General features: G+C 43.3%; 2 protein-coding genes across 13 annotated transcripts in view; one reads left to right on the forward strand and one right to left on the reverse strand.

The window, feature by feature from the left end:
• The first annotated feature begins 13,201 nt into the window (after positions 1 to 13,201).
• Positions 13,202 to 91,036, forward strand: LHFPL4 (LHFPL tetraspan subfamily member 4). 3 transcript variants are annotated; one of them, XM_087954495.1, is made up of 4 exons: positions 13,205 to 14,258; positions 75,857 to 76,093; positions 84,970 to 84,986; positions 89,301 to 91,036. In XM_087954495.1, exons 1-4 carry the CDS (start codon positions 13,853 to 13,855, stop codon positions 89,307 to 89,309), a joined length of 669 nt encoding a protein of 222 aa, XP_087810621.1. In that variant the 5' UTR covers positions 13,205 to 13,852; the 3' UTR covers positions 89,310 to 91,036. The 3 variants fall into 3 exon arrangements, with proteins under 3 accessions (XP_087810619.1, XP_087810621.1, XP_026538809.1); XM_087954493.1 differs by lacking the exons at positions 84,970 to 84,986; positions 89,301 to 91,036 and adding an exon at positions 79,909 to 80,019 and having other exon boundaries at positions 13,202 to 14,258; XM_026683024.2 differs by lacking the exon at positions 84,970 to 84,986.
• An 11,647-nt stretch (positions 91,037 to 102,683) lies between these two features.
• SETD5 (SET domain containing 5) overlaps positions 102,684 to 144,179 on the reverse strand; it is a 65,222-nt gene continuing 23,726 nt past the window's right edge. For 3 of the 10 annotated variants that reach the window (XM_026683031.2, XM_087954497.1, XM_087954496.1), the window contains 22 exons: positions 141,789 to 141,894; positions 140,753 to 140,964; positions 139,880 to 139,938; positions 139,471 to 139,658; positions 132,860 to 132,898; positions 132,175 to 132,417; positions 131,769 to 131,917; positions 131,339 to 131,456; positions 130,785 to 130,894; positions 130,235 to 130,475; positions 129,892 to 129,972; positions 127,550 to 127,816; positions 126,629 to 126,955; positions 124,874 to 125,116; positions 122,732 to 122,861; positions 119,391 to 119,644; positions 115,091 to 115,147; positions 112,211 to 112,651; positions 111,450 to 111,733; positions 107,960 to 108,093; positions 105,759 to 105,844; positions 102,684 to 104,961 (listed from right to left, as the gene is read on the reverse strand). In XM_026683031.2, coding sequence (XP_026538816.1) covers positions 104,380 to 104,961; positions 105,759 to 105,844; positions 107,960 to 108,093; positions 111,450 to 111,733; positions 112,211 to 112,651; positions 115,091 to 115,147; positions 119,391 to 119,644; positions 122,732 to 122,861; positions 124,874 to 125,116; positions 126,629 to 126,955; positions 127,550 to 127,816; positions 129,892 to 129,972; positions 130,235 to 130,475; positions 130,785 to 130,894; positions 131,339 to 131,456; positions 131,769 to 131,917; positions 132,175 to 132,417; positions 132,860 to 132,898; positions 139,471 to 139,658; positions 139,880 to 139,938; positions 140,753 to 140,964; positions 141,789 to 141,894 — 4,351 coding nt within the window. In that variant the 3' untranslated portion in view covers positions 102,684 to 104,379. Of the gene's footprint in view, positions 104,962 to 105,758; positions 105,845 to 107,959; positions 108,094 to 111,449; positions 111,734 to 112,210; positions 112,652 to 115,090; positions 115,148 to 119,390; positions 119,645 to 122,731; positions 122,862 to 124,873; positions 125,117 to 126,628; positions 126,956 to 127,549; positions 127,817 to 129,891; positions 129,973 to 130,234; positions 130,476 to 130,784; positions 130,895 to 131,338; positions 131,457 to 131,768; positions 131,918 to 132,174; positions 132,418 to 132,859; positions 132,899 to 135,192; positions 135,260 to 139,470; positions 139,659 to 139,879; positions 139,939 to 140,752; positions 140,965 to 141,788; positions 141,895 to 144,179 lie in introns of those variants that run through there. The other 7 variants (XM_087954503.1, XM_087954501.1, XM_087954502.1 and 4 more) reach the window with 4 other exon arrangements.

The following is a 144,179-nucleotide window of genomic DNA, read 5'->3' on the forward strand; positions in this document are numbered from 1 at the left end:
TCCGCTGCCTCTGTTATGTTGCAGTGTCCTCCTTCATGACAAAAGCACACCTAGCTGCCAAAGAACCCAGAGCCACATATTGTGCAGTACATACTTTTTCTGTTCATGACCGAGGCTCCAATCCCATTTTTCCTGCTTCAAGAAAAGGAGACTGAGGCACAGGAGAGCTCTTTGGCTTATATTCTAGCAGCTTCCAGATTCGTCTTTTCTTACCTATCTTGTTTACCACTCTAGGGATGACTGGCAGTGAGGAGGTGAATTCCCTGGGATCCGTAGCTCAAGCATTGTTTGAGAATCGGTTGCAGGCTCTGTAGCATTGTTATCTCCATTCTTGATATGTTGGGGATGAGCTGAGTCTGTCGCCAGCATGTCTTTATTAGAAGTACTCTTTCATATGAGAATTGTACCTACAGCTTCTCAGCCTAAATAGCACTACAGCACTACTATAGCAACAAAAAGCTAGGACATTTCTCCACATTGGGTCCTGCTAGAGCTAACCACAAATGTTCAGGGGCAGCCCTCTTATTCAAAGCCTGGATTTGCAAGGAGGATTTTTCCATCTAACTAACATAACAATAGGATCCTTTGGAATGCATTAAATCTTTCCTAATGCAATAGCAACAGCACTTAGACTTATATATTGCTTCACAATGCTTTTACAGCCCTCTCTAAGCAGTTTACAGAGTCAGCCTATTGCCCCAAACAATCTGGGTCCTCATTTTACCCACCTCGGAAGGATGGAAGGCTGAGTCACCCTTGAGGTTGGGTGTGATTCGAACTGCCCAATTGTAGGCAGCCGGCAGGCAGCCAAAGTAGCCTGCAATACTGCACTCTAACCACTGCGCCACCGCAGCTTGGTGGCACAAAGAACACATCACATTTTTTTTAAGTCTCCAACAATTAGACCATGACTTGATTACATTAAGCCATGGTTTGTTAGTTGGTGGGGTTCACACATTGCAATGCCATCAACTTTAATTTAAAAAATTAGGTAATTGGTTTACCGTGGTTAGCTTCAGACTAAACAGGGGTGGGGGGAAAAACCTTACATGGTTTCCAGTCTCTCTTCATTCGTTTGAATGCAGGCTCATTGCATAATCAAAAGTAATCACAGGATCCATAACCTATAAGATGGCATGCAAGATCCCACTCTCAACAGCGTCTTCTACATCAGGGGTCCCCAACCACCGGTCTGCGGACCGGTACCGGTCCGCTGAACAACTCCTACCGGGCCACTGGCTTGCTGGTGCCGCCATCTTTTTCATGAAAGTGCTTCTGGTGAGCTTTTCCGGTAGAAAGCTCACCGGAAGCACGTTTTCATCAAAAAGATGGCGGCGCCCAGCTGATGCCGGTACCGGGTCACAAGGCCAAAAGGTTGGGGATCACTGTTCTACATGATTCTAAAATGAAATAAAATGAATGGAACAAAATGTTTTTTAAAATGGTTTTTTAAAAAATTAATTAATTAATTAATTATTAATTAATTTCAACCAAGAATGCTAAAATCTTGTGAGACCTGGTAATCATTTCAAGATTTTCGCTATGAAAAAGATACTTTAGATTGTGTGTGTGTGTGTGTGAGAGAGAGAGAGAGAGAGAGAGAGAGAGACTGCTTTTAGGACTCTTGTAAATCCCATTGGCTCAATACACCTGTGATCTTGGTGTTTTAAAGCAGTGGTCGCCAACCAGTGAGCCAGGGACCACTGGTGGTCTGTGAGAAAATTTTGGTGGACCACAGAGAAATGTCACCCGCAAAGCACCCCCCAAAGCAATCAATCCAGGCTGCATGGGAACACAAGGCTGCACCATCCATCGCTTGCATTGTGAACAACATGAGGTAGTGAGGGGAGAGGGGAAAGGGCGGAGGAACTTGCCTCACTTGCTCCACTTGCCTGGCCTGGCCATCTTTCCATCGTTTTCTTCTTTCCTCAGGCTGCATGCACGGAAAGCAGCAAAAGTCTTTCTTTCTCTCCCCCAAACTCCACCAGAAATGAGTCTTTGGGACACTGCAAGGCATCCTGCTCCAAGAGGCTGCGCCGGCACAAGAAGTCTCACAAAGACTCATTTCTGGCCGAGCTTGCGGGAGAGAAAGAAAGACTTCTGCTGCTTCTGCTGCTTTCTTTGCATGAAGCCAAAAGTCTCTCTCTCTCTCTCCCTCTGAAAACAGAGCTGGAGACGGTATCCTGCAAACCCAAATCAAGAATGATCGATCGGTAGGAAAACGGGGTGGGGGAATTTTCCTGCAGACTTTTTGGGGGATTTTCCCAGGGTCTCTGGTCTGCGGGATTTAAAATTATGACTTTGGTGGTCCCCGAGGCCCATAAGGTTGGCAACCCCTGTTTTAAAGCACCATTTCCAAATAACCAGAGAAGTGACATCATTCAGTGAGAGCAATCAACCAATGGAACAGAAGTTGCCTTCAGAAGTTGTGGGAGCTTCATCACTGGGAGCTTTCAAGAAGAGACTAGATTGCCATCTGTCAGAAATGGTCTAGGGTCTCCTGCTTGGACTAGATGACCTACAAGGTCCCTTCCAACTCTATTAATCGGTTAAATCTCCTTCCACGTTTTGTTGATCCCAGTAATCAGCTAACCGTTTATGGAAAGACCCTCAAAGACAGCATTGCAGGAAAGACAGTCGGTTATACACTACTCTGAACATGGGGCCTAGCTTTTAATAGCTACCCCAAGTAAAAATCTAAGCAGAAAGATAGGTTCTACATTGCAATAGTAAATAGCAATAGCACTTAGACTTATAGACTACCCCATAGTGCTTTACAGCACTCTGCGGGCAGTTTACAATGTCAGCATAATTGCCCCCTGCAATCTGAGTCCTCATTTTACTGACCTCAGAAGGACGGAAAGCTGAGTCAATCTTGAGCCTCATCAGGATCGAACTCCAGGCTGTGGGCAGAGTTTGCCTACAATACTGTATTCTAATCACTGTGCCACCAGTGGTATAGAAAAGAAGAAGAAAAAAACCCCAATCCTTTTTAGAGGGCTGGCTAACTGCCATGGATAGAATTGTTCTTTGTGAATTTGTCTGCCTGTCTATTAAAGCCACCAAAACTAGTGAATATCATTGGATCTCATAAAATGGAGCTCCACCAGAAGATAATATACTATATCAAGACCTTTTTGTCTATTTTTCAGTCATCCAGATCAGTGATGGGATTCAATTTTTTTTTACTGCCGGTTCTGTGGGCGTGGCTTAGTGGCCGTGGCAGGGGAAGGAGGCTGTAAAATCTCCAGTCAGAGGAGGTATTTGCCGGTTCTCCGAACTACTCAAAATTTCCGCTACTGGTTCTCCAGAACTGGTCAGAACCTGCTGAATACCACCCCTGATCCAGATCATGGTTGTACCAGAGGTGCGTTTTTCAAAAGGTAGCCGGGCTTTCTTTGTTTTTTCTTACACTTTTCATCCAAGAAGCTTCTTCATTTCTGAACTGAATGATGAGAAGTGAAACATGTTCAAGGAAAAACAAAGGAAGTCCAGTTGCCTTCTGAACACAATACCCTTGGCAGCTTTCTTTGTTCTTTCAGAAATGTCTAAATACATAGTTCATTGGATGATCCCAGAATCTATTAACATAAGAAAGGGAGAAGATAATATTCTCTCTGGTCAGTCTGTACATAATTTTATAAACCTTAATCACGTTCCCTTTCCTCCAGTAGGCTCATCAAAATTCTCTCAATTGGCCAGTATACATGCTATGCAATAAAGGAAAGAATCAACGATCAAAATTATGCATCGGCGCAATCCAAATCCTAAGAGAACGTGAGCTGAATTCTGTGAGAGAGATTAATTATTTTATACAATTTATTCTGCTTCTGCCAATTATGAGAAAGGATAGTGACTCAAAAGCAGGGGTGGGATTCTACCAGCTTGCACCTATTCGCTAGAACCGGTTGTTAACATTCTAAGCAGTTCGGAGAACCGGTTGTTAGAAGAAATTACTGGCCTAATCCTGTAAGGAAGGGAGGAAGGAAACATTCTGGTGTTGCTTACAGAAACTGCCTCTCCTTTAACCCTTATTACATTCTTGGCAGGACTAGACTTCCTGCTTCAGGAACGTCTCTGGAGTATTTTTCCTCTCCTTTGCTGGTACTTTGCTTGTGTGGAGTGACTATTCAAAGTTACAATGGCACTGAAAAAAGTGACTTATGACCATTTTTCACACTTACGACTGTTGCAGCATCCCCACAGTCATGAAAGGCCAGGTGAGGAGATGCGTGCCTCGATGTGAGTGATATTGAGTTGGCCATGCCCAGCTAGTCACATGATCACCAAGCCATGACCACCCAGTCACATGACCACCAAGCCACGCCCACCACCTAAGCCACACCCACAGAACTGGTTGTTAAAAAAATTTGAATCCCACCCCTGCTCAAAAGCTACTTTCCCCCCTACTTCTAATCATCTCTTCCAATCTTTCCACACTGGGTATTCTGCAGCATCTTGCAACTTTGCCTTGTTTACGTGGAGAAAAGCTCTTTCCACCTTTCCACACTCCTGTTTCTGTTTGTACGGGTAGTCCTCAACTTACCATCACAATTGAGCCCAAAATTTATGTGGCCAAGTGAGACATCTGGTTAAGTGATTTTTGCCCAGTTTTACAACTTTTCTTGCCACCGTTCTTTAGTGAATCCCTGCCGCTGTTAAGTTAGGGACACACAGTTGTTAAGTGAGTCTGGCTTTCTCATTGACTTTGCTTGTCAGAAGTCACAAAAAGGTGATCGCAAGACCCCGAGGCCGTCATAAACATGAGTCAGTGGCCAAGCGCCTGAGTTTTGATCACGGTTGTGAAAAGCAATCATAAGTTACTTTTTTTTCAGGGCCATTGTAACATTGAACAGTCACTTAAATGAACTGTTGTAATTTGAGGACTACCTACACTAGATCTGGACATCAGGGCCTCAGTCACATCCAGCTGGCATCTGGCATTTGCTCCTGTTGCAAAAAATATCCTTCTGGGTTCAGTTCCAAGTGGGGGAAAAGACACTGGATTCATGGAAGTTGCTTGGAAAGAAGGTTTACTGATGGTGGACAGCAAGACCACATGGCTTGGAAATCCTGGGTGAAGAAAAGGGAAGAGATGCTGAGAGTTCCTGGCTTTAATGCCCTCTCTGGGCTTTGAACTTCCTAGGGCACAGGAAGAGTATCCTGATTGGTTGCTATCAGAGGTCATAGCTAGCTTTGTAGGTTGTCTGTGTGCTAAATTTGGTTGAAACTTGCTGGGTGGCGCAATGAAGGGCGATGAAATGGCTCTGCCTGAAGGAGGTAGATCTTTGTTATGTAGAATAGATTGACCAAGGCCTTAATATATCCCATTAACAAAGATGTGAGGGGGCTGAGTTTCTGCCTCTCTGAGTTTCTACTTCACTTTTAGGAGAGGGGTGAGTTTTAACTTCCCAACACTCCCAAGAATCTCTGCTCTCATAAAATGAAATATTTAAAGGCTGGAAACTTCATGTTCTGTGAGCGGAGATATTCAGGAGCAGATGCCAAAGATGCCAACAGGATGTGACTGAGGCCCTGATCTCCAGACTTGGTACGTGCAGAAATGCAATACAGAAAGATGTAAAGAGCTTTTCTCCACGTAAAACAGGAAGCCTCCAGCATTGTTTATGGAACAGTGTCTTCTGCGGTTTCTCCCAGAGAAAAGTGGCTGAGTTAGCCTCCTCACAGTCCATTTTTTTTCAGATATATGAAAGTCTTTTTCAGAAGCTTCTGCTTGGAGAAGGAGGGAAGAGAAAGCAATGCTGCTTTCTGCTAAATTAATTCAGCAGCTTTAAAAGTGCCCTTCGAAATAATTCTGAGGTTCGTTATGAGCCGCTGTTTGGATTTTCTCTTGTTTTCTCTCTGTCCTCCATACATATTAACAATCACTCATGTGGATCCCAGCAACAGCACATGTCCTGAATGTGATGTAAAACCTCAGATCCGTATATTGGTTGAGTTTCATACTTTTTGTTAATTTGTAGCAAGAACTCTTGTTGAAGGGTACATAGCATCAATTCCACAAGAGGGAGGAATAAATTGCTTCTGATTATGAATATCCTCATTCAAATACGAACCTTTCAAAAGTCAGCCAGGATTAGTTGAATTGCAACTGGCTCTTTAATACTCGTGTTGATTTTGCTAAAACGAATCCTTAGGAATGTAATGTTAATACACTTGTGCAACGAAAGAGATTGTTGATATACAATTTAGAAGTGCAGCAAAAATATTGCACTGTATTCTTACCCACTTAATTGACTGTGGGCCTCTGCAGGGCAGTTAGCCATGCCTGGAATGCTATAGAACTGCTTCCTCCAAGGTAGTGGAGATGCTGTTAAGTCAGCCTCATTTGAATGAATTGGAAATCATAAACCAGGATTCACAGCTAGTGCTGCCAATTCCTCAACCTTTTTTCCCCCACTGTTCCACTGTTGAACAGTTAAGATACTTTTCCCGATGTTCATCCAAAATGTACGGACAATGAACGGCGAAGGGAACGTGCACGCACTTGCTCACACTTTCAGCAAACTGGTTGTTACAGTTATGTGCAGCCCACCTCTGATATGTGCCCACTGATTCCAAACATCAGTTTTCATTTCAGCCTCTTTTATCATCTTCATTGGTGTCTTTTGAACAAGTTCCAGTTTGTTCTTTCCTAAAATATAATACGCAGAATTCGGTGCAATCCCAAAGGTGCTTTTTAAAAAGGCAACTAGATTTTCTGGTGGGGGTGGTTTGAAGACATTTCACTCCTCATCCAAGAAGCTTCTTTAGCTCTGAAGAAACTTCTTAGATAAGAAGCGAAACATCTTCAAAGCAAAGACAAGAAAGTCCAGTTGCCTCTTGAAAAAGCACCTTTGAGACAACCATGAACGACTGAGAATCTCCATAGGCAAATTTGGTGCAATGTTTCTAAGTGGTCTGACTCAATGCAGAATAAAGAGGGCCAGTGACCTTGCCACAATACTACTACTAATATAATCTAGGATTGCATTTGCTCTTTTACAGCTGCCTCACATTGTTGGCTCAGATTCACCAAGTGAGAACAGTGAGACAGTGAGAACAATCAACCAGTGGGATGAATGGCTTGCCTTCAGAAGTTGTGGGTACTCCAACACTGGGGGCTTTTGAGAAGAAGCATCCCATACTCATGGGAATGAGACTGGACAGCCATTTGTGTGAAATTGCATAGGCTTCTGCTTAGGCAGGGAGTTGGACTGGAACAGTGGTCGCCATCAGTCAAAATTCATATTAGTGGTCCACGTGATTTAAAATTATGAGTTTGGTGATCCCTGAGGTCCAAAAGGTTGGTGACTGCTGGACTAGAAGATTCCTTCTACTTATGTTATTCTGTTACTACTTAGATCCTTTTTGATATGTTGGTCTCAGTTATAGTGCCACCCCATGCCTATACTCATGCCTTTGGTTTTTCCCACCCAAATGCAATTAGTTTGCATTTGTCTCTGTTGATATTCATCTAGCTCCATGTTGGCGAACCTATGCAGGGGTGGGATTCTACCAGTTCGCACCTATTTGCTAGAACTGGTTGTTAACATTCTAAGCAGTTCGGAGAACCAGTTGTTAGAAGAAATTACTGGCCTAATCCTGTAAGGAAGGCAGGAAGGAAACATTCTGGTGTTGCTTACAGAAACTGCCTCTCCGTTAACCCTTATTACATTCTTGGCAGGACTAGATTTCCTGTCTCTGGAACTTTTTTCCCCTCCTTTGCTGGTACTTTGCTTGTGTGAAGTGACCATTCAAAGTTACAATGGCACTGAAAAAAGTGACTTATGACCATTTTTCACACTAACGACTGTTGCAGCATCCCCACAGTCATGAGAGGCCAGGTGAGGAGATGCGTGCCTCGATGTGAATAATATTGAGTTGGTCATGCCCAGCCAAATAACATGACCACCAAGCCATGTCCACCCAGTCACATGACCACCAAGCCATGCGCACCACCTAAGCCACGCCCACAGAACTGGTTATTAAAAAATTTGAATCCCACCCCTAAACCTATGGCACGTTGAGCCACTTCTGCCGGCACGCGAGAGCTCATCTGGAAGAGCCCCACTCCGCATGCATGAGTGCTGCTGCCGTCCGATAGCTGATTGTTGGGTATCTGGCATGTCTGCACGGGGTGTGTGTGCTTGAGACATGTGTGCATGCGCAGACCCGCGGGGGATCGTGTGCGCATGCACAGATGGATGGCTCACAGGGGTGATCTCGCATGCATGCACAGAGATGCACCGTGTGCGACGGGGGAATCACATGCGCAGATGCAGAGGCGCATGGCGGGGGAATCACGCGCACAGGTGCAGATGCGCACTGGGCAGCAGGGGGATGGTGCATGGATACGCAGAGGGTGTAGGGGGAGCCAGCACTTCTGGATGCTGGCGTGTGAGTGCATGAGCGCAAGCGCAATTAATGGCACAGGAGCCGAAAAAGGTTTGCCACCACTGATCTAGCTGGTTTCTGCCTGTTCTTCCAGTTTGTCAAGACGATCTTGCACCCTGAGAGTGACCTGTAAAGTTTTTACAATTGCCCTGTGTTTGGGTCACCCTCCTCCAAATAACATGATATTGAGCGACATCAGTGCCCAGAACCGTGATGGCGAACCTATGCCACGTGTGCCGGAAGTGGCACGCAGAGCCATCTCTCTGGGCATGTCAGCCATCGCCCGTTGCTCTTCCAGGTTCCAGCGTGCACATGCCTTTGCACACACGGGAGCACCGGAAACCGGAAGTTTAGTTTCCCAGCACATGCATGTGCACTGGGGAGCTTCTCTTCTGGTTTCCAGCACTCCCCCCCCCACATGTACGCACATTCCTGTTTCGGTACTCGGTGCCGAAAAGGTGCACCAACACTGTCCAAAGCTTTTTGGGAGGCTAGCAGGTTCGAGACCATCCAAATCTATGGGGGTGGGGGGAAACTCTTTGATAGGGCAAATGCCAGGGCACAGAAGCACATCTCCTGGCTTATGCGAGACGTTTAACAGAAGGAATCAGAGGCTGCCCATCCTACCAGATCTGGAAGGACAAGTGGAACCATTGGAGACAAAGTTCCTGGCCCTGTGCCAATGCAGGGCTTCATAGTGGATAGTCAGATGTTGAACTGCACTCAGAAACCTACTGGAAGCTGGTGCAGAACATGCCGCAGTAGTGTGATGTAGAATAGAATAGAATAGAATAGAATAGAATGGAATGGAATGGAATGGAATGGAATGGAATGGAATGGAATGGAATGGAATGGAATAGAATAGAATAGAATAGAATAGAATAGAATAGAATAGAATAGAATAGAACAGAACAGCACAGCACAGCACAGCACAGCACAGCACAGCACAGAACAGAATAGAATAGAATGACAGAGTTGGAAGGGATCTTGGAGGTCTTCTAGTCCAACCCCCTGCTTAGGCAGGAAACTCTATACCATTTCAGACAAATGGTTATCATCCAGTCTCTTCTTAAAAACTTCCAATGTTGGAGCATCCATAACTTCTGGAGATCAGTTGTTTCACTGGTTAATTGTTCTAATTGTCAGGAAATTTCTCCTTCATTCTAGGTTGCTTCTCTCCTTTAAAATTTTTTATTTTTTATTTAACAACAAAAACAAATAAAACCTTTCTGTTCATCAGTGTGTCAGTTGGGTACACATTTCTTGTGCATATAATGCATAGTTTACTTATATATATTTATAATCATTCCAATCAGTATTTTATATCACATTATATCACTTATTATATTAGCCTTAACATATTTATTGATTTTCAATAATATATTTCACATTCATGGTTGCTTCTCTCCTTGATTAGTTTCCACCCATCGCCAGCTGGTCTTCATGCATGTGGGAGTGCCAGGAACTGGAAGAGCAGCGCCCCGGGGTGCATGTGTGTGCTGGCCAACTGGTCTTCACGCACACATGCATGTTAGAAACCGGAAGACCAGGTGGCCGGTGCATGTGCACATGGCCAGGAAGCTAAGTCTCTGGTTTCCTGTGCTCCCGCGTGTGTTGGAGAGCTGCTCTTTTGGTTTCCGGTTCACATGTGCGCTCCTATTTCGGCACTCGGTGCCGAAAAGGTTAGCCACCACTGATATATACTAATTGAATACAGATTTTCAACCAGTTTTATATCCATAGTTCAGCCTAATTTTTTGTCATCTCCTCTCACAGGAGACTTTGTGGGATGCTTGGCTGCCTTGACTAACATTCTGCACGAGAAAGTTCTTTATGTGGACACCAAACTATCATCAGTTTGCCTGGTTTTGTTGCCTGAACTCAGCCACCGTGTTTTGTAAACCATGGCTTATAGTCTACTTATTGTGCGAACCCATCAACTGTGGCTTGTTCACGTTCAAACCAACTTTTCTATTGAGCCAAATGTTGTTGTCTACTCTGAGTGGCAGATTTCCAATGCATCAAGCTAAAACTTTCCCTGACTGAGACAAGAAATCTTTCAAGTTGAGATGGCAGAGTTAGGACAGGTTTTAACCGGAGCTCGGACAAGTACTAGAATCAGTTAGAATTCATGGATTATAGGACTACAGTATATGGGAAGAACAATTGTTCACATCAATTTGCATGGCTTACATAAATACAGAAGCAATTCTGAAGCAAGGAGCGATTTTCTCTTTGGTTTTAGATGAGGCATGTTAGAGTCTACCTCAGCGAAGATCTCACCTGGAAAATCAACACAACCCAGGTGGCCAGAAAGGCCCAAAAAAGGCTCCACTTCCTTCCGGTCTTGCGAAAAAACAAAGTGGAACAATGACTGATGACTTCCTTTTTCCGGTCCACAGTAGAAAGCGTCCCCTGACATTGCATTACGGTGTGGTATGTTGGCTTGACAGCTGCGGATAGAAAGACATTACAGAGGGTGGTGAGCACAGCACAAAGCATTGTGGGGTTGTTCCCTGATACCACCAGATGACATCACTAGGGCTCTTAGAAGAGTGAGGAAAATTCTCACCCTGGTCAGCACTTCTTCACTCTCCTACCATTGGGTAGGAGCTATAGAAGCATAGCCAGCCGCACCGACAGGCTGAAGAACAGTTTCTACCTGTGGGCTGTCAGACTTCTGAACGGAAAATAACTTCATGTCAACGTAGTATAACAGACTTGTTGTGCAACAACTTCACATGGTGCAATAAGATTGTGTATTTGTTAGTAGGAATCACTGGGTTAGCGACTTCTGTCTTCACTGTGAGTTGTGTTGGGAGGGATGCACGAAGGGAGCCAACCTCATTGTACACATGTTGTACTCTGACAATAAAGGTTGATTGATTGATTGAGTGTAGACTATGCTCAGCGCTTTAGGTACCACCTGAGTGTTATGATTTTAAGGCTTAACGAGATTCGAGAGCCGTTCAAAACTTGGGAATAAGGGAATGAAAATATGAAAAGAACTCTCAGCTGTTGATCAATAGCTGGGGATGTCATGCTTCCTCTCCACCCTCTCCTTCAAGCAAACAAAAACGGATGGACCACTTCATGGTAGATATAGACGTTAAACAGAGGGGGCAAGACATTGTATTCTGAAGCACTGCAGAGGTGAGAGTCCTAAGGTTTGATCTCTTCCCTGCTACTAACACCAACTGGAACCACCCATTGAAAAAGAGAATCCTGGCCCCAAGTTTCCATTTTCCATAGGTGATCTGGGAGGACAGTAACACCTCACCCATCCTGCCACTAGCACAGGTCATTGACAAGCACGATTAATACTACTCTAGTATGAATCGTGACCAGCTGTAAGCTGAGGGCATATACCGGTCCAATACCTGATTATTTGTAATGTAAATGATGCTATACTTCATTGGTCAGATGGCCTAGACATTAATATTTGAATATGGATCTTTTTAACATTTGTATTTTATTGGGTAGTCTAGTTGAAATGTTAATTTATATTGCTAGTCCATGTATGATATGCCACCCCCACCATCATCATTTTAGCCATTGTGTATCCGAATGAAGGCCTCTTCCGCATATTTCCAACCAATACGGTCCTGAGCTTTCTTTTGCCAATTGGGCGCACAATACTTGCTAATGTCCTCCATCCATCTTGTTTTAGGTCTCTTTCATGGATGCTTTTTATCAAGTGGGATCCATTCTATGACTGCCTTGGTCCACCTGCCACTAGTTCTTCTTGCTTGTCACTTGTATCCTTACAATTTCTATTGACTGTTTCCTAGTATGATTTGATTGCTTATTGTACCCTATGACTATCATTAAGTGTTGTACCTGATGATTCCTGACTCTTGATGAATGTATCTTTTCTTTTATGTATACAGAGAGCATTTGCATCAAGACAAATTCCTTGTGTGTCCAATCACACTTGGCCAATAAAGAATTCTCTTCTCTTCTCTTCTCTTCTCTTCCTCTTCTCTTCTAACATCACCCATTCCTAAGAGGTCTGTAAGAGGTCTGTAAGGGGCATGCATAAGCGCACTAACATTCCTTACCGTCCCTGTCCTAATGCTCCCTTTTATTCGTATCCATTTCATGTATTCATAATCATGTTCATACCTAGATCTGTTTATCTAATACATGCTTCACAAAATAAATAAATAAAATAAACTTCCATCAGGGTCAGCTTGGAGAATGGAAACCCAAACAGGTGAAGGATCTCCCTCCTTCCTTCTCCAAAGCTGGAAGAAGAGGGAGGGGATGAAAAGAACCACCAACAAGATACCCCGAGAAGCGGCCCCGGTCCCCCCGGCCCCCTCCTCCGAGGAAATCCCTCTTCCAGAGCCTATTGCTGGATGAAAGGCTGGCTCGGAGCAGCTGCGGAGGTGTGTGTGTGTGGGGGGGATCTCCCCTCCCTCCCTCCCTGTCTTCATTCTGCGCCTCTCCCCGCCCCGTCTTCTTTTTTTTGGGTGGTGGGGGAGGGGGTTGTCATCCGCCGCGTGGAGAATCTCTTGCCCGGGCTGCAAACATTCAACATTCAACATCGAGCACTCGGCTGCAAACGTTCAGACGACCGAAGAGAAACAAGGATAGTTTGCTGGCCTCTAGTGGCCGTCCCCATTTTCGCAAGCTACATAAGGGGAGCGGGGGGGGGGGTGGCCAACAGCCCGCGGCGAAGGGGAAGCCGGACACGCTCCACCCGACCTCGCCGCCCCTCCCGCCGCCACAGCCTCGGTTGCCCGGGAAGGTGGGGGAAGTTGGTGGGGGGGGGAGAGAGAAACAGAAGCTGGCCGGTGGCCTCCGGCTGCCTCGACCTGCGTGCTGGGCGCATGTGCGTGGCGCTGCCTCTCCTCCTCCTCCTCCTCCTCCTCCCCTCTTCTCCCTTTGGGAAGCTGCCCCGGCGCTCGCTTCCCTTCTCCCCACCTTCCTTTTTTCCTACCGCTCCAAGACTTCCTCCGCCCGGGCTCCGGCGCGCTCTCGCTTGCTCGCTCGCTCGCTCGCACGCACGCACGCACGCGGTGGCGAGCCTCGGCCAGGCGAGCAAAGAGGCAAGCGAGCGAGCGGGCGAACGGGAAGATCGAGCGATCGGGCGATCCAGCCAGCCAGCCAGCCAGCCAGCAGGAGCGGAGGCAGCGGCAGCGGCAGCAGCCAAGATGGAGTCTCGGCTGAACCTGCAGGGAGCGAGCGAGCGCTTCTAAAAAAGGGCTCCCGGCCCGCCGCCTTGACAGGCCGGGGCCCCATGGCCTGGCCCCTCGCAGGCCCCCCTTGGGCTCTCCCTCGGCCGGTGCCGCGGGGCTCCCGCGACTAAGCCGCCCTTCGCCAAGGGGAAGAAGAAAAAGAAAAAGAAGAAGAAAAAGAAGAAGAAGAAGCGCCGGGACGGCCGCCGCGGTGCGCCCGCCTTCACCGTTTCTGCGCCGCCGGGGATCCCGCCGCCGCCGCTCCTGGCACGATGCTGCCGTCGCAGGAGGCCTCCAAACTGTACCATGACAACTACATGCGGAACTCGCGGGCCATCGGCGTCCTCTGGGCCATCTTCACCATCTGCTTCGCCATCATCAACGTGGTGGTCTTCATCCAGCCTTACTGGATCGGCGACAGCGTCAGCACGCCCAAGCCGGGCTACTTCGGCCTCTTCCACTACTGTGTGGGCAACGAAGGCAACAACCGGGAACTCACCTGCCACGGCTCCTTCGCCGACTTCCGCAGCATCCCCTCCGGCGCCTTCAAGGCCGCCTCCTTCTTCGTGCTGCTCTCCATGGTGCTGATCTTGGGCTGCATCACTTGCTTCGCCCTCTTCTTCTTCTGCAACACGGCCACGGTCTACAAGATCTGTGCTTGGATGCAGCTACTGGCAGGTAAGGGGACGGGGGACGGTTTCCTTCCCTCAAACCCCCCCCTCACCCGCCCCAACTTGGCAAAAAAGAAAAAAAAATCCCTCCACCAAACCTTGTATCCCCTCCCCCCATTCCTCTAATAACGACAGGAACTGAAATAGGAAAGGAGAAAGCGGAGGCTAAAGAGAATGAGTGGGAGGACTTCCCTGCTTAGAAGGGAGAACTGGGGGTGGGGGGGCAGCAAGAATTGATCTGAACAGCCAAAGTAACGGGATGTAATGGGTTTTTTTTTTTAAGGTAAAAGACCCTCAATGAATAACTATTTGGGTGTATTGGGGGCAGAAGGGAAGGCCTGTACATTGTATTTTCAAAGTAGGAGGCTTGGTAATAGAATAGATACCATAAACTCTTGTACAGTGTCTCTTCACCATGTGGAAGGTTTGAGAAGGCCCCTTAAAATAAACGTAAACTACGAATGAGATTCTGTAGGCCACTGGTAGACAATTTCATTCTCCCGTAGATAAGTTGCACTTCATTTATCATCAGGCCATCCAACATGATCAATGGCAAGGAGATTTGAGCAACTGGGGGTTCAAAACATCTGGAAGGGAGTCAAACTCTTCTGAGCCTATAAAATTCCTGCCCTGTTAAATCAAATGAGTGACAGCTCCAGATGTCTGTAGTCTGTTGGAATAGACTTGTTTTGTTTAGTTTGTGTAATGTTTGTGACAGTTCTAGGAGTCGCACAGATGTGTGTTTTAGGTGTGTGTTTGTGTGTGTGTTTTGTGCAGTATATGAATGGTTTGTGTGTGACCCGCATCAAAGCATTTTTTGATATTGATGTAATTTCATCTGGGATTAGTTTGGTGACAAATGAAACTCTGGTATATCCAAATCTTTTTGCAAATAGGTTGCCAGAAACAGATTTTAGCTTGAATAGTAAATACTTATTTACTATTTACTTATTATTTACTTATTCAATTAAAAGTTTAGCATAAATAAAAAGTAAAACCCCATCACCAGTAGTTTTAACCAGATTAAAAGCCTGATTTTTAAAAAGTTAAAAGGCCAAACGCTTGTTACAGGGAGTCAGGTACAGAAATTGGTCAAGCTTCCAGGCTTCTGTCCATGGTACTGAAAGCTCAAGGGATTGACATATGTTTAACCAGAACACTTAAAGACCCAGCACTTTCATTTATACAAGATAGTAAACTTGGTTAACTGTAACCTTGGTAAGTTGCCTGTGGCATAGTGTGCTATGCAAGTCCAGTACATTTCTTTATAGTTCAACTTACTGTGCAAACCCAGATTTACAACTTTAAGGAAAGTAAGACAGAGAAAAGTTATGGTATAAAGATGCATGCAGTTTTGGAATAAAACTGTTGTCTGAAACCGTGGGAGATTTTAGCAGATATATGATGAAAACAAGGACTAACAAGATATATCTCCAATAAAACGAAGATGGAAAGTTTACCTCCTCATTATAAAGGCATTTTCAAATCTATGCAGTGGGCTCAAATCCAACCGCTGGATCTGCTTAAGGAAGAAAAACTTGAATCCCAAATGAGCTAAGCTGCCAAGCTCAGCATAGAGGCATAAAGTGGTGAATTAATGTCTGATCAGCAGAAAGCAGGCTACCTAAAAAAACCTAATGGATCAATAAAAGGGCTTTCTGGGGTCTGAATTAAGCTTCATTAAGTCTGGGAAAGAGGCCATGATAACTAGGACTTCTCTTCATACTGGCTATTTTGTAAGTGATGGAAAAATGCAGGTACTAATGCTAGTTTGCAGTTCTTCCAAGCTTTGATTTTCTCTGATTTGATGTCTTCTAGATGCTAGCTAAGGTTCTAGGAGTTGAGATCTACCACATTTGAAGAGCATGAAGCTGAGAAAGAATGCTATATGCTAGGAAAAACCTAGTGGCAAATATGATGTAAAGCCAGAGAATTAAATGGGGCCATAGGTGCATCATAGAGATGCTGTGGTAGAATGTAGTCTGGATTCCTGGGAGGGAGGGGCTGCACTCAAAAAGAGTAAGTGACAATGAAGTTAAGATAGTTTAGGTAGGAGAAAGAAAGTTAAGATGGCTCCTCTGTAGTAGTTCTCAGAGTATCTCTCCATTGATACAAGTAGTTGCTTTAATTTGGCAATATTTCTGTCTATAGGTGAGGAATAATGAAAGAAAATGGAAATAACTCTATTTGTCATGCTCTTGGGGGCTTGACAAATAGAGAAGTTGTAGTCCTCCAAATGTTACTGGCTTGTAATTTCAGAATTTCTTAACTCCTGGCTATCATGGCTGATCATAATTCAACAAAATTTTGAGGGGAACAGATTCCTTGCTCCTGGCAAAACCACATTTAGATGCTAGTGCTTGAGTTTTTGAGGAATTTGCATAGCTATGACTGAACTTGCAGATGTGAACAAATATATCTTCCCTCTGTGACAGATATAATTTAGTAGATGCTCGAATAATTGAATTTCTTACACAAAAAGAGGGGATATAGCACAGCCTTCCCTAAACCTGATGCTTTCCAGATATGATAACTTTTCAGAATTTCCAGAATTCTACAGCTAGCATGGCTGTGTTGCTGAGTCTTTATAGCTGGAGGACTCTCAGATTATGGAAATCTCATAAAATAATTCAGTGGCCCTTTCTATCTATACCCTACTCAGAATTTTAAATTGTACTGCTACATGTGGCAGAAATTTCATACTGCAAATTTCTTATTCAATAAAAAAAATGATCTGATGTTTTTGTAGTCCTAAGTGGATAGTCTGTATTAGTATTTTTTTTTTACATCTTATAGCTGTTCGCATTACCCCAGTATATTGGAAGGAGATGTGGCTAGAATTTGAACATGAAAGCTTTCCAGATTAGGAATTCTACTCAGAATTGCATCTAACATGTTAGATTGCATATGATGTTTTCATGTTTTTTTGCCAGATTTTTCCAATATTTTTTTTCCACAACCCAGCAGTATTCTGTCCTTTCACTGTAACTGGGAGCCCAGAGTAAAACACTACAATGAAAACTATTGATTTTAGCTGCCAAAGACATAGAGGGGCAAAACATTAGAATGTGGCAAAGAAAGAGATTTGTAGAACCACTACAAACATAATGATGGCACACCAAACAGTATAAAGGCTTTTTTAGCCTATCACCTGTATATAGTTAATGAATAATTCTTGAACTAAAGAGGGTTGATAAAATAGGTGCCAAAGAGATGACATTTTCAAAATATTTACTGGAGGCAGAATTTTCTCTTGGCTAAATAATATGGACAAGGTTTTTTTTTTTAAAAAAAGAAGGAACATGTTATATTGAACCCATGATTCTAGGAGATAATTCACCCAAATAATTTGCAGCATTATCTCCCTTACCAAATAGCTGATTCACAAAAGGTTGCCTTGGTCAGATAAAATTACTTAGTTAAATGGTTTGCAAGTTAACCATATAATCAGGTAAAATTTTGAACATTCATTAGCTGAGATCCATTTAGGCTTGGTATCATATACATACAGAATGATACAGTCTGAATAGACTAAGAGGCCAATTAAGATGGCAGCACAAAGCAAACTTTTGGGAACAGTTTAGATCAGGGGTGTCAAACTCGATTTCATTGAGGGCCACATCAGGGTTGTGTTTGACCTCGGGGGGAGGGGACAGAGTGGTCATAGCCAGAGTGGGCATGATCAGTTCAACGTCACTCGTGTTGGGAGTGCCTGTGGTAGTCCGAGCGCTCTGCGAGAGCAAATGGGCTCCTGAGCTCCGTTTTCAGCTGCGACAGCTTCCTGCAACCCCCTGCTGGCAAAAACAGAGCTTGGGAGGACATCATGTGGCTCTCATGAGCTCTGTTTTCACTGGCAGAGGCACCGCGGGCCGGTCCTTCACTGTTTCTAGTGTGGCCCCATGGTCCAGATCCAAGCACCCAGCCTGATCCAGCCTCCAGGCCTTGAGTTTGATACCCCTGGTTTAGATTAAGACTGGAATAATACTTTACTGAGAAGGGCAGTGGAAGCAAAATTATCTCCCTTGTCATTTTCTGCATCCAACACTCAGTCTTCCCCAAACTTTTCAAATGTCCTCCAAGTTAAAGATTAAAAACACAGGAAAGGCAAAGGAAATAGTTTCTCCATTTAAAGTAGAGTATCTGTTCTGAAAAGGACATTCAATTTTCTGCCCCCTTGAGTTATCTAAAGGTACTAATTTAGAATTAATTTAGGAGGAGACACAATTTAAACAATTTAAACTTTAGACGACTCTTAGCTGGCCACTGCTTGTTTTTCTCCAACAATGGCCAATCAAAAGAGCGAATTCATCAGTGACGGGTTCTGTTGTTCTTCTGAACTAGTTTTGTGTAGTTGTGCAGAATTTAAAATGATATTTTTGTACAGAGTAAAGGGTAAAGGGGGTGTTATATCATCCCTTGGTCCACCCAGGAGCCCAGGTGAAGAAGTATAAGTAGAAGAAGCACAGAGAGCAATGCTTCAAGTTAAAGTAGGACAAGGTTTTCCATCTGTGGAATTTACAAAGATGAGGGAAAAAAGGTGAAGCTTGAAACAAGTGTAAAATGAAAAAAAAGAGAACGAGAATGAGAGCAAAAGCCAACTAAACACTGTAAATGAACTAAAGTTCACACAGAGAAACATACTGTATATACTGAGTATAAGCCTAGTTTTTCAGCCCATTTTTTGTGCTGAAAAAATCCCCCTCGGCTTATACTCGAGTCAGATTCCCTCTGAAAAAAATGGTGTGGAGTCGCGGCCTCCGGCGGCAGCGACTCCCAACAGCCCAGCCGGGAAGGGAAAGGCAAAAGCGCTTTGCCTTTCCCTTCCCGAGGCGGCGGGACTGGGGCCGCGCCGGCAGTAGTGACTCCTGACTCAGGGGCCTCCGAGGAGGGGAAGAGAGTGACTCCTGCCTCCCGCTGTCATCATCATCTTCTTCTTTTGGGTTAGTGAATCAATTAAACCTTTCATGATAGTGAGATCGTTTCCCAAATTAATTATTTTTATTTTTGAAATTTACCAGTAGCTGCTGCATTTCCCACCCTCGGCTTATACTCGAGTCAATAAGTTTTCCCAGTTTTTTGTGTAAAATTAGGTGCCTCGGCTTATATTCGGGTCGACTTATACTCGAGTATATACGGTACATGCAGAGAAACATACACACAGAAACACACATATACACACATGTTTTTATGGAGAATATAAACATCCGTGTTCAGTATTTCCAACCAAAACACTTAAGCAGACATAACTAAAATATTTTTACTTACATTTACAGATAATCAATTCAGAAAAAAAAACATAGCTAATATATAACTGTACAAGAGCAATCCAAATTAAAGAACTGTTATATTCTAAATTGCTCACTGAAGTATTCTGAGAATGAGCTAGACTTAAGGTCATTTCACATTACTGCCTAGAAAGAGGATTCCAGGTATAAATGCAATTTCAAACCTAGACAATGTCTCTGTTTGAAAACACTTTAAATCTTTGAGATCTAATTAGTGGCTCACAAATCAGAGAAGGCTCTAATTAGTGCTTCCTAGGAAACTCTATAGTTTCAGACAATGCGGTCTCTCTCACCCCCCCCCCAAAGGAAGTAGAATCTAATTAAGAGGAAAGAAACTCCTGGATTCCAAATGTTAAAAAACAAAACAAGACCAAAAAAAAAGCCCCAACCATCTGCCCTTTTCAAAACACCATTCAGTCTGAACTGGAGATTTCCCTTCACCACACTGTTGGTCTGACTTAATTGGTTGTCATAACTGCTTCCAGAAGGAAAGCAATAGGGAAATCCACAGGTAGAGAAGACTGTCCAGAACACATTCCAAAAACCCGGAGTTTTATCTCCAAATAAGTAGATGGGGAAACCACACTTTTTTTTTTTTTTGGAGAAATCCTCCTGCCCTCCTGCATACATTTCTCTTCCTCTGCAGATGGTTCTTGTCATCTTTAATTGTGAGGCTTTAGAGAAGACAACCACAGAGATGCAATAGATTATGACAGAGGAAGCCACACGAGAACGAGAAAGCAAAGCAAAGATTAGACTACGGGCATACGTACCTACAAATTTCTCATACCTTGGCATGGTTGCGCTAAAAAAAAAAAAAATACAGAACAATTGCATTTGTCTCTAGATAGTTGAAAAGTTACTTTTTAAACACCGAAAGTCTAGATCACTTGTAAATTGTGTTCTATGGTCATTGTTTGGAAGTTGTGCTCTTTGGCGTTGGGTACTTTCCATTAATAATATGGAAGTACAGGTATAGGAATATCCATTATTTTATACAATTTATTCTGCTTCTGCTTGTTATGAGAAAGGATAGTGACTCCCAAACTATGCTCCCTACTTCTGATCATCTATTCCAATCCTTCCACACAGGGTGTCTTGCAGAACATTGCAATTTTGCACTGTTTACATGGACAAAAGCTCTTTTACACTTTTCCATTTTGCATTTCTGTTTATATGGGTAGTCCTCAACTTACCACCACAATTGAACCAGAAATTTCCATTGCTAAGACAGTTGTGGTTTTTTGCCCCGTGTTATAACTTTCCTTGCTACAGTTGTTAAGTGAATCCCTGCAGTGGTGAAGTTAGTAACTTGGCTGTTAAGTGAATTTGGCTTCCCCATGGATTTGGCTTGTCAGAAGGTGTCAAGAGGTGATTACATTATCACGGGACACTGCAATATCATAAATACATGCCAGTTTGCAAGCACCCAGTTTTTGATCATGTGACCTGCAATGGTCGTAAGTGTGAAAAATGATCCTAAGTCACTTTTTTCAGTGCCGTTGTAACTTTGTTTACTAAATGAATGATTCCCTGTACAGTATAGTTCACGAGCTTCGATGGTGTTTCCCTTTGCTGTTGTATTGAATCTTTCAAACCTAATCTCTAGTACCAAGAACTAATTGGGAGACTTGGACCAGTTAAGATTGAAGTCTTCAAGGTCTCCTATCTATTTGGTTGGAGGGGCTGAAAACCGAATCCACCACAATGTAACCATAGTGCAGCCTTCGCCAGTACAGTCCTCCCAAGTGTGTTGGGAGCCAGCATGGCTAGTTTGAAGTTTGACTTACTGCATTACATATGCAGGACATCTGATTGAAATAGATTATTATACGTAGGGGTGGGGCTGCTGGGGGTTCGCAGGGGTTCGGGAGAGCCCCTAGCTAAGATTCTGTGCAGTTCGGACAACCCCCAAATCCTACTCCTGGCTGGCCCCACCCACCCCACCCCAGGGTGCATACGGAGGCTCGGGGAGGGTGAAAAACGGGCATCCCGGAAGTTCGGGAAGGCTGGAAACGGGCCCATTTCTGGCTTCCTGAGAGCCTCCGGAGTCCCGGGAGGCCATTTTCGCCCTCCCGGAGGCTTGAGGAAAGCCTTCGGAGCCCAGGGAGGGCAAAAACACCCCCCACCACCACCATGGTGCAGGAGGCTGAATAGGCCACACCCACCATGGCCACGCCCACCCAGCAACCGGGCAGAGTACCCTTTGCTAGAAATTTTGAAGCTCACCCCCGGTTAGACGGTATAACCTATTATTGCCAGGACACTGGTTAGTTGGTATGTGCCAGCTGGTGCTCCATTCAAAATCCAAGAAAGAAATACTTAGACTCTTTTAATTAGAGAAAAGATATCTTTTACTGGAAGTCAAGGGGTAGCAACAAAAGAATTCTGAATCTGAGGAAACAGGCGCGTAAATCACATATACAAAGTGATGGCAATGTTCCCACCCCCAATAGTTCAAATGGTTCTTCCAATTAAAAGTTGTGAATAATATCATGTGGACATCTTCAGGTGGTGATGAGGCTTCTGTCCGTTGACCTTGGCATAGTTTGATAAAGGTTTGCAGCTGCGCATAGAAAAGAAAGCTAAGCAAGAAATAGAAACCTAAGCAAGAATGTACTCTCCCCCACCCTCAGTTTATACGGTACTAGTTTGTAACGCCTCCATCTCACTTCCCATAATTTTCCCCCCTCCTCCCCCCGTTACTTATGACAGCCGAAAGATGCAAAGCAAAGGGAGAAAATCTTGAAGGCTGACAGTATGGTCAAATCATGCAACTAAGTTCTCCAAAAAGAAACTGGAAAGAAACACAGACAAATCATGTACGTGCGCTTTCCACAAGGAAACTGGGCAGAAACATATTCTGAGAACAGTGGCTTTATCCAGGTTAGACAGTGTGTTCTATCTAGGATCATCCTTGAAAAGGGGCTGCAAATCTTAACTGGTATATAGAACAGGTGCACATGATCAGTGGGAGATAGGTAATCACAGTGGTGGGATTCAAACTTTTTTACTACCGGTTCTGTGGGCGTGGCTTGGTGGGCGTGACAGGGGAAGGATACTGTAAAATCTCCAGTCAGAGGTGGCATTTGCTGGTTCTCTGAACTACTCCAAATTTCCGCTACCGGTTCTCCAGAACTGGTCAGAACCTGCTGAATACCACCTCTGGGTAATTAGGTCATGTGACTGTAATTCTGTACTAGTTTTGAAATTTGCTGGCATATTCCTGGGATTCATTGACAATACCGATTCTAACTCATAGTCCTAAATGCTTGAGGATTGATTGCAACAGTGCTCTCTGTAACGGTGGTCCTCCTGCTTGTGGTAGGGGGGTGACAAGGAGAACTAGGTCCCTTACAACTTTTTTCATTTTTCTCACCATGTACATGTATACATCCGAACTAGACTGTTGTTTCTCTGTGTCATTAGTCTATGTGGGTATATGCATAATTTTGTATTTATTTATTTTGTCACGTTTATGTAGTGTATATTGGAGGGGGTGGCCTCTTTGAGACCTGCATGCAATGAAATTTCATTTTAATGTGTGCTGATTAGTGTACGTTCAAAGTGACAATAAAGTTATTCTATCTTTTACTATAAGCTGTGGTGATGCCACAGTGACAGCATGCATGTAACAATGTCATTGTGCAAATAGCGTACGTGCATCAAAATGCCTGGTGCTGGTAGGTACATGATGTCATCACATACAGGTTGTCATTTCCCCCTTTGTCTCTCTTGGGAATGCCTACAGATTGGCCCATCTTCAAATGAAATGTCCCTGGTGCTAGCTAGACACCGTGCAGCTCTTGTCCTTTCATCCACAATGGATTTATTTTTTGGAAAGAGAAACAAGATGGCTGCCCACAAATGGGCCCTTTGAAATGTTGCCTATGAGGCAGGGTGATTGTTGTTTGGTTGTTCAGTTCCTTCTGATACTTCATCAAGTGACGGACATCATTTCACAGCTGCTTCTTACAGTTCCTGTACATTCATGCTGGTGTCATCATTAATAATATCTAGCCCCCTCATTATCATCCTTTTTAATTTTGTTTAATTGCCCTTGATTTTACAAGCATCAGGGTATTCTCCACTGACTCTTGCCTTCCCATTATGTGTCCAAAATGTTTAAGCCTTAATTTTTATTACAGCCTTTCTAGTTTGGCTTTGTTTCAAGTGGTTTTGTAATAATAATTATTTTTTTCTTTTTGCAGTCCATGATATCTGCAAAAGTTTCTCCAGCATCACCGTATAAAGGCAGAATATTTTTGTTTGTTTGTTTGTTTGCCTTGTGTTTTTGCCTTCAACCTTTCTGATTATCCAGTTTCTGCAGGGCTGTGTTGTCACGGAGAGAATCTGACCTTGATAATACACACCTTCATAAATCTACTTTAATATTGAGCTGTTGCAGTGACCTGTACCCCCATCACTACTCAAGTGGACTAATGCTGTGCATAAATAGTGTACCAGCCCTTGAGTTGATATTTTTCCCTAGTAAAAGTGGGAAATAGGAACTTATCTGTATTATCTATGACTTATTGCCTTTGTCTCTGGGCTTGCACAGATTGTTGAGAGCACTGGACAGTAATTCCTCTTCAAATTGTCTAATTATGCCAGAATGCTGGAAAAAGGAAGGTTGGTGGTATTTGGGGAGAAAAGAAAAGGCGCTATTGAAGAAATGGGAAACAAAATATATAGCAACTTCTCGCTTATAGATCCTTGTGGCCTCCTTTTTACTGCTCCAGATAATTGGGGTTCTCATTAGTAGACCCCAAAACAAAAATGGAGGCAACTTTATAGGAATAATAAAGTTTTGGCATATGAATAGTGGGCAGAAAATTTTCCTAATTCTAACTCTCCAAAAACCAAGTTAAATCCCTTATCTTTCCTATATAGTCATGAGGAATTTCTTTCAAAATAGGCTCCTCAAAACTATTTCTGGTTTACCCAATGGTGCCTGTTCCTTTTGTCTAGGCCAGGGGTAGCCAACTGTGTGACAACCTGACAACCTGTAGACTTCAATTCCCAGAATTCCTGAGCTGTGGCTGGCTCAGGAATTCTGGAAGTTGAAGTCCATTGGTCATAAAGTTACCATAGTTGCCGACCCCTAGTCTACAAAGAAGTCAGTATGTAACTAATTAAAACTAAAATAATTGTTAGTGCATTTAGCTATTGGTTAGAATCCTGTCACTCACTACCTGAGTCCCCAACTTAAGAAGTGGTGCCTCTTGGAGCAAATGAATTTCTCCATTCCTTCTCACACCAGTTAGTTTACATATTTACCTAATCATATGCATACCTTTTGCTTTTCTCCAAGTTGCTTTTTAAATTTAAGCAACTCGAACAGTAATTTCCTATTTAAAAAGGGGATTGGATGTGATTGGTGAAAAAAAAATGTTTAAATTACCACAAAATAAATTTCCTCCTTGGGTGTAAAGAAAAAAAAAATCTGCTATGAACTTCACGTGGTGTCAGGGAGGGCATCCGGCCAGTAAACACTCAGCTTTATCCAGTTGCCTTGACTCTACCCCAAAGGAGTTACGGGATGAGAGTTGTAAAAGGGTCTGGACTTAATAAAGCCAAATGTCATTCATATTATGTCATTTGCTCCACTTCTGGCGGTAGCAATGTGATCTCAGGAGCCCCTGACACTTCTGAGTCTAGCTTGTACAACCGGCAAATAGTGTTCTGTGTATTGTTGAGCCCGGAATTGCAAAATCTTGAGCATAATTTCTATTTATTTATTAAATTTCCATGCCGCCCATCTCACTAATACAGCGACTCTGGGCAAGTTTATAGGGCGTGCCAAATTTTCCCAACTTTCATTTTCCAAACCTTAAGGGTGCTGAAAAGTTGTGACATGCCTTGGGGATTGTAAAGATATTTTGGTTACTTGAATATAATTTAGATGTGCTTGGAAAGTAACTATATAACCGTCATAACTTTTTAACGTTTTGTTTGTTTCATTTACAATAAAAAAAAAGTTTTAAAAGTGCCCAAAACACAATTAGGAGTAGAATAAAAATATAAAAATTAATAAAAACCAAGTTGATGGGTAACCTGGGATGAGAACCTTCTCTACCCCACCCCTAATGTAGAAGGTTTCTGTCAGGGCCCCTGACTAAGCACTTCCACTTCCAGAAGGCCAGGAATGTTTATTTTATTTATTGATTTGATTTGTCAATCGCTTACAAGATAATAGGTATAAGAATAAACATGAGTAAGAATACAGGAAATAGGTATGAATAAATGGGGACAATAGGACAGGGACGGTAGGCAGGATGGTGCACTTATGCACGCCCCTTACAGCCCTCTTAGGAATGGGGTGAGGTCAATAGTGGATAGTTTGAGGTTAAAGGAGTGGGGGTTAGAGGATGTAACAACAGAGTCAGGTAGTGCATTCCAGGCATTGACCGCTCTGTTGCTGAAGTCGTACTTTCTGCAATCAAGTTTGGAGCAGTTAGCATTCAGTTTCTATCTGTTGCAATACAAGATGGGGGTGGATCTCAGTTGTGATGGAAGAATCTAAGAAGCTGGGGGACACAGCAGAAAAGGCCTTTCTCCTGGAACCCACCAGCCAAAATTCTTCAGCCTTTGGGATCTGAAGTAGGCCCTTTCCGCTAGAATAAGCGGGGTGGGTTATCTTACCTGTGAGATGAGAGCAAGGTGAGGATTCTTTAGCTTCCAGCCTTTTGAGGCCACTGTTAACTTTTTCCATATTTGACTACAAAAACTGCACCTACCACACCTTCAACAATCCTGCTGATGTTGCTGATGTTTCATCAACTTTCATCAATTTAACAACATGCTTCACGCAACCATTTGACTTTACTTTCCAAGAAACCTGGTTCTAGTTCAGAATCCAGATTTTTTTCATTAGTGATCATCCACTTTGCAGTCTTCTTGCTACAGTTCTTCAGTACCTTTGGGTCATCTCTTATTCATGTCTTCTTTCTCTGGCTGAACATTGATCCCTCAAAGTGTTTATATATGTTGATTTCCGTACGCTTCTTTCATGTCTCGTCCTTCCTATTCAACGGTCATCCTCAATTTCTTTGTGCTGCTGGTTTAAGTCTAATTCTTCTTGCCTTGGCTGGAACTCAAATTTAGTTGAGCAAATATTTCTCTTTCTCTGTGGCCTTTTACTTTTTGCTTTCTTTCGGGTATTTTCAGCCATTTCACTTTCTTTGGCTTTCAAGGATATTTTTCTTTGCTTTATCTTTGATGTCATGAATTTCAGTTCCCAGTACTTCTGGGACTCTATCAGATCTACTCCTTTATCTTCATCCTATCAACATGCTTAAGCCCTATTAGAAAGCAAGTTATTCTTAGACCATATCAAAAGAGATCCAGTTCACAGGATTGCCTTTTAGTCAGTCTGATTGAGGATGATGGGCATGAGAAAGGATACCTTCTTGGTAGTTGCCTTGAAACTGTAGATCTCCCTGGTCTCCAAGCTGTCTCTGCATTCAACTACAAGTAGTCCTCGACTTACAATCATTCATTCAGTGACTGGTCAAAGTTGTAGTGTCACTGAAAAAAAATCCCTTCCTTCCTTCCTTCCTTCCTTCCTTCCTTCCTTCCTTCCTTCCTTCCTTCCTTCCTTCCTTCCTTCCTTCCTTCCTTCCTTCCCAATAGGCATGGCTAGTCTAATGAAGAGAAGGACCAGGGGAGACATGATAGCAGTGTTCCAATATTTGAGGGGCTGCCACAGGGAGGAAGGGGTCAAGCTACCGTGTTTCTCATATAATAAGGCTGGGTCTTATTTTTTTTTGAGCCCAGAAAAAATGGCTAGGTCGTCTTTTCGGGGTGACTTAATTCCCCCTTGCATCTTCAGGCGGGCGGGCGGGCAGCGACAGCTTGGATGTTGACCTCGGCGTTGGTGCGGCACTGTATCAGGGTCAACGCAGGCAGCACCATATCCGGGTGTGCAACAAAAGTACTTCCTAACGGAAAGCCGCCCCACCATTCCCCCCATTTCACATGTTTAATATAGGCCTTAATTTTGGGGGAGGGGCTTAATTTCATTTCATGCCTATAAAACATGCTGGGACTTCCTATTGGGGGAGGTCGTATTGTTGGAGAAACAGGGTATCTTCCAAAGCACCTGAAGGCCAGACAAGGAATAATGGGTGGAAACTGAACAAGGAGAGATTCAACTTGGAAATGAGAAATTTTCTGACAGTGAGAGCAATCAACCAACAGCTTGCCTTTGGAAGTTATGGGAGCTTCACAGGGGTGGGATTCAATTTTTTTAACAACCAGTTCTGTGGGCGTGGCTTAGTTGGTGGGCATGGCTTGGTGGTCATGTGACTGGCTAGGCGTGGCCAACTCAACATCACTCACATCGAGGCACGCATCTCCTTGTCTGGCCTCCCATGACTGTGAGGATGCTTCAACAGTCGTAAGTGTGAAAAATGGTTATAAGTCACTTTTTTCAGTGCCATTGTAACTTTGAATGGTCACTCCACACAAGCAAAGTACCAGCAAAGGAGGGGAAAAAAACTCCAGAGAAGTTCCTGAGACAGGAAGTCTAGTCCTGCCAAGAATGTAATAAGGGTTAACGGAGAGGCAGTTTCTGTAAGCAACACCAGAATGTTTCCTTCCTGCCTTCCTTACAGGATTAGGCCAGTAATTTCTTCTAACAACCGGTTCTCCGAACTGCTTAGAATGTTAACAACCGGTTCTAACGAATAGGTGTGAACTGGTAGAATCCCACCCCTGGAGCTTCATCACTAAAAGCTTTCAAGAAGAGACTGGACTGCCATCTGTCAGAAAGGGTGTAGGATAATCTCCTGCTTGGGCGGGGGGTTGGACCAGATGACCTACAAGTTCCCTTTCAACTATGTTATTCTGTATATCTTCCTTCCTTCCTTCCTTCCTCCCTCCCTCCCTCCCTCCCTCCCTCATGCATTCATGCATTCCTACCTACTTGTTTAAGGCTGAAAATTGATTGGTAGGCTTTTAGGGTGCTCCTATTTCCATCTTTAATCTTTGTTATTCCCATCAATCCAGTCTTCCTTCTTATATTTGGCCTTTTTAAGATAGAGATGAGAGGACGAGGCTTAGGGGAAGGAGAGGGTGTAGGCAAGCCACTCTCATCCCCACCTGTAAAACTTCCCAAAGTCTCTCGGATAGCTTGAAATAATTTCTAAGGTTATAAATTGGGCTTTTTTAAGTTGGAGGCTCAGAGACTCTTCTTGCTCCTATGCCATCTCCTTCCATCCTTAACTTTCACAAGCAGGGGGAAAAAATGATCGGAAAATTTTGGCCTCATCCTTTCAATGGTGTCAGTGGATGGTCCCAAGCAATTTCTGGAAAATCAGGAGGCTAATAGGCAGCCCCGATCCTTGGATCTCCTGGCCCACCAATGATGTGATAAAAATCAACCATTCAGGTATTCAGGACAACTGGAGAAACGTGAACAATATATGAGAGCTTTATTATGAACCTTTTGCAAAAGGGAATTCTGCACATGAGCAGAAGACATGGCTCCCAGAAAGGCTGGGGTTTATATACAGGTTCAAATATACAGTCTCTGCCCCTTTCCCGGTTCACAATCTATCCAGCTACGTATCTTCCTACGCAACACCCCTGTTATTATTGTAGCATTACATCTGTTTCCTTAACCTGTTTACCCATTTCCATTTCCAGTAATCTCCATCATTAATGTGACACTGGACAGCATGACCTGCCAAATATATAACCTTTATACAAAACAATAGAATATTCTTAAATAATATTCCAGTAAATTATCTTAGGTTAACACAGAGGTTAAAAATGGTGTTACCATTGCTTTATATTTTCACAGGTATAATTCTACATACCACCAATAACATCTGCAGGAAGATTAAAGGCAGCAACAGAAGTATTTATTTATTTATTTATTTATTTATTTGTCAAGCGATTATAAGATAACAGGTATAAGTATAAACATAGTTATGTATATATGAAATGGATACATATAAGAAAAATAATAATTATGTAATTATATAAGATGTGCTATCCAGACAGTTTATAGTTAATTGGGAATTGGGATAGTTAGTTAGGAATTGGGAGCTGTCCCCTTAAGGGAATGCATCATGGTAAATGTAGTTAAGGTATCCTGGGAAATGTAGTCCATGTCATGTGGCCAAATCTGATTGGTCACTGAATTGACCCTTGGTGGGTTGGGGGAGGTTTCTTCACTCTTGCCTGGACCCCAGCAGCATGTTGGTGCCTCACCCCATTGCTCCATCATTATCGGAGTGAAAAGAGAACCATCCTTTTACACCATAAAGTCAGCTACGCAGAGAATTGGACATTGAGATGAATCTCGACGTAACCGTGAGTTATATTTGAGGATGCCTGATGAACCAATAAAGAGACTTTGTATGGATGCCTTTGTGGAGTTTAATCTGTCTGCCTTATAATCAGCCAGTGATTGTAAAGGCCAGAAATAATAATAATAATAATAATAATAATAATAATAATAATAATAATAATAATAATAATAATAATAATAATAATAATAGTAAGAACCACTGTTAGGATCAGGTGTCTTCCCCCCCCCCTTTTTTTTTTTGTAAATCTGTGGGTTGCTTTATACAGTGGTTTGTTGAATAAACCAGAATTAGAAGGTTCACACAGAGCCATGTTTTTTAAATTATAGTGCCTGGGCTTCCGCAGCACTTCCACATAAGGACTTTAGCATAATTTCCATCAGTGTTTGTGATCCCTTTTCTGTTTGTTTTCTTGTTTGGAGCCAAGCCATGCCCTGAATAAATATTCCCGCAGCACCTTCCTACGAAAGGCCGAGCGATCTCCTTGCAGCACTGAATGAGAGCAAAAAGGAGACAAGGTGACAAGTGGGTTAAGCTTCAGTTCTTGGTTGAAATGCCCACCGGGTTTCAGCAAGGAGAGGAAGACAAGAGGAAAGACCGAATGGGGACATTTGCTTGTAAGGCAGACCTTCTAATGCTGAGGTTTGTGTTCGGATGACAGCGCAGGCTATCGATAGTGAGTGTGCTCTGTGTGTAGTGAAGGGAGGGCCTGGTCAAAACCACTGCCACTATTTACACTGCTAGACTAGGCAAAATGGCTCATTTCCTTGCCTTTCATTTCTTCTCCTGCCTGTGACACCTTCCTTCCTTCCTTCCTTCCTTCCTCCCTTTTCTCCTTCCTCCCTCCCTTCCTCCTTTCCCCCTTCCTTCCCTCTCTCCCTCCCTCCTTCCTTCTGCCTGCCTTCTTTCCTTCCCTCCCTCCCCTCCTTCCTCTGTTCCTTCTTCCCTTCCCTTTTTTCCCATCCTCCTTCCCTCCTCCTTCCTTCCTCTTCCTTTCCCATTTCTCCTCCTTCCCCCTTCCCTTCTCCCCTTCCTTCGCTCTCTCCCCCTCCCTCCTTCCTCACTTCCCCTTCCCCCTTCTCCCACTCCTGCCTGCCTTCTTTCCTTCCCTCCCTCCATCCTTCCTCTGTTCCTTCTCTCCTTACCCTTTCCCTCCTCCTCCTTCCCTCCCTCCCTCCTTCCTTCCTTCCAGCTGTATCTCCCTCCCACCCTCCTTCCTCTCTTCCCCCTTCCCCCTTCTCCCCCTCCTGCCTGCCTTCTTTCCTTCCCTCCCTCCATCTTTCCTCTATTTCTTCCTCCCTTCCCCTTCCTCCTCCTTCTTCCTTCCCTCCCTCCCTCCTTCCTTCCTTCCTTCCCTCCCTCCCTCCCTCCTCCTCCCTCCTTCCTTCCCTTCCTTCCTTCCTTCCTTCCTTCCTTCCTTCCTTCCTTCCTTCCTTCCTTCCTTCCTTCCTTCCTTCCTTCCTTCCTTCCTTCCTTCCTTCCTTCCTTCCTTCCTGCTATATCCTGCTTTTCTTCTCATATCACTGTATTGGAAGAGATGCTTCCTTGTTTTATCTTCCCAAGAAGAAGTGCTGGTATTTAAAAGTGTGTGTGTGTGTGTGTGTGTGTGTGTGTGTGTGTGTGTGTGTGTGTGAAAACAGCTGAGAAAGGATCACAAGAGCGGAGAACCTAGGAGGAAGCCTCAGTGAAAGGTGGATGTACTCAACTTTGTTTTTCATTTTTGATTCTATCGATAGTGGGGGGGTCCCTCGTAGATTACCTTCATCTGTACAAACGTTTTTTCTGAACAGGAATATTAAGAACTGATGAGGAAAAGCGTTGCACCATCCCTTCATGCTACAAATACATGTTGATGTAATTGCATTGCATTGTTTCCTTCTCTCTCTATCCATTTTACTATTCCATTTTTTTTAAATCAAATGTTTTATTGATGTACCGTATGTATTACTAAAACATGAAAGGAACAGATACCCACCCCCTTGAAGCCTGTGAGATTGATTCAAGACTATCTCTGGTTCAATAGAGGCTTGAACCCCAGTGTCCATTGCCCGTGGCTTTTCCCCCACACTGCAGCAGACATGGCAAATCAAGGCTGCGTAAAATAGCAGCACAAAAGGGGAGGATTCTGGAAAGAGTGAGCATTGGGCAGTGCCCAGCAGAATTAGCATGCCTCATTGGCTCCCTGGTTAGCTTTAAATAGCATTGCACTGCACTGCACTGCACTGATGATGTTCCCTAGTTGGGTAATGAAACGTCTGCAAGGAAACACCCAAGTTCAGAGAGAACCAAGGACCCCCAACCCATTGAACTACAAATATTCTCTTCTATTGAAAAAAAATATCTTTTTTGTAAAGTTTTTTTTTTATTTTTAAACATACATCAATATCATTTCGTGGACAGAGTAGGGTCTGAGTTTCATTCATTTTGATACAAAAATAATATTAATACAAATGAAAGCTACCACATTAATCAGACTTAATAGAATAGAATAGAATAGAATAGAATAGAATAGAATAGAATAGAATAGAATAGAATAGAATAACAGAGTTGGAAGGGACCTTGGAGGTCTTCTAGTCCAACCCCCTGCCTAGGCAGGAAACCCTACACCACTTCAGACATGTGATCTAGTGTTACGTGATCTAGTGTTATTATACATATCAATATCAGCACATAATTAGGGGTGGGATTCTACCAGTTCACACCTATTTGCTAGAACCGGTTGTTAACATTCTAAGCAGTTCGGAGAACTGGTTGTTAGAAGAAATTACTGGCCTAATCCTGTAAGGAAGGCAGGAAGGAAACATTCTGGGGTTGCTTACAGAAACTGTCTCTCCGTTAACCCTTATTACATTCTTGGCAGGACTAGACTTCCTGTCTCCGGAACGTCTCTGGAGTTTTTTTCTCCTCCTTTGCTGGTACTTTGCTTGTGTGGAGTGACCATTCAAAGTTACAATGGCACTGAAAAAAATGACTTATGACCATTTTTCACACTTATGACTGTTGCACCATCCTCACAGTCATGAGAGGCCAGGCGAGAAGATGCGTGACTCGATATGAGTGATATTGAGTTGGCCACGCCTAGCCAGTCACATGACCACCAAGCCACGCCCACCAACTAAGCCATGCCCACAGAACCGGTTGTTAAAAAAATTGAATCCCACCCCTGCACATAATTCTTCATTTTGCAACTATTCAATATTTGCTACATCCTTCTAACAGTAATAGTATTATTTTTGAACATGATTAAAAACAATCTTGTTTCAGTGTGGAATGGAAACAGGAAGGGGGATAGTCTTGTTTCAAATTAGGACAGATCATTCAAGTAAAGGTAAAGATGCCCTAGAATTGGGTTCAGTTTCTCCTGACCAGAAACTCATCCTTGCAGAGTTTTTGGCAACATTGCAGAAGTGAATTATTATTGTCTTCTTCTGGGATGTTTCTTGACTTCCCAGTATAACCCTGGAATTCTCAGGCAGTGGAAATTCATCCCGATGCTAACAAAAGCCCAACACTGAGGTCATCAAGGTCAGCTGGGTGGTGCCACCTCTTCAAGCAGGCCAAAAGCAGCTGTTGAAAAGAAGAAAGAACTTCTAGGCATTCTAGGGACTCAAAGCTTAAGGAGCCTTGGTGGCGCAGTGGTTAGAATGCAGCACTGCGGGCAAACTCTGCTCATGCGCCAGCAGTTCAGTCCTGACGGGGCTCAAGGCTGATTCAGCCTTCCATCCTTCCGAGGTGGGTAAAATGAGGACCCAGATTTTGGGGTGGGGCAATAGGCTGTAAACCACTTAGGGAGGGCTGTAAAGCAATGAGGGGCAGTATGTAAGTCTTAGCGCTGTTGCTATTGGTACAGAAGATTCTGCACACTTGGGAGTATTATGGAGGGGGTTGTTTTTTTCCGCATCATGGAATTTCCTGTTGCCCTGAGAACACCCCCCACCCTTTCTTCTTAATACCCCTGGGTGGGCTGAATAACTTTCTGCAGGTCTAGCACTCTTTGCCCTCTAGGAATTTACAGCCAATCTTTGCTCTGTTCTGCAGTTTGTAGAGATACTGAAGCCCAGGCAGAAAGTGGGCACCCTTGTCTAGATCAGAGCTTGGTTAGAATCTCTCCCTCTCTCCCTCTCTCTCCCTTGTGTGTGTGAGAGAGAGAGAGTGGGAGGGAGGAAGGGAGAGAGAAAGAAGGAAGGAGAGAGAGAGAGAGAGAGAGAGAGAGAGAGAGAGAGAGATAATGAATGCATCCAAGCAATTATATTTGTATAGGGTGAGGATTGTAAATAATCTTCAACCCACTTTTGAAGGACCGGTGGATGGGAGCAGAGGTGCAGTTTCCACATGGTACTGCCTAGCCCAGCAGAATATAATCAGCTCCCCCTGGTAATAAAACCAGCTTCCCGGTGCCAAATTCAATGACCTCTTACCAACTGCGATCTCTCCAGTAGCTTTTCTAACCAGTGATCCTCCAAAAGGTAGGGGCTGGAGAGGGGCGGGAGGGGGAGGAGGGAGGGGAGGGAGAGGGAGGGAGAGAGGGGAGAGAGAGAGGGAAGGGTGGGGGAGAGAGGGAAGGAAGAGGGAAGGAGGGAGGGGAAGAGGGGAGGAGGGAGAGGGAGTTTAAGTCCCACAGTCCCAGCAGACATCAGGGTGGGGAAGCCTCATTCTACATTGAAGACATGAAGCTCTTTGGAGGAGGTTTTCCATAGCAAAAGCCCTTAGACTTATATACCGCTTCACAGTGCTTTTACTGCCCTCTCTAAGCGGTTTACAGAATCAGCCTATTGCTCCCAACAATGTTGGTCCTCATTTTACCCATCTCGGAAGGATGGAAGGTTGAGTCAAACCTTGAGCTGATCAGGATCGAACTGCTGGCCGTGGGCAGAGTTAGCCTGCAATACGTCAGTCTAACCACTGCGCCACCACAGCTCTCAAAGATGCCTTTGAAGAAGCCTTTCCCAGCCTAAGTTGAATACTGTCGGGACCAGACAGGAGACATTTTGCAACCCAAAGCATGTGTTAAGTAGAGAAGAGTTTGTTAGGAATATAAGTCACCTAACAGGTTTTTGGGTTAGAAATATATAAACCAGGATAAACATTTTAATACTATGTCTTTAAGAGATTGCAAAAACTACAATTGGGTGTGGTTTTTCAAACGGCCATAAGATGGAGCCAGAAACCTGGATTGTCTTAGTCTTAGTCTCAGAAGAGAGTGTGTGAGTGAGTATCTCTGTTTCCTTCTGTTGGAAAGTATTGCTGTTGCTCCATTTCTTCTAATTGACTGAAATTGCTGGATTTAATGTAAGTCTGATACTGAACTGTTTTTTGACACTGGACTTTGATATTTGGATTATCCCTGGATTGAAAACTGACTGATTTAACTTGTGAATGACTTTGGATTGCTTATTTTGGACTTTGCTTAAACCTTTCTGGAAGTAAAAACCTACATTTACTGTACAGTGTATCTGTGTACACTTCTCTCAAATACGTCTCCCTGTATGCGCTCATTCTCCTAACGGGGAATTACCTCAACAGAGTTCCCCAACTTTTCCGGATTGGTGGCCCTGGGTGGGGGAGAGAGGGGGAAAAGAGGGGATGGTTTTGTGTGTGCATGAGCACCCATTGCTTGGGTGAGTGGGGCTGCGGGTGCCCATGACACTTGTGTGAGTGAAGTCTGAGAGTCTGTGGTGCGAGTGCAGCTGTGAGCCCCCATGACACTCACGTGCCTGTGCTCAGGTTCACATGGCCCAGTTGCAAATAGGCTGTGGCCTGGGAGTGGGCCGGGAAGTGCACAGGTTGGGGATCCCTGAAGTAAAGGGTGTTGTTGATCCAGCCTTGCTTTTCTTCCCAGCACAGAGCGATATACAGGTGAAACTCGAAAAATTAGAATATCATGCAAAAGTTCATTTATTTCAATAACGCAACTTAAAAGGTGAAACTAATATATGAGATAGACTCATTACATGCAAAGCAAGATAGTTCAAGCCATGATTTGTCATAATTGAGATGATTATGGCTTACAGCTCATGAAAACCCCAAATTCACTATCTCAGAAAATTAGAATATTACATGCAATCAATAAAACAAGGATTGTACATAGAACAATATCGGATCTCTGAAAAGTATAAGCCTGCATATGTACTCAGTATTTGGTCTGGGCCCCTTTTGCAGCAATTACTGCCTCAATGCAGCGTGGCATGGAAGCTATCAGCCTGTGGCACTGCTGAGGTGTTATGGAAGACCAGGATGCTTCAATAGCGGCCTTCAGCTCTTCTGCATTGTTCAGTCTCATGTCTCTCATCTTTCTCTTGGCAATGCCCCATAGATTCTCTATGGGGTTCAGATCAGGCGAGTTTGCTGGCCAATCAAGCACAGTAATCCCATGGTCCCACAGTAAATCCCACAGTAAACCAGGTTTTGGTGCTTTTGGCAGTGAGGTCAGGTGCCAAGTCCTGCTGGAAAATGAAGTCAGCATCCCCATAAAGCTCATTTGCGGAAGGAAGCATGAAGTGCTCCAAAATCTCCTGGTAGACAGCTGCATTGACCCTGGACTTAATGAAGCACAGTGGACCAACACCAGCAGATGACATGGCTCCCCAAATCAACACAGACTGTGGAAACTTTATACTGGACTTCAAGCATCTTGCAGTGTGTGCCTTTCCATTCTTCCTCCAGACTCTGGGTCCTTGGTTTCCAAATGAGACGCAAAAGTTGCTCTCATCAGAAAAGAGGACTTTGGACCACTGAGCAACAGACCAGTTCTGTTTTTCTTTAGCCCAGGTAAGACACTTCTGATGTTGTTTGTTGTTCAGAAGTGGCTTGACAAGAGGAATACGACATTTGAAGCCCATGTCCAGGATCTGTCTGTGTGTAGTAGCTCTTGATGCACTGACTCCAGCCTCAGTCCACTCCTTGTGAAAGTCCCCAACACTTTTGAATGGCCTTTTCCTGACAATCCTCTCCAGGCTGCGGTCATCCCTGCTGCTTGTGCACCTTTTTCTTCCACACTTTTCCCTTCCACATAACTTTCTATTAACATGCTTTGATACAGCACTTTGGGAACATCCAACTTCATTTGCAATTACCTTTTGAGGCTTTCCCTCCTTATGGAGGGTGTCAATGATGGTTTTCTGCACAACTGTCAGGTCAGCAGTCTTTCCCATGATTGTGATTCCTACTGAACCAGACTGAGAGACCATTTAAAGGCCCAGGAACCCTTTGCAGGTGATATGGCTTAATTAGCTGATTAGAGTGGGACACTTTGAGCCTAGAATGTTGAACCTTTTCACAATATTCTAATTTTCTGAGATTGTGGATTTGGGGTTTTCATGAGCTATAAACCATAAATATCTCAATTATGACACATCACGGCTTGAACTATCTTGCGTGTAATGAGTCTATCTCATATATCAGTTTCACCTTTTAAGCTGCATTCCTGAAATAAATGAACTTTTGCAAGATATTCTACTTTTTTTGAGTTTCCCCTGTATATATTTCAGCTTCACGGCTGGTGTCTTCCCTCTTCTCTTTGCTGGGGTTGCTTCCTTGCAGTCCGTCGGGAGGTTAGGCTGTTTCTTCTGCAGGGGAAGCATAAAAGGCTTAGAAAGGATGCAGCTGGCAGCCAGGCTTTAAAGAGGGAAGCGGGAAGGCGGAGGAGAGACGAAAGAAGGCTATTTCAGTGGAGCTTTCTAACGGCTGGCTTGCTTTCTATCCAGGGGCTCCCCTGCTGCGAAAGATGCTGACGTTGGGACCTTTGTTCCGGTTGGCTGGAGGATACCTAGACAGGCAGGAACTGGAGCATGTGTTTTAGAAAAATAGATTTGGAGGCAGCGGGGAGAGTGTGTGGGGGGGCACACAGCAGCTGCCGCAACCACAGCAGCAATACACAATAGAGAGCATGGTGTTCTACCACCCCAAGCCAGGAACAATGGATCAGGGAAAGCTCCCCTTGCCTGCTCTTTTCATGCCTTAGTCTCAAGCAGCCACTTTGAGAAGAGATGCTGCGGGGGGGGGGGTTATTGTGGGACGGGGTGGGAGGCAAATAGATGCACAAACTCTTGGGGGATCCAGGGAATTGCTTGGCAGAGCAGAGGAGCTGCAGTCAGAGGAAGAGGAGGAAGAAGGCACTAGTATATTTATGGGAGAGATAACCAATAGAATTGATGAGCTGCCTATTTTTCTCAGGCTTCAAAGGTATTATTTATGATCTGTTCTCAAAAATTAATGTCCGGGAGAGAATAAAGCGAGGGGCTGCCCAAGATGCCTTTGTCATTTCAAAGGTACAATACAGGTGGGCCTTGACTTACGGCCACAATGGAGGCCCAAAATTTCTGCTGTTACAGTAAGCGAGACATTTGTTCAGTGAGTTTTGTCCCAATTTATGACCTTTCCTGCCACGGTTGTTAAGTGAATCACTGCAATTGAAAGGTTAGGAATCTGGATGTTAAGTGAATCTGGCTTACTTTCTCAGAAGGTCAGAAAAGGTGATCCCATGACTTAGGTCAGGGGTGGGATTCTACCAGTTCGCACCTATTCGCTAGAACCGGTTGTTAACATTCTAAGCAGTTCAGAGAACCGGTTGTTAGAAGAAATTACTGGCCTAATCCTGTAAGGAAGGCAGGAAGGAAACATTCTGGTGTTGCTTACAGAAACTGTCTCTCCGTTAACCCTTATTACATTCTTGGCATTCTTGGTTCTCAGGAACTTCTCTAGAGTTTTTTTCCTTCCTTTGCTGGTACTTTGCTTGTGTGGAGTGACCATTCAAAGTTACAGTGGCACTGAAAAAAGTGACTTATGACCATTTTTCACACTTACAACTGTTGCAGCATCCCCACAGTCATGAGAGGCCAGGCGAGGAGATGCGTGCCTCAATGTGAGTGATATTGAGTTGGCCACGCCCAGCCAATAACATGACCACCAAGCCACGCCCACCAACTAAGCCACGCCCACAGAACCGTTTGTTAAAAAATTTGAATCCCACCCCTGCCTTAGGTCATAAGGATGAACCAGTTGCCAAGCATCTGAATTTTGATCACATGATCACCAGGATGCTGCAAAAGTTGTAACTGTGAAAAATGGTCATAAGTCACTTTTTTTTCAGGGCTGTTGCAACTTTGAATGGTCACTAAATGAACTGTTGTAAGTCAAGGTCTACTTGTATAGTATGGCCTTTTTTGCCACAGCTGTTAACTGAATCAGTATAGTTATTAAGTTAGTAACACAGCTGTTAAGTGGATCTGTCTTCCCCGTTGTCTTTGCCGAATTGGACATCCAGTTATGAGGCCACTGCTGTACCCGCATAGAAGTTTTACTTATACTTACCTAGACCAGTGGTGGCTAACCTTTTGGGGCTCCTGTGCCAAAAATTGTGCGCGTGCTTGCACACTCGCACTCGTGTGCCAGGACTCAGAAGGCAATGTGCGCCCCCCACGCCCCCTACGCATGCGTGCGTACTACCCACCCACCCACCCCCTGCCACCCCCTTACCTGCACTGCACCTCACAGCTGATTTTTGGCCGGATTGAGGCCTTTTTCAGCCTCCCAAAGGCTTGAAGGAGGCTTCTGCAGGCTTTGCAGGCCGTTAAACTAGCCCCGTTTCGTCTCTTCCGGTATTTTCGGACAAACAGGAAGTGATGAAACGGGGCTAGTTTTCGGCCTGCAAAGCTTGCAGAAGCCTCCCTCAAGCCTTTGGGAGGCTGAAAAAGGCCTCAAACCGGTCAAAAATCAGCTGTGAGGCACAGTGCACATGCCCATGAGGTAAATTTGCCTGCAGCTCTCGTGCCAGCACAAATGGCTCTGCATGCCACCTCTAGCACGCGTGCCATAGGTTTGTCATCACGGACCAAGACCATGTATATATGTTACGTTTTCTTCTGTCATGTTGTCATCATACGCTAATGAATAATAATATTAATTGACTTTGCTTGTCAGAAAGTCCAAAAATGTGATTGTTACAGACACCGCCGCAAAAGTCTTAAAAATACATGCCAGTTGACAAGTGTCCAAATTCTGATCGTGTGACTATGGGGATGCTGCCATGTGTGAAAAATGGTCATGTCACTTTTTCCAATAACTTTGAATGGTCACTCAGTGAATGACTTTAAGTTAAGCACTACCTCAATCGGGGATGATATTCTTATATCTGCTTAGTGTTCTCACAGATGACAGCATTATGTTTCACGGCTCCCTTTTAGACCATTTTATTTCTACCAAAATGTCTCTTTTGCAAAGTGTCTCATCCTTGGAATAACCGAGCACACATCATGCATCAAAGGACACAACCTGGATTTAAAACGGATGTAAATGCAATAAAGGGCCGATTCCTTAGTGAAGAAGTGGAATCTCTCATGGTTGGGAGTAGCGCATAAGTTGTATTGATTTAGGGATGAGCAGCGAGTGGGCCACGTTTGCAATTATTCAGAGTGGTGCAGTCCAAAGTGATGGTAAAGGATTCCAGAAGCATCTTTTTTAAACTGGAGAATAATTCATCAAACGGCATCCTGCTCAATTTGAATAAGTTCAAAGTTATATACAACGAGGCAAAACAATTCCCCTGTATACTGATGAGGTCTGAGCTCTGGACATTTCTGGTCATCACAATCAGAAAAAAAATACAACAAAGCTGGAAAGGGCAGTCAGAATGATTAGAGAAGCGGCGTCATTCACCTTTTCCTAGGAGGAAAAGAATATATTCCCCCTTTTGATACAGTGGAGACATTTCTTATGTTTTAATGTTCTGTTCTACGCTTGTTCTTTTAAATTTAATGTCTGCCTTAGATCCAGTGAACTGTATTAATTTTTGGCATGTTATTATTTCAAGCCTCCCTCAAGCTTGATTCCTGATGATTTCATGGATGTGTTCATTATATTTTCTTGGAAACATTGCAGATGTTCTTCCAAGATTTTTTTTTTTTTTTTTTGGACTCATTAGTTTAATCAAGAGCCTTTGCATTTGTTAATGATCTAACAAATCCCAACCAGGTCTGATCCTGCTTAGCTCCCAAGCCCAGATTAGTGTGGGCTATATGCAGCTGCCTGCTGAGCCTGTAGGAATATATAAGAATTTATACATATGATAGGTACTATATGATTCTGATGTTATCCATTCAGTCATTTCCAATTCTTTGCTATTCTATGTGCCACATCTTCCGATCGTGCACTATTTCTTTGAGTTTTTCTATGCTCTGTCAGCTTTGAGAAATGTTCACACAAGAAAATAAGGCACCTATACATCAGGGATTACTACAATGTAAATATGTTCACAAAATAACCTTCTTTGTAAAGAACTGTGGTGGCACAGTGGTTAGAATGCAGTACTGCAGGCTACTTCTGCTGACTGCCAGCTGCCAGCAGTTTGGCAGTTCGATTCTCACTGACTCCAGGTTGACTCAGCCTTTCATCGTTAGTAAAATGAGGTCCCAGATTGTTTGGGGGCAATAGGATGACTCTGTAAACCGCTTGCAAAGCAATATTGAAGCGGTATATAAGTCTAAGGGCTATTGCAATTGTAAAGGCAGTCTTAAATGTTTGCATTCCTCAGTCATACTTCTTGATCTGGCTATAGGAATAGTAGATCTGAGCTGGTTACAAAAACAACAACTAGAGTTCTCATGATTCAGTTAAACAGTGTTATTTATTGAGATCCAGGAAGCGTAACTCCTCTGTCATAGCACCTGTCTCTGGAATGAGGTTTCCTCTTAAGATCCATATGTTTCCCACCATGATGGCATTCTGGAAAGCTATAAATGCATTCTCAAGATCCATGTTGTTGTTGTTGGCTGGATTTGCCATCCTGTTTATCTGCTTTTAGGTGTCTGCTTTTCTAAGGGATGCGATGGCTCAGTGGCTAAGACGCTGAGCCTCTCAGTCAGAAAGATCAGCAGTTCGGCAGTTCGAATCCCTAGCACCGCATAACAGAGTCAGCTCCCATTACTTGTCCCAGCTTCTGCCAACCTAGCAGTTCGAAAGCATGTAAAAAATGCAAGAAGAAAAATAGGGACCCCTTTGGTGGGAAGGTAACAGCGTTCTGTGCGCCTTCGGTGTTTAGCCATGCCGGCCACATAACCACGGAGACGTCTTCTGACAGCGCTGGCTCTTCAGCTTTGTAATGGAGATGAGCACCGCCCCCTAGAGCCAGAAACGACTATCACATATGTGTGAGGGGAACCTTGACCTTGACCTTTTATTTGTTTTTATTTATCTGTTTGTTGATTTGGTTTTCCTTTTTATCTTCTTTGTTACACTGTGAACCACCCAGTGTTGTTCGGAGTAGGGTGGTACCTAAACCAGTGGAATGGAATGAAAAGGAACAGAAGAATAAAATGGAATAGTATGAAATAGAACAGAACAGAATGGAATAGAACTAAACTCTAAATGCTAAATACAATTAAATTACATGCTGTGCATGTGCCATTTAGTTTGTTAGCCATTTTATGGCCAAGCATGGTATGTGAATGAGATCGATTGTGCTTTACTTGATAAACTGTGATTAAACCATGCACAGTTTTATTATTATTATTATTATTATTATTATTATTATTATTATTATTATTATTATTATTATTATTATTATTATTATTATTATTTATTATTATTATTATTATTATTATTATTATTATTTATTATTATTATTATTATTATTATTGAATCAGAAAGGCTGTGGTTTGGAATAGTTTGGGAAGATGCAAGCAGATTATTCTTTTTTTCTTCTTCTGGAAGTGCTATAATATGGCCGGACAATCCCAAGGACTCACTTAACCAAATTTTATGGATGAGGGAGAAATCCCCTGGTTTGCTACTGCTTCTCCTGCCTTTGTTTCATTCCACAAAATAAACAGAATGGCTGTCCAGTGTCTTTTGACAGATAGCATTAGGCATGGTTAGTTTGGAATTAGCCAGGGATCGTCAGCTCTGAAGTGATTCCAAGTTGTTATTCATTGCTATTGTGCATGCTACATGGCGTTGAGGAATGGGGTGAATGGGAACTTCAAATTCTTCATGCTGGGAAAGCTAAAATCCCTATTTAGAATGCACAAAGAGACAAATGTTTAATTTATCCTGCCTGCACTTTGTACTTTATTGGGGGGGGGGCTTCTTTTATTCCAAAAGGTTTGAGAATGTATTGAGAGATATATTGGGCTGGCGTTGGTGCCATTTATTAGAGCTATCTTATCCTGAAAAAATCTAGAAAACTACTAGATGTCAGCAAGGAATATGAGTTTTCTGTGTCTTGTTCTTGTATTGAATGGTCATCCCAATGTTTGCAGATATTGGTATCTTTACCTTGAATGCTCTATTCTTTTATCTTCCCAAAAGATACATTGGGGACAAGGTAAAGGCTGGGTTTTGATCCAATACACAAGTGTTTCTCAACCTTGGCAGTTTTAAGATGTCTGACTTCAACTCTGGATGACTGGAGAATTTTTGAGAGCGGATGTCCAGACATTTTAAATTTGCCAAGCTTCAATAGATTAAGCCATACGTTGCTAGGCAAATAATATTTTAACCAGCCATCATGCAAAACCCCCTCTGTGCTTATTTTCTCATTCAGTGTGTTATATGAAGCAAGGAAAACGGATTCACTTGGTATTTCATAGTTCAGTTAATCATGGGTTAACGTACACAATAATAAGATATAAGAATAGATATAAGAATATGATTACCTATACAGGTAATCCTCAATTTACAATAATTCATTTAGTGACCATTCAAAGTTAAATGTCATGAAAAAAATATGAGCTAAATAGGAGCCAGCAGTGTGCAGCAGCTGCCAAAAAAGCTAATGCAATCCTAAGTTGCATTAACAGAGGGATACATTCGAGATCAAGTGAGGTACTAATACCACCCTATAAAGCCTTAGTAAGACCACACCTAGAGTACTGCATCCAGTTTTGGTCACCACATTATAAAAAAGATGTTGAAACTCTAGAAAAAAGTACAGAGAAGAGCAACCAGGATGATTAGGGGACTGGAGACTAAAACATACAATGAATGGTTGCAGGAACTGGGCTTGGCTAGTCTAGTGAAGAGAAGGACCAGGGGAGACAGGATAGTGGTCTTCCAATATTTGAGGGGCTGCCACAGGGAGGAAGGGGGTCAAGCTATTTTCTAAAGCACCCGAAGGCCAGACAAGGAATAATGGATGGAAACTGAACAAGGAGAGATTTAACCTGGAAATAAGGAGAAACTTTCTGACAGTGAGAACAATCAACTAATGGAACAGCTTGCCCTTGGAAGTTGTTGGAGTGCCATCACTTGAGACTTTCAAGAAGAGATGGGACTGTCATTTGTCAGAAATGGTGTCGGTTCTCCCGCTTGGGCGGGGTGGTGGTGGATTAGATGACCTATAAGGTCCCTTCCAACTCTGATTATCTGTTATCTGTTAAGAAATATTGTAAAATATGGCGAAACTCAGCTTTGCCTTCAGAAGTTGTGGGAGTGCCATCAGTTGAGACTTTCAAGAAGAGATGGAACTGCCATCTGTCAGAAATGGTGTAGGGTCTCCCGCGTGGGTGGGGGGTTGGACTAGATGACCTACAAGGTCCCTTCCAACTCTGATTATCTGTTACCTGTTAAAGTGACTTATGACCATTTTTCACACTTATGATCATTGCAGCATCCCCATGGTCATGTGATCAAAATTTGGATACTTGTCTACTGGCATGTATTTATGATGGTTCCAGGGTCCTGGGGTCATGGGATCACTCCTTGTGACCTTCCGGCAATGGGGAAGGCAGATTCCCTTAACAACCAGATTACTATTTTATCAACTTTCAGTGATTCACTTAACAGCTGTGTCCCTAACTGGAGTAAATTGAGGACTCTCAGCAAAAGAGTGCAAATGAACAGATCGTCCACGTCCTCCCTGGTAGCTTCAGAGCTGAGAATGGATATAAAAATTAAACTCTCTACTTAAATTTCAACATTGTGGCCTGCATATACAGGTAGCCCTCAACTTACAACAGTTCGTTCAAAGTTACAAGGGCATTGAAAAAAGTGACATACGATCATTTTTCACACCTTTCCAGCCTCCCCCCTGATTATGTGATCAAAATTCAGCTGCTTGGCAACTGGTTCATACTTATGACCGTGGCTGTGTCCCAAGATCCCCCTTTTGCAACCTTCTGACAAGCAAAGTCAACCAGATTCACTTAACAACCTGGGTGTCGGCTTCTACACCCATTGCCCCCTAACCCTCATTCCCAGAGGTGGGATTCAAATTTTTTAACAACCGGTTCTGTGGGCGTGGCTTAGTTGGTGGGTGTGGCTTGGTGGTCATGTGACTGGGTGGGCGTGGATTGGTGGTCATGTTATTGGCTGGGCGTGGCCAACTCAACATCACTCACATCGAGGTGCGCATCATCTCGCCTGGCCTCTCATGACTGTAGGGACGCTGCAACAGTCGTAAGTGTGAAAAAGGGTCATAAGTCACTTTTTTCAGTGCCACTGTAACTTTGAATGGTCACTCCACACAAACAAAGTACCAGCAAAGGAGGAGAAAAAAAACTCCAGAGAAGTTCCTGAGACAGGAAGTCTAGTCCTGCCAAGAATGTTATAAGGGTTAACGGAGAGGCAGTTTCTGTAAGCAACACCAGAATGTTTCCTTCCTGCCTTCCTTACAGGATTAGGGCAGTAATTTCTTCTAACAACCGGTTCTCCAAACTGCTTAGAATGTTAACAACCGGTTCTAGCGAATAGGTGCGAACTGGTAGAATCCCACCCCTGCTCATTCCTCCTAACTTGTCCAGACCTTCCCCCCTCCCATCAAGGTACAGCCCGTCATATTCCCCCCACTTTCCAATGTGGTATCCGGAGCAGGAGCGAAAGAAAAGGCAACAATCAATCCATTCAACCACAGCGTCCCTGCGAAACAGCTGAGCGATCCATCCGCAACTCCAGAACCTCCGTCACGCCCTCCCATACAACGCCAGCAGGGATGGCATTGGCATCGCCGCTTCACAGCTGATTTGGGGGAAAACATCGGCATTACATTGCCGCTGCACAGCCGAGTCGGGGAGAAACGCCAGAATATGTGTCGGGCTCCAGACTCATGTCTGTAAAGCCGGATTGCTGAGCCTGACACCGGGGTTACTAATTTATCAACTGCAGGGATTTGTTTAACAACAGTGGCAAGAAAGGTTGTAAAAATGGGGCAAAATTCATTGAACAAATGTCTTATTTAACAGCAGATATTTTGGGCTCAGTTGTGGTCATAAGTCGAGGACTACCTGTACATGATGCCTTCAAGATATATTACAAACACTGTTCCAGGTATCCTGGGCAGCAATGGATGTGCAGTGGACATCTGGGAATTGTATTCCTAAAGCTCTAACAGCGATTGGTCAATCCTAGCTCACAGTCAGTGTTGTGGCCCACCTACGGCTGATGGAGCTGGCAGCAGAGTCAGATAGTAGTGGGGAGGTTGGGGAGGAACCCGGACCATTCCTGGAGGCTGAGGAAGGCTTGGATGAGGGCTCTGAGTCAGAGGCGGAGATGGGGCCAGGGCAGGCTGGAAGTCATCAGCTGCCTTCGGGTTGAGACAGCAGTGAGGCGGGGGAGCTTCTGGAACCGGTTCCCAGCCTGCGCATGCGCAGACCTGCCAAAAGGAAGAACAATTAAGAACTCAGGGTCGAAGTGGGAGTAAGGCCACAGGTGGGCGGTGAATGGCCCCTCCCATCAGGATTAAAAGAGGAGCAAAAGGGGAGGGGGCTTTTGCAGGAAACAATTCGTTCGTTCGTTCCAGCCTCATGAAGATTTGTCTGTGTAACCCAGCCTTCCCTGTCAGCACTGCATGTGGAAATATTTACCAGGCAGTTTTCCGGGATAGATAATAGTAATTAGTATACCTTTGCAAGACTGTTTGCCAGGCCGTTGGCTGAATGTGAATACAATAAATTCACATTCATTTAATAAAAGAGGTTTTGATGGGACTCAGAGTTTGCTTAGTGTTTTTGGGGGAAGCCTAGGACAGAACAGTCAGGAGCTTAAAACTGAAACGTTCAAGGATCATCACAACTAGCTCTGTTCACAAGCATGAAAGAAACCAATGTCAGTTCAAGGGTCACTTTTATGGGCTCTTTGGTTTTTCAGTTCCCACTGATGGAGATTATGAGAATGGGAAGAACAACAGCTGAGGGAAAGGAGGATTGGACCGCCCATAGATCTTCTTCTTCCTAGCGTATTCCCGCAGATGCAGGGTCCGCTTTTCAGATCATTGAATGCCACTTTGCGCAGTTGGCTGCGTCTCCGGGACGTACGCCTGTGGCTTGGATGTCTTTGTTGATGGTGTGTTGTCATCTCTGTTTTGGATGCCCGCGAGGTCCCCGGCCATTGACTTCTAGTTGGTAGGCAGTCTTGCTCATGAAGGAAGGTGCTACTCTCTGGACATGTCCATACCAGTGGAGTCGGCCTTCTCTCATCTTCTCTATAATTGGTGCCACACCACAATGTTGCTAATGGTGTCATTTGTGATGTGGTCAAGAAGGGAGATGCCCGATATCCAACAGAGCATTTGCATTTCCATGGCATGGAGACAGCTTTCAGTCCCTGTTGTTGCTGCCCAGCATTCAGTGTCATACAGTAGTTTTCATGTAAATCTTAGATTTAAGATGGGTTGACATTTGTCTATCACATAACACACCAGTGAGTTTAATTTATTTTATTCATTTATTTATTTTATTTTGTTTATTTGTCCAGCATGTATGAGAAAACAAGTATAAGTATGAACATAACATATAAACATATAAACAGGTACATATATACATAATAAATGAGTACAAATCAATGGGAGCGGTAGGACAGGGATGGTAGGCACGCTAGTGCGCTTATGCATGCCCCCTTACAGACCTCTTAGGAATGGGGTGAGGTCCACGGTAGACAGTTTAAGATTAAAGTTTAGGGGGGTTGAGGCTTGTAACAACAGAGTCAGGCGTTGACCACTCTGTTGCTGAAGTCATATTTTCTGCAATCGAGTTTGGAGCAGTTTACTTTGAGTTTGTATCTATTGTTTGCCCGTGTGTTACTGTGGTTGAAGCTGAAAAAGTCATTGACATGGAGGATGCTGTAGGAGACAATTTTGTGTACTAAACTTAGGTCAGACTGTAGTTTTTGCCAACGCATCCAGGCTGCATTCACCCTTTCTTGCACCTGTCCATTGATGTCGCCATTGTCTTGGAGATGGGATCCCAGGTACCGAAAAATGTCCACCTTCTTTAGGTTTTCTCCATTGGTTTGAAGCGTTCCAGGGGTGGTAACAACTGGACAGCATATAGATGATGAATGCAAATTCATGTGTGTCTTACCAAACAGACCTAATATTCAGATGCGTTTTTCTTGGAGGCAACATTGTGCAATCACACAGAGGCACACTGCTCCTACGTCCCTTTGCAGAATTCCAGCTGGAGGATGCAGCCATGCAGAGGTTTTTCCACCCTCCCTGCAATTAGATCAGGCTGAAGCTGGACAGACTGTTCAACCTCCTGTTCCTTCTGTTTTCTAAGAATACCGGTGTCCCCTCCATCCTTCTTCAAACAAAGAGGATGCTTGCAGCAGAACAGCCTAATCTGCAGCTTTGAACATGAAAGGGATATTTTGAAGCATTGCGTTTAGCTGGGCAAGGAGCTGGCAAACCCCAAAGGTGGGGGGGGGAGGGCGGTTTCTGCTCCTATATTGCTTTTCACCGCACTGCCATGCTGAAGGTGGCCATCATTACTCTCCCTTCTGATGCCTTTGTCACCTTCTGATGGCGAGACTGGCTGGTGGGTTTGCGTCTCCCCGCAATGGATTCGTTCTTTGAATTTGTAGAGAGCATACAAATTAGCATACAACTCTCCCCTTCCCTTTCCAGCTGCTCTGGTTGTATAATGATGCAGGTTGGAGTTTTCCCTGGATTTTGAAAAAGTTGTTGCCAAGATCGGAAGGCAAAAGTGCCGAGCGGTATTACAGGCAGCACCCCCCGCCCTCCGTAGCTCATTAAAGCAGCTGTGTTGTTATTTTGGAATGTATGGAAAGGAAATTGAAGTTAATTCTTTATTTGGCCAAGTGTCTCCAGTGCAGGAACTCTCAGTGTACATGCAAAACAACAGAATAATAATAATAATAATAATAATAATAATAATAATAATAATAATAATAATAATAATAATAATAATAATAATTGTAATTGGAGCTCTTGGAGCAATACTAAAAGGGCTACCTCGCTATTTGGAAATTCTGAATTTATCAGACTTGAATATCCTGATTCTACAAAAAACCACCCTACTTGGAACAGCTTATATCCTCTGACGCTACCTTAACAGTTCCTAGGTGCTTGGTTAGGACTCGAGCTGTTGAGCTATCAACCAACCCCCAAGGCTATGAATCTCACTAAAAATTAACTACTACTAGTAGTAGTAGTAGTAGTAGTACCAATAGTAATAGGTGTTTTGGGTGCAGTCCCAAAACAACTGGAGCACCACTTAAACACTATAGACATTGACAAATTTGCCATCAATCAATTGCAGAAGGCAGCTTTACTTGGAACAGCTTCCATCCTGCGGCGATATCTGTAACACCATCAAACATCCAGATTGCCTATCCCAGGTCCTTGGTAAGGACTCGATGGGTAGACAAAAATGCCAAACCCAGTCTGGACATCTGGCTGATTGTGATTAATAATAATAATAATAATAATAATAATAATAATAATAATAACAACAACAACAACAATAAAAGGGGGAGTATAGAAGATAATAAGAAGGATAGATAATGATACCACAGCCACACATACATAGACATTAGGCAACACTGTAAGAATGAAATATTCAGCAGAGTGATGTCACAAGGGAAAAAACTGTCCCTGGGTCTAGTTGTTTTGGCCTATAATGCCCTCTAGCAGGGGTGTCAAACTCTATTTCACTAAGGGTTGTGGTTAACCTTGGTGGGCCAGGGTGGGCGTGGCCAGCTTGATGTCACTCATGCCAAGGGTGCCTGTGGTGGCCTGAACACTCTGCCTATGAAAACGGGCTCCTGCACTCTGTTTCAGCTGTGACGGCTTCCTGCAACCCTCTGCCAGAGAAAATGGCTGCCTGTGGCCCTCAGGAGCTCCGTTTTTGGCTGTGACTGTGTCCTGCAACCCTCTGCTGGCAGAGGCATTGTGGGCCAGTCCTTTGCTGTTTTGAGGGCAGCCCCATGGGCCGAATCTGGGCCCCGGGCCTTGAGTTTGACACCCCTGCCCTATAGCAATAGCCCTTAGACTTATATACCGCTTCACAGTGCTTTTACAGCCCTGTCTAAGTGGTTTACAGAGTCAGCCTATGGCCCCCAACAATCTGGGTCCTCATTTTACCCACCTCGGAAGGATGGAAGGCTGAGTCAACCTTGAGCCTGGTGAGATTTGAACTGCCAAATTGCAGGTAGCCGGCAGTCGGCAGAAGTAACCTGCAGTACTGCACTCTAACCCCTGCGCCACCACGGCTGTTCTGCACCATCTAGCCCTATAGCATTGGTCCGAAGGAAGGAATTGAAACAGTTTATGTCCACGATGTGAGGGGTCGGCAGATGCCTTGTCAGCACTCCTTCTAACCTGTGCCATATACAGATCTTCTAATGGAAGACAGCCTGGTTGCAATTGTTTTATTTTTCTGCAGTCTTAACTATCTGCTGCAATCTGTACCTGTCCTGTACAGACAGTTACAACATGTACGTAATATTATAGTTACTATATTTATCATTGCTGTTGTTCGTTGAGAAGTTGTATCCAACCCATCACGACCCCATGGACAACGTTCCTCCAGGCCAGTGGTGGGATTCAATTTTTTTTTTTTACTACTACCGGTTCTGTGGGCGTGGCGTGGTGGGCGTAGCAGGTACAGGATACTGTAAAATCTCCAGTCAGAGGTGGTATTTGCCAGTTCTCCAAATTTCTGCTACCGGTTCTCCAGAACCTGCTGAATACCACCTCTGTTCCAGGCCTTCCTGTCCTCTACCATCTTCTGGAGTCAATTTAAGCTCACGCCGACTGCTTCAGTGACTCCATCCAGCCACCTCATTCTCTGTAGTCCCCTTCTTCTTTTTTTGCCCTCAGTCGTTCCCAACATTAGGGTCTTCTCCAGTATGCAGTTGATGTATGGCAAGTGTAAAAGCAGTGAAACATTTATTTTTCTGATCTTATTGTGTCTGCAACCAGCCAGTGAGTGGCCCTTTAACTCAGGTAACTCCTTGCCCAAGAGAACCAGAGATCCCATGTGCAGGAGTGTAGTGAGAATTATTCTCAGCATCTGTTGGATAAAGTCACTCAGATTTATTCAGAGTTTGAGGCAGTCTTATCTGATTATGTGGCAGGGGTGGGGAGGGGAGTTCAAGTCTTTTGACTGGAGAAAACGGACAAGGTTCTTTAGGGATTTGAGTCCTGCCGTCTGTGTTTTGGATCTATGTCACTGGATTGCGAGGGTGATGAATGCCTCTTTGTGAGAGGAGATGCTGCCACCTGCTTTGCAGGGAGCAGGGAGTGTCCTTTTCCTCTTGTGGTTATTCCTGGCTCCAGAGGTCCCGGACAACTTTGATCTGGTCACCACCAACTTTTCCTTTTGTGAGGAAGTTGTTGAGAAGGTGGTAGGCTCACAGTTCTCTCGGGAGGAAAAAGATCAGCCTGGTTTCAGGCCCAGATATAGTTTCAAGAGGGCATCGTTACACTTGTAGGTGACCTCTACTACAGGGGTCCCCAACCACTGGGCCCCGGACCGGTACCGGTCCGTGGATCGTTTTCTACCGGGCCGCTGGTTTGCTGGGCGCCGCCATCTTGTTTCAATGAGAAAGTGCTTCCGGGTGAGCTTTTCCAGTTGGAAAGCGGCGTTTGGGTCCTGAAGGAATCCTCACGCCTTAGTTTAATCGAAGGGGGGGGGCGGCTTCAAACGAAGAGCCGTCCCGATGGCGGAGGAGATTAAGAAAGCACAAAAAAGCACAAAAAAGGTACAAAGGAGGAGTTGAAGGTGGCGGGGAGAAGCGGGGGACGGCTGGCTGGCCGGTCACTCGGCTCGCCTTGCCTTGTCATGCGTGCTGATGCCGGTACCGGGCTGCGGATCATTTTGTGATGCCGGTACTGGGCCATGGCACAAAAAAGGTTGGGGGCCACTGCTCTACTAGACTTGGGGGGTGGGGTAGGTGGGAGTTACTCCATTCTTGTCCCACTGCCTCTCTTGGCAGCTTTTCATTCCATCAATTGTGTTATCCATCGGGACTGATTTAGAGATTGGGGATGGGGGCCCCATTCTTAGTGAGCTCTCCTCTCTCTTCCAAGTCTGGTCAAATGATGTGGAGTGGAGGCTAAAACATATAAAGAATGGTTGCTGGGATTGGGTAGGTCTAGTTTAATGAAAAGAAGGAATAGGGGAGACATGATAGCAGTGTTCCAACATCTCAGGGGCTACCACAAAGAAGAGGGAGTCAAGCTATTCTCCAAAGCACCTGAAAGCAGGAGAAGAAGCAAGGGATGGAAACTAATCAAGGAGAGAAGCAACCTAGAACTAAGGAGAAATTTCCTGACAGTTAGAACATATTAATCAGTGGAACAACTTGCCTCCAAAAGTTGCAAATGCTACAACACTGGAAGTTTTTAAGAAGAGATTGGACAACCATTTGTCTGAAGTAGTGTAGGGTTTCCTGCCTAGGCAGGGGGTTGGACAGGGGTTAGCAACCTTAAACAGTCAAAGACCCATTTGGACCCGTTTCCCACAGAAAGGAAAACACTGGGAGCTACAAAAGTCTTAACCGGAAATCCCCCGTTCAGTTCTTGAGCCGAACGAAAGTCTGTTTCCCCCACCATAGTGTCTCTTCCTAGTGCGGCATTCTTTTTCCTCTACCAGTTGTAACCGAGTCTCCTTCTGGCACGCCATGCTTCCTCCCTCCCAACTGGAAGCTCCTCTCAAAATTGTGGTGTCGGCCGGCGACAGGGAGCCGCAGTAGAGGGATGAAAGAGCCACATGCCGCTCCAGAGCCTCGGGTTGCTAACCCCTGGACTAGAAGGTCTCCAAGATCCCTTCTAACTCTGTCATTCTATTCTATTCTATTCTATTCTATTCTATTCTATTCTATTCTATTCTATTCTATTCCTTATTCTGTTCTATTCTGTTCTATTCTATTCTATTCCTTATTCTGTTCTATTCTATTCCTTATTCTGTTCTATTCTGTTCTATTCTGTTCTATTCTGTTCTATTCTATTCCTTATTCTGTTCTATTCTGTTCTATTCCTGTTCTATTCTATTCTATTCCATTCCATTCTATTCTATTCTATTCTGTTCTATTCTGTTCTATTCTGTTCTATTCTGTTCTATTCTATTCTATTCCATTCCATTCTATTCTATTCCTATTCTGTTCTATTCTGTTCTATTCCTGTTCTATTCTATTCTATTCTATTCTATTCTATTCTATTCTATTCTATTCTATTCTATTCTATTCTATTCTATTCCTATTCTATTCTAGTCTATTTCTATTCTATTCTGTTCTGTTCTGTTCTATTCTATTCTATTCCTTATTCTGTTCTATTCTATTCTATTCTATTCTATTCTATTCTATTCTATTCTATTCTATTCTATTCTATTCTATTCTATTCTATTCCTTATTCTGTTCTGTTCTGTTCTGTTCTGTTCTATTCTATTCTATTCTATTCTATTCTACATCACACTACTGCAGCATGTTCTCCACCAGCTTCCAGTAGGTTTCTGTGTGCAAGATTCTGACTATCCACTATGAAGCCCTGCATTGGCACAGGGCCAGGAACTTGGTCTCCAATGGTTCCACTTGTCCTTCCAGATCTGGTAGGATGGGCAGCCTCTGATTCCTTCTGTTAAACGTCTCTCATGAGCCAGGAGATGGGCTTCTGTGCCCTGGCATTTGCCCTATCAAAGAGCTTTCTCCTGTAGTTTTGGACGGTCCCAAACTTGCTGGCCTCCAAAACACCTTGGAGACCTGGCTCTTTTCTTAAGCACTGGGGCCAAAATGTTAGCAAAGCCAACTTTGTGTTTAGCTCTGTGCTGTGAAGAGGAGTTGATTAGTTTTACCTGGTGTCTTTAATTGTTCTTTTTTACTGTTTTATATGCCTGGTCTTGCTTTTATGACTTGTTAGTTTCCCAGAGTGACTTGATTAAGAAGGATGGCCATATAAATTTGCTTTGTCAGTAAGTAAATGAATGTATTTTATTTATTATTAAACTTCTGTGCCTTCCATTTGACCAAGGCGGGTCTAGATTTCTTACATTCACAAATAAATGCTAGGGAAACAATGGTTTAAGGAGTTGCAGTAGACAGGCAGGCTATGTTTGCATCCTTGCATACTCAGAGTAGTTTTTTTTTATTAAATGCAAAGGTCTCCTGTCTGCCTGGTCTCCGGGAATCAGCTTGATCTGAGGACATTTTTGGCCTCACCCTTGACATTTAGGCTTGAACGTTTCAGAGAGAAGATTCTGTTCTTCTCTCTCCCCTCCCTTGTCTGATAGCTGGTAGTGTGAGTAGCTGCAGTCCATGGGCAGAGAGATTTCTAGAGCCTAGGTGTTGCTGGGTGCAGCATAACAGACATGTTATTGAATGATCTACATTTCCCACCTGATGCATGTCTTTCATAGAGCATGGATCAAATGGCCGGTGTGAGAATATGGATATAAGAAACTGGGGACTTTGTGGGCGGGAGGAACAGAGGAGAGAAATAGCCCAGGAGATGACCAGACTGAGCCTGAGGGTGGGGTCAAACATATCATCAGTTGGGAGTCTTTAATGCCGGTGATGGTGAACCTATGCCACGTGTGCTGGAAGTGGCACGCAGAGCCATCTCTCTGGGCATGCCAGCCGTCACCTGTTGCTGTTCTATTCTATTCGGTTGGGGTTTGAGGGAACAGGAGCTCCAGAACGGAGCGCTCCGGAAGCGGGGTCTTCGCTGCGGACCGGAAGTGTGCCCGCCCCCTGGGTAACAAAGTATTTCACAAGAAGAGTTCTCCGCTCCTCTACTCATTGCAGAATACCTTATGCCACCAGACTTGAAATTCTAGACCTAGAAAACGTTGAATTACGCCGCCTTCGGTCCGATCTAAGTATAGTATATCAAACCATACATTGCAATGTCCTAGCTGTCAATGAATACTTCAGCTTCAACCATAACAACACAAGAGCACACAATAGATACAAACTCAAGGTAAACCACACGAAACTTGATTGCAGGAAATACGACTTCAGCAACAGAGTGGTCAATGTCTGGAATACTCTACCTTCCCCAAACCCCAAAAACTTTAACCTTAAACTGTCTACTATTGACCTCACCCCTTTCCTAAGAGGTCTGTAGGGGGCATGCGTAAGCGCACCAACGTGCCTACCGTCCCTGTCCTATTGTTTCTTTTATTTTCTTATATGTATCCATGTATTCATAACTATGTTTATCCTTATACCCATTATCTTATAAGCAATTGACAAATAAATAAATAAATAAATAAATAAATAAAGTCCAGCTCCCCTTGAAGTCTGTTGACTCTTATCTGACGCCAATTCGCCTTAACTGTTAGTAGTTCAGATTCTTGGGTATAGGTTGCATGAAATAAACTTGTAATTCTGTTTTTGAACTCTATCCTGGTTCCTGACTTCTTGAACCTGACAAGTTCACTGTGACCCAAGAAAGTGTATGGAAGGTGGGGGACCTAGACTTCCTTTTATCAATTATCACCACATTTCTTACGACAGAGTGGATCTACCACAGCCACAGAGCACACTAGGCCCGTGGGGGGTTGTCTCAAAATTGCTTTTTCTAAAGGCAACTGATCTGTTTTTTTCCTTGAGGAAGAAGGCATTTCGCTTCTCATCCAAGAAGCTTCATCAGTTGTGTGCATAGGTACCTATATTCTTCTATTTCCCCTCACCATCCAGTCAAAACTGATGAAGCTTCTTGGATAAGAAGCAAATTATCTTCTTTTCCTCAAGGGGAAAAAAAAAAAAACGTTCCAGTTGCCTTTTTTGAAAAAGCACCGTTGAGACAACCCATGACCTGGATGACTGAGATTTTCCTCAGACAGGTCTATGGGTTCTTAGACAACCTGCTGGTTTTGTACTCATCAGAGACAGTTTGTCTCAATGGAATTTGAGAACCGCATGCTACTACATGGTGTGTGTTTTTTTCTTAAAGGCAGCACTTCAATAACTAAGTATATTTTGATGTTCTTTCACCCACTGGAGCTCAGCTAACTGAACATAAAATATACTCCAGCTGAGTTAAAGAGGTGGATAGAATCCCAGAATTGGAGGGGGCCACTGAGCGAAACATCCTTTCCTAGCCCTTGTGAAATACATTCAGTGAAGTGAGAGGGGTGTGTGTGTGTGTGTGTGTGTGTGTGTGTGTATATACCACCTCTCTGGGGGATTTGTTCTTCTTCTGTTAACTTGCTTTTGCCGTTAGGAAGAGTCCCCCCACCTTCCCTTATTTAAATTCCTTATTTATGTCATGAAAGAAACCCTGAATTTTCCTTGTTGCATCATTGCAAGCAAACTGGAAACGTGGTTTATCATCTTTCAAACCTTTCAAACTCCTTTTGCAGAACAGCCAGCTTTAACTCATGGTCCTAAGCGATAAGAAAGTTTTGGCTTACAGGGTTGCAGTGTCTCAACCTGTTCAATATAAATTAGAATTATGTCCGAACCTTGCCACTCACATTTCTTCTCACTGTTCAAATCCTGTCTTAAGAGAACAAAGCACCTATAATTCCCCAAAGAGCCTGGTTTTTCTGATTTTTCTTCCCCCCACCAGTGTCTGATTGGTGAATATGGAAAATAACCTCAGTGAAAAGCACCTCATCCAAGCAGCGACGAAAATTCTCCACAGTCTCAGTTGGCCTGTTTACTTATAATAAGAAAAGCGTATATGACGTCAAATGCTAATCTTCATTTGTCAACAGCTTACCATGGGTGGAAGAGCATTAGAAATAGGATATCTGGAGATTTCTTGCTTCATCCCTCTGGAGAACTCTCCACGTATCCTTGGAGAGTGAGGTGGTATAAAAATAAAGGTAGTCCTCAGCTTACGGCCATAGTTGAGCCCAAAATTTTGTTGCTAAATGAAACACTTGAGTTTCGCCCAATTTTACAATCTTTCTTAACAGATAACAGATAATCAGAGTTGGAAGGGACCTTGTAGGACATCTAATCCAACCCCCCGCCCAAGCGGGAGACACTACACCATTTCTGACAAATGGCAGTCCAATATCTTCTGGAAAGTCTTAAGTGATGGCACTCCAACAACTTCCAAGGGCAAGCTGTTCCATGGGTTGATTGTTCTCACTGTCAGAAAGTTTCTCCTTATTTCCAGGTTAAATCTCTCCTTGTTCAGTTTCCATCCATTATTCCTTGTCTGGCCTACAGGTGCTTTAGAAAATAGCTTAACCACCCCTCCTCTCTGTGGCAGCCCCTCAAATATTGGAAGACCGCTATCATGTCTCCCCTGGTCCTTCTCTTCACTAGACTAGCCAAGCCCAGTTCCTGCAACCATTCATTGTATGTTTTAGTCTCCAGTCCCCTAATCATCCTGGTTGCTCTTCTCTGTACTTTTTCTAGAGTCTCAACATCTTTTTTATAATGTAGTGACCAAAACTGGATGCAGTACTCTAGGTGTGGTCTTACTAAGGCTTTATAGATCTCGATTGTGTCCCTCTGTTAATGCAACTTAGGATTGCATTAGCTTTTTTTGGCTGCTGCTGCTGCACACTGCTGGCTCGTATTTAGCTGGTTGTCCACTAAGACTCCAAGATCCCTCCCACAGTTACGGCTATTGAGCCTGGTTTCACCCAGTCTATATATGTACTTTTGGTTTTTCTTGCCTAAGTGTAGGACTTTACTTTTCTCTACATTGAATTTCATTTTGTTAGATATGGCCCAGTGATCTAGTCTGTCAAGATCCATCTGGATCTTGAGCCTATCTTCTTGGGTGTTAGCTATTCCTGCCGGCTTAGTATCATCTGCAAATTTGGTAAGTTCCCCTTCTATTCCCTCATCTAAGTCGTTAATGAAGATATTGAAGAGTACTGGGCCTAAGACGGAACCTTGTGGCACCCCACTGCTTACCTCCCTCCATGTAGACTTCGACCCATTAAGGACTACTCGTTGAGTACGGTTTGCTAGCCAGTTGTGAGTCCATCTAGTGGTGGTGCTATCTATTCCACTTTTTTCTAGCTTACTAAGAAGTAGGTTGTGGTCTACTTTGTCGAATGTCTTGCCCCAGTTGTTAAGTGACTCATTGCAGTTGTTAAGTTATTAACACGATTGTTAAGCGAATTGGGCTTCCCCATTGGCTTTGCTTGTTAGATGGTTGTAAAAGATGATCACGTGACCACAGGACACTGCAACCGTCATAAATATGAGTTAGTTACCCATCATCTGAATTTTGATCACAGGGATTCTGCAGCTGTGGTAACAGTGGTGGAATTAAAAAAAAAATACTACTGGTTCTGTGGGCAAGGCTTGGTGGGCATAGCTTGGTGAGCGTGGCAGAGGAAGGATACTGCAAAATCCCATTCCCTCCTCACCCCACTAACCTGCTTTCCAGTTCCGTTCTCCTGTGCAGGGCAACAAAAGAAGACCCAGCCAATCAGCTGGGACTTGGGTGGCAGACAAGAGATGGGGGCGGGGCCAGTCAGAGGGGGTATTTGCCGGTTCTCTGAACTACTCAAAATTTCCCCTACTGGTTCTCCAGAACTGGTCAGAACCTGCTGAATACCACCTCTATATTGTAAGCGTGAAAAACGGTCGTAAGTCACTTTTTTCAGTGCCATTGTAACTTTGAACGGTCACTAAATAGCACTAGCACTGAGACTTATATACCGCTTTACAGTGCTTTACAGCCCTCTCTAAGCGGTTTACAGAGTCAGCGTATTGCCCCCAACAATCTGGGTCCTCATTTTACCCACCTCGGAAGGATGGAAGGCTGAGTCCACCTTGAGCCTGGTGGGATTTGAACTGCCAAGTTGCAGGCAGCCGGTAGTCAGCAGAAGTCGCCTGCAGTACAACACTAACCACTGCACCACCGAGGCTCAATGTACTGTTGTAAGTTGAGGACTACCTGTATTGCAAATTGTTTAAACTCCCCTTCCCTCCAAAAAAAAAACCCCATACAAGTGTACTTCCCTCCCCTTACATCCTTGTAAGCCTGGGCCATTTTCTTTTTAAACAATAGGATGGGTGTGTGTGAAAGTCAATTGGATTCCTGTCCATCATGGTCCCAGACACAGACAGGGCCACCAGCTGATTCAGCAAAGCAAACAAAAAAACAAAATGGGAGCCAGCCAGCATGCAATTTGCTTCTCATCCAGTTTAGCCCTGCCACACTTGGACTGGAACCGGTTCTTGGCTTTTAAGCTGATTTGCATAATGAGGAAGCCCTGAATTGGCAAGCGCAGCTTATTGGTGTTGGGTTCCTTGTTTTCTTTTTAGTCAATTCTGCATTCATGTTTTAAGCACAATGCTGAATGTTATTAGTATGGTTAATTGCCTCGAAGGATTGGCTGGGTAGGTCTAAATTTCAATTAATAGCTAGACAGAAACACCTTGTTTTCTTAAGAGCAGTCATTCCGGTCTGGTTCCTGTGTTTGATTCTACACAGATTCTTAGTGTGGTCTTTGGGAAGTCATTAAGTGAAGCCTTTGCATGTTTGTAAAAGGGAGAAAATGTATTTATTTATTTATTTATTTTATTTGTCAATTGCTTACAAGGTAATAGGTATAAGTGTTGTGGCTCTGAGGCTTGAGCCTGCATTGTTAGAGGAAGAAGACTCGGAAGATGGGGAAGAGGAGGAATTGGAATGCCTTCCTCCCCAGGACCTTCCTCTTCGGCAATGCCTTCCTCCCGGATTGTGCCTCAGGTGTCGGCAGATAACCGCAGATAACCGAGAGGGAAAGCCTGAGGCTAATCAGGAGAAGGAGGAGGGCATATTGGAGCAGCCTCTGACAGAGAATCAAGTAGATGAATGCTGGCTTGATGCTAGACAACGTCGCAGGAAAAAGTGTGAGCTGCAACGCAGGAAGCGGGACGAATCAGAGACTGAGCTGAGTGACTGACACACCCCACAGGGGATAAAAGTGGGTGTGTTTTCTCTGAGAGCTCCGTATGGGACAAAGTGTGAGTTTTTCTGTGGAGCTTCGGTATATTCTGTTTATTGGGGGCCTTTGTGATTTATGGTTCTGTTATCTTGTCGGACTTGGCAGGCAGCTGCCAAGAGCACTGCCTGCTTCAAAGAATTAACTCTATAGTTGCTGAATCTTCTTGCCTGCCTGTATTTTGTCAGAGTTGTGGACTTTCCATCCTCATTGGAAAGGTGAGACATAACATATAAGTATAAACATAGTTATGAATACATGAAATGGATACATATGAGAAAAATAAAAGAAACAGTAGGACAGGGACAGTAGGCACATTGGTGCGCTTATGCACGCCCCCTACAGGCCTCTTAGGAAGGAGGTGAGGTCAATAGTAGACAGTTTAAAGTTAAAGTTTTTGGGGTTTGGGGAAGAAACCACAGAGTCAGGTAGAGTATTCCAGACATCGACCACTCTGTTGCTGAAGTCGTATTTCCTGCAATCAAGTTTGGTGCAGTTTACCTTGAGTTTGTATCTATTGTTTGCTCTTGTATTGTTAAAGCTGAAGCTGAACTATTGTTGAAGCTGAACTATTCATTGACAGGTACGACATTACAATCTATGATTTTATATACTATACTTAGATCGGACTGAAGGCGGCGTAGTTCTCGGTTTTCTAGGTCTAGAATTTCAAGTCTGGTGGCATAAGGTATTCTGCAATGAGTAGAGGAGCGGAGAACTCTTCTTGTGAAATATTTCTGGACTTTCTCAACTGTGTTAATATCAGATACGTAATGTGGGTTCCAGACTGATGAGCTGTATTCAAGTATTGGTCTAGCAAATGTTTTGGGAATAGAACTTCTGAGTCCAGAAGGAAAGCCAGAGAACCCACAGTACAAATTGCTACCATTTTCACACACACAAAACAAATCTTTATAATACTCCTGTTGACATTCCTGCATTTCAGCTTCCTCCCAAACCATTTCATGACAGAATAATAGAATTGGAAGGAACCTTGAAGGTCTTCTAGTCCAACTCCCTCTGCTTAAGCAGGAAACCCTATATCATTTCAGAAAAATGGCTGTCCGGTATCTCTTTAAGAACCTTCACAATTTCTGAAGGCAAGTCGTACCATTCATTAACTCTTCTAACTGTCAGGAAATTTCTCCTTCGTTCTAGATTGGTTCTCTGCTTCATTAGTTTCCACCCATTGCTTCTTGCCTTGCCTTCTGGTACTTTGGAAAATAGTTTGACTCCCTCTTCTTTGTGGCGGCCCCTCAAATGCTGGAATGCTGCTCATCACTTTTTTTGTTATTTTTAATTGTGTTCAAACTTCTGGATATTCCCCGTTTAGCCCCTTTTACCTGCAATCCAATCAGCTTTTATTTTCACAGAAATCAAATGTTTATTGCTTGCTTTAACTAGAATAGACTTAATATTAAAACTCTCTCTCTCTCTCCTTCTCTCTCTCTCTCTCTCTCTCTCTCTCTCTCTCTTTCTAAAACACACACTATTTTTTTATATTTTACTGTAGGCTTTTATCTCATTTCCATCCATTTGTTCTGCTAGGTTGCATTCATTCAGAATGTGGCAGAATTGTTCCCAAATCTCATCCATGGTTCTTGTATTATCACCATTCACTGGAGTATGTGTAACAACCAGCTAACACTAACCTACACATTCATATGTACCCACAACTGAGATGACACTAATGGTATAGATATCAACCTTATGGCATATATTTAAACCCTATCATTCATATTTATATCTATCCCTTAGCAGAGCATTTTAAAGGTTAGGGTGTTAGATATATCCATCTATTTTGCTCAAGCACCCATCCAAGGCAGAATCATCCTGGATGAAAATATATTTATTTCGTTACTGAATTTATAAGCTGTCCATCTTATGGTCCTTAGAATAACTCTTCCTGGTTTTGAAACTTAAAGTCTATAGAGATTCTCAGTCAACCAAGTCATGGTTGTCCTAAAGGTGCTTTTTCAGGAGGTGAAAGTCCAATCGCCTCCTGAAAAAGCACCTTTGGGACTAGTTTTGAAACACATGCACTCAGGGGTGGGATTAAAAAAATCCCAGCAACCGGTTTGCTGCCCAGTTGTTGGGTGGGCGTGGCTTACAGCAACTTCCGGGAGGGCCATTTTTCATCTTTCCAAGGGTCCGGAGGCTTTCCTCGGGCCTCTGGGAGGGCGAAAATGACCTCCCCCCAGGCTCTGGAGGCCCTCTGGAAGCGGGAAACAGGCCCATTTCTGGACTTCTGGAAGGCCCATTTTTCCCTCTCGCAGACCCTCCATTGCAGACCCTGCTTTACTTGCATTGAAAGTGGGCTGTGTGGAGACTCCTGGGAGGGGAAAGGCAAGGTGGGCAGAGCCAGCCGGCCGGTTCAAATACCAGTTTGGCAAACCAGAGGCAAATGTAACATTCAGTTTGCCTGAACCAGTCTGAACCGGTAGAATCCCACCCCTGCATGCACTTATTTCTAAGCCTTTTTAGTACAAAGTCAACAGTGCTGGAAGTAGAACCTAGAAGACTACCTGATCTCTGCTCCTTAAATGGCTTGGTAGCAGTGTTTATCCAGGTTATATTTGCTCTCATTGACTTGTTTAGGCTTCGTTCTTCCTTGAAGAAACGCTCTTCAGGCCTCCTGAATGACTCAGCCTAGGTTTCAGGGACCCAAGACAATAATTGAAGTGATGGCACCCTGTGTTTTTTTTAAAAAAGAATTCTTTGAAACCAACTTGATTATCTTTTCATCACACAAGATAAAAGCCTTTTTATTTGTCTAGATGTGCTATTATACTTCACAGGTTCTATCTGATGTGATTTTAATGAAAAGGTAAAAATGTTCTTGAGTTGGGTTGGATGCCATGTCTTGATCCTGCTGTTTTCTCGGTAACAGCACAGTAGCGGTTTATACCCAATTCTCTTGGTTCTGTTTACTTTTTTTTAGCCCTTGCCTTTATTTCTTGTGGGAGCTATATAGATCTGAAAGAACAACATAGGATGCCAGAGTTAATGCAAATATTTAGAAAGGGGAGGACAACGAAAAGAATGCAATGAGGATAAATTTCCTCTTTGGCTATGGAATGTTGATACAGAGGAAACTATGGAACCAAATAGTTGGAATCTTGTACATTTAGTCCTCGACTTTCACAACTGAACCCAAAATTTCTGTTGCTAAGCGAGACATTTGTTAAGTGAATTTTATCCCATTTTACCACTTTTCTTGTCATAGTTGTTAACCGTGGTGGGCTGCAACTGGCTTGGTGAGCCCGTGCGCAGTGCTAAAAAAATACTGATTTTAACCTCAACAGCTTACCTTCTAGGGCAGCCCCAGTAAGTACAACAGCTGAAGTGCGGAAATAGCTGTGCCACGCGAATCCGCTGAGCTGAGAAAGATGGAAATATGGGACAGGATAGGGCGGGTGCGAGTGGGCGGGGCCAGATGATCGTCGGAACTACTGGTTCGCTAGAACTGGTCTGAACCTGCAGCAGCCCAGCACTGGTTGTTAAGTGAACCACTACAGTTCTTAAGTTAGTAACCTGGTTGTTAAGTGAATCTGGCTTCCCTGTTGACTTTGCTTGACGGAAGGTTTCAAAAGGTGATCACATGACCCCGGGACACTGCAACTGTCATAACTAGGAGTCAGTTGCCAAGTGTCTGAATTTTAATCATGTAATGTTTGCAACGGTCGGGAGTAGGGGAAATGATCATAAGTCACTTTTTCAGTGCCATTTTAATTTTGAACGGTCACTAAAGGAACTGTTGTAAGTTGAGAACTACCTGTTCAGCAGTTCCTTATCACTATTTTGTTTGTAGCTTACACATCTCTCTTTTACTACTACAATTTTAATCATATTTTTAAAAATAATTGGAGCTCTGAGAAACAGTGCGCATATTGCCTATAGATGTCTTACAAGTCCTTTCCTATAGAAAGAACAAAATCTTGATACAGGTTTAAGGGGGGAAAGATGCATTGCGTCAAGCATGGAAAATGCACATTGTAACTTTTGAAATCCACAGGAAGGATGGCCATTATTAAAACCAATCAGAATGTCATGCAACAAGAAGTAAACTTTTGTGCAAGATGCTGGTGTACATTTTTTTTTTCCAGTGGAAGTTGATTCCTAGAGTGGTTGAATAATCAGGAAGTTCTGTCATTTTCATCGTCACTCACCATTGCCAAGGCTCGGGTTTAGATTACTTTGGATTAACTCAGAGGAATTATTGTCATGTCTTCTCCCATAGCTCCAGCCAACAGCACCCAATTTTGGGCTGATGCATCAGAGAACCTATAGGAAAAGAATGGCACATTAGGGATTCCTGATTCTAGAGTGGCTCAGCAGATCTTGGATTATCATCAGAGTTTCCCGCTTCTGAGAAAAAGCGCCAAGTTGGATTTAATCACTTGCCTAAGATTTTCTTTTGCTGCTTTCTCTCCGAAAAGAGAATGGAAGAGAGTAAACTGAGATCGATAACAGATTATAGAGAGTTCTAAAAGCAATTTTAAAAAAAGCAACGGTAGAATGATGTGAGAAAACACCATAAAAACACACTTGACAACCAAAGAACTGTAAAAAGCCTCAATTTATTCAGAATATGCAAATATTAGAATAGGACCCGCAGGAGATGAAGACACCACATTCAAAATGGTTACTGCTTTTATAGAATATCAAATTCAGAGGATTACATAATTCTTCCTGTTACGCTTGCTCAGTGGTTTTTAGGGGCTTTCTTCGGTAGTTTTCCATCCTTACTCTGCCCAGGCCGTCATCTCTGGAAACTACCTCTTTCTCATGGCCATGTCTTCCTGTTATGTCCATCGGAGCACGCTGGGTCAGAATGACCTAGCATCTGTCACATATATCTGTAAGCCAACATTACAGACCCCTGTTCCAGCCAAGAACTTGACATTTTACTTTTAGAACATAACAAGTTACAAAACATAATGTGTTTGTTAGATATAGTTATATAACTGTCCGGTAATCATTGCATAGTTCATATATAGGATTAACACGGATTCTCTTCTGTTCTTCATTTTCTCAGGTATAATTTATACTATGTAATTTTCACATATAACAAACGACTTGCCAAGTTGTGAATGCTCCAACACTGAAAGTTTTAAAGAAGAGATTGGACAACCATTGGCCTGAAATGGTTTAGGGTTATACCATAACACTATATAAAAAGATGTTGAGATTCTAGAACAGGGGTGTCAAACTCGATTTCATTGAGGGACGCATCAGGGTTGTGTTTGACTTCGGGGCCCCGGGGTGGGCGTGGCCAGGGAGGGCATGGCCAGCTCGATGTTACTCATGTCGGGGGCTCCTGAGTGCTCTGCCAGCGAAAACGGGGTCCTGAGCTCCGTTTTCAGCTGCGACAGCATCCTGCAACCTTCTGCCAGTGAAAACAGAGCTTGGGAGGACCACATGTTGCCCTCTGGAGCTCTGTTTTTGCTGGCAGAGGCACTGCAGGCCAGTCCTTTGCTGTTTCCAGGGTGGCCCCCCACGGGCCAGATCTAAACACCCCATGGGCCAGATCCAGTCCACAGGCCTTGAACTGACACCCCTGCTGTAGAACGAGTACAGAAAAGAGCAACAAAGCGGATTAGGGGGCTGGAGGCTTAAACATATGAAGAACGGTTGCTGGAACTTGGTGTGTCTAGTCTAATGAAAATCTCCCAGCACAGAAGAACAGGGGGGGGGGGGAGGAAAAATAGCAACTTAGCAGGCAAGTTTGGTGGCACGCATGCCAGGTAAGGAGTGAGTGTGCGGGAGGGGAGGGGAGGGGCCAGCCAGGGGCACGATATACTGGTTCTCAGAACCGGGCAGAATCATAACAACCAGTTCTATAGAACTGGTCCAACCAGGCACACTCCCACCCCTGGTCATAAGTCATTGTTTTCAGTGCCATTGTAACTTCCAACCGTCCCTAAATGAAGTGTTGTAAGTCCAGGACTAGCTGCACCTTTCTTCTTGCAATGCATTCTGAGAAATATGTTTTAAATGTAATTAAAAAAGAAAAAGAAACTTGGAAGAGTAGCTGCGGCCCTTCCTTGTGCTTAGAATGTTGGTTGCTCTCAGTTCCATCAACTGCGGAGAGACTTATTTGTATTTGTTTACAACATTTATCTAGCCACCTGCCAAGTGCAAGAAACCAGAACGGCACTAGGAGTAGATCAGAGCGGTGTGTATCCTAGCAATGTTCGACACTAGTAGTATCTGTGATTGTATTAGCTGAGGTGGCTGGAAGTTGTGATCTGGCAACATCTGGAGAACCTCCTGTCAACCCATCTCTTGCTAGTGGCTGATTCTAACAACGAGCAATTGGCCACCATTACGGAATGCAAAGTATCACAGCTGGAAGAGGAACCTGTGTGGTCTTCTAGTCCAACCCACTGCTCAGGCAGAAGAGAGACCCCATAGTGTTCTGGACAAATGGCTGTCCAATCTCTTCTTAAAAACCACCAGTATTGGATCACTCACAATTTCTGAAGGCGAGCCTGATATCAGGTTTCCAAGGGATGAAATCCATTTAAAAAGAAAACCAAAGTCCATCTTCCAAAACAATTTCTTTTATTTAGGAAAGCATCAAGTTGGCAAAATCCATGATAATCCCAGATCTGACACAACCCGGAATTACCCTGCAATATTACAAGATAGAAACAACCCCCCAAAGTCACATTCTCCAATAGAAGTAATTCAATATTGCTTGATGTCATAAATCTCCACCTCAACGGGCCTCAGCATAGACAGTTCGTTTCCCACGGGAAGGATAATCACCCAGCCCAGGGATCTGCAACCTTAAACACTCAAAGAGCCATTTGGACCCGTTTCCCTCGGAAAAGAAAGCACCGGGAGCCAATAATTTAGCAAGCGATGTGACTGGGTAGTTGTGGCCAACTCAACGTCACTCACTCCCACCCAGTCACCTCCTGTTCTGGAATATGGAGTGACGGGGAAGGGAGGGACCAGCTAGTGGTGGGATCAGCCAACAGGGAGCTGCAGCAGAGGGCCGAAAGAGCCACATGTGGCTCCAGAGCCACAGTTTGCAGACCCCCGACCTAGCCTAAACAACCCTCTCTCTATCTCCACTCCTCCCCCCCCTTAGTAATGTGGTAAGCCCTAACCCTTCCCCCATGACTGCCACAGAGAAAGTAAGAAAAAGAATATGTCAATTTAGGGCTTGACACCTGATTCTCGCTGTCAGGAAATTTCTCTTTAGTTCTAGGTCGGATCTCCCCGGATTAGTTTCGGGGTCGTGTTTTCAGATGCTTTGGAGAATAGGTTGTCCCTCTCTTTTCTGGGACAGCCCTTCAAACGTTGGAAGGCTGCTATCCAGACTGTTACTATTCCAATTAGGTATTTAACTGTGCTAGAGTAAAAAAAAAAAAGGTTTTTGGCTGCAGGACAATATTATGTGTGCTTGAGAGAGAGAGAGAGAGAGATGGAAGCCCGGTGTTTCTTCGCACCATGCCTTCCCTTTTCCCCTTCTTCTTATCATTAATCATCCCCAATATTTGCAAAAGAGGGGGCTCCCGACCTGCACCGGAACACCATCTCCACAGATTAGAAAAATTCAATACAAATAGGCTGGGTTTTTTTTCTCTCTCTCTTTTTTTTTGCAGCTTCGGAAGCAGAGCCGAAGATTGAAAGGCATGAGGCCGATGGGGGTTGAGGGGGTTTGAAGGCATGTGTGGAAGGCAGGGGTGGGATTCAAAAATTTTAGCAAGGGGATCTTTGCCTGGTTGCTGGGTGGGCGTGGCCATGGTGGGTGTGGCCTAGTCGGCCTCCTGCACCGGGGGGGGAGGTGTTTTTGCCGTCCCCGAGGTCTGGAGGCTTTCCTCGAGTCTTCGGGAGGCCGAAAATGGCCTCTCTAGGCTCTGGAGGCTCTCTGGAAGCCGGAAACAGGCATATTTCCGGCCTTCCTGAACTTCTGGGAGGATGATTTTTTTGTGGGGGCCTTGAGCCTCTGTGTACATCGTGCCCTTACCTGCATCCAAAACGGGGCCATGTAGGAGTCCCAGGAGGGGAGGGGAGGGCGGGGCCAGCCAGGAGTGGGATTTTTTGGGGGGGTCTAGGGGCTCTCACGAACCCCCAGCAGCCCTCCCCTGATGGAAGGTAGAAGGCGCTAAGGAGGACCAGGCAGCACAGGAGAGAAAGAAGGGATGAAAAAAAAATCCTTCCTTGTTTGCCCTTTTGCCAATATTTTCTCCTCAGAGAACCAACATCAATAAAACCCTTTGAGGAGAAGAGGGTGTTTTGCCTCAAGCCAGCTTTTAAGAGGAGGGAACACTCCTGCAGAGAGTTCCAACCTTTACTTTATATTTTCCTTTTTTTTTTTTTTGCAGAAGGAGAGAGAGAGAGAGAGAGAGAGTAGCAGGTCCTTAGAAGCTTTTAGTCTCAGATTTATTGGTTTGCTTGTTTAACTGCCCGTCTTAAATAACATCATTTTGGGTAGCCAACAACCAATTTGCAAAAAAAAAAAAAAAAACAGTATAAAAAGAGTCTTCCTAAGGAAACAAAACGAAAGTGATCCAGTACAAAGAACACATAACAATTCATAGAGCACTGAGCACTAAAACCTGGGGAAGGAGCTAACTCTTTTTTTAAAAAAAAATAGTAATTTGTATTATTTTCCATTAATACAAATCGTAATGACATTTTCGACAGCGTTTACATCCACATATGTTATTGTCTCATATTTCTATCTTCTATTCATACGTATCATATAATATATATCTTTCACCGATGATTATTAATATCTAACTTTATTTATTCTATATACCTACATTTCTATGTATCACTTTCTTGAGTATTCTCCTGTATAATCGTTCTGTTTCAGTTTTTATCTCTGTTTTCTAACCATTCATACCATCTATGGGAAGGAGCTCTTAATGGCCTCCAGAAAAGCCAAGATGGTAAGGGGCTCTTTGTACCTCAGATGCGGGGGGGGGAGTGTTGCTTAGAGTAGGAGCCTCAACAGAAAAAGTAGCCCTCCTCAGTCCCACCAGATGACACTAATTCAATAGAGGGGATCTATGGCAATCCCACCCTGCTGGAAGGGAGGGAACGGGCAGAAACCCTTGGAGAGAGCTGATCCACCTGGGCCCCTTAAGCATCTTCAAATCAGCATCTTAATTGCGCTCAGAAACCTCTTGAGAGTCACAAATGAAGGCGAATATACGTGTCCCAGGATAATGGTGCAGGATGCAATCGGGGCCGGTCACCGGGATTAGAGTTTTAGTCTTCTGAGTTTTTGGACTCGTGCTGAAGCCCATCTCCAGGGAGAGAAGTTTCCTGAAGGTGGGCTCCAGCACAAGTCTGAAAGCTAGGAAGACTAAAACTATGGTCCGGTGACCGACTCAGATTGGATCTTGAACCGATTGAGGGTCGCTGCAACTGTACACTGAGAGCATGTGCACCAAAGACAAATTCCTTATGTGTCCAATCACACTTGGCCAATAAAGAATTCTATTCTATTCTATTCTATTCTATTCTATTCTATTCTATTCTATTCCATTCTATTCTATTCTATTCTATGCTATTCTATTCTATTCTTTCTCTATTCTATTCTATTCTATTCTATTCTATTCTAGTCTAGTCTAGTCTAGTCTAGTCTAGTCTAGTCTAGTCTATTCTTTCTCTATTCTATTCTATTCTTGCTCTATTCTATTCTATTCTGTTCTATTCTATTCTATTCTATTCTATTCTATTCTATTCTATTCTATTCTATTCTTGCTCTATTCTATTCTTGCTCTATTCTATTCTATTATGTTCTGTTCTATTCTATTCTAGCCTAGCTTATTATTGTTACTATTATTACTATTATTATTAGTCGTGAGGATGGCTGATGGGCGGATTCTGAAAGACCTGCTGTGTGGAGAATTAGTGCAGGGAAAGTGCCCTAGAGGGAGATCACAGCTGCGATATAAGGTTATCTGCAAGAGGGATCTGAAGGCCTTGGGAATGAAACCTTGACCTCTGATTGTTCAGCTTGGAGGCTAAAGACGCATATTGGCCTTCCTCAATTCGAAGAGACACTTGCTCTGCAGGCTGAGGCCAAGAGGCATTCCCGGAACCAGTGAAATCCGGGGGCTGGACAGGAGACAGACTGTATCTGTCCTCAGTGTGGAAGGGATTGCCACTCTCAAATTGGCCTTTTTAGCCACACTAGATGTTGTTTTAGGACCTCTTTTCAGAGCACGATACCATAGTCTCTTGAGACTGAAGGATGCCAATGGATTATTACAAGTAGAAACAGCAACATATTCAATATCCATATAGACAGCGTGTTATCTTGTTGCAATTCCTTTGAGCAATACTCAGCATCATAATAATGATGATATTCACTATTCAATATATATTCTATTCTATTCTATTCTATTCTATTCTATTCTATTCTATTCTATTCTATTCTATTCTATTCTATTCTTGTGATGTAGTGATGCCACCTAGGTGTAATGAGCTGTGCCCATAACTACTCATGCTGTCACATTCTGAGTCAACTGAAGATTTTAGGTGGTCTTCAGGAGCAGCCCTATATGGAGGAGTGTATTGCAATAAGTCCAGTTGGGTCTTGTTTGCTTCCTTATACCACTGTCTCTTTAGGAAAGACTTCAACAGAAGAACAAGGCTATGCCATTTTATTTCATTATTATCTTAAAACGCTCCCTTTTCCTAAAATAAAAAGAGGGATGGTAACGAGTGGTTTTTTTAAAAAAAATAAGCAACAACAACTATTTTAAGTGTTATTAATCGGTGGCACCTAATTTTTTCTAGGCACTGTGCAAAAGCAGAGTAGAAGCCAATCCCTTGCTTGCTTGGCACAGGATGGGGGTTCTTAGAATAGGAGGAACAAAAAAGGACAAGAATAACTTGTAATTTCCCCTGCTGAATGTTTTAAATAGCTTTAGCTTTGATTAAAAATAATAACTTGGTCATAATGCACATTAGGACCCAACCACAGATATCTCTTCCTGGATGTTGGTTAATGGCCATTGTGCCAGCTTCTATGGCTGGTGGTGATTTTTTAATCATCCATGTGCTCCCTGAAGAAGCTGGAGAGGAGGATGTGGGAAGTGGAAGGGGGGGGGGTGTCAGAGAAATTTGAAGTGTAGGTCCCCTTCTCTTTTTCCAGTCTCTCTAGAGCAGGGGTGTCAAACTCAAGGTCTGGGGCTGGAGTGCTTAGATCTAGCCTGTGGGGCCACCCTGGAAACAGTGAACCAGCCCGCAGTGCTTCTGCCAGCGAAAACGTGCTCCCGAGCTCCGTTTTCAGCTGCCACAGGTAAAAACATTCAGAAAACTTGACCAGGTTGCTCAAAACTCTACCTGTCAACACACACCAAAAAAACAACAACACCATAAACAGAACAGAACTCAGTTGTTGCTTAGTAGCACTTGTAGGTGACCCATTACTGTAAATCAAGTGTGAATTGGTATAATCTCCTGGCTGAGGAGGCTAGTAAAACCATGATGAGGAGTTTAAGTAAATTAACACCAACTTCAAGTCATCACTGCTTCTTTATCTGCCCTGCCTCCCTTTAAGATGTAGCACTTTCATTAAACGGCAGCTAAAAATCCAATGATTTTCCCAAGCCTCAATGGTTCTCAGCAGAGGCTTTTTATAAAAAAAAGGTCACAGGCTCTTTTAGTTTAGAAAACAGGAGATCGATAAAGCACCGGAGGACAAGATAAGAAGCAATCGATGGGAATTTATCAAGGAGAGATCCAACGTCGAACTACGGAGAAATTTCCTGATAAAGAGAGCAATTAATCAGCGGACCGACTTGTGTCCATGGGTTGTGGGTGCTCCAACAAGGGAGGTTTTTAAGAAGAGATTGGACAACCGGTTGTCTGAAATGGCATAGAGGCTCTTGCCTGAGCAGGGGTTTGGACTAGAAGACCTCTAAGCTCCCTTTCCCACTCTGTTATTCTGTTAGATAAACTTCTCAGGAGACCTCTTGGTCAGGTGGCCAGTTTGGTTGTCTAGGGACAGTTGCTGAAGAGCAGCAGTTCTTATAGGGAGAACGGAGTCTAGCCCTGTAATTTTGTGGTCTGAACTGTCCAAGGTCCTGAAAATTATTCGCTCTAAGCAAGCCAAACTCTTCCACGCTCTACATATAGTATTTTGAAGGCCTCAGCGAGGCAGGATAGGAGGTCATCTTTTAAATGTTTTCTACTCAATATTTTACCTTATTCTACTGTGTCTATGAGTCTATAGATTCAAAATCTTAGGGCTAGAGCCACAAGGAATCTAACCATCTGGTAGTGGTTAAACTAAAGTCATGTTGTTGGTGTGAACATTAGACTACAGTATGATCATGGGGAGTGGGATAATATATACTGTATAATGCAGGGGTCCCCAAACTTGGCAACTTTAGATTTGTGGACTTCAACTCCCAGCTATGCTGGCTGGAGAATTCTGGGAGTTGAAGTCCACAAGTCTTAAAGTTGCCAAGTTTAAAGACCTCTGGTATAATGCGATTTAGCAAAAAGGCGAGTGAAGAAAGTAAGGGAGGAAGCCAAAAACTAAGACAATTAGGACAGCATCCAGTTTGTATTAAATAATTATGTTCCTTCCCATCAGAGAGGATTTCCTCAGGCAAGATACAGGCAGGTTTGTTTGTTTACTTGTTTACTTATTTAAAAAGGAAGAATATAGGGTGACTTAGATTGGGAAAACCTAAAGTTTCACTTCTTATGTTTGAACTTTGCTTGTGTTGAAAAGAGAAGTTACTAGTGTAATGAACTGTTAAAAACTACTTGAGACATGATTACTATTAGAGGCTCAGGTCAAATGCAACAGACAAATTGCCCAACCATGATTTTTGTTTGATCTTAGATTCCCTAGGATTGGCATTGAAGCTGTGATTTGGTTCCACTGCTTAGTTATGCAACCTGTAAAGTAACACAGGTAGTCCTTGACTTATCACCACTTGTTTATTGACTGTTCAAAGCTACAAAGGCACTGAAAAAAGGGATATGGCCATTTTTCACACTTATCACACTAGATGCTCTGGCACTTAAGGCATTAAGGAATCTAATAAGGAAATACCATCCAAAATGATGAGCCAACTATCATTTTGGATGGTATTTCCTTACTAGATTGTCTTGTTTATTCTATAATTTATCATCTCTCCTAGGTAGATGACGAAGGATGGAATCAAGAGAGAGAAGGAGTTAAAAGTTTCTTGGTCTGGTACAACTGCTGTGGAACCTCTCGCTTCCATCCGGACACCGGGTTCCGCCTGTCCATGGCTAATTTTGCTATGATTGTCAGAGATATTGAATCAGTAAAACCTGGCATTATTTCTTGTGATGTTTATAAGAGAATATCAGTCTTGTGAAATACCAAGTCCTCTATGAGATGAATATTCCCACTGGTACCCACAAAATGAAAATGTCAGGATCTTTATGACAGTCCCCTTTCCACATGGTGCACTGTTGATGGGTTTGTTTCATTGTGCCATTTCTCTTCTGCTGGCATTAGAAACCACCCCTCTCTCTCCCTCCCTCCTCTCTCACGCACTCACACACACCCTATCCATAGGAAAATCATTATTGGGATTTTCAATTCCCAAATCAGCATGGAAAGGGCTGAGGGTGGAGGTGCTGAGTTCCCAGGGCCACGAAAACAGGAACCCACGGCAAAGGATTTGCAGAGAGACCCAGGTAGCTCCAACCATCAAAGCCCCAAGAGCAGTGGAGCTTCAGAGGCCGTGACAGAAAGAAATATTGACCACACTGACCAGGAGCTGTCAAACTGATTTGTTGGTGGCCTGATCTTAACAGCTTCCTTTTTGTTCCTAACCAAGGAGTTCATGCTGAGACTGAGTTCTTGTCAAACTCGAAGGAAGGGGGACTCTGTTGCATTTCCTTGTTACACTAGAACAGGGGTGTCAAACTGGTGGCTCGTGGGCTGGATGCATCACGTTCAGGCCACGACCACTCCAGCTCTGCGAAGGCAAAAAACGTTGTGATATGTCATGTGACATGGCACGGTGAGTTTGACACCCATGCAATAGAACAAACTAGCCTGAGCAAAGAGCTTCAACCAATTGCCCTCCGAATGAATTACCAACTTTCTCTCCTCCCTTCCCTGGGGCAGGACAGGAGACCAGTCTTATGGCCAAGCCTCACTAGGGGATTGTGGTGTGTAAGGGCACATGAGTAATTCCCAGTTGTGTGGAAAAACGGGTAATGGCACCTCAGCTTCAATGAAGTAAAACAGTGTTTCTCAGCCTTGGTACCTTTAAGATGTACAGTTGGCTGATGTTGCTTTTGTCAATGCCAATTAACTATTATTATTACTTTTCAATTAATTTAAATTTCATTAATTTAAAGGCAAACTTCAAAACACGGGAGTGATGTTTGAGGTAATTCTGTGGCCTTCAGATGTAGCACGTTGCAACTCTCCAGACTTCATGTCAGTTGGTTATGCTGGCTGAGAGTGATATCTCTTATGGTCCAGAACCTTGAAAGCGAACAAGTTGAAGGGGACTAGGTTGGGATGAAGGGGAAATGAATATTGTTGTCAGTTGTCCAGCTGGCGACTCCAGAAAAAGAAACAACTCCTGGGACATTATTTACCAAGAGTATAAACGTTACTGAATAAATCCACATTGGCACAGAAGATGCGAAACCAGCTCTGGACTTCCTGCACAAACGCATGCATATGTTCTGACCTAGGCTTCCTCAACAGCACGAAGCCGACTCCTTGTCCCGATAAACCCCTTTTATTTAGTTTACAGTGAATTCCTCTCCAGAAAGTCCCGGCCAACAGCCTTTCAAGATATTTCGCAATTACAGACTTTTATCAGGTTTGGAGAGTTGCCAGGCCTATATCTTTCAGATGCCACACTGTAGCAGATAACACTTGGCAAAAATGCAGGAACAGATCTTCACCCAGATGAACTAATTGTCTCCTGCAAAACCCCACTCCCCTTTTGCTCCTCTTTTATCCCCTGTGGGAGGGGCCATTCACTGTCCACCTGACTCTTTACTCCCGAGTCGACCCTTGTTCCTCAGCTGTTCCCTTCGTCTGGCAACTCTGCGCATGTGCACACTGGGAACAGGCTCCAGCTGTTCTTCTGCCTCACTGATGTCCGACTCCGAAGGCAGCTGTCAGACAGCCCTGGCCCCATCTTTGCCTCTGATGCAGAGCCCTCATCAGAGCCTTCCCCAGACTCCAGGACTGGCCCGTGTTCCTCCCCAACCTTCTCACTGTCTGACTCTGCTGCTAGCTCTGCTGGCCACTGGTGGGCCACAACAGCATTTCCCCTTTCCCCATGGGCCACCCACAGTCCATTTATGTCCACCAATCACTTCTGTGTTTTGTTTTGAAAATCAGCTGATTACGCTGTGGCATCTGCTCTGGGTGTCCTTGGGAAGTGGGGACCAATGTTTCATGGGAACCAACGATGCTTGGAAGCCATTCCAATCCACCTCCCCCTCCACATTCTTTGTCAAGCTGCGAGCAAAGTGGAATATAAGTGAAACTTCGAGACAGTCCTGACAATTGTGCTATACCCATCACGCTCTCCCCCAAGACAACATGCGTGGAATACATATCACATTTGCTTGGAAAATGCATTGAAGGTTCACCATGGAATCCTTGGGGAATAAAAATCTCTCTCAATAGAAGAGAATATTTCTAGCTCAGGGTTGAACTGTGGAGTCCCAGTTCGGGTCTATTTTCTGTTGGTGTTCTCTGAGCTTGGCGGTTTGATTGCAGACGTTTTATTACCTCGCTAGGTAATGTCCTCAGGGCCGGAGGGAGAAAGGATAGAACTATTTTAAGCACAGACTTTGGTTGTTGTTGTTTTTTCTTTAGGGGTGCCATGTGAGACTCCCTTCCATCTGCAATCAGCTGGTGTGGGAGCACTGCCTGGTTAACAATCTGCCTCCCTTCCTCTTTTCTTCTTTGTCCAGCTCTCTGCCTGGTGCTGGGCTGCATGATATTCCCAGATGGCTGGGACTCAGAGACCGTCAGGGACATGTGCGGGGAGAAGACAGGGAAGTATTCCCTGGGCGACTGCTCTGTGCGCTGGGCTTATATCTTAGCCATCATCGGCATCTTGAATGCCCTTATCCTCTCCTTCCTGGCCTTCGTCCTCGGCAACCGGCAGAACGACCTGCTTCACGAGGAGCTCAAAACAGAGAACAAAGGTGAGCGCTCTTTGCTTTGCGTACACAAACACACAGAGACAACCGTGGCCCCTTATCTAGTCTGCACGTGGCCGAGGCCGTGAAGCAGCAACCGTCCTCCCAGTGGTGGGATTCACATTTTTTTACAACTGGTTCTGTGGGCGTGGCTTGGTGGGCGTGGCTTGGTAGGCACGACGGGGAAGGATTCTGCAAAATCCCCATTCCCTCCCCACCCCACTATTCTGCTTTCCAGCTCCGTTCTCCTATGCAGGGCAACAAGAGAAGACCCAGCCGATCAGCTGGAACTCGGGAGGCAGAGAAGAGATGCGGGCAGGGCCGGTCAGAATCTTTCAAGAATCCTTCTTCTGCTTGTCTTTCCGGCTGCCATAGAAACGGGGGGAGGGAAAATTAATTGGGCTTTCTGGGGAGGTGGGGAAGAGTGCTGGAGGCTTGAGATGGTGAATTGTAAAACTTGGGAAAATTTTCTTGCTTGCTTATTGTGCAGCTGTAAGCTTCTTATCTAAGCAGGCCACGGTCAACCGTCCTGCCGAGCCAGGTGTCTGAAACGCCACCTGAAGATGCCCCACATGACATTATGGACATCTCAGGTTGGATGCCCAGTTTGAACTATTGTGGGTGGGAACGTTGCCTTAACTTTGTATATGTGACTATCGCGCCTAATGCCTGAGATCTTGAATAATGTCAAGTAAGGCTCCATTCAAATTCCAAGAAAGAAAACCTTAGATTCCATTGTTATAGAGGAAAGGACTTTTACTGGAAATCAAAGTGGTAGCATCAAAAGAATTCAAGATCTGAGGCACTAGGCACACAAAAAAAACCACATATACAAAGTTAAGGCAACATTCCCACCCACAATAGTTCAAATTGGCCATCCAACCTGAAATGTGCATAATGTCATGTGGGGCATCTTCAGGTGGCGTTTCAGACACCTGGCTCAGCAGGACGGTTGACCGTGGCCTGCTTAGATAAGAAGCTACAGCTGCGCAATAAGCAAGTAAGAAAGTGTTCCCAAGTTTTACAATTCACCATCTCAAGCCTCCAGCACACTTCCCCCCCCTCTCCCTCAGAAAGCCCAATTAATTTTCCCTCCCCCCGTTTCTATGGCAGCCGGAAAGACAAGCAGAAGAAGGATTGAAGCCAGCAATGAGGCTGTTTCCGGCCTTCCCGAACTTCTGGGAGGCCCATTTTTTTTGCCCTGCCCGAGCCTCCGTGCACGCCCTGCACTTACCTGCATCCAAAACGGACTGTGTGGGGACTCCTGGGAGGGGAGGGGAGGGGAGGGGAGGGGTGGGGCCAGCCAGGAGTGGGATTTGGAATTTCTCTGAACTGTGCAGAATCTCCAGAACCCCTGTGAACCCCCAGCAGCCCACCTCTGCCCCCTCCCTTCCTGGAGCTGCCCCACAGGTGAGCACTGCCACCAGGAAGGTTCAAAGTGGTCAGGAATCCGACTGCCCGCACAGAGTATCAACTTGTCTCCCCACCAAAGTGGTATCTATCTACCTACTTGCATAGAACATGCTTTTCAGCTCTTAGGTGGACAGAAGCTGAGGTGAGTAACAGGAGCTCACCCTATTATGCTACGCAGTGCTTGGGCTCGAACCCCTGGAGCTGAGACCTTCTCTAGCATCATTAAGTCACTGAGCCACAGCGCCTCTTAGTGAGCCATGCATTTCATGGCAGAGCTGACCTCCTAAATACTGGGAGCCAAGCAACTCTTGGAAGCCAGATAAGAGAAGGCCTTTCTGCAGAGTCAACCTTCTGCCAGCATCTTCAATAGAATCCCTCTTGCTGTAACTGAATCGCTGTGCATCTTCATACGAGGAGAGGCTGTTCGGCAGATAATCAAGTTCTCAGCCATTTAAGGCTTTAATCCAATATTTTAAGTATCACAACCCTATCCAGTTCATTGCACAAACTTTCTCCTTCCCTCCCCCAAATGAATTATTTTGACAAACAAGTTATATTGGCAAACCCATCCCTGCTATCACAAGAAGGATTTTATCTTATAGGAAATCTAAAAGGATTTTAGGATATCGTATTATAGGATATCTAAAAGGATTTTTTTTTTATCTAAAAGGATTTTATAGGATTCTCCCATAAGATAAAATCACATCTCCTGTGCATCTTTTCTTTCTTTTTTTAGTATACATTTTAATAAACATTAAACTAGTGGCCTATAGTTTATGGGCAGCCCCCAAATCTAGCCAATAAATTTTAGAGAGAACAAAAAAAAACCCATCACAAATGAATACAGAAGTAAATAAAACAAAGAAAGAGAAGGCAAAGCACAGGAAGAAATGATAAAAATATAGAAAGGAGAAGCTTCGGATTTTCTTTGAATTAGGATAGTTTCAAAATTATCTCTAACACTATGATTACAAAAAGATCACAGGATTGAAAAGATTCAATTTTGCATTTTGTTCTAGCCTTAAAAGGGAAAGTAGCATTGGTATTTCTCACCAGAGAAATCGTCTGGAATGTATAAAGGTATTTCAAATCTTTGCTGGAAATACAAACAACATGAAGGGACATTTTACAGAGGATATATGAAAAAGCCGAATCAGATTTCAAAGACTAATGTCCAACTTTGGGGATAAATGATTAGGAAAGAACTTTGTTCTTATATACATGACAATTGCAGCAAGATTACTATACGCTCAAAAGAGGAAAAGTTTGACACTACCCACAATAGAGATGAAGTAGATGAAGCTGGCAGAGATGGGTAAATTGGCTTTTTTGCTTGGAAAAAGAACAATAATGTATCTACATTTATTGGATGGAAACCCTTTCTAGACTTTTTTCATGAAAAGGGGGAAAAATGCACTTACGATTTGGGTGGTTTTGATGATTATTAAAAAATGGATAATAGGAACATCTTTTCTTGTGGTGCTCAAAGTTGTATCTCACTTGGAGGAGCAGATAAAAGTGTTAGATAATGAATAGACAAGTCTAGATTCAAATGCTCATTAATGATTTGAAGTTGCTTGGGTGACATTAGGTCAGTCCTATTTTTTTTTTCCAACTGCCTGAAAGGAAATGTACACACGTCTCCCTGCCTTTCTTCTCCTGATCCTGCCAAGTCTTAGATGAAAGCCAGAGAACCAAAGGTGCCTAATTGGAAATTTAATTAATCAGAATAAATCTCCTGGACTCTGGGTTCGCTCCATCTGTTTATCTTAAGGAAAGGCAGACTTGCCAGCGAGAACCAAATGCTGAAACAGCAAGAAATAACGATGGGAAGAAATTAAAAAAAAACACAAAATAAAACCAAGCAAATCCCCTTTCCATTCATATGTGGAAAGGCAGCTGGAGAAAATTCTCCATGCAGTCTATCAGGGGCATTACAAGTCAAAGCCTGTCTATACCAGTATTCATCGTTAAAAGTAAACATAAAGGTTCCTTCGCACATACATGCTAGTCGTTTCCGGCTCTAGGGGGCGGTGCTCATCTCCGTTACAAAGCCGAAGAGCCAGCGCTGTCCGAAGACGTCTCCGTGGTCGTGTGGCCGGCGTGACTAAACAATGGAACGGCGCATGGAACGCTGTTCGCTTCCCACCAAAGGGGTCCCTATTTTTCTACTTGCATTTTTTACATGCTTTCGAACTGGGTTGGCAGAAGCTGGGACAAGTAACGGGAGCTCACTCCATTACGTGGTGCTAGGGATTCAAACCGCCGAACTGCGACCTTTCTGATTGACAAGCTCAGTGTCTTAGCCCCTGAGCCACCACGCTCCCCAGAGAGCTCCCCATATATGTACTAACACATATATCATAGATGCTAACCAGATGTACTAACCATACATTCCACTTTGTAAGCTCATAATCGTGATATGATTGGGACAACAAGCCAATTCCTACTTGACGCTTCCTAGCAGCTGTTATTTAAGGACAGTTTCTTTAAATACAGGTAAGCCCTCAACTTACAACAGTTCAACTTACAGCGGCACTGAAAAAAAGTGACTTAGGACCATTTTTCCACACTTACAAGCATTGCCGTATCCCCCTGGTCATGTAATTTACATTTAGATGCTTGACCATTGACTTACATTTCTGATGGTTGCAGTGTTCTAGAGTCACATCATATCCCCTTTTCCAACCTTCTGAGAAGCCAGGTCAACGGGGAAACCAGATTTACTTAACAACCGTGTTACTAATTTAAGAACCGCAGTGATTCACTTAACAAATGTGGTGGGGAAAATCGTAAAATGGGGCAAAACTCACTTAACAAATTTCTCATTTAGCAGCATAAATTATGGGCTCGGTTGTGATCATGAGCTGAGGACTACCTGTATAAGGATCTGTTGTAAGTCACTTTTTTTTCAATGCCTTCATGACTTCGAACAGTTGTTAAAAGAAGGATCGTAACTCGAAGGCCACCTGTATGGTTAAAGAAACAATAAGCCAGTAGAAGTCTGATCATCCATGAATTTGTGAGCCGCTGCAGTCCATGCTTCCTTTACAACCCTCTGAATTGGTGGCCATCCCCACCTCTTAGAGTAGCAAATCCCATCGCTTATATTTCATAGCAACTACGTCAAGAAGGACTTCTTTCTGTTCATCCTGAATCTGCCCACCCAAGCTACAGCGGGACCCCAGATGCTTATATTTTATCAGAAGAAGAAGAGAAAAAAAACTTCCCTGATTACCCAATGTGTTTAAGGAGAAGCTTTCTAACGGTGAGGACAATTAACCAGTGGAACAGCTTGCCTCCAGAAATCGTGGGTGCTCCATCCCTGGAGGCTTTTAAGAAGAGTCTAGACCGGGCCTGTTAAACTGGTGACCTGCGGGCAGGATGTGTCATGCACAAGGCCACGCCCACCCCACCTCCGCAAAGGCAAAAAACATTGCAACATGTCACGATACATCATGTGACACGATCAAGTGTGACACCTGTGGTCTAGACAGTCACTTATATGAAATAGTATAGGTTCTCCTGCTTGAGCAGGGGGCTGGACTAGAAGACCTCCAAGGTCCTTTCTAACTCATTCTAGTCTAGTCTAGTCTAGTCTAGTCTATATTCTGTTCTGTTCTCTATTCTATTATTTTCTATTCTATTCTAGTTTGTACTCTATTCTATTATTTCTAATTCTATTCTATATTCTATTCTATAATTCTATTCTATTGTATTATTTTCTATTCTAACTTCTATTCTATTCTATTTTCTACTCTATTCTATTCTATTATTTATAATCTATTCTATATTCTATTCTATTCTCTATTCTATTACCCTGTTTCTCCAATAATACGGCCTCCCCCAATAGGAAGTCCCAGCATGTTTTATAGGCATGAAATGAAATTAAGCCCCTCCCCCCCAAATTAAGGCCTATATTAAAACATGTGAAATGGGGGGGAATGGTGGGGGGGCTTGCCGTTAGGAAGTACTTTTCTTGCACACCCGGATATGGTGCTGCCTGTGTTGACCCCGATACGAAGTGCCCCACCAACGCTGAGGTCAACATCCAAGCCGTCGCCACCCGCCCACCCAAAGATGCAGGGGGGGGGGATTAAGTCACCCCCGAAAAGACAGCCTAGCCATTTTTGGGGGACTCAAAAAAAAAAAAAAGACCCGGCCTTATTATATGAGAAACACGGTATTTTCTATTCTATTCTATTTTGTACTCTATTCTATTATTTCTAATTCAATTCTATATTCTGTTCTGTTCTACTCTATTGTATTATTTTCTATTCTATACTCTATTCTATTCTATTTTATACTCTATTCTACTATTTCTAATTCTATTCTATATTCTGTTCTGTTCTGTTCCATTCTATTGTATTATTTTCTATTCTATTCTCTATTCTATTTCTATTATTTCTAATTCTATTCTGTTCTGTTCTATGGTTTTATATACTGTATCACCCCACCCACTTTTAGTTCAAGCTCCAAATACTTTTCAGGGTGGAGCTATCTGGGCTCTCTCTGTCCAAAGGTTAGGGATGGAGACCCAGACGGTTGGTGCCTGAGAGCCAATAAATGGCAAGATGCTTGTAAATCCCCATCCAAAGGATAAAACTCATGTCCTAGCCATGCTGCTGATCTTTTTTTTTCCAATGCCTTCCACAAATGCCACTTCCCCACCCCCACAACTAAAATAACGATGTCGACTGGCAGGTTTTCAACCATTGCCTTCTGCAGTTAGTTGGCAGCCGGGATTATTCCTATGCTTTGCAAAAACTTCACTACCGCAGATTAAATTACTTTTAAATTCACACCTAAAACAGCCCACTGAAGAGCTGGCAATTCTGTCTCGCCCATCTGCATTCAGTTTTAGGCAGCGGACGGTGGAGAGAGAGAGAGAGAGAGAGCGCTTTATGGGCTCCTTAACAAAAAGAAAGCATCCATTTTAGAAGAACAATAGGGCAAAAGGAGTAATGAAGGAATGGCGGGTCGCTACTGAAATCCTACCTCGTTTTTAAGGACTTTAAGGACAATTCAGGGCCCCTACTCAAATTCTAGATGAAAAACGGTCCTCGTCCAACAGCGCATTAAGGGAACACTAAACTAAATGAGACACTGTGGTCTCCAAAGACGTTGGTGAGGAATTCCATTAAAACCAGAAGCCCTTGCTTCTGAATAATTAGCAGTAGACTCCTATAGACTCAGAATAACTTTTATTGTCAGTTTAAATGTACACTAATCGGTATACATTAAAATTAAATTTCATACAGCTCTCAAAAAATCACCACCTTCAATATACATGCCATAAACACGACAAATAAATACATACACACACACACATACATACATTCATACATACATACATACATACGTATATGCCGCGTATAAGACGACCCGGCGTATAAGACGACCCCCAACATTTCCACTCAAAATATAGTTTGTTATATACTCGCCCCTCTTCCGCACGCCTTCCACTTTTGCACTTTTTTTTTTTTTTGAGGCACTTTTGTCTACCGTGGAACGAATCCGTGAAGCGAAAGGAGCAGCCAGCCTTCTCCCAGCTCCCAAGGAGCGAGGCTCGCACGCCCGGGCTCCGCTGAGGTATCCGGCTGGGGCTGTCAGGAGTTTTACCGCTGGCGCGCTCCGCGGCTCCAGTCCCGTGTTGCCTCGGGAAGGGAAAGGCAAAAGGAAGAGCCGCGGCGGCGCTTGCAATGGCAGCAGCGGCTCCTGGTTTTGCCTTTCCTTCCCGAGGCACGCGGACTGGAGCGCGGAGCCGCGCCAGCGGTAACAACTCCTGACAGCCCCAGCTGGATACCTCAGCGGAGCTCGGGCGGTGCGAGCCTCGCTTCCTTGGGAGCTGGGAGAAGGCTGGCTGCTCCTTTCGGCTTCACGGGATTCGCTTCCACGAATCAGGGCAAAAAAGTCGCAAAAGTGCTCAGCCGCGGGCAGCTGCAGTGCTTCCCAATTACTATTTGCCGGCGTATAAGCGACTCCGGCGTATAAGACGACCCCCCCAATTGGAGGCATCTTTTTCAGGGCAAAAAAGTCATCTTATACGCCGGCAAATACGGTACATTCATACATACATACATACATACATACACACAAAATTATGCATATACCCAGATACCCACATATATTATATGATGCAGAGAAACAACACAGTCTAGTCCGAATGTATATAGTGCTTTATAGTCCCTTCTAAGTGGTTTTTACAGAGCCAGCCTATTGCTCTCAACAATCTGGGTCCTCATTTTACCGACCTCGGAAGGATGGAAGGCCAAGTCAACTTTGGGAGGGTCAGGATCGAACTCTTGGCAGTCAGCAGTGAGTTAGCCTGCAATACTGTATTTATTTACTTATTTTGTCATGTTTATGTAGTGTATATTGGAGGTGGTGACTTTTAGAAAGCAGTATGCAATGACATTTCATTTTAATGTATACCAATTAGCGTACATTCAAAGTGACAGTAAAGTTATTATTCTATTCTACTGCATTCTAACCATTGCACCACCAGGCAAGGGTGGGATTCAAATTTCTTAACAACCGGTTCTGTGGACATGGCCTAATTTGTGGGTGTGGCTTGGTGGTCATGTGACTGGGTGGGTGTGGCTTGTATGTAAATATTGTAAATATTTATGTAAATATTGAATTTGTTATTTAAAAAAGCGCAACTTTTACCCAAAATCAGGCAAAGCAGGCAGGCAGATTGAGCTGCTTGCAGAATCACAGATTCACTCAGAGATCTACCTTTCTGCAATTTGCTGCCTGAGTCTGCACTGAAAAATAGAAGCTTCAGTCCTAAAGAAGGTTCAGCTCTGCTCTCAGGCCACTTCTCCCCCCCCCCCCGACACTCTGAATACCACCCCTGATTGGTGATGAATACCACCCTCAGGGAAGCCTCCTGTGTGAAGACGAAGCAGTACAACAGCAATTTAGATTAGCTAGAAAGCAAGAAATCTGACAATTTCCTACTTTCTAGCTAATCTAAATCGTGCAGAACAACTGATCATCGGGGAGGGGGGAAGTTAAAATAGCAACTTACCAAAAATTAGGCAAAGGCACAACACAGGCAAGTTGGATGGTGCACATGCGAGATAAGGAGTTACGGGGCAGGGCGGGTGGGTGGGGAGGGGCAGGTCCAGCCAGTGGCGCGATTTGCCCGTTCTCCGAAATCTGCAGAATCATAACAACCAGGTCTATAGAACCGGTCCAAACCGGTAAGAATCCCACCTCTGCCACCAGGCTCTTTACTGTTTAGGATTTGATTTAACATCATTGGCACCAAACAATCCAAGATGCCACCCTTTTGGCTACCTTTTCAGGTTACACGCAACATTCAAGGCACACTTCTAGCCAATTTAGAATCCACATGCGATCCCCTGTATAGGCCCATCTCTAGGCCCAAGACAGTGGTAGGGAAATTGGGCAACCCGCGCCACAATCCTAACTTTCTTTCTTTTTAATATTTTCAACAGATTTTGTTGGCACTGCGGTAAGTTCTCTGTGTTGGTGTGGCCTCGCTGACATCTGGTGTTTGCTGCCTGTGTCCATAGGGGCCTATTCTAGTTCTGTCTTGTCCTTGTTCACCAGTGTGTAATTTGTGTTATGAGGATGTCGTGTTGTAGTTGATCAAATCAAGGGGAGGAAGAGGGTTGGGTTGCAGAGAGAAAATGTACACCGCCACGTTTATGTTATCATGCGCTCTGGTCTACCTCATTCCTCTTTCTGAGGAAAAGTTTCATTACACGTATAGGAACGTTCATCTCTATTCAACCAATTCTGGGTCTCCGAATAGAATCATGGGATCTTCATGGAGGCCATTCCCCAATCCCAATAGCAGCAGGAATAGCACTCAGATTTATATACCGCTTCGTGGTGGTTTTAAAGCCCTCTATAAGCAATTTACAGAGTCAGCCTATTGCCCCCTCAACAATTTGGGTCCTCCTTTTACTGACTTTGGAAGGATGGAAGGCTGAGTCAACCTTGAACCGGTCAGGATCGAACTCCCTGCAGTACTGCATTCTAACCACTGCACCACCACGGCTCTTGCTTCTTCCTGAGATAGTTCTCAAAATTATGGCCAGCCTAATGTCTTCAGAAGATGGGGGAAGTCATGTTTTGGTCATTGTTTGTTTCCGTTGGGCATATTTACAGCAAAATCTCCCACACCACAGGTAGTCCTCAACTTTACAACGGTTCATTTAGTGGCTGTTCAAAGTTACAACGGCACTAAACAAAAGTGACCTATGACCGTTTTTCACACTTATGAACTTTCCGGCCTCCCTCTGATCATGTGATCAAAATTCAGGTGCTTGGCAAATGGTTCGTGTTTATGACCGTTGCCGTGTCCCAAGGTCAACGAAGATCCCCTTTTGCGACCTTCTGATGAGCAGAGTCAATGGGGGAGGCTGATTCACTTAACAACCTGGTTACTAACTTATCAACTGCAACAATTTACTTCACAACCGAGGCAAGGAAGGTCGTAAGCTTGCTTAAGAAATGTCTCACTTAACAGTTAAAAATAATCTTTGGGCTGAGTTGTGGTCGTAAGTCGAGGACCACCTGCATTAACCACCTCACAATAACCATCCTGAATATTTCATTCATATCATCCTCAAGTGCCCCGAGAGTCCCTGTTCCTCTGTCCTCTTTGGCTAAGAATCTCAGATTCATAGACCATCTTGGTCGCTTCTCTTCTAGTTCAAATCTGCTCTGCCACTATCGCTCACTCTGCTCCTGGGAGGCCAGGAGAAAACCAGCCAAAAAACAAACAGACTCAAACTAATATATACTTATAAAGCCTTAGTAAGACCACACCTAGAGTACTGCATCCAGTTTTGGTCACCATACTATAAAGAAGATGTTGAGGCACTAGAAAAAATGCAGAGAAGAGCAACCAGGATGATTAGGGGACTGGAGACTAAAACACGTGAAGAACAGTTGCAGGAACTGGGCATGGCTGGTCTAGTGAAGAGAAGGACCAGGGGAGACATGATAGCGGTCTTCCAATATTTGAGGGGCTGCCACAGAGAGGAAGAAAATCAAGCTATCTTTTTTGACAATGAGAACAATCAACCAATGGAACAGCTTTGCCTTCAGAAGTTGTCATCACTTGAGACTTTCAAGAAGAGACTGGACTGCCACCTGTCAGAAATGTAGGGTGTAGGGTCTCCCGCTTGGGTAGGGGGTTGGACTAGATGACCTACAAGATCCCTTCCAGCTCTGATTATCTGTTATCTGTTAAAGTGACTTATGACCATTTTTAGACTGTTAGACTCACCTAGAGTTGATAAGGGACATTTGCTTGCCAAACTACTCCAATATTCTGTTATTATGCTTGGAAAAAAAAAACCAGGGAGGATAGTACAGTCATTTTTTTTAGATTTCTTAAGGAAAACTTAGAACTCTTTAATGGCTTTCTGGTCTCTATGTTGTACCCATGGAATAAAAATCCATTTTGTCCAGCCCGGTCCCCAAGATTTAAAACGCCTCCAGCCAATCCAACCCACAATAGCAATAGCGGTTAGTTTTATATACCGCTTCGCAGGGCTTTGTTACAGCCCTCTCTAAGTGGTTTTACAGAGTCAGCCTATTGCCACCCAAACAATCTGGGTCCTCATTTTACCCACCTCGGAAGGAGGGAAGGCTGAGTCAACCTTGAGCCTGCTGGGATTTGAACTGCAAAACTGCAAGCAGCCGGCAGGCAGCGGAAGTAGCCTGCAGTACCACACTCTAACCACTGCACCACCGTGGCTCTTACAATATTCACAGATTCTGTAACATATTGCAAAGATCACCCTGTATGCGGTATGTATACATAATTAAGCAGAGCACAGACTGTCCTTTTCTGATTTTCTGCAGGATGCAGTAGCGGTAGTCCTCGACTTATAACAGTTCATTTAGTGACATTACTGAAAAAAAGCGACTTACGACCACTCTTCGCACTTATGACCCTCGCAGCATCCCCATGGTCATGGGATCAAAATCGGCCGACTCCTATTTATGACGGGTTGCAGCGTCCTGGGGTCATCATGTGATCCCCTTTCACGACCTTGTGACAAGCTAAGTCAATGAAGAAGCCAGATTCCTCTGACAACCGTGTTACTAATTTAACATCAGCGGTGATTTGCCTAAGGATAGTGGCAAGAACGGTCGTAAAACGGGGCAAAATTCACTTCTCGTTTAGCAACAGAAATGGTGGAGGGGGACTCATTTGCAGTCGTAGGTCGAGGACTACCTGTGTCTCTTTTTTCACCTGAGTGGGAGCTGCTGAAGAGAGATTATAAGAAAGGATTCCAGAAGAGGAGAGATTCCTGGTTTGAATGGGAGGGGGAATGAGACATCAACCTGCAGTTAAGATTGCAGGAAGAGGCCTGTTTTCAAGGCCTGAGAGACAGTTTCCCCTCTCCCTCTGATTGGAGCTTCAGTCTCCAAGGCCATGCATAGTCAATGAATCTGATTTCAGACACAGAATAACATCATTAGTTTCAGCTTCATCCAAAAGAAGAGAAGGAACTCATACATACGATCGCTTCTGGGTAGTCTTACCAATTCCTTCGGCAGCAAAGCCTGTAATTTCTTCGGTAAAATGAAGCAATAAGTTGCATGTGTGTGTGTGTGTGTGTGTGTGTGTGTGTGTGTGTGGTTTATGTGTGGTTTATGTGTGTGTGTGTGTGGTTTATGTGTGTGTGTGTGTGAGAGAGAGAGAGAAATTCATCCCAATGTCCAATCAGGGAATGTCCATATATGTTGCATGCATGTGCATGATTCAGGACTGATGCTTATTTTGTATTCCTGTTTAATCCTCACATTGCAGCCGTGCAGGGACATGTACACTGAGAACCATAGAGTGGCTGCATACTCTCTGCTCTGGGTCACGTGACCAGGAAGGAAGAGAGCTTACAATGGAGACATTGCAATGGCGTGCATAAGCGCACCAACGTGCCTACCGTCCCTGTCCTATTGTTTCTCTTATTCTTCTTTTATTTTTCTTATATGTACCCATTTCATGTATTCACAACTATGTATACACTTATACTTATCATCTTGTAAACAATTGGCAAATCAAATAAATAAATAAATAAATAAATAACAGCCACGAGCCACAGCCTAATTGCCTCTCCCATAGGGATACATTGGGGTGTTTTTTCCCTTGTTTTTTTTTCCAAACCCTGTCAGCATCCAACTCTTTTTTAAAAAAAAAACTCCTCTTGCTTCTTTCTCTCATACCAGGTTGGAGAGGGTTAGTCTGCTGGTAGGCAGAGAAATCACATCATTTGCTTTCCAACGTTCAGCTGGGTCACAAAGAGTAACAAATACTAAGGGCCCCCAAATAATAAAACTTGACAGGCCCAATGAAAACAAAACCTCAAAGCAAGAGAGGACTATAGTTCCAAGCTTCGTCTCCCCTTTGTATAATGGCCAGAAGGAAAACCTCACAAATGTTGCTTTTTTTTTTTTTTAACTTGCACACTACGGTACCACCATGTATGGAAACCAACATTTCCTGAATCATTTAGGTCAGAAGTCCCCAAATTTGGGAACTTTAAGCCTTGTGGACTTCAACTCCCAGAATTCTCCAGCCAGCTATGCTGTTGAAGTCCACAAGTCTTAAAGTTGCTAAGTTTGGGGAGCCCTGATTTAGGGTTAGGTTGTTGTAGAGTTTTTGTGTTCCCTGCTTTTCCTCCCCTCTGTGCAGTTTATATACAATGAACTGCCTGCCACCCTGCACAGTTGTGCGGTTTTGCAGAAAGCATTGATTTTTGTTTTGTTTTTGTTTTACTGACGCATGTTTTCTTCTTCACAGAGGATATAATGTAGAAGAGGCAGGAAGCCCCTTTCACTGGTACCTGGACTGGACTCTCATCCTTCCCTCCTCATCTCCCTCATGGCCTTTCTTTTGCGGCTGCCAACTGGGGAGGGGGGGGGCAAACCCCCCCCCTCCCACTCCACGGTCTCCGAATTCGCCGACCTCACCTGCGCGTGCCGTTTCCAGGGACATGGTCATCCCTCATGAACTGCCAGCTTTGACTCGTATTCCCTTCTGCTGATTGGCTTCCCTGACCTGCCTTTCCTGCTTCTGAGGGGAGGGAAACGTGGCACATTCCACATGTTAATGCTCAAAAAGGAACGACGCCCCCGGGGGATTTTTAATACTTCCTTTTCAAGATTTCCTCCTTTCTGGAAGAAGCATCCGGCAGGGTCTGCCAACGAGGCCGCCCTCCTTCTCATGATGCAAGAGCTGCTGCTGTTGCTGCTACTGCTGCTGTTGTCACAAACTTACCAGGGCACGTCTTGGCCACATCGGTTCCCGTTTTTAACTTTCTGGCCCCTTTGCTCATCCCTGCGGCCATTCAGTACCATGCCGTGCTCAAGGCTGGCCCATTTGATACTTAAATGAAATTGTCTCTGAACAGGGTAAGGTGAGCCCAGATCCCCTTCTCCTGGGGGATTCCAGCCACCAGAACTTTGTTTTTCAATCATTTTGCCCAGGTAATGCAGCCGCACCTTTATGTCTACAAGATGGAGGGGGAATGGGAGGTGGGGGGGAGAGATCCGATCCACTGGTATTTCTCTTCTCACTACTATGGGGCTCTCTCCAATCTCAGCCTGCAAGAGGAGTCCTTGAACACTGAATGTAATTCTTGGTTAGAACCTCCCCTCCATCCCCATGCCGGACATAAGAAAGGAGCCAAAGATTGGGCTACGGTGAGGGATGTCACCTGCTGGCATCCGGCTGGCTATGATGGCCGCTCAGGTGTGAGGCTCATGCCAAATGCTGCTTCTCTCAAACCTGTGGTACTTCATCCCTCTTGAGTAAAAGCAACATGGGGGCCTGGGCAACCATGAGTGAAGAGAGGAAATGGGCCGTGCTGTGAGGCCAGCTAGGCCTCCAGGGTGGGCTGAGCATCTAGAGAGACAAAAGTGAGCTAAGACACTGACACCCCCCCCCCGCCCCAAAACCCAGCCACCCCCGCTCTTTCACAGCCCCAACAGTATCACTGAAGAGCTAAGACAGAAGTGTACTGTCCTAAATGTTTCAACAGTCGTGCCTCTCTCCAGGCAGTAGGGTAGCAGCTAAGCTAACCCCTCACAATTTGGGCTGAATTCTGAGAGACTTCCTCAGAAGTAGCCATTTTGTCCCAGGTTAGTGGACCGAATTTGTTCCCACATGAATTAGGCCTCAAGCCACTTGTCAGAGAGATTTCCAGGCTAGGAATATGACCTAAGTTAGAGTCATAAAGTCACACGCAGTTTTTGCCTGTCAAACCCCTCTTCCTCACACTTCCCGTCAGCATACAGTGAGTGTACTGATAATCTAAAGATACTATGACCATGAGACAAGCAATAGTAATCTTTAAAAATGGTTCCAAGAAGAGCTTTTTTTTCTACAGCCAAGACAACCAAAGGCCTAAAGAGTGCCAAAAGCTCTAGAGTAAGGTACTTCGAATCATGGGGCTGGAAAGGACCTGAGGTCTTCTAGTCTGACCCCCTGCTCAAATCAGGAGACCTTATATCATCCTAGTCAAATGGTTGTCCAGAAGAGAAGCAGATGGGGATGCAGAGATGAGCTAGAATTTCTGTTGTTTGGGGCACGATACCCCACTAACACACACACACACCCCATGGCTGTCAAAGTGTCAGTCACATAGCTGAGCATTTGCTTTCCTTTCTGATGTTTTGGTGGGATGCCCAGTCCTATTACTGGCCAAACTGATCCTGAGTAAGTGGAATGATGGTCCCAGGTGAGAAGCTTGCTTAGAACTTGGATGTACTAAGAGTCAAGTGCCAAAGGAACCCATGAGATGCGGGGGTGGGGTGGGGAGTGTGTGGAAAGAGTTGTGTGTATCATTTCGGATTTTGAAGACCACAAAAAGAAGCCACAGCAGATCTCCGGTCATCCCCTCCCACTATTAATAGCAAGATTAGGTGGGTATTTGAAACAAGATGGTGGCATCTGGAGGGTGTTTCTCTTGATGAGTTCTCTCCCAAGCTGCTACTTTTTTTTCCTTCCGGAAGGAAAAATTCCCTTTTATGGAGTAAATAACTTTAGGAAAGTGATTTTCATCAGGGAAAAGACACTGGATAAAAAGTTATCTCCCTGCCTTTCTGCCCAGCATTATGTTTCGTGACCGGATTCACACGAAACATTGCTTTTAACTATTAAGAACAGCAATTAAGAGCATGTCTAGCTTTACCCTGCGGGTAAAACGGTACAGTGTGATAAAACCATAACTAATGGAGGAGATCTACAGCCATGATTGTAGCATGGTCATATTATTGTTTCTGCCAAAGCATAACACGGTGAGGTTACCAAGAAGCTGCCCCATTAATGCGAGTGCCGCTACTTGAATGATAACCAACCATCAAATATTGTGATGTTAACCAGAATGTTCCAAGGGAATGTGTAGGTTCACAGAGGTCCTGAGGGGTGGGAAAGCATTTTTATGGAATTTACCTTCCTCTCCAAATCCCCAGCCAAATTCCGAGATGAGAGGAAAGACAAGCAAGGAAAGCCAAAATGCGGGAAGCCGATTCAAAAGTCATTTGTTCAAAGTTCACTGGTCCAAAGGCCGGGAAATACAAGTACATCAAGAGTCGAAGCCCATAGCAATCTTCAAGCTGGATTAATTGGTGGACTTACACACACACACACACTCACACTCTCACCACACACAGAGTTGTGCCAGCTTACCATATCTCTTAAGTGTAATGTAGTACACATTGCCATTCGACCCAGCCGTTGTCACAAGAACATGAAATCCATGACCTCAAATTATTTAGCTGCACTGGCTTCGGTTCTCCTTGACACAAGAGAAGCATTGCCAAGAGGAAAAGGAAAAAAAAACAACAACCAACATTTAAATAAACCAGATTAAAGGCTTTTCTCCCTTGCGGGCCCAGACACGCATATTCTGTTCTATTCACAGATCTCAGCTCCCACTTTCTTATTTATTCTAGAAAACAAATATATATAAATACCTTAGTAAAGGGTTTTAGCGGTTGGGAACAAGGAAGCAGCTTTAGCCCACAAGCTGCAGAGCTATTTAGCATTGTGTGAACCATCAGAGAAAGATTATCCTGCACTAGTGAAGCAGGAGGGTGGAGGGAGAAGAGGAGACAAAGGGAGGGTGCACATGAATACATGTTCTACCGCCATGTGCTGGAGAAATGGCATTGCTGTTAAATGGAAATGGGTAGCTGGGTGGAGAAAGGAAATACAGTAGCTGTAATGTATATCTGTATTTTAATACCAAAAAAAAAAGAGTTTGATACAGTGTTTCACAAAACTTTAACCGGAAAACATAAAATTCAAGTTGGATTGAATCGGACCAGAACCTGATCAGACCAAGATCATTTTTTGCCTTTGTCTTCTGGGAGCGGAAAACCTTGATACCTTTCGCATGCTGAGCAGCTGGATTTATGAGGAGAATTTAGAACGGGGTGGTTTGTGCATACGTGTGCACAAACGCCTGCAAATGCACGTGGAGGCACATCTTGGAAACCACAAAGGGACAAGCGTGACTAGCAAAACGCTGGTCAAATCTGCAACGTTGACTGGAGTGATTAGTTCTCCAATCTTGATAAGAGGAATAGTCTGAAAATAAGAGAAATACATTTAACATAGGCGTCTGCAGAGTCCCTAAGAAACAAAAAACCCATTGATATAGAATGGAAGATGCCACGTTTAATAAAGATACTTGGGGGGAAAAATCTGGGAAATAGCATTTTGATGGAATAATATGAGCCAACAGCATGGTGGGGTTGCCTAAAGCAATTTCAGATTACATCAACCACACATAAGGTCCGAATCATACAAAATAACTGTCAACTGTTTACAGGTCGTCCCTGACTTATGATATTTTGTTTAGTGACCATTCTTTTAGCAACTGTTCAACATTCCAATGACACTGAAAACCGTAACTTACGACTGGTCCTTGCACTTATGACCCATTGTAACGCCCCTGAGGCAGTGGTGGGATTCACATTTTTTTACTACCGGTTCTGTGGGCGTGGCTTGGCTTGGTGGGCATGGCTTGGTGGGCATAGCTTGGTGGGCATGGCAGGGGAAGGACACTGCAAAATCTCCATTCCCTCCCCACCCCACTAACCTGCTTTCCAGCTCTGTTGTCCTGTGCAGGGCAACAAAAGAAGACCCAGCCAAGCAGCTGGGACTTGGGAGGCAGAGAAGGGATAGGGACGGGGCCAGTCAGAGGTGGGATTTGCTGGTTCTCCAAACTACTCAAAATTTCCACTACTGGTCCTCCAGAACTGGTCAGAACCTGCTGAATACCACCTCTGCCCTGAGGTCATTTGATCTTGGCACTACAATTGCAATATCCTGCAATCGTGTCATCCCCATTTGTGATCTTCTCAGCTGGCTTCCAACAGGCAAAGCCAGTGGAGACACCTACAGGAAGATCCCAAGTCACGGTCATGTGATGTCTCACTTAACGACCGTGACAAAAAAAAAAGGTTGCAGAATCTGGTGCATTCAAGTGATGCCTCACCAAACCACTGCCTCACTCAACAAATTTCCTGATCCTAACTGTGATTATAAGTCGAGGACCATCTGGATTCTGTTTTAGTCAGATCTCATCTTGAGTTCTGTGTCCGGTTCTGGGCATAATAGTTTATGAAAGATTCTTAAGACACTGGGACAGGTTCAGAGAAAGAGAAGTCATGAGAGGATTAGAAGTGAAGTCATAGCAAGGGAGTGATTGAGGGAGCTGGGTTGTGGAGCTTGGAGCAAAGATGGCTGAGGGGAATATGACAGCAGTGTCCTCTTCATATGTCCGAAAGAATGTTGCATAAAGTAAAGGTGGGATCTGCTCTGCTACCCAGAGTTCAGAACACAAGGGGAGTTAAACTGAAGGCAGTTTCCAACCGAACATTAGGGGGGGAAAAATTCAGAAGTAAAAACAAAGCAACTTAGTTCCTCAGAGAGGCAGTTGGCTCCCTTCTATTATTGTCTTCCAGCACAGGCTGGATAATGAAGGTAATGCTTTAATTTGGATTTCATCCCAAGAACAGGCTGGACTCGACAGCTCCTTTCAACTCCAGAACTGCATGAAACGAATATGTCCTCGATGATCACAGGTTGAAATGCTCCCTTTCAAAAGGTTTTGGCAAGAAAATACCCTACGCAGCTACTACACTAGGAGGATTCAAATCAGTTTATTCTGCTGTAGGTAAGTGTATATATACTGTTAGCACCACCCAGTCCACCAGAGGTGGTATTCAGCAGGTTCTGACCAGTTTTGGAGAACCGGTAGTGGAAATTTTGAGTAGTTTGGAGAACCAGCAGAAACCATCTCTGACTGGCCCTGCCAACCTCATCTATTCTGTGCCTCCCGAGTCCCAGCTGATCGGTTGGGTCTTCTTTCGTTGCCCTGCACAGGAGAACAGAATTGGGAAGTAGTTAGGGACGTGGGGAAGGAATGGATTTTGCAGTATCCTTCCCCCAGGAGTGGGGAGGGAATGGAGATTTTACAGTATCCTTCCCCTGCCATGCCCTCTAAGCCAGTGGCCCCCAACCTTTTTTGTGCCACGGCCCGGTACCGGCATCACAAAATGATCTGCGGCCCGGTACCGGCATCAGCACTCATGACAAGGCAAGGCGAGGCAAGCGACCGGCCAGCCAGCTGTCCCCCACTTCTCCCCGCCACCTTCAACTCCTCCTTTGTACCTTTGTCGATGGGCTTCGCTTAGGGACGGCTTCGGGACGGTCGCTTGGCTCCCCTTGCCTTGGGTGCTGAAAGAATCCTCGCGCCTTAGTTTCATTCAAAGGCCCCCCCTTCGATGAAACTAAGGCGCGAGGATTCCTTCAGGACCCAAACGCTGCTTTCCAACCGGAAAAGCTCACCCAGAAGCACTTTCTCGTCAAACAAGATGGCGGTGCCCAGCAAACCGGCAGCCCGGTAGGAAATGTTCCATGGACCGGTACCGGTCCGGGGCCCGGTGGTTGGGGACCCCTGCTCTAAGCCATGCCCACAGAACTGGGCGTGGCTTAGTAAAAATTTTTGAATCCCACCACTGCAGTCCACAACTTTAAACTTCGCCATCATTAAACTTGTAGCTACGCAGTAAAAAAGGAAAGCAGATGCCCCCAGCCTGGTGGGCTACTTCACTTCCACATGATTCTGCCTAGAGAGAACTCATTCATGCGGTAACAATTAGATGCTGTGAATTACGATTAAGGCAGGGATTCCAAGAAGAGGCAGCCATATGTTCCAGCTCTTCATAAGTTTTATTAGCCTGATGAAATCACCACGATGAATGAGAAATTGAAAGGCGAGGCCTGCAATACATATGCATACATTAGGCATTACATCTGCCCTGCGAGTGGAACCCAAGTCTTGAGGAGAATAATTTGTTAAGAGGTAAGTTGGTACTATGGCTTCCAGAAGGGAATTCTTGCCTCAATAACTTGGTTTTTTTTTTAAATGTCAAGAATACTGAGAGGGGAGGGATCTGATAAACACTCTATAACCCTAGTCCCAGCCCCAAATTTTTATCAAATCTCTCACACTCTCCACGAACTCCTTGCAGCTCAGGCAATCATAAAGTAAGAGAACTTAATTATTTCAAGAAGTGTTAACTAGATAAAAAAACAGAAAGCAAAGAATAAGAATTGGGTATAAATTGGAACCTGTGCTTTTTGCCATTAGAGCATACAACCTGGAGTATGGTACGTGACATTTGCTGACATCTTACTTGGAGTGGTTCAAAAAAAAAACAACTGAAAAACTTTGAACACTTTTTAAAAATGGAAATATGAGTATTAGCAGAGCAAACGTAGCTCAGTACACAAATGAAAAATGCAAACAACTCTTAACTTCCTATGCTTATTGATGAGATTGAATTAGCAATAGTGCATCAGGAAGGTATCTCAATGGATGGCAGAACCTGATCACCCTTGTCTAGACCCAGTTGGGCTTGGACAGCACTTTGATGGAGACCTGCAAAAAATGCCAAGAATACTGTGATGATCTGGGGCATGGCACAAAGGCAACACAGTCAAATAAGCAAGAAAAGTCCCTTGAATACTTCCAACATTGTCCCCAATGTCCAAGTTACCTTTAGCTGGAGAAAAAAACTCTCCCAAGAACAGTCTTTAAGTGGAGGAAATTCAGTCCAAAAACAAAGTACATACAAACTGTAAATAAAAATCAACACAAACCACCCTGCAGTAATTAACTTGACAGGGCAGGAGAAGGAATTGCAGACTTGAAAGCCCAGCAAAACACAGATAAGCTTCAACAATACCAGATAATTCACAATTTGCTCCCAACAACTTTGCTGTGTGCAGCTTCCCTTTTTAAACACTATTCCCAGCTGCAGCTAATGAAAGGAATCAGGGCCCTTTCCTCCCCCATAAGCCATGCAACTTATGTTTCTCCCTTCTCTGTTCCTCCCTGAGTGCCCTAGGATGAAGAGGGGGTGGGCATGGGTCTTCCTCTGAATTCCCTCTGCCTTGCTCTATCTATCTCCTGCTCTGCCCAACTGCGCTTTACCCTTCCCCAGTTTCTTCCACTCCCTGTCAGTTGCTCCGCCTCCCCCTCCAAATCAGATTCTGACAGGGGCATGACAAATAACAAGGTTGAAAAATCACCCCCAAAGGCAAGAGAAAATAAATCTTCTACAGCTGCCAAGAAATATTCATGGATGCCTGCATGACATCAACAGCCAAATTCAAAATGAAGGAAATCACTGTTTAACAAAAAAGTTCTTAGATCAAGGTGGACACTTCAATGAAAATATGAAGAGCTCAACATGATACAGCAAATTCCTTGCCGCACAACCTATAGAATCAGAATAATCACTTTTTTAAAATACTCTTGTAAGTCATTTATGATTCTGATTGATCCACCTCAAAAATATGTGGCTGCTCGTACAACCGGTGTATACCACTTGATTGTACTTATAGCCTGTCTACACGCCTTCCGGGCTTGGACTGCTAAGATTAACTTTGAGATTTGGAAAGGCAAAGCCTGCAAATCCATATCCCAAGGAACAAGGTGACCTTTAACAAAGATGGGACCATTAACGGCGCCACAGGTGCAGAAAAGAGGGGTGGGAGCAGAATAAACAGGAGGCACGATATTCATTGCATTCAGTAAGCCACCTTATAAGAGGTTTTCTCTTGTTATTATACACTTGTTAGCAGGCATGAAAATAATGAATGCAATTTTCTGAAAGCCGGGTAGTTGGATCACAATCTGCCTGAAGGATATGGAAGTTGCGCTCCCATCAGACAAGATACAATTTGATGCAAACTAGGAAATCTTCTCAGTATGTTTGAGAATTTTAGTGTGCAATGGCCACAGCCAGCATAATTCTCTCTGCTACACAAGGTGACCTGGCAGCTAGTCTAATTTAGACTGGGTAAAACCAGGGTTAATAGCAGTAACTGTGAGAGGGATCTTGGAGTTTTAGTGGACAACCAGCTAAATACCAGGCAATAGTGTGCGGCAGCAGCCCAAAAAGCCAATGTAATCCTAAATTGCATTAAAAGAGGGATACAGTCAAGATCAAGTGAGGTACTAATACCACTCTATAAAGCCTTAGTAAGACCACACCTAGAATACTGCATCCAGTTTTGGTCACACTATAAAAATGATGTTGAGATTAGAATCAGAGAAGAGCAACCAAGATGATTAGTGGACTAGAGGCTAAAACATATGAAGAATGGTTACAGGAACTGGGCATGGCTAGTCTAGTGAAGAGACATGATAGCAGTCTTCCAGTATTTGAGGGGCTGCCACAGAGAGGAAGGGGTCAAGCTATTTTCTAAAGCACCCAAAGGCTAGAAAAGGAATAATGGATGGAAACTGAACAAGAGATTCAACCTAGAAATAAGGAGAATTTTTCTGACAGTGAGAACAATCAACCAATGGAACAGCTTTGCATTCGGAAGTTATGAGAGCTTCATCACTGGAAGCTTTCAAGAAAAGACTGGATAGCCACCTGTTAGCAATGGTGTAGGGTCTCCTGCTTGGGCCGGGGTGGCTGGGTTGGACTAGATGACCTACAAGGACCCTTCCAAATCTTTTAGTTTGTTACGCTTTTGCAGAAAGAAGTGGCAGACTGAGGGACACCAAACTCTAGACCATGAATTCAACATTCAAACCAGCCGTTCTGAAGGTTCTCCATGCTAAACATTGTATATGAATCCATATTCACAAACCTAGATGTTTAAAATAAGGTATACAGCAGACTAACTTCATCAGGAAAAAGCTTTGTAAAAACAAAAAGCCAACTCTCTCACACATCCCTCAGAGATAAAAGATTTCCTATTTGTAATCTGAAGGGATGCATTCAAAACAGCGCTGTTGTCTGGTTATGTCCAGTCTCTCCAGTTCCTAAAATGCAGAGGCGAACCATAAGCCACTTCCCTAAATGTCCCAGCATGGATTTCTCTCTGGACTACTTTATTGAATTACCCAGTCACTCTGCTTCCATCAAAAAATAAATAAAAAAACACCAACCCCCACCTTGGGTTACTCATTACCTCCCATTTTTCCCCTTTCCTGCCACTGTTCACCATGGTGACTTGGTGATACACCTTGAGAGGGTTCCTGCCACTGGCTTTCTCCCGCTGTCTCTATAGCAACCCTGCCAGCGTAACTATGGAGATAGTTGATCACGATGCGGCTGGTGCCAAGGGCACATATTTAGTGGCAAGCGCAGGGCAGCAGGTGTATTGAATATTCTCAACACTTCGCTCTCCTGCAGAGGCACAGAGGAGGAAAAACAAAGCCGTTCAACGCTGGGACCAAGGAAGAAGAGGTCCATTTACAAGCCTGTCAGGGAGGAGAACGGGGTCCCTGCTGGCAAGGGGAAGAGCTTGGCAGATGAACCAATCCAAACTTTATCCGAGATGAGTAAAAGGAGGAGAACAAGAAAACCCCTCCTTCCCACTGCGGTAGTGTGTTTACTATGCCATCCTCCGGAGTATCCCTCGCCTCACTCCAGTTCTCTCCACCCCACAACAACCCCCCACCCACCCAATGACACCCAGTGCTTGGTAAATTCTAAGGAAGCTTAGTGATCCTTGGACTGTTTTATTTTCTTTTAAAGAGAGGCCGCTTCTTCTTTAAAAATCCTTTTTGTATTCTTTCCAACTCCGGTTTTTTTTTTTTTTACAAAAACATGCAGATCCTTTCCTGCCGTAATTTCCGCAGGAGGTTTTGACTGGAGTTCTCAGCGCTGTGGTTACTTAATGAGTGATTTGACGATCCTGGAGATTTGAAAACCTCAAGTGGAGAAAGAAGAGATATCCCCCCACCCACCCCCAACCAAAACCATGTGGAGTAATTAGATTTAGCTCAGGTTGTAAATTTGTTTTCTTGATGTCCTGATATATATATCTATATATCAGGACATCAACCCCCTGGCCATACTTTCAGATTTAAGCTTTTATAAAGTTATTTTGCAATCTCCTCCATGAAGCCTAGCATCTTGTAGGTGTTTCTGGCACTTCCAAAAAGGAGCATCAGTGCTGAAAATCTGCTTTGGTTGGTTATGCTGCCATGTTTGATGCAATGCATCGCCTCCTGCAGACAAAACGGGACCATACCCAGCGCTGGTTCTCTATCCTGATAATATGCAGCCTATGTAAGAGTATGTATCAATCTCGGGGAATTTACCGATAGCAATAGCATTTAGGCATATATGCTGCTTCGTAGTGCTTTACAGCCCCCCTCTAAGAGGTTTACAGAGTCAGCATATTGCCCCCCATCACCTGGATCCTCATTTTACCCACCTCTGAAGGATGGGAGGCTGAGTCAACCATGAGCCCCATCAGGATCGAACTGCAGGCTACGGGCAGAGTTTGCCTGCAATACTGCAACCCTTGCACCATTAGAGTTGGGTCTAGGAGGACTTGCCACAGCCAACTCGCCATAGCCAACTTGCCATGGGACAATTTCCCACAGCCAACTTGCCACAGGACAAAAATTACATAATATAGAAGAACTGGTGAAATAGAATCATTACTATTTCACTGCAAAAATTGTATATATGATTTGTTTTTTTAAAGTGTAAAAATTTAATAAAAATTATTTAAAAAATAGAATCATTTAAAGAAAGGATGCAAAATGAGACAAAATGAGATGTGAATGACAAAAATCAAAATTGTAATTATTTTAAATAGCTACATAAAATTGACTTATTTTGCGATGAGTTTTTTCCCCACAGTGCATTGTCCCATGGCGAGTTGGCCACGGCAAATTGGCAGCAGCAAGTTAGCCGTGGTGAGTTATCTCATTCCACCAGGGTTAGTGGGAAAATAACAGAGGTGAAGGAAACCTGGATTATATATATTGTTTCATCCAGGACACCTAAGGCTGTTTCTTCGCTTCAACAAGCAAGACAAGGAAGAGACTAGGAATACCAGTATAGGTTGTCCTCAATTGAGGGCTGTAATGTAGCAGGCCAATTGCACTTGTTAAGTCGTGACGGTCATAAAACAGACGACCAATTAATCAGACCCGTTTTCACATTTGTGGAGGCCGCTAAATGAATGCGGCTGTTGTTAAACGAACGTTAATGGTTGTAAAGCGAAACCTGGCATGTCCCCATCAGAGCCTGAATCTGTGGAGGAAGATGAGCTGGAGCTGGAGCCAAGGGAGACCGAGGGGGTGGTTTGGTTGGCTTCGGAGGAACGTAGGGAGGAGGCAGGCCAGGGCCCCTCAGGAGTCCCCAAAAAAGTTGGCTGTGAGAGGAAGAGAAGCTGGGTGAGCCAGACCAGAGCTTCCTGGGTCCCCTCTCTGCTAACCCCCTTCTTCACACGGGATCGCCCAGCAATGGGAGAGGGAGAAGGGGACGGCATTTCTGTGCGCTCCCATTTCTGTGTGGCACTCTTCCCTGAATCTAGCAGCCGTCAATGTCCCCTTCTCCCTCTCCATTGCTGGGCGATCCCGTGTGAAGAAGGGGGTTAGCAGAGAGGCGAGTGCGAGGTTGCTGCTTCTGGGATGAGGGGACCCAGGAAGCGTCTGGGTCTAGTTCACCTGGCTTCTCTTTCTCTCCAAGCCAGCTTTCCCAGTCTAGCTTGATGCAGGCTTCCTCCCCAGGGCCCCATCCGTTTCCCCCTGGCCGGACAATGCTAGGCAAAAAGCCAGCCCTCTAATGATGCCCAGCTTCACCGAGAGCGGGCTTGGAAAGGGCAATGTGACCTGCACTGCCGCCTGCGTCAAGCTAGACTGGGGAGGGAGAACGTGAGCCAGGCAAAGGGGAGAGCGAGGAGCATCCGCAACATGCCGGGCCTGGTGGAATTTCTAAGCCTAAAGCAGGGAGGGAGGGAGGGTGCGTGCGTGTGAGAGAAGGAGGGAAAGTGAGTGTAGGGGCGTCAAACTCAAGGTCCATGGGCCACATCCAGCCCACAGTGTGCTTAGGTCTGGCCTGCAGGGCTGCCCAGGAAACAGCCAAGGATTGGCCTGCGGTGGCTCTGCCAGCGAAAACTGACCTCAGGAGGCTGCAATGGCCTCTTGCAATCCTCTGCCAGTGAAAATTTACCTCAGGAGGCTGCAATGGCCTCTTGCAATCCTCTGCCAGTGAAAATTTACCTCAGGAGGCTGCAATGCCCTCTTGCAATCCTCTGCCAGTGAAAATTTACCTCAGGAGGCTGCAATGGCCTCTGCAATCCTCTGCCAGTGAAAATTTACCTCAGGAGGCTGCAATGCCTCTTGCAATCCTCTGCCAGTGAAAATTTACCTCAGGAGGCTGCAATGGCCTCTTGCAATCCTCTGCCAGTGAAAATTTACCTCAGGAGGCTGCAATGGCCTCTGCAATCCTCTGCCAGTGAAAATTTACCTCAGGAGGCTGCAATGGCCTCTTGCAATCCTCTGCCAGTGAAAATTTACCTCAGGAGGCTGCAATGGCCTCTTGCAATCCTCTGCCAGTGAAAATGGCAGAGGGTTGCAGGAGGCCGTTGCAGCCTCCCAAGCTCCTTTTCCACTGGGAGAGAGCTCGGGCAACCACAGGCACCCCCAACACGAGTTACCTCGAGCTGGCCACGCCCACCCAGGGCCCAAGGTCAAACGCAACCCTGATGCGGCCCTCAATGAAATAAGAGTTTTGACGCCCCTGAGTTTCCTTTCCTAAGACTAGAAATCTTCCAAGGTTCCCTCCTTCCAAACTCGTGTTACTCCCCCCCAGCCAACAAAAAGAGCATACCGAGTGATGATTTTTTTTTTTCAAGTTAAGCATTTTATTATCAAAATTATTACATCTCTTGTGAAAGTTCAAATATTACAGCACAGTGTACAACTCCACTTGAGGGTAGCACTGCAGCCCCCCCCCCTCCCCCCCCGCACTCCCGGTTGACTCCCACCCTTTCCCAGCACCCTGAACGGTGTTGGTGCTGCACACCTCTGCCTGCCGATCTTGCAATGCTGAGAGGATGCTCAACATGATGGGGGAAAAAGGAGGCTGCAAAGCCCAGTGAAGCTGACACCCCCTTTTTCTTTTTTTTTATACAGTATATAGGACACCCACTTTCTGGGTGACAAGTTCCATTCCCCCAACACGCTCACAGCCAGGTAACTTTTGTTTTTTTAGAGGAAAGGTTTCTTTGTTTATTCTTCTCCACTTTTGATTTATTTATTTTTTGTAAAGTCTCCCCTAAATTGAATGAAGAACACCTGATTTCAATGAGTTAGAGAAACATGTAACAGCCCTAATTAAAAATGCAAACGAAAACAAAAAACAAAAAAAATATATATATTTTTGCTTCTGAGAAAGGAGAGAAGACATGCTCAAAGCATCATCTTGTCGAAGAGGGAAGGAAAAGGTCCGTGGCAGCACTGGGGGTTAGACCTGCCTGATTTATTTGCTAACCTACTATGGTTATAACTGAATATAAAATTAGATAAATAAAAACACACACTTGAGAGAGTAAACAAGTGAGAAAAGCTGGCAACTGAATGGAATCGGACAGCGCAACCAGTGGGGCTGGACGTGCTGTTGGACCTCAAAAGAGGTGGTAGCAGGAGCCTCTCACATACACACACACACACACACACACACAAGGACACGCCTGACAAGAGCAGCCGTGTCCCACGACCCAGGTGGGGCGTTTTCTCTCACCATCATCCACCGATTGAACAACCAAAACCAATGAACAACTTATCATACAAAGCTGTCCCCTGTGACGAGCCACCATCTTCACATGGCAGAAGGCGACGATGCTCCGTTGCGGAGTACAGCGGGCCGAAAAGCGATGTTATCATTGCAGCAACATTTGCTCACGCCTCCGGTCTTTGCTCGTGCACACAGACTCACGCTTGACCACACACAGGCACACACACACACACACACACATACTACCACCATCCCTATCCCGTGAGTCTCTGCCCAGAACCTGGAGACAATAAAATGCTCTTGCTTACAACTGGAATGATCAGAATGGACTACACCACCCACCCTCCCCGACCCAGAATGTTCTGGGAACCCAACTCTGCAGAGAACACTTTGGGATTTTTTTTTATTTTATTAAAAAAGGAATAGCCCCGCCCCGCCCCACCCAAAATCGCCCTTCCCTAATGTTCTGATTTGCACGGTTTCTTATTCAAGCTTACCTACCTGCCCAGGTGACTACAAGCTAAGGGCACAGGCAGGAGACCAGGCCATGCCACTCAGCACCATTGGCTTTCTCTACAACGTACCCAGGCCTTGTGGTGGTGCTTTGCTACAGGCTCTGCCGCCGCCACCACCACTGCCGCCATCGCCGCCACTTCCTCCTCGTTTCAGAGCCAGGGGGTGGCTGGCAGTGCTTTCGCTCGCTTGTACATCCTGAAGCCTTGGCCTCTGGCCCTTTGCCGTTCCAGCATCCTTCCTTTCAAGCTACCGCTGGAAGGAACAGTAGGCAACTCTGTCCTGCCCTATGAAAGGCCTGTCTGAGTCTTTACGCCTGACCCCGGAAGCTGCTGCAGTCTGTACGGGTGAACGCTGCTCCCTCCCCCTCGGTGAGAGTAGTGCTGCGGGTTGGAAAGTGCTGCTGTGGCGGCGGCTCTGGAGCTCTGGTAGAGAGCAGGTGGACCGGAAGCGGCAGGGTTGATAGTCCGTAAGTCCGACTGAGAGGGCCTAGAGGAAGAAGGGCAGCTGGCAGTTCCCATGCAGGGATGAGACCCTGATTCAGAGGACGGCAAGCAGTCTGCCACGGTTGAATGGGCGGGACTAGGAGCGGCCGTTGTGGGACAGTTCTTCTTCAAGACGCCGTTGCCAGAATGATGTTGGTTGCTGTAATAACTGGAGGTCCCTGCAAACGGAGCCGTTGAGTCCGTGGAGCCCGATGGGGTGGAGGACACGGAGGGTTCCGAAGAGCCGAGGGAGGGAAGGTGTCCGGGTCTCTGGGACTGAGACCGGTAGCTGTATCCAGGGGACGGGGCGGGATGTCCTCGGTACGGGGAGGAGCTCTGAAGAAGAGTCTGAGATTCTGTACGTGGACTGTCAGACTGCAGGAGCTGGGAAAAAAACCAAAACAGAGCATTATTATATCCGGCTGTAGCTTGCCTACCTCCTCAATCCCCTTCTTAAGAGTCCTTTTTGACCGAGGAACTCCAAACGTTTTGAACCAGAACATAGGTCTGGAATCCAGCATCACAGCCTGGATGCTCACACCAAATAGCTGCGATGGATGGAGAGGGCCAGTCACAAAACCATCTTTGAGCAGAAAAGAAACGGGTAAAGCTATTGCCCATGATCCTCCTCTGGCTCTCAAGGATTTATCCGCCAAGCTCTGATTTACATTTTAGTTCTCGATATGTTGTTACGGTAGTCCTCAATTTATGACCACATTTCATTTGTTAAGTGAGATTTCCCCCATTTTACAACTTTTTTTTACTACCGTTAAGTGAACCACAGCAGTTGATTAGTTAGTAACCCAGTTGTTAAGTGAATCTGGCTTCCCCATCAACTTTGCTTTGTCAAAGGGTTGCAAAAGGTGATCCCATGACCTTAGGATACAGCAACAGTCAGAAGTATGAACCTGTTGCCAAGCCTCTGAATTTTGATCGCACGATCATGGGCATCCTTCAAACGGTCATAAGTCACTTTTTTCAATGCCATTGTATCTTTGAATGGTCACTAAATGAACTGCTGTAAGTCGAGGACTACCTGTACTTGTATTTCCTAAAACAAGGGAATTTAAAATGCATTAAAAGGATTAGGAAAGGCTGGGTACCTTGTGGAAAACCTAGGAGATTGATGAATTGCTATGGGTTGAGGCTGAACCACCCAAACTTGTTATGGCTTCTCATACCTGGTAGCTGTATCGAGAAGGACTGTAAACAGCTGGGCCCTTAAAGGAAGAATTGGCCAGTTCTGATAAGTCTCCTTCTACAACATCTAGAAAATCAACCAGAGAGATAAGTGTAAGGAAGGCATATTCTTTCCTCGATCAGGCAATTAAGTGGCAAGAAAGTCACTTCCCTGAGATAGATATCTGTAGAGAATGAATGAATGAATGAATGAATGAATGAATGAATGAAGGAAGGAAGGAAGGGAGGGAGGGAGGGAGGGAGGGAGGAAGGAAGGAAGGAAGGATTCATCACTCACTCACTCACTCACTCATTCATTCATTCATTCATCTTGCCACTGCAATCATTCAGACTCTTGGCAATTCACAAAAAGGAAATATGTAATAATGCAGTGAAAATATTTATAGTAAGAAAAACTGCCTACATTAAACCAAATTAATAAAATATCACAGCAAATATCCAATGATGGTTTTTAAAAAATAGAAATAAGGTGAAAAAAACGTTCCTGTGAGGAAATGTAACCTCAAGAAACTTGAAGCCTGAGCAATATATTGGAGGCAGAGGTACACTAGAGCTGGGGTCGCCAACCTTTTGGACCTCAGGGACCACCAAACTCATAATTTTAGATCCCAGGGACCATTAACCGGTTCTGTGGGCATGGCCTAATTTGTGGGTGTGGCTTGATGGTCATGTGACTGGCTGGCATGGCTTGTATGTAAATATTATAAATATTTATATAAATATTGATTTTGTTTAATTAAAAAAAGAGTAACTTTTACCCAAAATCAGGCAAAGCAGGCAGATTGAGTTGCTCACAGAATCACAGATTCATTCAGACATCTATCTATCTGCCATTGGCTAGCTCAGTCTGTCACATAAAATTTGCTTGCAAGCAAACTCATAAAATTTGCTAGCAAGCAAACTCACAAAATTAACTCACAACACACCATGCATGTAAATATTGAATTTTTTATAAAAAAGAGCAACTTTTACCCAAAATCAGGCAAAGCAGGCAGATGGAGTTGCTCACAGAATCATTCAGTGATCTATCTATCTGCCATTGGCTAACTCAGCCTCTCAAATTTGCTTGCCGTGAGTCTCCACTGAATTTGCTTTCAAGCAAACCTTCAGTCCTAAGGGAAGTCGGCTGTGCTGAGCCGAAGATCTAAAGACTAGCTAGAAAGCAAGAAATCCAACCATTTTCTGCTTCCTAGCTAATCTAAATCTCTTAGCACAGCAGAACAGATGATGGTCAGAAAAAGGAAAAATAGCAATTTAGCAGGCAAGTTTGCTGGGTAAGGAGCGAGGGGGCGGGGAGGGTTCCTGCGGGCCATGTGGGTGGTGCAGCCTTGTGTTTCTGCGCAGCCTGGATTAATTGCTTTGGGGGGGGGGTGCTCTGGGGGTGAGATTTCTCTGTGGACCACCAACATTTTTCTCAAGGCCCACCAGTGAGCTGCGGCCCACCAGTTGGCGACCGCTGCACTAGAGAATACTTGGATGTCATGAGAACAGTAAGATTCTTATAGAGAAATGGGAAGGTACACGACAACATACTTGACCTTCCTTTGGCCTGCTCTGTCATGTCAACAGAAAGAAAGGGAATAACTACTGGAACAGGAACAGCTCTAGAGCAGTTCACAACAATGAAAACAACTGCTTTATAAATTCTATCTGGCAACTCATTTTATGTTTCTCTTCCCATGACCACCCTATGGGGTGAATGTGGAGGAAAAAAGATGCACCCTTCATTCAGAATGGTGCTAACAATTTGGTTAGGATTAGGGCTTTTTAAACCATATTTTGTAACTAGGATGTGTAAGATGGCTGCTCCTTATTCAAGTAGGGCAATCTGCGACTGCGATCCGCTACTGTACGGGAACACGTGGCTACCCCTTGTCAGCCATGCGGTATCCTTATGATTACTTTGTATTTATGGTAACAATGGGAAATTGTTTCTCACCAAATCAAAGGATGAGTTTGCAGACCATATCTTTCAAAATAAAGAAAGGAAGGAAGGTTTTGCAGGAAATACAAACAAGAGATCACCGAACAGGCAGCTGTGTAGTATCTTTAGAAACTAGCCTGCTTCAAGCGGGATGGACATTTCATGTGGAAGTGGGTCCACAGAGAAGAGTCCTAGTGTATTTTTGGCTTTCCAAGAAGATTCATTCTCAGGGCTCTTTTCTGATATATCCTCACTTACCTACTTCTCTCTCTCCTACACTATCTCGAGAAGGCGAGGGTTCTCCTCGCTGACATATTTTTGCACTGCTACGTAAAACCTTCTCCAAAATGCCACGTCCTTCTCGAAGTCGCTCAACAGAAGTGGGCACCATCCTTTAACATGAGACACAGAGAGAATATGAAAAAAAAAAGAGTGAACATGGGAATTTCAAGTGTTGGTGCAAATAAGCTCTTACTTAGTTTACATAAATGCAAAAACAGTAATTTTAAGGCTTGTAAAAACAGTAAATTTCATGTTGTTTATTGAAAACATTCCTTTCTAAGGTGGGATCAGGTACCCATACATACTTTCTGTCAGAGTATATTCATGAACTGGAATAGAGCATGGTAACAAGGTCAGCCAATGAATAGGCATAGCAACTAAGTCAGCCAATGAGGACTGTTTGGAAACTGAAACTCAAGGTAGTCTAGGTATGGCTCTATATTAAGCTCTGCAGCTCTGAAGCTATGTTAAGCTCTGAGTCTGTCTATTGAAAATGAAACTAACTTGCTTGTTTGGTGAAAACTAGAGCTCTGCTCTGAACCTGTAACATGTCTGCTTCTGTTTGAGTTTGCTCCATGTTGGGGAAATATACAATGGTATTGTAAAATTCACTTTGTATTTATAAAGAAGTTAAATGAAACATCAGCCACCTGTGTTAACTTTTCTGGCGCTGAATTTACGCTGCAAAACTCTGAACGCTTTCACATGCAGATGATGCCATGTTGTTGGTTGACCCAAATGAACATTTGCAATAAATATTAGACCTACTGCAAAATGCAACGAGGACTATGGATCTCAAAACCAATGCATTCAAGAAGAATGGATTGAGAGAAGGGATGAAATGGATGAGATTCTCAAAAAAGAGAGGCAAAATGTTTAAACAACAAAAAGCAATGCCGTTACGGGTTTGGTGCAAGGAGAGAATGGTATTCAGATGTACAATGAATGGTGTGGTAAAAAGCAAAACTGATTATGTGCGATCAAGTACTTTTTGATTCCTAGCAACTATGTAGATTTTTCTCCATGACAATCCATCCTTAGTTTGTAATTTCAGGTATCACAAAAGTGCATTAGTTGCTATTTGAACTGAATCCATCCACCTTCCTGCTGTTTATCATCTTCTCTTTTCTTTCCTTCTATCTTTCCCAATCTTTCTGGGAGATTGTGAGCTCTAGTCCCTCTTTAGGCATGAAAGTTGGCTGGGGTGATTTTGGGATACTCTCAGCCCAACACACCTCACAGGGTTGTTGTGGGGAAAATAGTAGGAAGGAGGAGTATTGTATTTGCCACCTTGAGTTCTTTAAGAAAAAAAGAAGGCAGGATAACAATAAATAAATAAATATTTTTTCCCAGAGTGTGGGGTCTTTACATAATGCATCCTAAGTAGGATAATTGAGCCTGGCCATTTGTGCTTCCAATGAGAAGTCTTGTGTTGATTTGTTTGATAATACATTTGTATTCTTACTGTCCACTGTATCCTCAGGGAGTAGGTGTCAATACCCTTCCTCCTAGCCTGCTGCTTCTTTAAAGTCCAACGTTTGCTTCCACCGAGTGTCATAGTGGAATACAGTGTTCTTATGCAATTCTGATCTTTGCACAAAGAGAAGCAACATGGCCTCTGAATATCTTTTGCAAATGTTAACTCTGTGGCATACTTCCTTGACTGCTTGTTCCTTCACTGTGGATGAGCCTAAAAAGGCAGAAGGCATCCACCACTTGGATTGGATCTTCACTGTTAGTTTTAAGGCTGTTCATTCTACCTCCTGTCATTAGTCAGTCAGTCTTTTTATATTTCATTTTATTCCCATTTTCCCCCACTGTGCTCTTTGACTGTGAGTATTAGGGCTTGTAGATTTTCTACATTTTTGGCTATCAAGGTAGTGCAATCAGCCTGGTGCAGTTTCTTCCTCCATTTTAAAAAGTTTCTTCCTCCATTTTAAAATCACACTCATCTTCTCAAAAGCTAAATTTAGGAAGTCTTCACTTACTGATATGGTCAATTACAACAGTGCAGGAAAAGAATACTTATGAGCAGTTGTTAAAAGTTGCAGTCAAAGCATCTCTGTGTTCACATGACTGTGTGACTTGGCAACCTGTACACATTTACAACAGTCACAGTATTCTGGGACCATGTGATCGCCACTTGTGACCTCCACAGCTGAATTTTCAACAGGGAAAGTCAATGCAGAAGCTGGCATAAGGTTGCAAGTCCTGATCGTGTGACATTATGCTTTATGACCTGTAGTGATTCGCTTAATGGCTGCAGCTGAAATTGACGTAAGTCAGTGACTTTTCACTATATGTGTCAATCCTGAAGCTGGCTAGACAGTTGCCATCTTTCTATTCTACTGGGGTTTTTCTTTTCTTCAAAGCTTCAGTGGTGACACTGAAGATGAGGGACAGGAAAGGGGGTGTAGAGATAGCTGGGATGCTATAACCCAAACAACATTCTTTCTCCTGGGAACCAAGGTCATGTGTGTTGGGAGTTGGAGGCTGGGGTCATCCATTGTCTGGACTGTATGCTGACTGGACCACATGACTGATGCCTCGGGGAAAGTGACAAACTTTTAATTAAGGGGAAAACTGGCGGGGACTTTAGAGCTGGTTTTCACCAGCACTGTGCCAATATGATACCCTAATATAATGTTCTTTGAGGAAACCTGAGGCCTGGGAGTTCTTTTGTTCAGGGGTGCGTTAGCTGGAACCCTGACAATACGACTGTGCCACTTGGTGATGGAATTGCTAGTCCCAATTGCAACCAGTAAGTGAGGACTATTCCGTATAGCGGAAGAGCATTATTATATCCGGCTTTTTATCTCATGGCCCAGGGTCTTCAATTCCTTAAATTTACTACTCCCTTTCTACACTTTGCACAATGTTGCTTAACCTGATGGGTATGTGGGTACCTCGTAACTACTTATTAGAACCAAGCTGTGAGCAAGGGTTTGCCCTCAGTGAGGCAGATATGCTGCCTAAGCCTTTTACTGCTACTTGTAGTTTTCTGGTTTACATAGGTTGTGAAGGCCCGTTCCCAGCCACAGAATTCTACACACACACTCTCTTTCTCTTTCTCTCTCCCTCCCTCCCTCCCTCTCTCTCAATACGTCACTCTGGTTCCATAAAGTAAAACTCCTCTTTGTGAGGGGAAGAGGAGCAGGAAGGCCGGTTCTTGCCAGGAACCCCATTAGTCTCATCCCCGCTGTAGAATTTCCACAAAATGACGCGTTGGTTATTGGAAAGCCAATCTGGCCTTGTGCCGCCTGCAAGAAATGCTTAGCACTGAGGGATTCTTCCTCAGACTACAATAATATAGTACTAGCTGTCCTAGAGATAATCACTTGGCCAATAATGTCAGTTACGATGGGCGAGATTATTCTGCTGCATCTCACTGAGGGATTTCTAGATAGAGGATGTGAATTACATGGATTTTCTTCTAAAGACTGGGCAATAACAAGCAGCCGCTTACCACCTACTGCTGATGCTCTCGTGCGATTTGCAGTGACTTGTTGCTCTTGGCTCTGGCGGGCTCACTTCCTCTAGATGAGACAGGGAGGAGTGTGAGGGAGAGAAGCCATGTTGTGGAGACGACAGGGTGTGACCCCCAGAGCTTGGCACAGCACCCATGTCCACTTCTGGCCCAGAGCTGCTGCTGCTGCTGCTACTTAGTCGATTAGATGTCACTGGGCATCTGGCAGGATCCCCTCCCTCCTTGGCCTCTTGCTTTCGTTTGCGGTACTCCAGCAAAGATACCTATGAGGGAAACACGATTATCAGCTTAGCTGGTGCCGAGTTTCAGTTAAGTGTAGGATAAATCAGGATGCGGTGACTGTTTTGCACTGCAAATCACTACAAATGCAGTAGGAATAGATTTGGAATGAGCTTTGCGACTGATCTTGGCTCAAATTTCAGATTATGCTCGCTTTAAAAACAAAACCTTATTTCCTAAGATGACAGGAAGCCCACGAGCAAAAGCACAGTAGAAAACGAACAATGGGCACCCCACAAACATCTCTCCTAAAGTTAATGATTTATCTATACTATTCATAAATTTCCCAGCTACCGTTTTTAATCAGAATGTTACGTGCTCATTCTTCTTTCAGAAACTTCCATGGTATATTTCTACAACCCTCAGTTACCCCTTTTATGCTCCTTCCCTTTGCTCTCTTCCTTCAGGAATGAACCTTTCTGCTTCACCTCCCCCACTTTCCCCCCATCCCCCACACTCACCTTTTTTCTCTGTGGAGGGTTCTGGGGGGCAGGTTTGACTCCTTCGCAGTGGACCACCGAGCCATGTGCTGCTTCTTTAAGCATTGCCTGTTCATGCCTGCCAAAGTATCCCTCTGCAGGAGAACTGCAGCTGCCCATATCTGGATTCAAAAGCTTCCCATCCGCCATCTGGGGAGACTCTCTTAGTAATCCATCGGCCCGGGGCATTGCGTTCAAAGGGGAGAAGGCATACATTAAATTAAACTCTGTCCGAAAAGCTTGGTCAGAGTTTCTGAGCAGAGTCTGGGTTTCCATGCTCTTCCCCAGGAAGCCGGTATCTGAGGGCTGGGATGCTGGGTCAGAATGCCCCGTGGCGAGTAACGAAGGTCTCTCTAGGCAGTTGTTAGCACCGGCATCCAGGCATCCTGCCTTTGGCGGGTCCAGGTCTGTCCTGAGGCAGAGCTAGAATAGCCAGCAAGAGGGCAGGGGAGGGCAGGGGGAGGGGGGGGGGGGAGATCAGATAGGGTAGAGAACCGGGGAGAAGGGGCACAAAGAGAGAAAAAGAAAAGAGGCTGTTATGAAATATTTCCCCTAGGGGCAAAACAGCACACACTACTTTCCCACTGCTTGTTCCCTAACCCGCTGCAATCTTTCTGCTCTGTTTTTTTTTTTTTTTTAACCTGTTCTTCTACCTGAACAGTGCTTTGTTTTGGTTTCTCTAGGCAGCAAGATTCTGCACAATCTCAAGGTCCCTCCCCATCTGGGATGGAAATGTCAACGCCCCCCTCCCAAAAACGCATTGGTGTTTTTTCCAAAGTCACCCATTTCACATATAACATCACAACCATTTCAATAAAAGGGGAAGAATCAAACACAGATTTCAAGGCAAGCAACTGTGCCACACACCGGATGTTCTGACCAACCAGCTACTTTACAGTACGACTATTACAACCATGCAGCATAAGCACACCTTTTTCTCACACCACATCATTCAGAAATCTCCTCAACACAGAGACTGAGAAGAGTAGATGGTAGAGTACAAGATGATGGAACCACTAGATGATGGAATCCTGGGTGGTTTCTCTACATAAAGTATGTTTGTTGTAATGACAAGGTTCCTTTACAGGAATCTCCCCCCCCCCCAATAATATCTACAGAATTGTTTTAAAACCAAGCAAGAGATAAGCTTGATGTGATGTGTTCTAATCAAAAGAGACGATTCTTTTGCATTCTGTCTTTTCCCCTTTTTCCATTGCTTTCAAACCCCACCTCGATCCAAGCTATTCTAAAAGATTTCTAGTTACCTCAGAAGAATTAAGATATGTGAGCCTCTAGTCTCTCTAGAGCAGAATTTCTCAACTTTGGCAAATTTAAGACTTGCTGGCCTTCAACACCCAGAATTCCTCAGTCAACATGGCTGGCTAGGGAATTTTGGAAGTTGGAAGTCCACACAGGTTAAAAGAGGCCAAGATTGAGAAACACTGTTCTAGAGACACTGTTCATTTTACTATTTAAATTTTTTTAAAAATATACTTGAATTAATCTCTCCAATCTAAAGCCATGCAGAGATAGTGGAGTACATTATCATTATCTTTAATCCATTTAGTCTCAAAAACAGCAGGCAGTGGAAAAGCTACTGGGGCCTGCTGGCCAGCGTTCTGTCTATTATCTATATGCTACTACCTCTTCTAGAGGTGTATGTCTTTATCAGAATCTGCCTCTACCTTTTTTCCCCCTGCCATTTTGCAAAGTTTTCATAGAGCACTTTCATCCCAATGCTTTGTTTGCAGGCTGCCAACTTCAAATGCCGGCCTTCGCTCAGCTAAAAGGGAGGCTAAGGTTCTTTATGCAACTCGGCCTGCTTGCATTAATACTGGGATATATCAGAGTTGAAGAGGTGGGGAAAGAAGTGGCATTTTACTAAGCATGACTCAACATTAACAGGCTTCTATTAGTTACTGGCAGCCATCTTGGTTTGAAATAAAGGTAGACCAACACAAAGACCACATAGGGTATCTGGGTAGGTTACAAAAACGAGAACATCATACAACAACCACCCAAAAATAAATAAAAAATTGGCAATGTTTAGAATACAGGCACAGCAAAATGCAATCTTAAACAGCTTTTTCTTTAAGCAGAAATATTAAGGCTAACACCCCTCTAAGAGGCTTTCCTAGTCTACTGGCCAACTCAGGCATCTTAGTGGTAGGAACTTAGCTGGTGGCCACCAGGTTGCAGAAGGCAGCCTTGAAAGGTTAATAAACACTGTCTTAAGCATCTGACAATTGAAAGATCCTTTTGATCTTTATATTACATTACTTAAGCATTTATATTATGACTGAACTGACATAGTTCAATAGTAGACAGTGAAGTAGAGTTTAATCATGCAAGTTGATATGAACCTACAGTTAAACACACCCCTGGCATCTGCAGTAGCTAATCAAACCAATTATTCCCTCTAAATTCTATTATGTTTTATCTCAGATCCCTCAAAATCTAATGAAGACTTCCTTTGTGTTCACAAACTGTCATTATTATTAGCCTAAATTCAGAATTTGTTATCTTGAAGAATTTGGACCTGGGGGTAAGAGCAGAGGCAGAATAATCTATGTTGTAATGAAAATAAGGAGAATAAGGGGCGTTTTGAGCGTACGCTGGTTTAGTTCAGGTTTTTTTTTCCCCTCTGGACTAGCATGTATGTCACGTCTCCCTGTTTTCTACCCAACTAGAACTACAAAGGACGCTGACTAGTCTCTTCCTCCCCATCGACTTCCTTCTTCTCCTGCAGCTTCCTCCCTTCCAACCCCTCCTCCCTCCGAGAACACACACATTTGTTCAACACACAAACCAAGTGCGCGCACACACACTCTCCGCCTCCAATTGAGATGGTGTGATAACTACCTCGGGCGACAGGGACTCGGGCCTATGCGCAGGGGTACTCTCAGGGGAGGATACGTTCTAGGAGGGAAAAGCATCTTGTTATTCATCTAATTTTACAAGTCAAGAGGCAAAATAAAATAAAGTGAAAAACAAAACAAAACAACAACCTCCAAGCATAGAGGTTAGCCACAGCTATTCTGGAGCAAAAAAAAGAAAAGGAAAGAAAAATAAATTCTCCTGGGGAAGTCCTCAGCAGTTGGGAGGGAAGACTACAAACATTACACAGACTTTAGGATGAGAGTCATCATATCTCATGACAGGTCCCCAAGTCAAAGGACCACATAGAAATCAGGATACAGTCTTTTTTTTTTTTTTTACCCTTATGTCTAGATATCAGAACTAGCATAGGCCATTCTTGAGTGACAAAACCCCCCAAACAAGCCTCTACTAATACACAGCCACTGACTCCACATAAGCCTTGCTGTCAGGGAGGGCTGAGGGAGGGACTTGAGTGTAGGAGTTTACTGGATCGAGCCAAAGGGCTCCCCAAAAAGGCAAAGAGGACATTTAGAAGCAGAACGTGGACATGTTCATGGAGCTCAGAAACTGGCATTCAGAGATAAAACTTCCTGACACTGGAGGCAACGTAGACCATTCGTTGACTCGGGAAGTCTTAGGCAGGAAAGTCTGTTACTCCTCCAATGGCCAACACCACAGGAGACATGAAGTCAGCATACTTACTTCACAGTGAGAAGATGGACATGATGTGTAAGAAAGGTTTCTGGGGACAAGGCTGTTGCATTAAAACTTCTTTCATACAAGCATGAGATTATTTAGATGTGTACAGAGCTGGGGAAATTCCTGCTGTTATGAATTGTATGCTGTGGGGGAAGTTAGGCTACCCTCAAATATGCTGCCAGTCATGAAAATTAGGATGGTGCTGTGGATTGAGTGCTGGACTAGGAATGGGGAAAATGCAAGTTTATATTCACACTCAACCATATTCTTCATTTTATGACTCTGTGTGAGTCCTCATGACCTAACCTGTCTCATAGGCCCTGGGAAAGATTAAAATTGAAGACTGGAATACAGGTAGCCCTTAACTTACAAGAGTTGGCATAGTGACTGAAGTTAGAACGGCACTGAATAAAGCGACTTATGACCATTGCAGCGCCGCCATGGTGTCATGATTTACATTTGGATGCTTGACAAGTGACTCATGTTTATGATGGTTACCATCTCCCAGGGTCATGTGATAATCTTTTGCGAACTTCTGACAAGCAAAGTCAATGGAGAAGCCAGATTCACTTCAAACTGTGTTACTAATTTAACAACTGCAGTGATTCACTTAACAAATGTGGCAAGAAGTCATAAAACTGGACAAAACCCACTTAATAATTTTTTTCACTTAGCCACACAAATTTTGGGCTCAATTGTGGTCATAAGTTGAGGACTGTACTATATATGTATGTTGACTTGAACTTCTATAGGAAAGGTTAAAAAAAAGTTTATATATATAAAATATAATCAGAGGTTAAGAGTAAAAGCAGCAAAAATTAAAGCTCTATAACCTCTTAATTACATTACAAGGGATAAAGTTTGCACTTCTTTAAGTATATCCCAAATGTTATGTTCCTAGAGCAATTTAATTCAAATATGGGGCCCAGGAATTCATTATATTAGGAAAGAGATTTCACACTGCAAGATTACAACAACTGATTTTTTCCTGAGCATACTTTCCAGGATTATACAAATAATATACACAAGATGACATACAGGCAGATTTGCTTAAAATGACCTCACATTGCTCCAGGCAAGTTTGGAAGTTTATTTCACAACTGAGTAAAATAAGGGATCGGGCAAAAATTTAACTATTAGCACAAGCTCAGATGACAAAATTTTAACTATTCTAGTGTCTCAACATGCAATATGGTATTTTCTTCAACAGTAGTATATGCACAATTAAAATGTGACACCAGCTATAAAACTAGTTTGTTTCCCCAAACTATATTAGCTGATTTTTGTGCAGTCACTGCGTTTTGTGCTTGTTGTGTGTAGTTGATTTCTTTGGCTTAGTTTAATAGCTATTTGAATTTCTTTAGTGTGCTGATGTTTGGGGACATACTAATAATGCTTTACTCAATGTTTAATTTACATTCATACATATTGGTTTTGATTCACAAATTAAATTAATAAACCTGTGTGCTGCCTGTATTTCTAGGCAGAATTATAGAGATCTACTGCTTAACAATTGTTCCTTGAACAATCTTGAAAAGGCAGCAGAGAACAGCTTAAATAAAAATAAAATGCCATAATGAGCAGAATAAATAACAAAGCCTCAGTACAGAAAATATAAATGGGAGGAATTTAATGTACCCCAGATCTTTCTTACAAAAATGTGGAATGGAAGGACAAAAGACTCACTCATACACAGTAAAAAGCAGTAGTTTTGCTTCTGCCAAAGATGAAAAGTTTTGTAAATTGACTTAAGACGGATTCTGACAAATTCTCCTCTGGTGCCAACTTCAAATTAGCAGCATTTCAAATTGGGAGCACAAACTGCCTCAACGTACAATTTCCTAGCATCTTCTCATGTCAATATCTATAAGACTGGTTGGGTAAAGAAGCCTCAGTGAAATGTGATACTGCCTATGGAGCTACAACAGCAGCATATTTATTTTTAAAAATGAAACAAATATGCTTATACTGCTAACTCTTAAACTCTTCTTTTTAAACGAAACAGTTCTTGAGGATTTCTTGGGGGCAGTTTTGTGGTTTTCTCACATATGAAAATAGATATGAGAGTATTTGAAAAATACATAATGAAATGGGAGAAGGCAGAGATTGAACAAGGAATGGGACTCCTGCTGTCTTCTGGGTAACAGTAAGAGAATAAACTACAAAGAATTAGTTAAAAACTGCCAATTCTGAAAAAAAACCAATAAAGGAGAATATTTGTAGCTCAGAGTTGAAATGAGGGGCCCTTGGTTCTCTGAGCTGGCTTGTTTTCTTATAGACGTTTCATTACCCAAAGGTAACATCAATGCAACAACATCACTAGCTAGTTTGGGTAATGAAATGTCTGAAAGAAAACAAGCCAGCTCCGAGCACCATGGACCCCTCAATTCTGAAAAAAATAAAACAAACAGAAATTAGATTAATAAATCATGTAATTGTTTTACATGAAATTTTTTTTTTTTGTAATTGCAGAGAACCCAAAACCCATCCCTAACAGTGAGCAGCTAAAGCTGGGTTATAAACTATGCTAGCATATGTAAGAAACAAGGGTCTGAATCTTCAGTGATGACTGATTCAGCAATCAAGAGAATATTATTTCCATCGAGTTCTATTAAGAGGAGTGGCAGATGCAAGGATAGCCATATCTTCCAGTGCTGAAATTTCCAATCCCCCTCACACAACAGATGGGACATAATCATGGGACACTTGAGAATGAACACACAGACTCTGCGTTATTCTGTAAGAAACCTACAAAACTACAAAGTCTTCCATGCTCACATCTGTCTTGAAATCTAAATGTTTACAAAAGGTTTGAAAAACAGAAGCAAATATGAAGGGAATGATAATCTGATGATGAAAACAGTCTAATGCAGATGGCAAAACATGGGCTCAACTGTTGGTTTATACCAGGCAATGCATGTGGGGGATAAGGATTCTGTGAACTTGGCAATATATTTGAAAACTGCCAAGAGAGGGAGGGGGAAGAGAGTTCGAGTAGCAGTTAAAAGGATATGAGAAGGAGCACTAATACCAGTGACTCTGCTTTACATAGCAACAAGGGAACCGATAATTCGCCTTATTAATACAGGCAGTCCTGGAGTTATAACCATTTGTTTAGTAACCAAAGTTGTAACAGCACTGAAAAATATGACTTATGACCATTTTCACATGACCAAAATTCAGACGCTTGTTAGCTGGCATATATTTATGACAGTTGCAGTGTCCCCTATGATCACCTTTTGCGACCTACTGGCAAGCAAAGTCAATTGGAGGGAAGCCAAATTCATTTAACAACCGTGTTACTAGCTTAACAACTGTAGCAATTCACTTACCAACTGCAGCAAGAAAGTTTGTAAAGTGGGGCAAATCTCACTTAACAACTGTCCTGCTTAGCAATGGAAATTTTGGGCTCAGTTGTGGTCGTAAGTCGAGGACTACCTGTATCTAATAAACTCAGAAGGTTCTCTTTAAAACTCTCATCCATTACGCCTCTTGTGTTAACTGTTCTTCCAAGTAATTTTGATGTTTGTCTCCTACGTTTTTGCAAGCAGAATTGCTTCCCCCACCTTCTAGCTCAGCTTACCTCAAACTGTAGTGGAGTATTGCAGCGACTAGCAGCCAAGGAAGGAATCGGGGAGAAGATCACACCGCAGCCACTGCGACTTTCCTCCTCTCCTGGCACAGATGAGGAGGACGTGGTGAGGTGTGGGCTCAGCGAATCTGGAACCAGGGAGTCAGGAAGCGGAGGAGTGACAGGAGACAGTGGCCTCAATAATTTGGTAACACTCTGCTCCATCAGATAGCGAGATTTCCACTTCTTCAGAGGGCTCAATACGTCTGAAATTTAACATACAATCTAGATGATGTTCTACTATTATAAAGCCCTCATCCGTAATATAAATCCCTCTATATGTACCCATGGCATTTTAAATTTGGCTCCTGCCACATTAACACTCACTCAAAGCTAATGCAAAAGTTGAAACGAGGGACAATATTCAAAAAGGAGGACAATTTCAGGACTCAATGGATGTTTTCAGGAATGAAAAAAGTGCTCAACGGAAAGCAGTCAAATTCAGGCCCTTCAGTAGTTTTTTAAAAAAGAAAAAAGCAAACAACTCCACATTATTTGTTTTGTTAGACTAGTTCAGCAACAGGAAACATGTCACAATACAGAGCTGTAATCAAGGCAGAAATACCTCAAGTCTTTATACAACAAGGCTTGCCCTATTCCATACAAATTCATATCCATTGTCTTTGCCCTCTGAGCTGAAGCTTGGTTGATGGAAATCCTGTCATGGATGGATGTATACCAAGGCTGAACAGGAGCTAACTACCAAACCAACACCATGCTTTTAGCAGCCTATTTGTTTATCCATTAGGTTTATATCCTACTTTTCCATCTCCAATTTTCCTCACAACCAACATCACATAAAGAGAATGGACTGAAAGTGACTGACTGACTGAGCCAAAGTCATCCAGTGAGCTTCCGAGGATTCTAATATGGCTTAATAGCTAATCAATAAAGTATTACAGCGAGCTTCTTCCACGGCCGAGGGTATATTGGACCTTGGAATTCCCTGATCCTAAACTAAAATCTTATCCACCATATCACAATGGCTTTCCTGTACGTCCTCCATTACTCTTCTGCAGTTAAGTTCCTGATACCGACAACCGGGCCTCATTTTTGCACTCTTTTCACCTTCCAATTAATTTGAGCTCTCCTCAGTCTCCCCTCCCTCCGTCATTCCCAACCCCAGACTACCCTCTTTCTGTACGAGCTCTTACTAATTTCATTATCTCCTATTCAAGCCCTACCGCAGTAGTATCTTTGGGATAAGGGGAACAACTTCTTGACGACAAAAAAGACTTAAAAAGTCCCCGCAACTTTTTCAATGGAGGCTGTTTTCCTTTGCACTCATGTATCTAAACTTTCACAACAGACCAAACCCTTCATATAACTCCATATACATCCAGAAACATTTTTGGGCTTGTTTTTTATGCGCACAGCATTTTGTCCTTATATGATCTCTAAAGGAAGTTGATAAAATCCATGCAATCAGCCCTGATTTCCATTGTCGGATCATTTAGATTTTAGAACACTTTGCCAGCTGTGCAACAAGCTGTCTACAGGGCTCCTGGGCTGCCGATGTGGGAATTCCAATTTCTCCATGTTGCGCCGAGACTCGTTAACTCCCCACTGGCTGAAACATACAACGAACCTGGATTGTTCCATTGGCCATTACACTGCTCTCGGGTTTGTCTTTCTACTGGAAAAAATGGTTCTCATCCTCCACAATTCAAACTCTTGCTCAACAGAGGCCCCTAGATACCTATGAACTGAAGGAAAGGCGTTAACTGCGAAGACATCTTCTGTGGAATAGCTCCCCAGCCAAGTCTCATTAGTTCCTATTTCACTAACTGCTGCAAGTACTTTGAGCTGTTCCTCTCTTGAGATGCTGCCGATCAGTCTACAAACAACCTCCTCTAAACGATCGTTCATTTGGCTTCCTTTCATTCTTGGGTCACGAAATCTCCTCATGGTTACACATAGCTGCCCTTCCCAACTATGTACCGCACACTAGAATATAATATAAATCTGGGTTGGGACAAAAGACAAATATTTGTTGAGGGGTTGTTGTTGTTTTGAATGCCACCAGACAACTGCAGCGGGTCTCTTAGAAACCACTCCAAATTCACACAAATCTTTTAGATCGCGAGAAAATCTTCCAGTTTTCGTTTTGCTCTCACTCACTCAACATTGCAAATTTGCCCAGAACTAGTGCTTTGTCCACTTTAGATGGCTCTAACCTTTGTGCAACACACAGTTATCTGTACACTGCCTAGGGCCTCGTCTGACGTCCTTGGAAAACTGATCCCTGACTTGGGGAGTTCGCCACCCTCTTCCTCTGCAAAGACAGATGTAAAGTTACTATTTTTAAAACTCAGCTTTTTGCTTCGCTCACAGATGTAGCAAGGTAGCTGCTCTGCTGCAGAGTGGCTGCTTTGTAACCAGGTGCCCACTGGTTAACCAATTATCTCCCTAGAAAGCGTTAGGAGAAAAGTATTAAGCATCAAACTCTCGACTTTTCATGCAGTACACTTTCTGTATGAGTCCCCATTTCTTGGTCTAGATCAGGGGTGGGCAAACTTTTTGGCTCGGGGGCCTCATTGACTTTTAAAATTTGACAGACGGGCCGGGTCAGCACAAGATACGATACATATAAAAAACTGCAAAATCTCCTCAAAATCAAGTCACTGCGCCTAATGCGCTACCTGGTGTCGAAATGCCTGTCATTACGAGTCAAAATCAAATGAATGCAATCATTCAATCATTCACATCAAACCTTAATTCTGTACCAATCTTCGGCGGGCCGGATTAAAAAGACCAACAGGCCGGATGTGGCCCGCGGGCCGTAGTTTGCCCACCCCTGGTCTAGATGGAGAAGGGGGCCCTTTACTCAGGTGTGCACATTAAATTTTGTTCATCTCACCCAAGGCAACCACCCAGCAAGAGGAAGAAAACGCCACCCGTGCATCTTGCACGGGTTTCCTGCGTGTCTTTGCGGCAGCAGCTTAATGGATGAACTAAGAAATGCAGAGCTGCCCAGGATCGTGTAGGGCAGGATTTAAGCAATTGGCTTTTAACACGCCTAAGCTCTTGCTTGTTACAAAATCTGTCAATCAGTTAGGAGCACAGTGTGCAAAATACGTATTCCTCATCTATATTATTAACCTACAATTGTGTAAGATCTTTTTTTTTATTTTTAAGCATATGGTGGCCATACCTGAGTAGCTGCAGGACTCTTCTTTATAAAATGTTATTTTAAAATAGTAATAATAATAAAAACAACATGTTCAGGACTAAACTCCCAACAGTTTCCCTCCCCGTTAATGTTTCAATAGTGTGAAAATATCTCAACCAACCTGTATTTTCTGTGCAAATGCCAGAAACACTACTACTCTCATTGCTTTGGTATAGACACTGGGTTTTGTTCTCCTGGGAAGCAGGTGAGGTCTGAGTCATTCCTTCTTCCAGAGCCTGCTTCATCCAACGCTGAAAAAAACAAACCCCACTGAATGCGTATTTTTTCCGTGTTTTTCAGAAATTTTCAACACATGGCCTTAATTCCACTGGTAGCATCCACTGCTATCTTATCCCAAAGTTACACTTTTAAGCAGCATCTCATTTTGTACAGAATCTCTTTCTCTCTCCACATGTATGTACTTAGAATTCATATTTGAACTTAAAAATAATGAGGAAAGTAGCAATAGTGTAGGGAAGTGTAGGGAAATCCAACTACATGGAATGGAATATGGAAAAATAATCTGTGCAGACCTAGATCTACTGCTCCACAAATACCAAGCAAGTGACACTTCAAATTTATTAATGCTTTTCTAGTCTTAAGAACTAGATGTATTTTTATAAAATAAGATTTGTAATCAACGCCATTATCAGTTTGTGCTAATGTGTTGTCAATATTGCCAAATTAAAAGGTCACTCCTACACTAAAACTCTTTAAACATGTAAGAAACATGTAAGACTCTGTTTATTAACGTTTTAAGCCAGTTTTTCTCAACTTAGGGACCCAAAAATACATTGGAATTTAAACGGTCAAAATTCTCACAATAATTTGGAGTGCAGATTGGAAAAGGCTACTCTAAACTAAAACAATAAATGCAAAGAAAATTACTGGTTTATGCCCTATATCAATGAGCTATTTAGTGACCAATTCCGTATGGAAGTGTGAATTTAATTCAGAAGATACAACTCATCTTTTTATGTCAGATTTTATACAAGCCAAGAGAGCAGCTTACCATCCAATTATGGAAGCTAGAATGCAGCATGAAAACACACTAAATCCCCAACCAAGGCGCGAAAGGTGAGCAGGGGGAAAGTATGCAAATCATGTTGGTTCATGTGACTACGTAAGTGTATATTCTTAAGTGTGATATGAGTTTATCTTCTTTCTTTTTTTAAGTAAGCAAGTGCTTAAAATTTATCTTCAGAAAGTTTGAAAATCCATGGAAGGGAATATGCAACTACTCTGCACATATTTTCCATTTTATGCACTTTCCTAGCATTAGCCTTTTAAAGACTGAGAAATCAATACAGATTTCAGACCCAAACCAATGTACAGAAGCTATGACTATTTTGATTGTACTTTTTCCCTACACTTTTTTTTTTAAAAAAAAACCTTTTAATTGGCTCTCCTGCTTGATCCTTGCGAAAATACAAAAAATAGTCAAATAATAATGAGGTTTAAAAAATGGTCTCAAATTTCATGATATCTACAGATAGGGTTTAAAGTTTAAAAACTTCTGATTAGTTTTATGAAAAAAGGCTTTAAAATAGTATATAGAATGTTCTGGAATCTATAAATAACATTCTAAAGTTCCTAGATACCAAGGATGCCAAGCACATGATTTCTCTATTATTTTAAGTTACACATGAAATACAAAAACTGCTTTAGGGGGATATAAGAAGTGATACTGTCTCTTAATGCAAGACACTAGACATACACCTAGAAGAATATTTCTCAACCATGGCAGCTTTCAAACATGTAGATTTCAACTCCTAGAATTCCTCAGTCAGCATGGGAAATGTGCTGGCTGGAGAATGTTAGGAGTTGAAGTCCACACATTTTAAAGCCACCAAGGTTTAGAAATATTGGCCTAGAAAGTAATCCAAAACTTAACCTGAAGTCTGATTTTGATTTAAAACTCAGATATCTATTCTGTGAGAGACCATTGCTGCTAGAGTATTTTAACATCTTATGAGGGATCTTATAAAGCAGCAGTCTCCAACCTTTCTGGCTCGGTGGACCAACGGCAGTGGCAGGGAAGGGAGAACGGATGGTTTCGTATGTGCACGTCGCTTTCACAAATGCAGCTTTGTGTGCGCCTATGCGCACATGCACTCACCTACCATTTCTGCAGGTTGGTGACCTGGCACTGTGCCATGGACCAGGGGTTGGGGGTCCCTGTTATAAAGCTTTCCTCCTACTTTGTGTTCTGTGTGTGAAATGTGCCAAGGGATTAAAAGTGTAGACACAGTGGAAAATATACCTTTTTACAAGAGTTGTAATTCCCGTCCAGCTGAAACGGCTGCCTTCGCCTTTCTGGGTTGAAGGGAGAGCCAAAACGGATATAATGTTTAGGGGTGGTACAAATGAGTGGGGAGTGAACAAGGCCTGGCAACATGTTCAGGGTGGTAGCCAGCACAGTTGGGTCAGTGGTGATCCGTAAAGGGCACTCAATGGGGCACTCCTGCTTCTCTGCTTTGTCATTCAGCCACTCTGTAACCAGATACTAGAAACAGAAACAAGACATATTTTACTGTATAAAGTTAATAAGAATGTGCAAACTTAGTGAGATAACAAAGATAGGCAGAAATATCAGGGGGTCAGGCAGGGGATTGGCATCTGACTATTTTTTAAAAAATATTTATTTTATTTGTTCATTAAATTTATATGCTGCCCATCTCATTCTGAAAATGACTCTGAGAGGTTTACGGTTATAATCATGAATATATAAAAATAAGCTGCAGATATTCAGTTTGGAACTTCATCTAAATTGGTTTTATCACTATTTCCCCTACAGACCCATCACAAGTCGATCTTTTATTAAAAATTCTGAAGTACAGTGAACTCTCAGAACCACAATGTTTTACTTCTTTCAGTCAAATCCCCATTTTAAAACAAAACCAACTGAGTATCTTTAGAAAATGATACTAAGATGTAATTAAATGCCAGGTTGATTAATGAATTTCAATGTAATTTAATTTTGTTAATCAAATGTAATGTTTACTATTGCAGCTGAATAATTATGGTAAATGAATTCTCCTAGTGGATTTAATTCAAAGAATAACATTTATGCAAAAAAGATTACGCATTTAAATAAACATGCCAGTTCCTAGATCTTCTAAAAGCCTTCCAGATTTCACACAATAAAGGTAATCTGATACATCTGCCCTCATATTGAATTTTGTGTGTTAACAGTATTTTTAATATCACCGTGTTTATGGTGGATTCTATAATCCTGGAGGCTGTATATTTAAAATGTTATTTTAGACATCACATGCATCGTATTAAAAAAGATAGTACACTACCCGAAATATAGACATAAAGTGATGACTTCAAATCTGATTATGAAAATATCGTTTTTGATGTTTGAATAAAAAAGCATGTCATTTTTCCTTGGCTTCAAATAAATCAAGTATAAGGTTTCACTAGAGCACTTGCTTTCCAATTCAATAATTCTGAGTTGGCATCACTAAGACTATTCATAGTCTTGGGTTAGCTTTTACAAGTCATGCTTTATTTCAATCAACATTCCCTTTCATAATTCTGTGGGAAACTTCTGGTTTCTGGGCTGCCGTGCCAAAAAAATAATCGGGGGGTGGGGAGCACACTAATGGCAATTTTTTTTACATTTTATAAAGTTCAACTTTAATAACCTTATTTATTTTTGCATGTAGATTTGTTGAAAATTCTGTGGGGATCATCAATACTCTCAGATACAATCTATGCGTTAATTTAGACATTTGGGTTTAGCTGAATGCTGCTAACCTTTTGCTTTCTATTTTAGACTGCTGACTAGTTATGAAAATCAGTGGAGGAAGAGTGCATCAAATCAAGAAATATCCAAATTTACATTTCGATGATTGTGCTACCCCCCGTTAAGATTTAATAAACATTAGGCATAAAAGCAAACAAGCAAACTAAAGCAACATGCCATATTATAGGAGCTACACGAAGCAAAAATTATCTTCTTGCTGTTGCAAAAAAGGATGCCTTACCCATCCTTTCCCATTCCATTTACCTTTTTTGTTTTAGGGTATTTGGGTGCTGCCCGGTTGGCCTGGGATCCTGCAGCTGCCGTCACAACTGGATCAGAGTTCACCACCTGTGGCCTCCCCTCTCCTGGGCCCTCTACCCTGCTCACTTCCGCTGCCGCTGCTGTGCTGGTGCCACTTCCTTCCTCGGGAGCAGTTTGAGAGAGTTCAGACTGCTGGGCACTGGCAGCTTGTTTTTGCCTTCTTAGTCTCTGGGCTGAGCTGCTCCGGTAACGCGAGAAACGGCTTTTGGGCCTGGGCCGTGGTGTTTTTGGTGGTGCTGGTTTAGGGACTGGTTTCTCTGTACTTGTCTCCTGCAATGTAAACAACTATTGAAGGAATTCTTAGTTTACTCCGTACTTTTTGGTACGCTGTACTCTGCAAGAGCTGGCTATACAGGTTTACAGTATGAAGGCAGTGTCTTGAACTTAGATTCTAGCTTGGAAAAGACGCTCTAGTTTCCCATTTTGAGGGACTAAAACACAGAAAGATGAATGTATTATATGTCCCAGGAAAGTATGCACAATTTTTGTTGACACTTTCTCAACCAAAATGCACTGATTTCTAATCTTTGTAGACAGCAATTCCATTTCACGAGATGAGATAACCTTTTTTTTTAAAAAATCGATCAACATGACAGATGAAATAACTTCTCCAAACCTAGCATTCATTTGGCAACAGTGAACTGTCTGTGCCACTTCTGTTGCCAGCACATACCAAACTGCCTTGCTAGTTCAAACAGGTTTACTTGAACAAGAAAAATATTTGATGGGAAGACAGGTGACAGACCAGCAACTGAATTATATTTTCCAATCAAGTGGCTGGGTTTTTACTCTGTCAATGAAATCAACGCTCTAAATTCAGCAGTTTTCCAATCTGACCCTCAATAATTTTATCGTTCTTCTTACCCCAGCCTGTGAAGATCTCCGGGTGTTCACCCCAACGCTGCTGACGGAGGTCGGCACACTTGCCACCGATACATTTAGAGCCAAACTGCTATCTTCATTTTCATTTGGCACAGGTTTTGCTTCTTCTGGTTCTGGGGTCTCTGCAGTAACCACTATCTCTGCATCTGTGCTGCTCCTGTCTGATGATGGCAGATCTCTCCTCCTCTTTCTCTTTTCCAGATTCTCAAATACATGCATGATAGCTTCCACCTTTCTATCTTCTCGGGTCTAGCATACAAAGCCAGAAATGAAGATTAACACGGCTCCGAGGGGAAGAAAGTGAGGATGGGGCATAACTCAAAACACAGATTATGGAGGGCAGAGACAACTGCAGAAACAACACCCTAATACCCAGACTTCCTGTCAGAACAGGGATGATGACAGCAAAGATATGCACTTCTGTGCATTTGAGTGTGTACTATTACAAAATAATGGACAGTTAGCTTAGCTTACAGTTGCTGTGAGGGCAGGGAATACAGAATTGACATTGCTGATTTGAAACAATGCATAAAAAACAGAGACCCACTGTGTAAGCGGTTAAAAGGTTATGGCTAGACTGGGGGTTCTAGGCCTCCCTCATGCACGCAAGCCAGCTGGGTGACTTTAGATCAGTCATTCTCTCTCAGTCCAACCCACTGCACGATGTTGTTGTAGGGAAAATAGGAGCCAGGAGCAGTAGGTGTATTTGCTTTAAGTTGACTGAAATATATAAAAGGCAGCAGTTATGGTTGGTCACATAGTCAGCCAGAAGTTTGGACTGGATTGGGCATTTTTATCCACCTACCCAGCCCTTCCCAAGGACCTGGGATAGGTAGTTGTTTAATGGGACTGAAAGTATTGTTGCAGGATGTAAACTATTCCAAGGGAAGCTGCCTTTTGCCATTGACTAGTGATTATGTAATACCGATGGTATTCTAGATGTTTTGGAATTACACCTAAAGCACTTATTACTATTGGTACTCTTTTTCTTTTCTTTCTCTCGACTTCCTTCCTTCCCTCCCTTCCCTTCCTTTTTTTAAATGTCATTCCATTTCTATTTGTAGATATCTGTATTTTGTGATTTTTTCCCCAATTCTTTTTCTTCTCTTCTACTGCCTTTCTGGTACTGCAATGGCTACTATCCAGACTTTATTTCTGTCTTTCTTATCAACAACTGGTAACCCTGGGCTATTGTGTGGCAGGTGCTTGTTTGTTTAAATTTTACTAATCCACATCCTGATTAACAACCAAGCCTGCAGGAAAATACTGAAGAGATTTTTAAAAACTACTTGGATTCAATGTCTTCTGGATTTGATTTTCCTACATGCCGTCTTATATATTGTCTAAGATAGGCATGTAATTGATATGAGGAGCTACCTGCTCCTGACTGCATAGCTTCATTGTGAATATTCATATTCCCATAACCTCAACCTCTTTATAACATTTTGAGTAGACTGGGAACACTATCTCAGAACTTGTGCAACATATATGCAATTTCCTGTGGTGGATTTGTTACACTGCTATTTATAATAGCAGTAACCATCAAGAGACACAGGTATCGGAGGGGGAAAAAAAAGAATATATGGAGGCACTAACATAGCAACAACCAATCAGAAAATTCTAGGAAATACCTAATGCCCAATGAAAAAGATACCGTATTTTTCAAAGTATAAGACGCTCTGAAGTATAAGATGCACCTAGCTTTTGGGGAGGAAAAGGGGGAAAAATATCTGCCTCTGCCTCCGCTGCAGCAAAAGCAAACAGCCTGTTTCAGTTTCAGTACAGCCTGATTAGCACAAGCAGCTGATTGTCGGTTGCATCAGCCTCCCAAAGATCAGGGTTTCAGGCTGCAGAGATTGCCATCGCCTATTGCCCACCCCCATGCACCTCATTTCTGGCATCCACATGCCCTGTTTTTGGCCTCCACATGCCCAACTTTTGGCCTCCATGCGCCCCATTTTCCGCCCGTTGGGGATCAGATTGGGCAGAAAACGGGACACACAGAGGTCAAAAATGGGGTGTGGAGGCCGAAAATGGGGCACATGGAAGCAACAGGCAATGGCAATCCCTGCAGCCTGATCCCAACCGGCAAGCAGCTACTTGTGCTAATCGGGCTGTACTGAAGCTGAAACAGGCTGTTTGCTGTAAGGAGGCAAATTGCTGAGGCAGAGGCCGAAGGGTGGGGGCCGGTGGGCGGGTTACATTCTGTGTATAAGACACACTCAAATTTTCACCCTCTTTGAGGGAGGGGGAGTGTGTCTTATACTCTAAAAAATATGGTAATAGCCATCACAAAACACATTAAATATTTAAGAAATACTTGCCCGTCTGCCCTGACCGAGACCTCCCAGCTCATCGGCAGCAGCTTCCTTCTCCTCCTCTGGCTTCTCTTCCTTATCTGCAGCCTAAAGAGAAAGAGAAGAAAACTCAAAAGCAGCCACAGTTGCGAGAGGGCCCAGATTATTGGGGGCAATATGCTGACTCTGTAAACTGTTTAAAGACAGCTGTAAAGCGGTCTATAAAGTCTAAGTGCTATTGCTATATGACGACCATCACTGAGACATTTCAGCTTTGTCCAAGAAAAAAAAAAAAAGATTCATTCTGTGATTAAGTTTACCTAGAATTAATGACCAAATCTCACTTGTCCAGGGGTGATGGGGACATTACCTCATTCTCACTCACTGCTGCGGGACCCTCAGAGACTTCCTCGATTTGGGGATTGCTGTTCTCATCTGAGGCTGCACCCTGCTGCTCCAGTTCCTTACGCCGGGCTTTACGGCGCCTAGTTTCAGCTCCGATCAGCGTGTCCAGAATAGGTGGAGGTAGTTGTTCTACGGGGTTCAGGCTCCGCTTTTGCACAGGACAATTCCGGTTTCCTTTGTGGCAGGCACAATCCACTTTATAATTGCTGTTCCATCACAAAAGATAAAGCATTGTTAGTATCGTCTTTCAAAACCTGAAGAAATTATGTCATTTATTTATTAAAATTCATTTATTTATCAAAATTTCATCCATTTCACTCTCGTCCAACTCTGGGCAGCTTACAAGATAAAAGCGACACTATGAAAATGTTAAAACAATAAATATGATTAAAATTATTTGGGCCAAATGTCTAGGCAAGAAGGGGTCCCATCACGTGAGATGCTTCAGAATTGTTTTTTTTAAAGGAAGTAAAAAAAGGAATAATATAGAAGGAAGGATAATAATAACAACTTACCAGATATTGTACTCATAATCAAAAGCAATGGTGACCTCTGCATCTTTGGCAATGGAAGCAATCGCATATATGCACAGGTGAATCATCCCATCTGCAATCACATGACGAACCTGCAATATAAAAGCAGCACTGCTGACACTCTACAGCCAGGCACAGGTCTTACTGCAAAGGTGAACATTTCCTCATAATTGTAAAAACCAGCTCCTGCGGTTTTTCCCCACAAAGAAAGGCACCTGAAAAGGAGTCCTTTGACCATCCAATATGGAATTTTATTAATGAGAAATGCACAAGCGCACACACACATCAAAATTTCACCTGTTCGTGACACCATAAAGTACTAGTCGTCCGTCCACACACACACACACACCCACACCCTGCTGCAGCAATCCTATGAAACCTTATTTTTCTATAGCTCTGGCATTATAAAATTCACAGGGCATAGTCTGAGTCCCCTGCACTTAATTGGCATGGGATTATCTCTGCTTGATTTGTAGAGCATAAACTCAAAATCACATTTGCCAAATACTAAAGGCCACATAAGCACCGCCATTTACCTCTGCGTTTGGTGTACAGGAACGCCTGATGAATCTGGCATCATTTCCGAAAGTGCGGGCATCCACACACATCTCAACACTATTAAATTTGGAGTAAAATAGCACAAAGGGATACGGCCTGAGGAAGAAAGGGAAAAAAAAAAAAAAAGAGAACATTTTAACCCACTGGCAAGCATCGCCCACCCAGTGCAACCTTAACAGGTGACACTGATGCACCCTTGAATGCATTTGTGCACGTGCATCTGATCTTTTATTTAAGCATAAATTCCCTATAGAAAAAAAATTGGCTCACATTTATCTTCAACCAACTCAAAATCTCAGCGGGAGGGCATCTTGTTTGTTTTTCAAGAAACAGCAATTACAGAAAAACTGTTCCTCCCCCCCCCACTCCATAATGGGCCTCTGTTCCGCAATTATTTGGGACTCTTACTTTTTGAAGAAATGACCATTGACCTCGAACTGCTGCTTTAGCATCACCTTCCCACGATATTCAATTATAAGGGTATCCGCAGCCAAATCTCTCGCGGCCCTCAGAAGCTTTCGGTGCTTCTGAACCCTCGTGACTCTCCCCAGCTGAAGCTGTAAGGTTTAAAATAAGAATAGAAGACCCAAATCTGTAAAAAAAAAACCCAACCATTTCCTACTTGTGTATTTGAAAACAATCTTACTGAATGTGGATAAGGAGGATAGGGATAAAAATCATTGTTATAATTATACCTCCCCCGACTTTTTCAGGCATCTAAGTGCAGAAGGAGCATCTTGGCAATTGCCCCCAAAAAAAAAAAAAAAAGAATACCACTGACTTCTCTCTCACTACTTTTGGATATACTTCTTACCTGCATTTGGGATCCGATAACCGTATTGTTACAGGTCAGTTCAGTCTTATTGATTGTGTCCAGCACAGCCGCCTTGCCCGCAAATTCTTTATTAGCATTTAGATGACGCTCTAGGAGATTTTGCACATCGGCGCTGTATTGGTTTGTGAAGGCTTCTTCATACTGATCGGTCCAGAGTCTAATGCGGTTTTCCCACCCCTCTGTGGTATTCTCATCCAGGGCGTGGGCTTCTGAAGGAGAATTCTGTATCAAACCGCAAAGTCAGTTCAATGGCTGAATAGTTTGGGGCCCTATAAAAGATTTTTTCAAATGGCCCTTTGCTTTAAAAAACAAAAAAAGCACCTATAGAAACAAGCTCCTCATTCTCAATTAGCCTTGATCAAGCACAATTTAAAGGGTCTCCTGAAAAACTGCTAGGAAATCAAGAACCGGAAGAAAACGCTTGCAAACTCATTCCCAAATATGATGAAATATCCCCAGCCATCATTACTGGTGCCTCATTCTTTCATATTCAGCAAGCAGGATAAGCCCTGGACAATGACTTACTAAATTAATGCTACCCAATTCCATGTTACAGAGGTGCTTTTAAAGTGATGATGCTATTCATAAATCAATGACCGACATATGTACTACATCTGGAATCTGGCTGCAAAGGTGTTTATCAGGGTTATACATGGATACTCACCTTCATCCGCAAAGATTTCCGTGAACCTTCTCTAAAAGCCTGTCAAGCGCAACAAGAGAAATCACGATCAGTATTTATATTCTGGACATCTGAGCTTCTGTTCAATAAAGGTTACATTTTCTTTAACATAAAGGGGGAGGGGCCTAGAAACTACAATGCATAAAACCAGAAAAGCCATCGACCTGAGTTTATTTTCATTACACTCCTCCCACAAAAAGTCATCTCTTCCAGGACTTCACCAACCTAGAAATATTGATGGCTCTCTTTTCATTTATGCTGATCCTCAAATATCTATCCTATTAAAAAATCAATTGGACAACAATCATATGTATAAAGAGTGGTGTACAGGTAGGTCTTGACTTATGACCACAATTAAGCCCAAATTTTATTTTGCTAAGTGAGAAATGCGTTCAGAGTTTTCTTGCTACATTTGTTAAATGAATCCCTGCAGTTGTTAAGTTAATAACTTGGTTGTTAAGTGAATCTGGCTTCCCCCATTGACTTTACTTGTCAGAAGGTTCCAAAAGGGGATCGCATGACTCCAGGACACTGCAACCGTCAACAAATATGAACTCATTGTCAAACATCCAAATGTAAATCACATGATCATAGGGATGCTGCAATGGTCACAAGTGCAAAAAATGGTCACAGGTCACTTTTTTCAGTACCACTGTAACTTCAAACAGTCACTAAACAAACTGTTTTAAGTCACAGACTACCCGTATTTCACCATATTATTCCTATTATTCCTTCAAGTCCTGCTAATGCTACCCCATTGTGGCCGTGGGATATTCTTAGGAGAAATGAGTGAAGAACACTAGAAGCAGATGCCAATAGTATATATTCCCAGCAAGGTCAACCAATGTGTGAGGTGAATTTTGCCCCATTTTACAAACTTTCTTGTCATGGTTATTAAGTGAATCACTGCAGTTGTTAATTTAGTAGCATGGTTGTTAAATGAATTTGGCTTCCCCACCGACTTTTCTTGTAAGAAGATTGCTAAAGGTGATCACATGACCCCAGGACATTGCAACTGTCATAAACACATTTACCAAGTGTCCAAATTTTGATCACATAACCAAAGGGATGCTTCAACGGCCATAAGTATCAAAAATAGTCATAAGTCACTTTTTTTCAGTATTTTGTAACTTTGAATGGTCACTAAATGAACTTTGTAAATCAAGGTAGTATTTGTATTGGGCAAAAAGCTACAAAAAGATTCTGGAGGCAGATGATAATTTTAGTAACAATGGCAAATACACAATTTCTAACTGCTCAAAAGAAGGAAATGATATGCCACTCCTATATTTTATAGGAAAACCACACGAACAGGCAAGATAAAGTGATCTGACCATATTGGGCTGGAAGACCAGCCCTCAGGCTGTTGGCATTCAACATGCTACTGAGGAAGGGAATGCTAACCGTTTTTATGTCCTGGAAACATTCAAGTTTTTGACGTCTTGCTGTCAATGTTGCAAAGCAAAAAAAAAAAAAAAAAAGGAAGATCTGAAGACACAAAGACAGAATTACAGTGGGAAAAGGAAGCATAAGAAGCACCAACACGAGAAAGCTCAACCCAATGACAGATTAAATGAATCAATTGCACACCGACATCTCAGGAACCACTGAATCGAAATGGACGGGTATTGAGACATTTTCCAGTCAGAAGATCACATCATTTACTACACAGGACATGGGAACAAAGAAACGAAATGGCACTGCTTTCATAGAAAGGATACAGCACAGGCAGTACTTGGGTGCAACAGAGCCAGTGACCATATAATATAAATCAAAATTTGCAGGCAACCCTGCAACATAATGAAGGTCCACATTTATGCTCCAACCACTTTTGGAAGAGAATGAGGAGGAGGAGGAAAATTGATTTTATGGCCAAGTTCAATCTGGTAAAAATCGTGCAAACAAGATATGTTTTTTATGGTTGGAGACTCAAATGCCAACATTGGAAGTAGTAAGGAGGAAAAATGCTGTTCGGAAACAGCAGGAAAACAGTTAGGAAAATGCTGGCTTAGGAAACAGAAGTTAAGCAGGAGAATGACTACCCAATGACTGTTTCTGTCAATCCAATGATTTCTTCATTGCTAAACAGAGTTTTAAAACAATCAAACCCACAACTATGTACATTGACGGAATACACAGAAATCATGTTGACCATGTTATTGGTAGAAAAAGAGGTGGAAGAAGAATTCTCACTTCTAATAGCAAAGATGTGGCCAGGAGCTGACTGTGGAACAGACTGTGGGATTCCAAGCCAAACTAGGGAAAAAGAACAAAGCCAACCAGTTTCCACAACAGGATTTTGAGCACATACCCACCATTTTCAAGAAGAACATCAGGAATCATTCTGAAGTGCTGAACCTCATTGATAGGGGACCAGAGGAACTGTGGAATGAAATCAAAGAAGCTGTTAAGGATGAATGTGAAAAGAGACCACCAAAGACCAAGAAACAGAAGAAAGCAACCTGGGTGTCAGAACAGATGGTGGAAACTGCCAAGAGAAGAGAAGCCAGAACAAAGAAAGACAAAGATCTCAGGAAGAAATTTAACAAAGAATTTCAAGGGAGCTGTTAGAAGAGATAAAAGGCAATATTATAATGGTGTCTGGATAAACAAGAAAAGCTTTCTAAAAGATCTCCAAACTCAGAAAGACGTTCTAATGTCAAATTGGTATGTTAAAGGATACCAATAGGAACTGATTCTAAGAAAATAAAACGATGGATGGAATATACTGAAATTATGTAGAGATGTCATCAATGATTTAGAAAATATTTACAAGAAGATCTAATACTAGTAGTTGAAGTCAGAGAAGTACTCCAGTCATAGCCAGTCAGAAGGCTATAGAAATGGATGGAGTGTCTACAAAAATTTGGCAAGCAACGGAAGAACTCGTAAAGGTTTTAACCAAATGATGCCAGCATATCTGGAGAATCACACCATGGCTAGTAAATTGGATAAGGTTAGTCAACCAATACCAAAGAAAGGAAACTTAATTTAGAATCCAAAGTATCATATATTTAATTTCACATGCTAGCAAAACAATGCTTAGGATTAGCCAATGTAAATTAGAATCCTACAGAAAAAAATGAGATCCCAGATATTCGAACTGAGCACGTCAAATTGACAGGCATCCTATAGGCATTCTGATTTCATTGTCCTCATGAAAAACCCATACATATGACAGGAAGTCACAGCTCATAACACGGCAAAACAGACTGGCTCCAAGTTAATCAAGGAGTGAAATCACAGTGTCAACTCTATTTGCGCAACTTATTTGCTGAATATATATTGAAAGTAGCTGAAATTGGAAGGTGAGCATGGTTTTAAAAAAAAATATAACACCATGCACCATGGTGACAATACTGTTCTGATAGCTGAAAATAGAAATGAACTACAAGCTCCAGTAACGAAAGTCAAGGAGCACAAATGAAACTAAGAATAACTATAGAGAAAACTACTACTGACAACAGGCACAACAATGGGAAAGTGAACCGGTGAATAACTTTTTTTTAGGATTCACTATCAACAATAAAGGAACCAGCAGACAAGAAGTATGCTGTAGACTAGCATTTGGTAAATTAGCAATGAAGCCTTTGAAAAAGCTATTCAGATGCTGTGATATATCCATACCTACAAAGATCAGGATTGTGCAGGCAATGGTTTTTCCTCTGGCATTCTATGGAACCAAAGGTTAGATAGAAATGATAGAAAAATATCAATGCTTTGGAACTCGAAAGAGAAAAACCAGCAGCAACCTGGATAAACTTGAGTGCAACGGTGATTGATGCATCCCTGGGAGACCCGAAGGGCCAGGTTGGGAACAGATGATCCCGAAAAGAGGTCCATGTCCATGTGGTTGCTAAGAATCAATCCCAACTTGACACACAAATTTGAATCAAATCAGATAATTCATTTGCAAAATGCAATACCTGAACCAAAATCTTTTATGGGATCTATAGCTTCTCCCAAATTAAACAAAAGCTAGCGCCTACTGCTGCTTGATGTACTAAAAGTAAAATTAGATTAGTTAATACACAGAACTAGTAACAATTCATTTACTTTGCAGCTACAATTCTAATAGGTACCAACATACAAAAGGCACGACCAGAGTCACCTGCCTGAGGTAGCGACTCTCCCATTTTCTAAACTGAAAAAATGTAGTTAGGATGTATTGTAAAGCAGCAGTTTTCAGTATTGTCCTCATGTCTAAGAATACCTATGTTGAATCTAGAGATATTTTCAGAAAATAAAAATGCTGCGTTGATATATAACACAGTGTTTTGTTTTAAACTCTGACCTCTTGGGGAAAAAAATGAGGAAAAGCCAAGAGAGGGGGTGATAATAAATCCTGTACAAGGTCAGAAAGTAGGGAAGGTCTCAGGGACTGAATGCTAGGTCAGTCTGTATGTGTCATGGCAAAGCCCTTCCCAACACTCCTCCAGTTTTCAGGGAAGTGTATAAAATTCTGTGCTCGAATCCTTCTCTGCACTGAATGGCTGTTTTCAGGTGGTCCGTGGTTGAACTGCAGTGATGGAGGGGAACAGCAGGAAACAAACCAAGGGCCTCTTCAAGCTGCTGAGGGGGGGAAAGGGAAGGGCGAGGCTGGTGTTTATCTCCCCTCTGTTCACTTAGCAGCAACCTAGCAAGGCGCTCTTTTCTGATTGGCCAGCCAGCCCCACATCCTTGGAGTTTTTTCCCCCCATGTATCACATCCTTGGGTTTTGGATCTAGGCAGTCATCAGAGGAGTACATTAATACCTGGCCAGAATCAATTATTATTAACCAGTTTATAAGGTTAACTCTCCAAATGGCTTGGTGCTTTTAAGCACGAGTGCTTAAAATAAAAAAAATAACAATGGTGTTTTGTTCTAATGACAAAGCAAGATAATCACCCTGAAATAATATAATGGATAAGGATATTAAAAAAACATTCTCTCTGGAAGTATTTCTTTCTTTCCACAAATTAGATAGGTCTGCATGGACATGTTAAAAACATTTGTCATGTAACTACAGAGCTGGTGCAAATGTAAGTCGTTCACCAGGCATCCGAAGGTAGTTCTTCTTACTTTGTGTATGTCCAGACTTGAATAATTAAGCTTACACAGAGATTAACTTCACAATGTAAATGCTTTCAATGATAGCTGTTATTGTTACAACTCATTTGTGCAAAATCTCAGAAGCATTTCTTTAACTTGTGCTCTAAGAATTTATTGATAATTAGCTTATAAGCAAGTTTAACAATGCCAGGCTGCGACACTCGTGACTTTACATTCTTCTGTGCTCCTGCTGTGAAAATGCTGTGTTAAATATACATATTTGCTTTCTAGCACCTACTGTGAATGGAAAGAACATATCAACACAACAACAACACAGACAACACTGAAGGGTCTTTTTTCCAATGTTCTAGTAAACTTTTCAATTCCCACCAAACATCACTTTTGCAAGCGATAAAGGAAATATTAAGAGACCCCTGGGGTCATTAAGTTTAACTCCCTGACTGCTGCAAGAATCCAAATTAATGCATATCCTAAGATTGGTTGTTCAATCTCCATCTAATCTCTGCAAAACTACTTTTTCTTTCAAATTGCTGTTGTGTGGCACCTCTGTTGCTGCCCATAATTATTTCTGAGAGATATTTTGAGACATTTAAATCATGTGTTAGGAGGTTTAAGAGAGTGGTTTTGTGTTTTGTAACACAGGCCTCATTTTATGTCATTGCTGAGCAAACTATTTTTACTCCCAAGTTTACCATTTTGGGAAATGAGCATGTGACTGGCCACACCCATCAATAATAATGCTGTGATCCTGACAATAATTTTATGAATGGGTAATTCCAACCATCCATTCGCCCACATAGCCACAATTTCCTCAGCATGTCCACGAAGTTGTATTTGAATTCCAAATTATTATTATTTATTAAATCTGTGTGCTGCCCATCATGCCATAAGGCGACTTGTGGCCCAAAAGAATAAACTTTCAAAATGTGTATCTGCTACATCAGCCATAGGATTCAACCTGTGGAAATTCAGATGAAAAGTCTTGAAATTTGGAGCTAAAGAATTTAATAGGGCACAGAGAGTATAACTAGAGAACAAACTGAAATGAGACAAATCAACATTTTATTTAACCATATTTCATCGCAATACTGATAACACATTAAAAAAATGTGCAAAATGCTCAGCATTAATCTCAATGCCTTTGACCAATTGACTAAAATTGTATCAGTCATTTGCCAGGTTATTTTTTTTTAAATAGATTAAATTATGTTTCTTTTTTATGAAGAAATTTTCCTTCTGGGCAAGCTATGGCCCCTACCCTCATTTACAGCTCTGGAAGAGACCTAAGACAGAATAGCAATACCCACCACCCACCGACCCAGCCAAAATGAAACACATGAGTGACTTTCTTGTGCATTTGGTCTGAAATGTTTACTACCAGTCCGCATGAGGAGAAAGTCTGCCCAACCTAAATGCAAACACCTGTGAATTTTTTCTTTCTCCTTAGTGGAAGGTTATGTGTCACTTGAGGAAGATGATCTCTCAATCTCTTGTTTAGCAATTGCCTTGAGACTCCAACAGCCGTTTCTGTTCACATACCTTGATTTTTTTAGCTTTTGGTGCTGTACGAGCTCTCTCTGTATTCCTTTTTCTCTTTTTAGGTTTGGTTCTACAGACTCGATTGACTGTCAGAGTGATGCTCGTAGGAGTGTGTTGCGTAGCAGTATACAACACTGTGGAGGGAGAGAGCTCCTCATCCCAGCTCTCTGTTGCACTGCTATCTCCACCTACAAAGGAAAATATCACACTGACAACTTTCATAGTTTGGAGAAATTGTCACACTGGTCTACAGCTTGACTTTAAAGAAGAGACGTCATGCTGCCTGCCTTTCATGACAACAATTTGCACTATTACTACAATGAAGGGAGACATAGTAAATGCTTTTACCAGGACAAGTGCTGATTCATAAATCTCAGCGATCTGTTTGCAGTAAACAGACTGAACTTACCTGACACGTTGTCTTGTTTCCGGCGGCGAAATCTGATTACTTTCCCCCTGCCAATTCCCCTACAAAAAGAGAGAGAGAGAGAGAGAGACATCTGATACTGGCACTGTCAATGACAGTACTGCCTAAAATGAACGTGGACTACAGTGACTTGAGTCTTCAGTGGAATGCCAGCTGACTTCATCTTGAGGAATTACATAAACCTTACATGCCTTTAATGGCTATCAGAACTTTATATGCCAACATGCTAGGCCATTTCCTCAACCATTAATGCGTAATGCAACCAACGTACTTTCCATACTCCCAAAGAATGTTGTCTTCTGGTTCTAGAAAGAAGATATTCCTAAGCTTAAAGAGTATGAAAACATGACACTTAAATATTCTGGGCTAGGGATAATCTGAAGGGAAAGACTCCAAATTGTCCCTCTGAAACTGAGGCTCCAATTTCACTTCTATATATGAAAATCTCTGGTAACATTAATCTCTTCTTCATGGCAACTGCAACTCTTGTGATTAGAAAAATCTATCTAACACCAATAGTAAAATAGAATGTCTTTAACACCACAGAAATCCAAGAGAAATTGCTTTACCAATTATATTTGCCTGGCTGAAATAAGGAAGTGTCTTTTGCAAATTTCACCTAATTAACTTGCACTGTTTGGTCTCTGTGTTGTGGAATTCTGCTTTTCTTTTTCTTTTAACTTGCTGCCAAATTAATTCCTTTGCTCCATACCTCAATAATGAATCACAGGCTGAGTCAATGGGAAATTAAGAGAATGGTCCACCAGATATAATCATGAAACCTCCTTTACAATCCTCATTGAGTTGGTTTTTTACACACACACACACACACACACACACACACCTAGAATTTACCTGCATTTTTCACACTTGATGAGGAAGCCATCTTGGGAGAGACTGCAGTGACACCAGCTAGGAATAGATTCTGCCTCTGAAGAGCTCTCAGTGTCACCAGAATTCTCCTCATCGTGAGAGTGCAGGCCATTCAGTTCTGCACGTGGGATGATGGTCTGGACAGGGGGAGAAGCAGGAGGGGTCGGAGGAGGAGGAGCTCCATAATTATGATCCTAAAAACAAACGTTTGCATCAGTGCTGTTATAAATTTCAGGGAAGGATAATAGCAAAAAGAAAAGGAACGGCTTACAAAATACCACAAGCTTTACTAATGCATTGCAAAGCCTAAAGAAGCTCACAGAGGTATGGAAGGGTGATCAAAGTATATGATAACAAGGATCATATACTTAATCTGGGATTCAAATCTAAAACTAAGTGAGTAATTGTTTCCTCTATTCAACCCAAGGAGTTTCCTGAAAAATGGACACATTTTCTAATCACCTAAGCAAAAGCGGGGGGAAAATGATAAAGTGGACTTTGGGGAACTTCAAGATTGGTTAAAAATACACACAAATACACACATACACACACACACACACAAAGCTAGCACATTAGGAAAGGAAAAAGCCCACAAATCAACTGAATCAGGATGGTACACAAGTAGGAGTACATATTAAGATGCAAGAATTTTGCACAATTGAACATAAGAAGCCTGCAAGCAAAGTCATACAAACCTCCTGATTCTGAAAATATTAGTGTTTATGATGCACATAAACATAAATATTTTCATTTAAAAAAATAAAATAAAACAGCTCCTAGAAATTCCCCTATATCTTTCTCTCAGTAAAACCACAAAAATGCCTCTTCTTCTAAGCCAGTATTCCAGTTTGCAATAAGCTTTCCACAAATATATATTTTTTGGGGGGGAAAAAAATCCAAAACTATACTGCAAACGCCCTCCAAAAAGATCTCTAGCTCGGTCATGTTGAATCTGGGAGGGGAAGAAATGGGCTTGATAAAGTACGAATCTACTGCAGATAACAGAGAAGGTACTCACTGCATAAGGCAGCCCTCGGTAGCTGTGCCTCTGGGAGGCCCCGTAGCCGTGATTTGCATACACATTCTTCTCACTAACAGCTGGGCTAGCTTCGACAGACTCTGGGCTGCAAAAAGGGCCAACAGCAGAACCCATCAGTAGAGGAAGTGGGTCTTTTCCCCCCCCCCCATAATTAGCCAGATCTCAGAGCTCTCTCGTGATGCTAAACCATCATCTAGCCAAGAATGGACACCCCTTGGGAGAACAGGAGGGACAGAACCCATGAGAGCTATGGTATAAGGGAGAAAAGGCTCCAGGTTGGCATATGGTTTCAAAGTTGGTATTCAGTAAGAGACAATGGGAGTGAAAAAAGGTACTCATACCAATCTTTGAATTATTTGTTAGTTACTTATACATGGCGTCAGAAGGTGGATTTTGAATGATTTATAACCTTTCTCATCTGCTTGACTTATTTTGTAATCACAGCTCTGCACCCAGTCAGGTTACAAAGTTTATAAACCTCTGACTTAGCTGAATATTCTTCCTTTCAGGCCACAAAGTCTTCTTCTCATTGCTTCTCCTTAATGCACAAATGTCTACGTAGCTTCTTAGTGACAGAAATTTGAGTGAAATTGGCAAGAATAGACCCTGAATATTTCATTTAGTAAAATCTACAATGTGTAGTAGAGTATCCAGCTTTCTCACAAAATCATAATCTCTACCACCGGAGAGAAACAACAGGTTTCTACCACAAGAGGGCAGAAAAAAGCAACTAAAATGTACAAAATTAGCGGTTAGTGAAAAGCTGTGGGAGTCCTTGTTACAGAAAAGGAAGCAGGAAAAGCTTTAGATGAGGAAGCCAAAGCTGGAAGCTAGAAGGAGAAGCTGCTCTCTATGGAGGATGGGAGGGAGAGGAAGAGAAAGAGAGAAGACTAAGAAGAGGGAGAAGAGCCAATGCTGCAAGCACACATTGGGATTGAAGTCCAGAAAACATCCTTTCTGCAACCACAGTACCTTTTCAAAGGCTATTCCTATGAAGAAGGGAGCTATCATCATACCAGTTGAGTTTCCTTGCCATCCTGTCCCTCTGCAAAAAATCTCAGCATCGTTTTTCTCTGTAGTCATTGCTTTAATAAATCAAGGCAGACATGCCTTCAAAGCAACTGATAAATCATTTACAACGCTTTGTTCTGAGGCAGCCCAGGAAAAAAACACTGCAAATAAAATGAATCGCTAAAGTCCCCTATAACAACAATAACAATCAGTATTAAGTCAACCTCTGAGCTAGGAAGAAAAATGTGTATCTGAGCTAAATCTAGCATCAATCTGTAACAGCATCAGTCGGGATTCTAAATTTTTTTTTCTGCTGAGCACACAGCTAAATCTGCATTGGTTAAACCCTTCTTTTTTAACTATGCTTATCAGATTCAGGCTATGAAAACAAACCAGAAACAACGTCCGCTCATACTTTGCATCCACTAAAAAGAAGCAAAGAAAAGGAAAGCTCTGTGTATGCAGGGGCCTCAAAGCCTAGGAGAGAGGGAGAGGGAAAGAGAGAGAGAGAATATGTATGTATGTATGTATGTATGTATGTATGTATGTATGTATGTATGTATGTATGTATGTATGTTATTCAGCTTTGTTTGGGTATTTTCCCACGTCATTGTAGTTGTGCTTTTAAAGTTGTAGCAACGTTTCGGCAGAATCTCATCTGCCATCATCAGGCTTTTGTATTGTGTTCGTCTGTGAGTCAGACTCTTACAGTGGTTTCAGTTTTAAATTTGGGGCTAGCCTACTGCTGTGGCAGAATGGTTTTTTCTTCATCCTGATTGGTTGGGAGTCTTGGTCTGTGTTTATTGGTCTTGGAGTTTGCTGTGTTCTGCTTGATTGGTGTTTCTAATATCTTCTGTCTGTTTTGTGGCTTTTTTTGTGTCTTGATTGGCTGGCAACATTGTGTTCCTGTATTGGAGGCTTTTAGTGCAGCTTGGCTCCGGGTAAATGGACAGCTATCATCTGTTAGGAAGCTAGGTTTCATCTGGGTGCCTGGTTGGGGTGTGTTTGAGCTGGAGGTATCAGGGGGGATCTGTTTGTGCCCAGGTGTTTGCCTGGCTAGTGGTGTGGAGATTTTTTTGTTTGTGAGTGGAGGCTTCCAAATAATTGACAGTCTGATGGAATCATCTCTTCTATTCATGCTTTCAGGTCTTTTTTCAATCTCTATGGCTTCTCTGATAATTCTGTTGCTGGGGTTTTCTATAGTGGCTAGGGTTTTGGTGCCATTGAAGTAGATGCTATGAACTGTGGCTTTCATGTGTTGGACTAGTGAGGAAGTGTGTTCCAGATTTTTTACTGCATTTTTGTGTTCATCCAGGCAGGTACTTATTCTTCTATTGGTCTGTCCAATGTATGTGGCCA

This window comes from Notechis scutatus, chromosome 2 (assembly GCF_049901735.1).
Source record: "Notechis scutatus isolate UNSWTSFEM ecotype Mainland chromosome 2, rNotScu1.2, whole genome shotgun sequence".
NCBI classification, from domain to species: Eukaryota; Metazoa; Chordata; class Lepidosauria; order Squamata; family Elapidae; genus Notechis; species Notechis scutatus.

What these genes read in the sequence shown, in the direction of transcription:
- LHFPL4 (XM_087954493.1), top strand. Translation starts at nt 13,853, where the DNA reads ATGCTGCCGTCGCAGGAGGCCTCCAAACTGTACCATGACAACTACATG. An exon ending in TTGGATGCAGCTACTGGCAG is followed by an intron (nt 14,259 to 75,856) that starts GTAAGGGGACGG and finishes TTCTTTGTCCAG; the next exon opens with CTCTCTGCCTGGTGCTGGGC. An exon ending in GCTCAAAACAGAGAACAAAG is followed by an intron (nt 76,094 to 79,908) that starts GTGAGCGCTCTT and finishes CCACTTTGTAAG; the next exon opens with CTCATAATCGTGATATGATT.